At 43.6% G+C, this 144179-nt stretch overlaps 1 protein-coding gene across 5 annotated transcripts; it reads right to left on the bottom strand.

Moving 5' to 3' along the window:
• Positions 1–18433: 18433 nt before the first annotated feature.
• GRAMD2B (GRAM domain containing 2B) lies at positions 18434–80540 on the bottom strand. 5 transcript variants are annotated; one of them, XM_081213718.1, is made up of 15 exons: positions 58044–58606; positions 50473–50529; positions 38007–38129; positions 36383–36470; positions 35555–35621; positions 29997–30100; positions 29360–29455; positions 28269–28340; positions 28100–28180; positions 26512–26623; positions 25138–25260; positions 23909–23999; positions 22869–22973; positions 22352–22445; positions 18434–20403 (listed from the first exon to the last, which is right to left on the bottom strand). In XM_081213718.1, exons 1-15 carry the CDS (start codon positions 58589–58591, stop codon positions 20362–20364), a joined length of 1803 nt encoding a protein of 600 aa, XP_081069844.1. In that variant the 5' UTR covers positions 58592–58606; the 3' UTR covers positions 18434–20361. The 5 variants fall into 5 exon arrangements, with proteins under 5 accessions (XP_081069844.1, XP_081069847.1, XP_081069845.1 ...); XM_081213721.1 differs by lacking the exons at positions 50473–50529; positions 58044–58606 and adding an exon at positions 80341–80540; XM_081213719.1 differs by lacking the exon at positions 50473–50529.
• Between the last annotated feature and the right edge of the window lie 63639 nt (positions 80541–144179).

The following is a 144179-nucleotide window of genomic DNA, read 5'->3' on the forward strand; positions in this document are numbered from 1 at the left end:
TCTTGCTTTTCCTTGTTTAGTTTAGTCGTGTCCGACTCTCTCTGACCCCATGGACCAGAGCACGCCAGGCACTCCTGTCTTCCACTGCCTCCCGCAGTTTGGTCAGACTCATGTTTGTAGCTTCGAGAACACTGTCCCACCATCTCGTCCTCTGTCGTCCCCTTCTCCTTGTGCCCTCCATCTTTCCCAACATCAGGGTCTTTTCCAGGGAGTCTTCTCTTCTCATGAGGTGGCCAAAGTATTGGAGCCTCAGCTTCACGATCTGTCCTTCCAGTGAGCACTCAGGGCTGATTTCCTTCAGAATGGAGAGGTTTGATCTTCTTGCAGTCCATGGGACTCTCAAGAGTCTCCTCCAGCACCATAATTCAAAAGCATCAATTCTTCCGCGATCAGCCTTCTTTATGGTCCAGCTCTCACTTCCATACATCACTACTGGGAAAACCATGGCTTTAACTATGCGGACCTTTGTTGGCAAGATGATGTCTCTGCTGTCTAGGTTTGCCATCGCCTTTCTCCCAAGGAGCAGGCGTCTTTTAATTTCGTGACTGCTGTCACCATCTGCAGTGATCATGGAGCCCAAGAAAGTAAAATCTCTCACTGCCTCCATTTCTTCTCCTTCTATTTGCCAGGAGGTGATGGGACCAGTGGCCATGATGTTCATTTTTTTGATGTTGAGCTTCAGACCATATTTTGCGCTCTCCTCTTTCACCCTCATTAAAAGGTTCTTTAATTCCTCCTCACTTTCTGCCATCAAGGTTGTGTCATCTGCATATTTGAGGTTGTTGATGTTTCTTCCGGCGATCTTAATTCCAGCTTGGGAATCATCCAGCCCAGCCTTTCGCATGATGAAAGTAAAATCTCTCACTGCCTCCATTTCTACCCCTTCTATTTGCCAGGAGGTGATGGAACCAGTGGCCATGATCTTAGTTTTTTGCCCCTATTTTCATTGGAGAATGGTTGGAGGGTATGGTAGGGCAGTCCTATTTTCATTGGAGAAATGTTGGAGGTTATGGAGCTATGCAACCCTACAGACTTTTTAAATGCTTAATTGCATTTTTATATATATGTTGGAAGCCGCCCAGAGCGACTGGAGCAACCCAGTCAGATGGACAGGTTATAAATAATAAAACTATGATGATGGTGGTGGTGGAATAGGACGTCCCTATTTTCATCAGAGAAATGTTTGAGGGCATGGTCTTGTTTGCAGAAAGTTTGGTTACCAGGCCTTTGGGAGGGGAGGTTATTTCTGCATGCAGAGGAAGGAGGTTTATTGCATCTAAAAAGCATTGCTGAAGAAATGCTCCAAGCTCAACATGCATCCAAAATTGCAGTTTGCTTGTCTTTGGCCTTCTGGTTCTCACTATTGCAGCTTTATCTAAGCTTGATTGAATGCCTAGCAACTAGGTGAAGCCCCAGGACCTCTTTGTCACCATCAGTTTTTACAGTTCCTGTGGGCAATTCTGAACATCCTACAGTATCTGTAATTCTGATTAGGGATAGCCAATCCTTCTGACGGAAGGATGGTACAGTGGTACCTCGAGTTAAGTACTTAATTCATTTTGGAGGTCTGTTCTTAACCTGAAACTGTTCTTAACCTGAAGCACCACTTTAGCCAATGGGGCCTCCTGCTGCTGCCGCGCCGCCAGAGCACAACTTCTGTTCTCATCCTGAAGCAAAGTTCTTAACCTGAAGCACTATTTCTGGGTTAGCGGAGTCTGTAACCTGAAGCGTATGTAACCTGAGGTATCACTGTATTTTTGCAGCTACATGTAAGCAAATTAGGCAGATGTGTGTGGGGGGGAATGTTTTGATTCTCAAAATTCCTTGGGGTGGCTTTTTAGCACTACAACTCCCATCATCTATTTGACGGTTTGCCATCCTGGCTGGGACCAATGGGAGTCGTCATCCGAAAAATCTGGAGGGCACTAGGATAGGGAAGGCAAATTCTACCTCTTGGCTTTACAGTGTCCTCAGGGAAGAACAGCACTTTGGTTTGCTAGATAGCTTTTGCAGCCATTCCAGTGGGAAGAGCCCTTTCAAATGCGGCCTTCAGCAAATATTCTTGGCGTGGATTCCAACGTTGCAGATAAGCTTTTTTAGAAGAGCAGTATTTATGAGGTGCTAATGAAACAAAGACAAGTTTAGAGATACTGTAAACAAGTTGATGATCCTTAATTTCTGGTTTAATTATCAGAGGCTATTGAGTAGATTATAAACTGCAGTTGCTGCTAGTTGATCATTGTTCCCTGAGGAGCATTGTTTGAGTAGTTGTAAAATATGTCCTAGAGCTGCGACCGTATTAGGCGTTGCAAGGAGCTGCTTGCCACTTCGTGCAGCTGCTGTTTGCGTCTTCTGCTGTTGCTCAATTGCTATTGAGCACATAACAGCAGTGAATCCAGAGTGTTGAATTACACGGACGATCAATAATTCACCGGCCAGCACTGTATTTGCTTTCTGACAGGATGACCTTGAAGGAAATATTCTCTTCCCCTGGCATCATTTAGAGGTTGGTCAACGAAACAGACACTCCATCGTTTGCAACACAGTGCAAGAGGTGGTTTTGCACCCAGGAAAACTCTGGCAAGAGACTGCTTACCAGCTCAGTTACCTGCTAACACAGGCTTCCTCAACCTCGGCCCTCCAGATGTTTTTGGCCTACAACTCCCATGGTCCCTAGCTAGCAGGACCAGTGGTCAGGGATGATGGGAATTGTAGTCTCAAAACATCTGCGTTAACATTTTGTACATGCTAATGCCATGATTTATAGCACTGGGGAACATTTTTTTTTTCATTTTCTGTTGCATGAGATTTTTCAACTGTTCTTATATGTTCTTTCAATGCTGATTTCAAATCTAACATATGCAAATATGACATATTGGCAAAAGTCGGAAATTGAAAGATAACTATAGCATGTACACGAAAATCGATTTCAGATTTGAAATCAGCATTGAAAGTACATATAAGAACAGTTGAAAAATCTCATGCCAAAGAAAATGGAAAAAAAATTGTTCCCCAGTATACTGTGTATCCCAAGGGAATACATTTTTTTGCATACCTCCAACTGTACATGGATATACACGTCGTTTTAAATGCTATACATGTCATGTTCAGTGCTATATGTCACTTACGTTTATACTCATATTGTACTACTTTGGCTATGTGTTTAATAAAATATTGAATTCTTGCATTGTGAAAAACAAAGATTATGGTGAAAAGCGAAAAACATGAATCTATCCAAATAGTGTTCATGCACCATGTCATGTTATCAATGTGGTCTAGGGATGGGACAAATCTGTCTTCTCTCCTAATTTTTCCAACTTTAACATTCAGTTTACCGCATTTTCACATCTGTTTCTGAGTTTTAAAAAAATCCAAACACCACAAAATTTGTCAATAATTTAGTGTGCATTTCTCCTAATATACACATTTTGCAAGCATTTATTCCTAATAATGTTTTCCTCCCCTCTGTTATTTCCATTGAGATACACATTCACACACACACACACACACACACACACACTTTCCCCTAACACAGAAACCTCTTTAGTTCCCATTTTTGGTTGGAGAACTGCTTTGCAAAATTCAGAAAAGTGCACATTTCGGAGGAAAACTCCATTTTGCTTTGCACGTTTCAGAAAGTGTGAATTTAATTCCCATTAAAATGCAAACCACACTGACTCTCTCCCCCATCCCTAGTGTAGTCAGTAGGAGGCTGCTCCTCCAACACTGTTACAGACCAACAAGTCCTGCTTTCTTTCCCCATGAAATTATAATTGTGCTAAGGATAGTTCCTCTCATTTCCCCAGAATATATATATATATATAAAATATTCCAGGTTGGCTGCAAATTATTCCCCCTCCCCCAATATTGCTGCCATATCCTTATTTGTGAACACTGAACAAAGCTATTGTTTTCGTTTCCCTCTGATTCAGGGAGCCCAGGACTAATTATTATTATTCTTTTTTACAATCCTTTCTGCAGGTAGCAGCCATGTGCTTCAATTCTAACCAAATCATTGGGCTGAATACATTTGTGGCTTGGAAGTCAATTTACATTGTCTCGATGCTGCAGCTGGTATGAAATTGCTGATCTAGAATGCACCGGCAAATTTAATTCTATTTAATTTGGGCTTAGTTGGTGCCATGGGTATCTTTCATACCGTGGATGTTAAGTTAGCATTGCTAGGAAGGCAGCATTATAGCCAAGACTGGTTACTGAGGTTATGAAGAGGCCACTTATCTGAGCCTGTATCTTATATTTGTGGGTTTGGCAAGTGTCACTGCTTACATTTCCGGAGTGAGCATGTGCATTTGAAAGAAAGGAAGAATATAACTTGCTAAATAACTGTCTTTACTCCATTAAAATACATGCTGCAACAACATATCCTCCAGCGAAAATAGGGACATCCTATTCCATACCCTGGGACGCAGGTGGCGCTGTGGTCTAAACCACTGAGCCTCTTGGCCTCGCTGATCAGAAGGCTGGGGGTTCAAATCCCCGCAACGGGGTGAGCTCCCATTGCTTGGTCCCAGCTCCTGCCAACCTAGCAGTTCAAAAGCACGTCCAAAAAGTGCAAGTAGAAAAACAGGTACCACTCCGGCGGGAAGGTAAATAGTGTTTCTGTGCGCTGCCGGCTCCCTTGGCCTGTAAAGTGAGATGAGTGCCGCAACCCCAGAGTCGTCCACGACTGGACTTAACTGTCAGGGGTCCTTTACCTTTACGCTTTATTCCATACCCTTCAACATTTTTCCAAAGAAAAGAGAGACGTCCTCTCCGACATTTTTCCGATGAAAATAGGGATGTCCCAAGGAAAAGTGGGACATTCTGGGATCAAATCAGAAACTGCGGTGGTTTTTGTAAAATCAGGACCATCCCTGGAAAATAGGGACACTTGGAGGGTCTGCAATAAATTAGTTACTCCTTAAGGTGCTACGAGAATATTCCTCCTCCTTTTGGGTATAATATACAGCTGAGTGATTGGGTGAAATTATGGAAGGAAGGTTTTAAAGTTACTGCATGCAATGCCCTAAAAGAAAATGTGATGAAAATGATGTATAGATGGTATATTATACCTGTCAAGTTAGCGAAAATGTATAAAGTCAGTAATAAATGTTGGAAATGTAAAGAAAAAGAGGGAACATTTTATCACATGTGGTGGGAATGTAAAAAGGTGAAATGCTTCTGGGAGATGATATATAATGAGTTGAAAAAAATGTTGAAATATACATTTATAAAGAAACCAGAAGCATTTTTATTAGGCATTGCGGGAAGTGATATAAATAGAAAGGAATGTAAGCTCTTTTTATATGCAATAAGAGCAGCAAGAATATTATTGGCCCAAAAATGGAAACAAGAAGAGTTACCAACGATTGAAGAATAGAGGATGAAGTTAATGGACTATGCAGAATTAGATAAACTAACAGGAAGGATTCGAAACCGGCGAGAGCAAAAATTCATGGAAGACTGGAGTAAATTTATGGACTATTTGAAAAGTATTTGTGAAGAACAGACGACGTTTGTAGGGTTGCAAGAAGTTTTGTGAGGAGTATTATTAGAAGCATTGTAAAAATGGACAAGGGGGAGGATGATTTGTTAAGAGATGTAAAGGCAATATAAAGTTAAGAAATGCATAAGACGTGGTTAAAACGGTGGATCATCAGAGGTGCTGATGGAAGTCTAAAAAGATTGTATAAGTGATAAGTTTTGTGGTACATTTTATAATTTATATGTAAATTGTATATTATAAAAAAGAGAATATCCCTCCTTCACCTTCAAAATAGTCTAACACAACTGTCACTCTAGAATAAAACAGGCAGTAGCTGTAACAATATTGTGCTGTTCCCCATTCATTCCTTTGCACAAGGTGTTAGCGGATAACTCCTGGGTCATTCCACTAACGTTTGAATGAGGATAGAATTTTTTTTGGGAGGTTAATATCCATAGATTAGATGAAAAATCAAGTTTAGAGGATGAGGATTCACCAGTCCTGCGATGTGCTAATAGTTTCTTCTGTTATTCTTTTGTAGCCTTTAGGTGTCACTGTTGGTCAGTGGGAAACATATACTTGATCGTAGGAGGAGAAATGTTAGTTTTCTCGGTTTTCTCTTTTTCTTCTCATGAGGTCACAATAGATCAGCCTCTGCATTCATTAAGGCAGATGTGTGAAATGCAAGCCTCTACTTTTATGAGCTCTTGTACGTTCCAGCACAGCTGGGGACATTGGTTTGTGTGTTTTTTTAGTTGATAATTACATCTACTTCAGTCAGCTTAAGTCTCAGTTGATTAATATCATTCTGCACATACCCGCAGCTCCAACAAGTAAGATGAAAATAGCTTTTTTAGGTTTAACTGCAATCTAGCAGCCGTTTTCCGCCATGAACCGTACACCATATTGTTTTGGCAAATATACACAGGTGTGTTTGCTTACTCCCATGTAACAGGCAATCTGCCAGATTGTGCTGGTGCTAATGTTATTGCTGTTTGTTCAGCAAAAGTCACCAAGGCCTGTCTCTGTTCTGTTTCTGAGTTCTTTTAGAACACCAATTAATCCGACACCTTTCTTTTTTCTTCTTTTTAAAAGCCAGACACGTTTGCTTGACTGAGGTTAGAAAAACGAACAAATACATTGAGGTAGGTGAGAATGCAAGCTGTGCCCCAAGGGCTTTGCTTCCTTGCAATCCTTTCCCTAGTTTCCTGCTTAGAAACTAATGACTGGGTTGGTGAACTGGGCAAGCATGTATTGTGCCTGCCTTTGCTATTGAAGAATTGATACGTTTCTGCAACGTGGTGCTTTTCTGTACTGCTGGGACAAATGATCAAACCACTCCAACAGTCTCTGTGGAGCTACTGGCAGCGAGTAGGAATATTGGAGAATTCCGATGGAAAAGGGAGCGGACTTTGTGTACTAAGTCCAGAACGGAAACCAACCCAGTGAATACAATTGGCATTTGTTTTCAGCCTGCAAACAGTGTGTAATTGATGTAATTGATGACTCTCCACTACCCCATTTGCATGGCATGGTTTAAACCACTGAGCCTCTTGGGCTTGCTGATTGGAAGGTCGCCGGTTCGAATCCATGCAATGGGGTGAGCTCCTGTTGCTCTGTCCCAGCTCCTGTCAACCTAGCAGTTCAAAAGCATATCAGCACGAGTTGATAAAATAGGTACCGCTGGGTTGGGAAGGTAAACGGCATTTCCGTGCACTCTGGTTTCCGTCACGGTGTTCCAGAAGCGGTTTAGTTATGCTGGACACATGACCCGGAAAGCTGTCTGTGGACAAACGCTGGCTCCCTCGGCCTGAAAGTGAGAAGAGCGCTGCCACTCCATAGTTGCCTTTGACTGGACTTAACCAGTCCAGGGGTCCTTCACCTTTGCCTACCTTTGCATCAAAATAAATGTAGAATAATGTAACATCTATGTAAAATTCCCCCACCGTGGGCAGCGAGACAAATGGCATAGTTTTTGTTAGAAGCCGAATTGCAGCACAAGAGAGACAGTGCTGCATGCAATGAACATTGGTGAGAATGGAAATTGGTGCCTTCTTACATCCCTGGCCTCCTGCCAACCTAGCAGTTTGAAAGCACGTCAAAGTGCAAGTAGATAAATAGGTACCGCTCCAGCAGGAAGGTAAACGGCATTTCCGTGGGCTGCTCTGGTTCGCCAGAAGCGGCTTAGTAATGCTGGCCACATGACCTGGAAGCTGTACGCTGGCTCCCTTGGCCAATAAAGCGAGATGAGCGCCGCAACCCCAGAGTCGGCCACGACTGGACCTAATGGTCAGGGGTCCCTTTACCTTTTACATCTCTGGCAGGGAACATCTCGTGGTTGGGGAGCAGGGGGAAAGTTCTGTTGTTCAGTGTGTGTCTGCAGGTTAGGTCCAAGTGCGAGGTGGAGCTAGTGGGTTATATAAGGGGTGCAGGGGTCATGTTTTTGTTTGCCCTCTTGCCCTGGGCAAGATAACTCACTCGAATCAGTTCGATCATGTTTCCTTCTCTGCTGAGGTCTGTAATTTAAATGTCACTCTGGTCCACCCATGTATTGTGCTCTGCCTCTTTTTATTACCTGTTCTGGTTGCAGATGAATCTTAAAACATTGCGGCATAAACCAAAGACTGCCACTCCTTATGAATCGGCTCTCCGAGGAAGAGAGGCAAGAGATGTCTCCTTTACCACTGTAACTAGCTCCAAAACCCACGGCATGGTAGAGCTCTGCGATATGGAAAAAGCAGTAAGGACAGACCTCTCCACACCCTAGTTTTCGGCTTGCAGTGTACATTCTGCATTCAAACTTCCTGAAATGGTGGACCAAAAGCAAATTGAAGGATTACTCAAGGATTTACTGACTGTATTTGTACAGGAGTGGCAGCTAGCGAGAATTCTGTATATGAACGAGCCAAATGCCCTCCTTAGCCTTGCTGAGGCAAATCGAAGCTCTTGATTAAAAGCTCGCATCTTTATAGCAAGAAATGGCATCAAATATATATAGAGAGAAAGTATAAGGTATAAATATTAAGTGGTTTATCTGTTGTCAGCACAATCCTATGCCTTTATAGCAAGAGATGGCATCAAATAGAGATAGAGAAAGTATAAGGTACAAATATTAAATGGTTTATCCGTTGTCAGCACAATCCTATGTCTGATAGCAGAAATCCCACAGAATTGCTGCCTGCCCCTTGGCTGCACAGATTCAAAGTCCTAGACTTTAATAAATATAATAACCATGTTTATGGCACTCAGCTGATAAATGTAGGGGAACATAAGTAGCCAGAAAGAGCAAATGTGAAACATTATCGAAGGACTAAGGCATTATCTTAATTTCCCTAAATAATTACTGTCGTACCTTGGTTGACGAACGCCTTGCGACTCGAACGTTTTGGCTCCCAAACGCCGCAAACCTGGAAGTGAGTGTTCCAGTTTGCGAACATTCTTTGTAACCTGAACATCCTACACAGCTTCTGCGGCTTCCGGTTGGCTGCAGGAGCTTCCTGCAGCCAATTGAAAGCCACGCTTTGGTTTCTGAACGTTTTGGAAGTCGAACGGACTTCCGGAATGGAGTCTATTCAGCTTCTGAGGTATGACTGTACTAGGTAAATCCCCTCAAATAGAGCCTTCCCAGGATGATGTTACTTCTGTGTCAAGACATATTTAAATATCTGCTCGTTTTATGACACTTTTGCCTCGGTGATGGCATAATATATTTTTATGACATATTATCTGAAGACAGCAGTGTTTGAAGGCAACGTTCAAAGTTTCCAAGTAGACTGATTTCAGCCGGTCCGAAGCGGTACATCTGTTTTTATGCCTTTCGTAATATGTAGCTAGGTAAGTGCATAAGGACAAGTCCTGCTGAATCAGGCGAATGGCATCCTGACTTCACAGTGGCCAAGCAGATGCCTCTTTTGATAAACCCATAAGCAGGATCTGATGCCCCACACACTTCCTTTTCCCGTGGCTTCCAGAAACTAGCATTCAGAAGCATCAAAGGGACGGACACCAAAAGTGTGTTTGTCTCCCTTTCTTTTTTTGCTGACTTTTGACCATGGAAGGGTCAAGTTGCCAAGGGTTTTATTGTGTTATTATGCATTCTAGTTGTTGTTGTTGTTTAGTCGTTTAATTGTGTCTGACTTTTCGTGACCCCATGGACCAGAGCAGGCTAGGCACTCCTGTCTTCCACTGCCTCCCGCAGTTTGGTCAAACTCATGCTGGTAGCTTCCAGAACACTGTCCAACCATTTCGTCCTCTGTCATCCCCTTCTCCTTGTGCCCTCCATCTTTCCCAACATCAGGGTCTTTTCCAGGGAGTCTTCTCTTCTCATGAGGTTCCCAAAGTATTAGAGCCTCAGCTTCATGATCTGTCCTTCTAGTGAGCACTCAGGGCTGATTTCCTTAAAAATGGATAGGTTGCAGTCCATGGGACTCTCAAGAATCTCCTCCAGCACCATAATTCAAAAGCATCAATTCTTCAGCGATCAGCCTTTTTTTAGTGATGTATGGAAGTGAGAGCTTGACCATGCATTTGAGTACCACCGAGTAACAAACACGAACAATTGACCAGAGTGCAAACTGTTCCCTTCTCTATATTTTCTAAGCAGTTGGTCCTTACCTCCCCCCCCCGACCTGGCCACAGTGATCCATGCGACGGTCACCTCTAGGCTTGATTACTGTAACTCGCTCTACGTGGGGCTGCCCTTGAAACTGTCACAGAAACTCCAGCGGGTGCAGAATGCTGCAGTGAGGCTCCTCAACGGGGTTCTTGCCATGGGAGCATATTCACCCAGTACTCTACCAGCTGCAATGGCACCCAGTGGAGTATAGGGTCAGGTTTAAGGTGCTGGTTTTGACCTTTAAAGCCCTTTGTGGCTTAGGGCCCTTGTATTTACAGGACCGCCTCTCCTGGTATGCCCTGCAGAGGACCTTAAGGTCCATGAAAAATAATAGTTTAGAGGTCCTGGGCCCTAAGGAAGTCAGATTATCCTCCACCAGGGCCAGGGCCTTCTCAGTGCTGGCTCCGACCTGGTGGAATGCTCTGTCCTATGAGACCAGGGCCCTGCAGGATTTAACTTCCTTCCGCAAGGCCTGTAAGACAGAGCTATTCCGCCTGGCTTTCAATTTGAACTTAGCCTGATCTTTTATTCCCCTTCCTTCCCTCCCTCTCCCCTTTTTATGAAGATTACCCGCTCTGGGATCCCACAGCTAATTCTCCCCTGGTCTCCTTGCTGGTCCAAATAGGACTAACTTAGCCAGCTAGCCCTGCTGATCATCTAATGTTTATTGGATGGATTTTCTCCCTAAATTGATTTTTGAATTCTGAATTTACTGTTATTCACGTCTTATACTGTATTTTATGCTGTTTCTTGTTGCATTAATTAAGTGTTTAAATTTGTTGTTAGCCGCCCTGAGCCTGGTTTTCTGAACCGGGAAGGGCAGGGTATAAATAAAATATTTATTATTATTATTATTATTATTATTATTATTATTATTATTATTATCCATTGTGCCACATTGGTATTCAGTTTGACACACAGATGAATCTTGGAAAAATTAAGTTGTGAAATAATTCACCTCCCTGATAAAATACCAATCTGTTTTTCGTACTATTATAACATTGTGGCCTCAGGCATTATGCTGGCGAGGCAAGGGTTATGCCTAATTCTACACATTTATTTCAGGCTAACGTTCAGCATAGGTTGCAGCCTCCAGTTCTTTCACTTTTATATTGGAAAGACCCATTTTCTACATATCTGTGACTACCACAAAGGAGAGAGTTAATTTTTAATTTTTCACTTGGCAGCACATTCAAATTATTGCCTTCCCATCTCCTGCTAAGCACTGGCAAGATGCCTTCTCAATGGAAAATTACCTCATCAAATCCTATTATTTAAGAGTACAGGAACTGGCAATTGCCTTAACATTCTTGACCTGCATCTGTTCTATCTATCTTGTCAAAGCTCAGCACAGTTGTTTAGGGAGAGTGGATATAGTCCCCTGCTGAAATAAACTTGCTTAAGCGAGGTTGCATTTTGCTCCTTGCTTATCCTACTTTTCTATTAAAAAAACAATCAAGCCTAGTAATATAAATAATAAACCCATGCAACTAGCTTAAGGGGGAAAAAAGCAGTTATAAACAGAACAGCCTAGCTGACAAATGTTTTATAATGATAGCAGTAGTACCCTAAAAACACTGATTGGAAAATAAAAATTGATGTTAACCACGAAAAAGCAAACAGAGAATGGAAGTGTGGGGTGGACCCTTCTGAGGAGAACATCATGCTAATCAGTTAGGGACGAATCCTGTGGTCCCTGGAAGGATGGTTGAAGGACCCAAGGATGCAGCAGTAGAGCTGCTAAATAATAATAATAATAATAATAATAATAATAATAATAATAATAATAATAATAAAATTATTTACAGCCTGCCCATCTGGCTGGGTTTCCTCAGCCACTCTGGGCGGCTTCCAACAATAGATTAAAAATACATTAAAACACCAGTCATTAAAAACTTCCCTAAATGGAAAGAGAGCTGTCCGCTGTCAGGATTGTCCATCTATTTTATTTATTTTTATTTATTGGATTTATATCCAGTTCCTCTCGGAAGTACAGTGGTACCTCTGGGTGTGAACGGGATCCGTTCTGGAGCCCCGTTCGCATCCTGAGTAGAACGCAACCTGCGACTGCGCGTGTCGCGATTCGCTTCTGTGCATGCGCGTGACATCATTTTGAGCGTCTGCGCGAGCGGCGAAACCCGGAAGTAATGCGTTCTGTTACTTCCGGGTCACCACGGAGCGTAACCTGAAAATGCTCAGCCTGAAGCGTACTTAACCCAAAGTATGACTGTAATAAGAAACAGAAGCCCACATGCTCTGGATAAAACATAGTGACCGCCGTCGAAAGCTTTCCCTTGTAATTCTCTTTTCTTTTGGTTTTGAAATTGCTTTTGTGGGTCTTTGGACACCGAAATAAAGAATGCATGTATATACATCAAAAGATCTCAGGCCAGTCCACAAGATAAAAATACAATAAAAAAGCACAAGTAAGGAGTTAAAACAGAAACAACAAAACAATAACCTTCAGGAAAAAACTTTCCGACAGTCAGAGCTGTTCGACAGTGGAACAGTCTCTCTCGGGAGGTTGTGGACTCTCCTCCTTCAGAGGTTTCTAAGCAGAGGTTGGATGACCATCTGCCATGGGTGCTTTAGCTGAGATTCCTACATTGCAGGGGGTTGGACTAGATGACCGTTGGGTCCCTTCCAACTCTATGACTCCCCTCCCACAAACACCTTTTTTAAAGTGAGAAATGGTCCAATTTTATTACAAAGCCTTTTCTTCAAAGAAATGAAAATTAAAAAGTTATTTTTTTAAAAAAAACCCCACAATATTATTATTATTATTATTATTATTATTATTATTATTATTATTATTAATCATTTATTATTTATACCCCAGCCACTCAAGGCGGCTCCCAATAGAATATTAAAAACACGATAAAATATCAAACATTAAAATACTTTTTGTATTTATTATTATTAATAATAATAATAATAATAATAATAATAATAATAATAATAATAATAAAAAGACACAAATACAAGGATCAGATCACATCGAAAATACAGTGGTGCCCTGCAAAACGAATGCCTCGCAAGACGAAAAACTCGCTAGACGAAAGGGTTTTGCATTTTTTGAGTCGTTCCACAAGACGAATTTCCCTATGGGCTTGCTTTGCAAGACGAAATGTCTTGCGAGTTCTTGCGAGTTTGTTTCCTTTTTCTTAAAGCCGCTAAGCCGTTAATAGCCGCTAAGCTCCTAATAGCCGTGCTTCGCAAGACGAAAAAACCGCAAGACAAAGAGACTCGCGGGACGGATTAATTTCGTTTTGCGAGGCACCACTGTATGAGATTACGCTTCTGACCATTTCCCCCTCAGTTGCCTGCCTGTTGTGATGTACCTGAAAGATCATCTCGCACCAATTAATCATTGTGCTCTTCAGGTACCATTTATCAGGTCTACTCTGTACAATATAGGAATCAGGGCAGCCTTTCAGCAGATCTCTTTCCCAGTCTGCATCTCTATTGCAATTGCTTTTAGTTGCTGCACAGCTATCGAAGGTCAGCATCAGAGACATTTCTGAAGCATCTTGTGACCTGTAATATCGCTCCAAGTCGTGGCTGATGCAACTCACTTCCATCTAGACCATGGGTAGGCAAACTAAGGCCCAGGGGCCGGATCCGGCCCAATCGCCTTCAAAATCCGGCCCGTGGATGGTTCGGGAATCAGCGTGTTTTTACATGAGTAGAATGTGTCCTTTTATTTAAAATGCATCTCTGGGTTATTTGTGGGGCATAGGAATTCATTCATTTTATTTTTCAAAATATAGTCCGGCCCCCCACAAGGTCTGAGGAACAGTGGACCGGCCCCCTGCTGAAAAAGTTTGCTGACCCCCGATCTAGGTCCTACCTAATCAGTCCATGTTTACCTTGAGCTGAGCAACTGATGTCAACACCTGTTACCTCCTAGTGCCAGTACGTAAGCAGTAAAAATATGTGATACCAATTAATTATTTCTGTGGGTGCGGCAACAGGGTATAATTTTAAGGCTTGACAGCCAAACCCAATATTGGAATCTGAGTTTCGATATGAGCGTTGTCATATTACAAATGCCAGAAGAGAGACTGGGGTCAAAATACTTGATGGCAACCAAGTTTTGAAACACCTCAGTTTCCAAGTTGTGCTGCCCAGTTTGTGGAACTGAGTGCCATATGGAGATCTGGGGAGCACCAACAATGGGGTACTTTTGCAAATAGCCATAGATATTTCAGTTTACCCCAGCATTTTCAGACTGTTGATACTGATTTTTGTTGTTCTGGCTGCTGCTGCTGTTGGGATGATGTGACTGTTTGGATGTTTTAACTAGTTATTTATTGATTTTCATGGTTTTGTGCATACTGTGAACTGCTTTGAGATTTTTAAGCAAATAATGACAATAAAGAAATAGAGATCTACATAAAAACAACAATAAATGCCAGAAAAGGCAAATCTTACTGGTCGTGAACAGTAAGAAAAAGCAGAGCAGAATGCCATCATAGGTACAGTGGTACCTCACGTTACATATGCTTCAGGTTACATACGCTTCAGGTTACACACTCCACTAACCCAGAAATAGTGTTTCAGGTTAAGAACTTTGCTTCAGGATAAGAACTGAAATCGGGCTCTGGTGGCACGGAAGCAGGAGGCCCCATTAGCTAAAGTGGTGCTTCAGGTTAAGAACAGTTTCCGGTTAAGAACGGACCTCTGGAACGAATTAAGTACAGTTTCAGGTTAAGAACAGACCTCCGGAACAAATTAAGTACTTAACCCGAGGTATCACTGTAGTTGATAGAGAATATGGCGGCGCAAATTAAGCAATGTTTTCATTTTGGAAGGGTTCAAGGAGAGTAGCAAACCCAGCACAACTACCACCAGTCACATGTATTTAGTGCGGCAGCTGCAAGTAATCTACCAGGTGCATCTACTTCCAGCTACAAAGGTGGTCCACAGTAAACCTTATCAATAAAACCTCATTCTTATGAGACTGCCCTCCAAGATATGGGCCAGAAAAATAATGATATCCTGGTTTATGAAATGTATTGTGAGGTGGGCTTCAGAAGGCCTCCTCTGTTTGCAGAAGAGAACATGGGTGGGGTTCTGTTGTCTTCCTTGGTTTCCAACGCAGTGGGTTGCTGCTGCTTACCAAGACAGAGAAGGGCCAGGCATTGGGAGCTCAGTAAAATCCATCATGGCAGGAGCTTCAGGCTGGCATCGCTGCCATACACCACAGATCTTTCCCTGTGCCCTGCTTCTTGGGAAACAGAGGAGTGCCATCTGCACTGCCTCATTGGTCACAACATTTGGTCTAAAGGCCAAACTACCTAGGATCCTATAATTGTAGAGTTGGAAAGGACCCTCAGGGTCATCTCTGTAGTGGCACCCACCCTGTGGAATGCCCTTCTGTCAGATGTCAAGGAGATAAATATATACAACTTTCAGAAGACATCTGAATGCAGCCCTGTATAAGGAAGTTTTTCTTTTTAATGTTTAATGTCATGTTTTTTTAAAATAATCTTTATTAATTTAAATTACACACATGCACAAAGAATTTACAATCTCATACTACAAAAAGAAAATTAAAGAAAAAACAATTAAGAAAAAAGAAAATACAGAAAAAAGCAGATTTACGTGCATAAAAAAACTTAATCATCCTAATTAATACTTAAATAAACACTTAAATAAGACTTATGACAAAGTGAGTCTTCCAGTCATTCTCATTGTACTGTTTATACTGTCGTTGCTTTTTTCGCAGTTTTATATTCTTTAATATTGTTCCCGTCTACTCCACAAACGGTATTTGTTGTGTTTACAAGTATCACTCAAGTTCTGCTAATATGGTGTGGTTGGTACAATATGATCCTATATAATCCTTAATTATTCTCCATTGTCCAAATATTTTCTGGTTCAATACTCCTCTAACTCTTCCCATCAGTTTTGCTAGTTGTAAATATTCTAACATAATGTCTTACGTTTTTATAGATGATAGAAGCCACCCACAGTCGCTGGGGCAACCCTGTCAGATGGGCAGGGTACAGATAAAAAAACTATCATTATTTAGTCCAACCCCCTGCAATGCAGGAATCTCCGCTAAAGCATCCATGACAGATGACCATCCAACCTCTGCTTAAAAACCTCTGAGGAAGGTGAGTCCATCACCTCCCAAGAGAGACCGTTCCACTGTTGAACAGCTCTTTCTGTTGGACTTCCTGATGTTTAGTTAGAATTTCTTTTCTTGTAACTTGAAGCCATTGGTTGGAGTCCTACCCTCCAGAGTAGGAGAAAACAAGCTTGCTCCCTCCATCATGTGACAGCCCTTAAGATATCTGAAGGCTATCCTATCTCCTCTCAGTCTCCTCTTCTCCAGGCTCAACATACCCAGCTCCTTCAACCGTTCCTCATAAGGCTTAGTTTCCAGACCCTTGATCATCTTGGCTGCCCTCCTCTGCACACATTCCAGCTTGTCAACATCCTTCTTAAATTGTGGTGCCCAGAACTGGACACAGTATCCCAGGTGTGGGATTCTCTGAGTGGAATTGTCAATGCACTTTATACAAGGAAATTGAGAGATATAGAGTTGTGTTTAAATAGGGCGGTAGCTTTTTTTAAACCAAAGAAGTCTACACGCTATTATCTAGAAGCGTCTTTTGTCTGCTTCTGCTAGGGCTCATGCAGTTTGTTTAAAGTGCAACACACCTGCAAGCTTAAATACATAACGACTGACTTAGTGTCCAGATCTTGACATTGCACAATATCCTTACCTAACATGTTTGCTCCCATTTGGACTTACCTTTGCTGGAATGTTGCCATGTAGGACAAAGGCCACTTTCTACACCCAGTCTTGGTTTGCTCAAGAGCAGCAAAATGACATCTTGGAAATCCACAATGTGACTTGCATGTGACTTGCATCAGTATGGTAAAACCCAGTCAGGTGCAAGGGATCTTGGGTTTCAATGATGGGAAGGCAATAGCATGAAAAGAAACATGGCTCCCAGGCGAACTCTGTTCCACCTGCAGCCTTTGTGTGACTCAACCTATTTTTAAAAAATTAACTTAAAAATTATGTGCCAAGAAGAGCCAAATTCTACAGCTCTGCATAGCTGCCCCCCCCATTAAGCTGATTTACATATCTTTTGCATTACTCATTCTGTCTTTGATGGCCATGGAAGGGGAAACTAGCGAGACTATCGAGTCAGCAGGCATCGGAAATCCTGTTTAAACGTTGTAGTCCAAAACTCTTGTTATTTTACCAGGTGATACCAGCACACTCTCAAGCCTGTCCTGGGATCTTTAGAAATCTGAATTTTTCTCCCAACGCCACATTTCACACCTTTGCTGCAATTACACAGAATCCCAGTGTGCTCACAGCTGCTTGTGAGCAGAAATCCTAGAATTGGAAGGAACCACGAGTCATTTAGTCCAACCCTCTGCAATGCAGTAATCTTTTGCCCAAAGTGGGGTTCAAACCCACAATCCTGAGATTAAAAGTCTCATGCTCTACTGACTGAGCTATCCCAGTAGTCCAGTAACAGTATTTGCAGTATTTGTCTTCGGAAACAATTTCTCTAAAACTCTGGTTACATAAAATTGCCTGGCATATACAGATGACTTTATTTGCATGTAGAATATTACCCAAGGCCTCTATTGCACTTCATATCTCCGTATGACCCAATGCTACAAAATCAAAGAATGGGGTGGGGTGGGGTTGTCCAACTCCCTGCTCCATACAGGAAATCCAGAGCTCAAGCATAGTCAGAGGATGTTTCTTCATCCTCTACTCAACACTTTGCAGTGAGGGAGATCTCATCACCTCCCTAGGAAACTGGACCCATTGATGAACTGCTCTTATCGTGAAAAAGTTTCTCCTAAGCTTCAGCAGAAATCCATCCTCCTGTAACTTAAGCCTCTTAGATCTAGTCCTGTCCTTGGGGGCAGCAGACAGCAAGTCTTTGCCCTCTTCTATATGACAGTCCTTTAGGTATTTGGAGAGTGCTGCTAACATATTCCCACTCTCCTCTTCAAGCTAAGCCTTCTCTGTGCCTCCAATGTTTTCCATAGCGCTGACCACCCTCGGAGCCCGCCTCTGAACCCCTATTTGTCAATATCCTTCTTAAAGTACAGTAGCCTGAACTGGACACAGTACTTCAAATGGCATGAGCAGAATTAAGTAGAACTGTTACACCCCTTCCCTGGAAACTATGGTTCTCTTAAAGCAGGTTTTGATCTCATTGGCCTTTTTTTTTTTTTTTGGGCAGCCATTATCACCCTTCTGTCTCATGTTCAGATTGTGATCAGCTAACCACATGCAGAATTAGCTTCCAGGTTAGACACACTTCAATACATACTCGCACACACACTGCAGTTTTAGAAAGTTTATTTTAAAAATGAATAAGTTACATTTCACAGAAATGATAAGGTAGTCTCTCCACTATGTGAAGAAAACACTGTATTTTATAGATCCGAGTTATTTTAAATAATATTAATATGAACCAACTCATCTGGCTAAAACTAATGAATTACCAGGTTTTTCACTGGTAAGGCACTGTGAAGACAGTAGTATGTGGCAGAATATGGACTATGGATATTCTAGTGGCAAAAAGTGTTGCTATTTGTCCTTCAGTTTCTCAAAAATTTGTTTCCTATGTAAAAGAAGCTTCCATTTTTCTGTCCTATTCTTAGGGTACTTGAAAATTTCTGTAGAATTTCAGTCAATACAGGGTTTTGAGCTAATTTTAAGGATGGTGCATGTGGAATTTTTTTTCATTCCCAGGGAACATTCTTCAGCACTCTGCAGCCTCCCTGGCTGCCTGCACTTATTGATGAAAAAGTCCCATGTGAGGACTTACCTCATGTCTTACCCTGGGCTTTAATTGAAGTGCAGGCACCCAGGAAGGCTGCAGAAGTGCAAACTAGTGTTGAGATGGTTTGCGGACTGAAAGACACTTGCAAACACCTCAAAAGTAAGGTAAGCACATCCGAAGCCTGTACCCTTCTCCCAAAAGTATTTCATCAAAATTTCTTTCATCCATTTGGAAATGTCCTAATGCAATTCCTTTTCGTATTGATGGGAAATGGTTGGAATAAATGCAGGAGAAATTGCCAACACAGCACTAAAAATAATGGTTCCATCGTAGATCAAAATACCATGGAGTTACCATTAATAATAATAATAATAATAATAGAATTTATACACCATCACATAATCTTTGAGAATTTGTAATCACTAGCTAGCCATTCTTCCAACAGAGTGAATGAAAGCAACACAATTGAATGACAGATTGCAATCCTCAAACCTAGTAACACATGTACCTAGAGTCAATATGATTTAATTTTTTTTTTAAAAAAACCCTTCCTTTGGAGTACTTCAAGTGCATTTTCAAAAATAAATACGGTAATTAGGTGTCAGATATCCTGATACAGAAATTAAGTACATGAAAGCAATTATTAATTTAGGTATCTGCAGACCAGTTAAATGGGCTAAACTCTGCTGGTATGTTTCTGCTCCAGTAAAATTTATGGGTTAGGCCCAGACCAAGTTTAATGCACCCATCCATCATCTGGACCAACCCTATGCAACTAGGGTTGTCAGCTTTTCAATTAGCCTTGCTAATGAGCCTTCAAGAACATTCTGACTTGTGGGGTGGCCCATTAGCAATGGATGCTCTTTCAGAAAAACTTTACTCATTGCTACATTTCCTTGACAGCAGAATGGCATGCAGAATAGGGCCATTTGGCAAGTCTGCACGGAATGTGTCACCTCCTACTAGTGAAGAACATGAGCAAAGTGGGAACGGTGTTTTGCTCAGCACCTCGCAGAATGAAGCCCATTGGGTCCTGCTGCTTAACACGTCGGTCACGTGCCCAATTTCTGTTTCGGCAAAAAAAGAAAAGTGAAACAAGCTGGGCAATACATGCATGTGAAAGACATAACTTTCCAGACATGATTGTACAGCAAATGTTACATCCGCACCAAGCATTACTCTTAGTCACACAATATTAAGTCTGAAAGTCACACAAAGAAAGTAGAATTCCTGTGGATTTAAGTAATATAACAAAGCACCAAGATCAGTCTTCCCAGTTATTCACAACGTTATAGGTAATAGAAAGGCATCATCCTCTGACTAGAGACACTTTATTGCGCAGATTCAAACTTCCACGGTCAAGTGGAGAGTGAAGTTTTTGGAGTCAGTTGAAGGACATAACACCCTGGCCAGCAGAGTCTGATGTCACATTTAGAGTTGCTTATCAGGAAGGAAACGAAGTACGAATGAAGGTAGCTGGCAATTCATTCGCCATCTTCAAGTAGCTTTTGTAAATTGCTTTGGATCTTTAATAAGGAAAGAAAAATACAAGAGAAAGGATTTGAATAAAACTTGCAGCCACTTGTACAACAGATGAACAGCCCAGTGTCATACGCATTGCTTAACTGGAGTATGTTCTCTGAAGTCAAGGCACTCAATCCAGTCAAATCCAAGCAGCCCGTAAATTAAATTCTATAAACTCTGTAGCAATGGTTTGCACAAACAGTTCTTATCCATCCTCAGGGATGCTTTTAAATGGAGAATCACTGGGGAAAGTATCCTGAGGTCAACTAGCATGCTTCGAGTGCCTCTTCCCCAAGGTCTATGAAGATGCTGTTCGTCTTTGTGTGATGAGTATTTGTTGATGGGCAACAGAAATACCTTAGCAGGTTTCTGTTGTCTGTTTCAGGAGTGAGGAACCTGTGGCCTTTTGAGATGCTGCAACTCACCACTAGTCCTGCTGGCTTGGGCTGATGGAAGCGGAGTCAGCAACATCTCAAGGGCCACAGCCTCCCCATCTCTGGTCTATTGCCTATATACTAGTGAACATATTGCAGAAAAGCAGCAGCAAATAGACGTGTTCTGTGGTTTCTGAACCACGTCATCACGTAACTTTTTGAATTTTGGATGTGGAACTATTCTTGGGGAAGTACAACACCGAACAGAAAAGTACTCAGGGGAAAACCTCTTGGTCTGAATTAACTTGACTGTAACTGAGATTTGTACACTGCAGTGTGAAGAGGCCTCCACACCTAGTTTTAGGCTCCGTTCAATCTCCCTGGTAGAGGTTAGCAAGTTCATTTGTTTCGACTGTTAGCAAATGAACCTAAATGGGTACCATCTGCAGGGAGCAGGAAACTAGACAAGCAAATCTCCTAATAACAAATGGCAGAAATCAAGCCCCTGTCCATTGGAAGTACAACATTGTTTGGGAAACAGAGTGACTGATTAAGGCTTTTCTTTTAAATAGAAAGGCAGGCTTTGCAGTTTGCCATATAAATATGAAGGGCTCGTTTGCACATTGCAAAAGGGCTTAACGTGTTCTGTTCCAGCTGTCCACAAGGGCAAATTTTCTGTCCTCCATAGAAGCCTCAGTGCCATGGTAACGATTAGAAGCTCTGTGGAAGTCTTATGCTGCGTTTTGCTAATGCAAAATCATTCCCACAAAGAGCCCTTTTATAGTGAGCCGTAAGAAATTATGAAAATTATTTGTAAATAAAACTCACAAGAGCTTTGGGAGCTAGGGAAGGTGTGTGACAGGTAAGGATGCAGCTGCAAAGGAAGAATCTAGCCATCTTAAAGTGCACCTGAGATTGTTCCTCGTCAAGCAGGGCTTGTATCTGCCGCCATTTAAGTTGGCACCAAATGCAAGCCCCCTGGGATTAGTGCCACTCGGAGCTGCTATGTGGAGCCAATTCTGGGAAAAAGTGAGACTTGTAAGCCTGATTCCTTTGCACAAATCAGTTTCAAATTCCCTTTGACCACCATGGTTTGAAATCAAGACATATAAGCAAAGGAAAACGCGTTGCCTGTCATGGTGAGATCAGGCGACTGACAGGTAGGCAGCCCTACCACCTGTCAAAGTAGCCTGTGGATCCAGTTCCCCTAACCTTCAGGTAGGAATTTCCCCCACTACTTTGCCAAATGGGCTGGCACAAAAGCAGTGCTAAGGGTTTGGGAATGGTTGTTAAGCACCATGCCACCCTTATAAACATTAATTTCACTTTTCATGCTCATATAGACCAGCAGCTGTTTCTTAGGACAGGAATGGGGAACCTTTTGCCCACCAGATGTTGTTGGACAACAACTCCCATCATCCCTGATTGTTAGCCATGCTGGCTGGGGCTGATGGAAGTTGGAGTCCAACATCACAGGTTCCCCATTCCTCTTCTAGGACTTGGAAGGTCTGGCTACCTTGGGAAACTTTTTTTAAAAACGCATCAATTCTTAGTTACACAGTTCTCTATTAGTCACCTTTTCCAGTTTGATAAGATTAGCTGTTAGCTCCTCAGAGAGACCAACAATGTTAAGAGGCAGTTGAGATCCTAGACCTTCTTTTATTGGATATCTGAAATGGAGAGTAAATGTGGGGAAAGGGAAGCAGAAGACAATTTAAAAATGCACAAAGGAGATGTCTGGAGTTTTGTGAGATAGTGAGGTAAGCAACTAGAATGAGAATGTACAGAAATATAGTACTGGATTAAATTTTACAGTTTTACCTCATGTCAGTTAAAGATCAAACGCCAAAAATAATGTGCACTATGCACATGCAATCGTATACATGTCTATTCAGAAAAAGTCCTATTAAATGCAATGGGAATTACTCTTATTGTAAATGCAGATTTAAAATGACTGCTTGAAGAAGAGAATGAAAGCCTAACTCCAGGGGAGAAACTATGGGATAGATGATGATGAAGCTAGGTCTAGCAGGATGACTATAGTATTAAAAATGGAAAGATAAGGAAGATTCCAACAACAAAATCATTCTTACGCATGGGGATGTGAATCCACATAGGAAGCCATGCTGCCAAGCTGCTCTTCCAGAATGTAGATTTTATATCTCATGTAGAAAGTCGAGAAAATGAGTACACAAACACTGTAGGAGAGGTGGATTGAGGACAAAAAAACACACACTTGATCACCACACACCAAATTGCTGTTACATTCATTTAGCCATGTAACATTATTAGGAATTTAACAGTTAAATTTCCACCCCATTAAGCTGATGTGCCTCAATTTCAGACAGCAAAGCTCAATAGTGCAAAAAGACTTTCAGAGTGACATTGCAGGTATTTTTTCTCAAGTGTTTTCCTTTTGGTAATATAAACTCATCCAGATCTTCACCCTTTACAACAGAGGTGGCTAATGTGGGGTCTTTCAGAATACAGTGTTGGACTAGAACTCCCATCAGCTCTAGCGAGCACAGCCAATGGTCAAGAATGATGGGAGTTGTAGTCCAATGACATCAGGAGGGCAGCAAGGTGGCTATACCTTATTTAAAAGATGCAATGGTGCTTAACCCTCCACTGCTTGCTGCAGCCAGGGAACCAGCTGCTATCACCCCAGAAGACAGCAGAATATATACAGTGAAGCTCTACTACTGTCTACTCCACCAACCTACATATCTGCAACATGGTTTGCAATGTTGTTGGCTGTTTCAATTCACCCATGGTCTTTTAAAATATCTCTCAATCTCCTTTCAGTTAGCTTCCAGGAGTCTGGCAAAATGCTTTTAGAAAATCGCATAAGCCTATTATCCATATAACACAACTCTGAGCAATTTATAAAGGTCACACATTTTTTGCTTCCATTTTCTGCAATGGAAACTTGTACTGTGGAACATATTCAGATTCTTTACTGGTGTGCAGCAAATGTGTGTGTGTGTGTGGGGGGGGGAGAGAATGTGCAAGCCATTTATTTAGCCACAGGAATCCCAGCATTCTGAAAGCATCCCAGATTTAAGCCAGCAAAGTTTCCCAGAGTCTTGCTTTTGCAACCTTGCAGTTTGGGGAATGGGTTATATATACTTACAGAATTGCATAGAGAATAAGTATGTGGTTCACAGTCAAAAACTTCTGGTAATTCACTCTGTAAAGGACTCCAAGGATTCTAGGAGGAGGCGCTATGAGAAGAATAAAATATTTATTGAAGAATCTGAAAATGATACGACCAGACACGCTCCATAAGACAACAACTGCCAAATGACTATAGGGTGCAAGTTGACTGTTGTTGTTGTTTCTTCCTCACTAATTAAAAATATTACAATATGTTAATTCAGGTTATGCTCTGAGGCCACTTAATGAAGGGTAACTGGCTTGGTCTATTATGCAATATGATTATGCTCTAAATCAACTGAGCACATTGTTTAGAGTTAAGCCATCAGCACTGGACACCTTTATACCCAAGGAAGCCTTGATTAAAACCTACAGATTAAATATGTGGTTAATAGACTGATGAGCTAATGTTCTCAGCCATATGTAAGATAGCATTCCAAATTGCAAGTTGATCTGAATGGGATATTATTTAGAACAGTGGGGCAAAGAAAGGAATTCTATAAATATGCAAGGCTATGATTGTACTACATGGAGCGGAACCTGCACAGAGCAAGATCTGGTGTCATAAGTAGACTCCAGCTGTAAACCAAAGGAACACATAGCTGGGAGAAGTTTCCAATTATGGGTGCAGTCTTTGCCCATTCCTTCCTCACTTCCTACCTACAACAGGCATTCTCCCTACCGAAATGCTGATTTTCACCTTTCTGATTTGTATGTCACATTCTATCAGGAGGTTTGCATATGTGATCATCTCCTGCATCTTTCCAGAATTTTGCCTCAAAAATTAAGATCAAATAAAACTGAAAGTCTGTATACATTTTTTTTTGCCACTGTGAGCTGGATCCACAAAAATGTGAGCAGAAGAGAAGCAGCTGCTAGCTTTGTTTGACAAATACTTTAATGTGAGTTAGTGCTATCAGAGGTAGATTCTGTAGCAGTTCTCTGGCTTCTGCTTGGGCAAGAGGTTGCATAAGTTCTTGCACAAGTAGAAGAACACCTGCAGAAGTAATTTCACTCTTCACTCCCAGTGTTCTGCACAATGTGCAATATAGGGAGCCTCTCTGTGAGCAGGAGATACTTTCCACATATAGAAGGCCATTTCTGGATTCTACCTATGGTCATTTTTAATTGCTGAAATCCAACCCTGCCTGGATCTATCAGCCTAGCCCACAACACCAGCTTCAAATGGGGATTTGCTCTATTTACCATTTCTTGGAAGATTCCTGATTTTATCATCACACAAATATTTAGCCTTAACATCTGTATGGACAGCCTTTGACTCCACCCTGGAGGTTTTCAGATGAGTCTGGGTCTCAACAACATGGTAATCTGTTGAAGAACAAGCATTTCAAACTAAAAACAAATGCATGCAGTATTGGGATAACCAATGCGGTGTACTCCAGATGTTATCAGATGACAGTTCCCATCATTCCCGGCCAGCATGGCCAATTATCAGGCATAATGGGAGTTGTGAACAACTCAAGGCATTGTATAACACCACAAAGTGCATTGCAGGTGCATAAACATTACTGTGAAGTTAGCCTCATTTCAGTAGGACGTGTCTTACATCCATAATTTTTGTGGTTGTCAGAACCATGGATCAGATGCTTAACAACCAGATTGATTAAGATTTTAGTGTAGTGTGCCTAATACTTCAGCACAGGATTCCAAGAGGCAAAAATGGTTTGCCTGGATTCTGCACATTTGTGGGGGGTGGGAAGAGAGGAGATGTCCGATGGTGGTGGCTTCAAAAAGTATGAAGGTGTTTGATCAAAACACTGACAAGAAGTGGCCTGTAGCTCAGTGTAGTGTACATGTTTTGTATGGTCCCAGGTTCAATCCCTGGGGTCTCCAAGCAGCCTTGGGAAAGGACCTGGCAGAAATCTGGAGATCTACTGCTAGTCATTATGTAGACAACTCTGAGCCAGAAGGACCAATGGTTTGACATGGTATAAAGAAACTTCCAGCATTCCTGATCAGCATGAATATGCTGAGAAGACATTGATTTGGCCTAAGTGCTCGAAAAATGAATTTGCAACCTCAAGATGAGGCTTCACACAATTATGTTCCCTTGGTGCTACTGAATAACTAATACTTCAATCCACAGTGTGATTTTACACAGAGCATGTTGGGACTAACCTATTAATTCTCTTGGACAAGTGCCAATATGTGTCAAACTGTGCCTGACCCCTCCCCTCCATACAATAAAAACCAGGCCTTATATGGTCTTACCTATGTGTTGAAACCACTACAAAGAATTTAAAGCTTTTTGCACATTAAAAAGTACTACATTAACAACAACCACATTCCCCACTCTTTGGCTGAATGCACACCATACTTTTAAAGCATATTTAAAGCACATGGCATCTCCCAAAGGAAGCTGGGAAATGCAGTTTACCCCTCACAGAGCTATAATTTCAAGCACTCTGAACAAAGCACAGTTCCCAGGACTCTTTGGAGGAAGTAATGAGCTTTAAATGTACAGAGTGTATGTAGCCTCTGGGAAAATGCTCTAAATTCCTAGATAAAAGGCTGCAGTTTCTGCTTCTGGATAGTAAAGAAATGGTTTATTATTCAAACCTTGGAAGGCTTCCAGTTCTGGAGTTTGAGAACCAGTGCTGCTGGATTCTTCCATCTCTTGTCTGCGCTGTTGGATGATGCCATCCAATTCAGAAAAATCTTCATTGAAATCCTGAAGAAAAGATGCACCAGAAATGTTAGTTAAGAATTAACGATCTGCTCAATATTCTGCAGCCGCCACCCCCCAAATGTCACTTTCAGCAATATGGATCAATAACATCACAATAGTAACAAATATTAAGCATATCTAAAGCAATGTGGCGCAGTAGAAAATAGAAAACTTAGGTTGCAGTTCCATAAAGATTTTGATCCGTCAAGTCAAGCTCTCTCAATCTAATCTAGTTTTCAAATAACTTAATTCACCTGAAACTCTTGAAATACAGTTGGAAAGGATTCCAGAGCGTCACCAGATGTTATTTAACCTCTTAGTACAAATGTTCCAGAAGTTACAATTCTCTTACAATTGGCTTAGCTTGTTGCCCAAACTAGGGCTCTTGGTTAAGTTCTCTTTTCACCAACCACAAGCCTGGGTTCAGATGACCCATTAAGCCACACCTGGGCTTATTTCAGGGCATCAAAGAAGTAAAACAAGGACTGGGGAGGGGGAAAGTGGCTGCAAGCTTTTCTCCAGGAACCCACATTTTTGTGTGGTCCTGGAAGCCTATGTCTTGAGAACCAGGCCACAGTGAGAGATCTATGATAGATTTCTGCTCAATTTACATGGAGACTGAAAATTCTGAATAATTATTGCTTTTATATCTGAAGATATTCATGTAAACCTCAAGCTTAAAATCTGGTTTGCCTGGGAAAAGGGCAGAACTAGATCTAAAAAAGTGTGATCCACCTTACTCAAATATATAAAACACTGATTAGCTCATTTAAGGGGAAAATGCATCTACATTTGATACGCCACATTGAATTCATGAAAAAGGATGTATCTTTGATGTTCACATGCTCACAATGACATCTGAAAGGGGAAGTCTCTGTGTGAGCATCTACTTGTCCATGCAATCAAGACTGTGGACTGGTATCAATCATGTGGAAGCCTATGCATGAACAGCTGTTCATGTGGAAGCTTCTCTTTTCAAATCTCTGTACAAGTTACTCATGATGAATGTTGGAACAGAGCTCTAGTGACTTGCCAGAGGTTGACCAGGGAGCTTTACAAGTAAGCAATTAGTGAAGCATTTGATTGCAGTGAGCTTTCAGCAATCATGACATCAAGTCTTCAACAATCTTAATAACATCAAGTTCAGCGTGTACATGTAGGTGTGCATCATGCATGAAATGGTCCATTAATGCCTTTGTCAGCTCACTGTCCTCCAGATGTTTCTGACTACAATTCCCATCAGTCCTAGCCAGCATATTCTGCTTGGGATTGATGAGCGTTGTAGTCAGAAATGTCTGAGCAGCAGCAGGTTGGCAAAGGCTGGTCCATGCCAGAATTGGAGCAAGGAATTTCTTACAAAGCCTCCAATACTATCTCAAAACAAAAATCTTATTACTGAAAATTATATTGGCTCATAGCCATTCTATATTGTTCCTCATCAGTTCTTTGCTTTTAATTTTATTAAAAAGCAAAACTTACCAGTGGTAAAGTTGTCGGGCGATTTGCCCGGAAGCTATTTTCTGGAGAAGGGAGACTGGGACTGTTGCCAACACTAACATCCTGAAAACACATTTTAAAATGACACCATTTGATCAACTACTAATACTGAGAACACACACCGACACACCTGAAAAAGGTTTTCTCTCACCTCTAGATGTTGACAAACTGATTTTAATAGTTTGTAAGCAGTGTCTCTGGACAGAAAGGACACGAACATGTACTGAAAAGAAAACCACCAAAATTATTATTCAGCATTTGGGGAGACTGCCATAGCTTGCTTTAGCTAAGAACAAAGGCACATAAAAGTCATTGTGTGTCATCCAACATGGCAGGCTACTTTTTATCATGTGCCTGGATCATTTGTATCCAAGATAGCTGCTGTCAGTAGTTCCCCCTACAAGCTGACCACTACTAGGACATCTCAATCCTATGGCCACACTCAGATAAGCCTGCCCAACAGCTAGTTTTCCTAGACATACTTGGAGGGGCAAAATAGGCCTGTATCTCTATTACCACTGATTCAGGTGAAATGCTTGCATTCCTGAGAGCCCCAGCCACCACACCACACCACATAGCCCAAAAACTATGTATCTTGGTTAGACAACTGCAGAGAATGGCACCAGTTGTAAATCTCTGCATTACAGGAGGAGTATTACTCTTCCCACAACATTGGTTCAGGGTCTTTTTAATTTTATTATTTATTAAATTTGTACACTGTCCTAAACCCATAGATCTCAAGGCTGTTCACAACATAGTCACAATATAAAAAACAGAAAATACGTAATAAAAGCAACCCAATACCCCCCCCCCCGCTTCCACAACACACTTTAAAAGGGTAACAGATGTCAATCAGCTGAAGGCCTAATTAAAGAGGAACATTTTTGCTTGGTGAAAACACTTCTTTTGTATTAAGAGTTCCAGATATTTTCTTGGCAACTGCTCCCTGATGTTTCCAGTAACTGGGGCTAAGGATGGGTAAAAACATGAGGGGATGAAAAGCAAGCCGTGTGTTTATTTTATTTTGTTTTAGTCCAAGTTTTATCTTGCTTTTCTTTTCTGTATAAATGCAAAGTGATAATAAATAAAAAAATAAGTAAAAATCTAACCTTCAATAAAAACCAGGACAGCCAATTAACAAGACCAACAGCTAATGGAGAAGGACAGGGAAAGGGGAGGAAAAACAAAACAAAATGGGGAATTAAAAGGTGCTAAGAAGCTTCTCCCAAAATGTGCACTTACCCTATCAGAGACTGTTGTTATAACCAGGGCATTTGGCACTAGAAGGGCTGTCTTAGTTTTCTTTATCAGTGTCACTGACAACACGGGTATACTAATCTGAAATGAGATTGTATCAGTTATTAAAGATGGTAACTTGGCTCCAGTAGTTTTCATGGTTACTGAGAAATAAACCATTGTGAGAAAGCTGGTTCTTGCATAGACCTGTCACAAAGCAGCTGACATCTGCTTCCTAAGATCCTAAGTTGTATAACATGCAAGTCACACCCTGCTCCATCTCCAATTAAACCCTTGCTTAGAAGGGAAGCAGTATGCTGCTTCCTTAACTCGGCTTCTCCAGAGATACACATATTGAACTGAGAAGACTAGTCAAATTACGTTACCACCACCAGCTGATTTGAGGTTCTTTTTGTAGACCTAATGCTGTATTAACAATTGGTATAGTCACTTCTATTAATAAATTCAACATTATTTCACCCAGGGTTGTGGGACTGAAACCACCGGATCCTTTTTAATTTTCTAATTCTACAAATGTTCCATTATTTCCATTAACATTTATATCATCACCCCAACCATATTAAAAAAAGAATTAGGCAAGAATAATCAAGCCCAATGCATCATAACACTTGACTTCATTTACCTTAGTGTCTTTGCCAAAGACCTTAGAATGGAAGCAAATCCAGTTCTCCGATATGAATAGCTTCCCTTGGTACAAGATTTCTTTTTGTAACGCACAGGTAAAATCTGAAAGGGTCACAAGTACAATATTATCTAACAGCTGCACTTGTGCAATGCTGTAAGCAATGTATTAAATACTGTCTATGAAATGTAAATGCTGTTATTCATGGAGGGGGAATTACTCTGAAAAAGTCAAATACAGTGGTACCTCGCAAGACGAATGCCTCGCAAGACAAAAAACTCGCTAGACGAAAGGTTTTTTCGTCCGCGATTTGCCTCGCAAGACGAATTTCCCTATGGGCTTGCTTCGCAAGACGAAAATGTCTTGCGACTTTGTTAATAATAATAATAATAATAATAATAAATTTTATTTATATCCCGCCCTCCCCAGCCACAGCCGGGCTCAGGGCGGCTAACAACAATCAAATAATCAGTCAAATAATCACACAATCTAAAAATATTTCATTATAAAAATTAATTAAATCAAATTGATGGCAACCAATTAAGCAGAATTATGTGCAGGTTGCCAGAGGAGGGAGTCAGGCTGCGCCCTGACCAAAGGCCTGGCGGAACAACTCTGTCTTGCAGGCCCTGCGGAAAGATGTCAGGTCCCGCAGGGCCCTAGTCTCTTTTGACAGAGCATTCCACCAGTTTGGAGCTGCAGCCGAGAAGGCCCTGGCTCTAGTTGAGGCCAGCCTAACCTCTCTGAGGCCTGGGACCTTGAGGATGTTATTATTTGCAGACCGTAGGTTTCTCTGTGGGGCATACCAGGAGAGGCGGTCCCGTAGGTACGAGGGTCCTAGGCCGTATAGGGCTTTAAAGGTTAAAACCAGCACCTTAAACCTGATCCTGTACTCCACCGGGAGCCAGTGCAGCTGGTATAATACCGGATGAATGTGGTCTCGCAGCGAAGACCCCATAAGGAGTCTCGCCGCGGCATTCTGCACCCGCTGGAGTTTCTGGGTCAGTCTCAAGGGCAGCCCCACGTAGAGCGAGTTACAATAATCCAGTCTGGAGGTGACCGTCGCATGGATCACAGTGGCTAGGTCAGGACGAGAGAGATAAGGGGCCAACTGCTTAGCTTGGCGGAGATGAAAAAATGCCGCCTTTGTTATAGCTGTAATCTGCGACTCCATAGAAAGGGAGGTATCGAAGATTACACCCAAACTCTTAACGGCCGGTGCTGGCACTAATTGCACCCCCGCAAGAGATGGGAGTTGCCCCCTCGATCCCATATCGTCCCGCCCCAGCCAGAGGACCTCTGTCTTCGAAGGATTTAACTTCAACCGGCTCCCACGTAACCATCCAGCCACAGCTTCCAGACATCTGGTCAGTGTGTCTGGGGCCGAGTCAGGATGGCCATCCATCAACAGATAGAGTTGGGTGTCATCAGCATACTGATGGCAACCCAGCCCAAAACTCCGGACAAGCTGGGCGAGGGGGCGCATAAAGATGTTAAAAAGCATCGGGGAGAGAATTGCACCCTGAGGCACTCCACACACCAAGGAGTGGCGTGATGACAATTCCCCCCCAAGCGCCACCCTCTGTCCCCGACCAGAGAGAAACGAGCGCAGCCATTGAAGGACTGTGCCCTGGATCCCCACGTCGGCAAGGCGGTGGTCCAGGAGTTCGTGATCGACCATGTCAAAGGCTGCTGACAGATCTAGAAGAATCAGCAGCCCTGACCCGCCTCGATCCAGCTGCCTGTGGAGATCATCTGTTAGGGCGACCAGAGCCGTCTCGGTCCCATGACCAGCGCGGAAGCCGGACTGGAATGGGTCCGGAGCAGATGTTTCATCCAGAAACCTACCAAGCTGTTCAGCAACCGCTCTCTCAATCACCTTACCCAGGAATGGAAGATTCGAGACCGGGCGGTAATTGGATAGATCTGAGGGATCTAATGATGTTTTCTTTAAGAGCGGACGCACCACCGCCTCCTTCAGTTCCCCTGGGAATATCCCGGTGCCAAGGGACAAATTGATGATATCCCCCAGGGGGCCCCGCACCTCGTCTGGACACGCTCTAATCAGCCATGACGGGCACGGGTCAAGAGGACAGGTGGTGGGCTTTCCAGCTTGGAGGAATCTGTCCACATCGGCTGGAGATATCCGGTCAAAGTGGTCCAATACTGGACCCGAGGACAGTCGAGGGGCCTCCAGTTCCTTTATTGTATCCAAATTGGCAGGGAGGTCATGGCGGAGCAACAGGACCTTCTCCGCAAAAAAGCTCGCAAATGCCTCACAGCTGTGTGTCAGATTGTTATTTAAATTTGGCTGTCCTTCAAGGGACGTTAAAGACCGAATTATACTAAATAATTGCGCCGGGCGAGAGCTAGCGGATGCAATGGAGGCCGAGAAGTAAGACTTCTTAGCAGCCTTCACTGCCATCTCATAGGTTTTCATAAAAACCCTATAAGATGTTCTTGAGGCTCCGTCACGGGCACCCCGCCATACTCGCTCTAGCCGTCTGAGGTTCCGCTTCATTTTCCGAAGCTCCTCGGTAAACCAGGGAGCCCGGTTTCTGCGGGGTCGCAGAGGGCGCTTAGGTGCGATCTCATCGATGGCTGCCAGGAGCTGGGTATTCCAGCCCTCAACAAGCTCAGTCAATGAGTCGCCAGGGGGAGCAAGGTCCCGCAAGGCTTGACGGAATCTATCCGGGTCCATCAGCCTCCGCGGGCGAGCCCAAATCGGCTCGCCACCTAAGCAGGGTGGGGGTGGAAAGTCAATCCTGGCTTTCAGAGCGTAGTGATCAGACCATGGCACCTTCATCGAAGGAGACATGATCACATCTATACCGGCGCCAAAGATCAAATCCAGCGTGTGGCCTGCTTGATGTGTGGGGCCCGAAACAAACTGGGAGAGCCCTAGTGTCGCCATGGAAGACACCAGGTCCAGAGCCTGTGAGGAGGGAGTGGCATCAGCGTGGAAGTTGAAGTCTCCCAATACCAATAGGTTAGGGAACTCCAAGGCCCAGCCGGCCACCGCCTCCAGCAGGCCTGACAGGGTGGCTGCTGGTGCGCTAGGTGGCCGGTACACCAGCCAGACAGCCAAGCTCTCCTCGGAGCCCCACACTAGGCCAACACATTCAATGCCGGGGATCGATGGCGATGGTAGAGCCCTGAAAGAACAATTTTCCCGGATTAATACTGCCACCCCTCCCCCCCGGCCCACAGTCCGTGACTGGTGGAGGACGGAGAAACCCGGGGGCGCCATCTCTCGTAAGGTAACAGTTACCCCTTCGCGCACCCAGGTCTCCGTCACACAAGCCAGGTCAACTCCCTGCGAGATAAAGAAATCTCGCAGGGTAGCGGTTTTGTTGCCTATAGACCTGGCATTGCACAACACCAGTGAAGGAGGTGAGTAATCCTTGCTCACCCTACCCTCGTCTCTCGGGATGGGGCGCAGATTGGAAGGGGTACGAGCGTATCCATATCTCGATCCCCTTCGCCTATAACATCTGCCCCCACCGCCATACCTCCCTCGCCCCTCCACGGTCGCAATCCCAAGCCTCATACTAACCTCCATTTACAAATAGAAAACAAAACAACCAAAACAATTATGCCCAAACAAAACCAATCCCCGCCCCACTCAGTGTCCAACCCCAAAAACAAAGCAAAATGGAACAAACAAAAATACATAAATAAAAACCACCATTCACGGTGGTACAACAAGTAAACAATAAAAGCACCTTTAAAACACCTTAAAATATATAAAAACATCTTTAACATTTGCAGCAGATAATGAAATAATATAATATTATAAAAAACAACAACCCCCATTTAAGGTGCTGCAAATTAAAAGCAATTAAAACATTTAAAACTATTTTGTCCATTGCTGCCGGTAGCTGCTCTGTCCTCTAAACTGTGATGGTAGTGCAGGCCCCGCCCCCCTAGGCCGGATGGAGTTGGCAGGAGAGGGAGCGGTCTTCCCAACACTCACGCAAGCAGCAGCAGCACCAGTCGTGTCCCGGAGGCCTCTCCCTGGCCTCTTATGCTGTGGCGATGGATGCAGGCCCCGCCCCCTAGGCCAGATGGAGTTGGCAGAAAGGGAGCGGTCCTCCCAACACTCACGCAAGCAGCAGCACCAGCAGTCGTGTCCCGGAGGCCTCTCCCAGACCTCTTATGCTGTGGCGATGAATGCAGGCCCCGCCCCCTAGGCCAGATGGAGTTGGCAGAAAGGGAGCGGTCCTCCCAACACTCACGCAAGCAGCAGCACCAGCAGTCGTGTCCCGGAGGCCTCTCCCTGGCCTCTTATGCTGTGGCGATGAATGCAGGCCCCGCCCCCTAGGCCAGATGGAGTTGGCAGAAAGGGAGCGGTCCTCCCAACACTCACGCAAGCAGCAGCACCAGCAGTCGTGTCCCGGAGGCCTCTCCCAGACCTCTTATGCTGTGGCGATGAATGCAGGCCCCGCCCCCTAGGCCAGATGGAGTTGGCAGAAAGGGAGCGGTCCTCCCAACACTCACGCAAGCAGCAGCACCAGCAGTCGTGTCCCGGAGGCCTCTCCCTGGCCTCTTATGCTGTGGCGATGAATGCAGGCCCCGCCCCCTAGGCCAGATGGAGTTGGCAGAAAGGGAGCGGTCCTCCCAACACTCACGCAAGCAGCAGCACCAGCAGTCGTGTCCCGGAGGCCTCTCCCTGGCCTCTTATGCTGTGGCGATGAATGCAGGCCCCGCCCCCTAGGCCAGATGGAGTTGGCAGAAAGGGAGCGGTCCTCCCAACACTCACGCAAGCAGCAGCACCAGCAGTCGTGTCCCGGAGGCCTCTCCCAGACCTCTTATGCTGTGGCGATGAATGCAGGCCCCGCCCCCTAGGCCAGATGGAGTTGGCAGAAAGGGAGCGGTCCTCCCAACACTCACGCAAGCAGCAGCACCAGCAGTCGTGTCCCGGAGGCCTCTCCCTGGCCTCTTATGCTGTGGCGATGAATGCAGGCCCCGCCCCCTAGGCCAGATGGAGTTGGCAGAAAGGGAGCGGTCCTCCCAACACTCACGCAAGCAGCAGCACCAGCAGTCGTGTCCCGGAGGCCTCTCCCAGACCTCTTATGCTGTGGCGATGAATGCAGGCCCCGCCCCCTAGGCCAGATGGAGTTGGCAGAAAGGGAGCGGTCCTCCCAACACTCACGCAAGCAGCAGCACCAGCAGTCGTTTAAACCGTGCTTCGCAAGACGGAAAATTCGCTAGACGGCAAAAATTGCGGAACGAATTAATTTCGTCTTGCGGGGCACCACTGTAGCTTTAGATCATATCCTAAGTCTCTTGCAGCTGATCTCTGATCTATTAGGAGAAAGCTACTCAATACAAGATAGTCATTGAATTATATTTGGGAAAGCAAACATCTTGGCTATGAACTAGAAGAGACTATCAAAAACTAAACATCCAAATTCACGTGTCAATGGCCAGAAATCTCTCACTAATATTTTAGCTAGTAATAGAATTCCTTGCAAAAACTTTGAGGCAAGCCAAAGGGTTAGTGTGACAGAAAATTCAATGTAACGAAACAGGAAAAAATATAGCATTCAACTTACTTTTTCTCAAGGGTTCATCAATTGGGACATCCAGAAACAGCTTGTGAAAGTGAGCATTTGCCTTAAACTAAAGTTGAGGAAACAAATGGATACATTTTGGTTATTGCTGCATTAACATTATTATATACACCAGCTGATGTCTATCTTTGCATTAAGCAACTAACTGTAAGTCCCTTTTCTGCAGTAGATGTAGGAACTGGGGTTATATTATGCTATTCAGGAACAGAGGTACAGTTTGAGGGCCTAATATTATTGGAAGGGAATGAAGTCCCAGGCAATGGATAACAGTGGCAGTGGAAACTGATTGGGTCAGAGGCCCAAAATGCCACGGTTATGTCTGAGGGAGAATTATTTTGATACTTTGTGCAAGGTCCAAAAATTCTCGAGGTCATCGTTGTAGTTTGGCACAATAATACAGCAATTCACTTTGCCTAAAGTGGGTATTTATTAAAAATAAAAATAAAAATTAATACTGCTCTTCATCAGAAGATCACAGGGCAGTTCACAACATAAAAATATAAAATGAGAATACAAAATATATTGTAAAACAAAAACAAACCAAGCCCCCAAACACATTTAAAAGCCCATACAAGAATGTTTAATCAGCCAAAGGTCTGGTTATAGGGAAACACTTTCGCCTGGGAATTAAAGATATGTAATGATGGTGCCAGGTGAGTCTCCTTGAGGAGAGCATTCCACAAATGGAGTCACCACAGAAAGGCCCACTCGTGTTGCCACCCTCCGGACCTCTTGTGGAGGCACATGAAGAAGGGCCTCAGATGATGACTGCAGGGTCTGGATCCCAAACAAGTAGATTCTCTCCAGTACCTGATTTGAGGCACTCTTCTTTCTTTCGGGCTTTGAGATGTTCTTGCCATCTGTTGCCAAGAAGGTATTATCCACTATTGTCTTTGACCTAGAGCAAGGCAACATCCCATGAATATAACACTGTTTTCAAAATGAGTTACAGATAGGTAGCTGTGTTGGTCTGCCATAGTCAAAATAAAAAAATTCCTTCCAGTAGCACCTTTAAGGTGCTACTGGAAGGAATTTTTTTATTTTTTCAAAATGAGGTTTTTCTTTTTTAAAAAGCTCCCAGGCAGCATTTCTGCTGCAGGGATGGGGAGCCTGTGGCCCTCTAGATGTTGTTGGACAACAGTTATCATTTTTGACCAATGGCCATGCTGGCTGGAGCTGATAAGAACTGGAGTCCAACAACACCTTACCCTTAAAGGTCTCAGGGGGGAGTTCTTTTACATAATCAGCTCACTTTTGATACCCGTGTTCACCACACTTTAAAAATAAATAAATCCAGAGAAATAGTAGGTAGCCAATATGCTTATTTTGAAGTTTTCAAATGACTACTACTGGAAGCTTTGTAAACACCCGCTCAGTCACAAGAACCATGCATGTAAATTATACATTTTAAGGAAACCATCACTGAAGTACAATGTGGCCTATGGTGTGCTGGGGAGAGTGGACACCAGGTCATGCCAAGCCTATGACTGAAGACTCCTCCTTTACACAGGCAACATTCATCATATGAGCTCAAATGAATTCAAACCCAGTGCCCTAATTAACTGATAATGGTCCCTTACTGCCATTAATGATGCATAGGAATAGGTTTAGTTCTGCCCTGGTATTTATCTAATCTGGGGGAGAAGAAAGCTAGTTGCTCCACCCATAATGGAGGTTCTTCTATCAGGGAGCAGATTGAGGATGAGTGTAGCTGCATGTAGAGAAGAAGGAAGGAAATACAAATTGGGCAGGGAGGAATGCATTTACAAAAACTATGCTGATGACAATACTGTGAAATGTATATGCAAAATGGATGTACAGAAAGATGAGTATGGTAATGGCACACATATATTATTACATAGTTGCAGTATAGAATTTTGGGCCAGCTTATGATAGGACAAACTGAAGAGCTGTCAGCCAGTAAGATCTTCTGTTAAAAACCCAGAACATGAATATCTATCTAACGAACTGGCAAAACACCAAATCCTATTTCCAGATTTGTATGGCATTACTACCCTTGTTTCTAATTACTAAGCTACGACTTTGCAGAATTAAGTGAGAAGCTGAAGATTATTTATAGATTGAGACTCACTGTTTACTCATATGATATCAATTTCAGGTTTGTTTATGTGTTCAAGAGAATTAAAACCAGATGTTTAATAACTGAGAGGAAGGGGATGTGTCTGTGGTTAATTAGGGACCCTCCACTCATCTCTATTTACTACAGTTTGTAGCAGGGACAGGTAACCAGTGGCCAGAGTCTGGATCTGGTGGCCATCTGGACCAGCCTTTCAAACTCTCCTGAGCCCCACACCACATTGGCAGTGGTCCAAATGGGACTGCAAAAGCAACATCCTCTGGAACTGTGTGTCTAACAGCTTTCTTTGGAAGAGTTACACTATTGAAAAGTTTGTTTATTTGGATTCTTTATTACCGTGAAGTTATAACCTTCTTCTGATCTTCAAAACATTCAAGATCACTTGGTGATGTCTGTGACAGCCCAGGATATGGTTTCCCGCTCTTCTTTTTTTCTTCTGTCCCATTTTCACTTTCTGAACTGCAGGAAAAATGACATTTATCATCAGTGCCACTGCATAATTCCTTAAATTCCAAGCCTTCTACATTTTAAAAGCAAACTTTAATAAACAAAGCAAATCCCAACCCATCACCCTAAAATCTAATACTTAAATTGTGCACCTGCCTGCCTGTTTATCTAGTTAAACAGGGGGTTGGACTCGATGGCCCTTGTGGTCTCTTCCAACTCTATGATTCTATGATTCTAGTTAGGATTTAGCACCATGCTTTCATAACAAATGTAACATTTTTATACCAACTGCAATATGTACACACCAGCTAGTTCAGTTCTCTTGTTGCTAGCTGGAACTTTGCACTGCTGCTTATCACTGTGGAGATTTGCTCCTGCCACCTTTGATCTATTCTGGTTCTATGATCCGAAGCACTTTTAAATATTTATATAATCTAAAATATCAATGTTATCTAATACTGCAGACCTAATCATATTTTAATTGGGCATAATCCAGTTGAAATCAATGGGATGTTCAAAAAGAAACGTGGAATGGGGCCATCATTGTGAAATATAAATATGCTTATTCTTGGGAAACATGCAGTAGGAAGATTTTTTGTCTGCTGCTGCACTGAAGACAACAGTTGTTCTTGGATGTAAGACAAAAAAAGCAGGAATAAACAAGGCCAGCCCAAGACATTTTGCTGCCTGAAGCAAAAACTAAATAGTGCCACCTCCTGCTGCAGAACTCAGACACCAATTCCTGCTTTCATCTATCACCCCCCCCCCCGCCACATGGTGCCACCTTGGCAGGGCAAGTGCTAAAACAATAGCATTAGAAGTCACAGTGTGCTATCATAGCAGAAATACCACTGTCTGTATATCTGTAAAGTAAACATTCTGGAGTTTGTTGTGTGTGAATATTGCCAGTACAAGCAGGAAAGAAGGTAAAATGACTTGTAGAAAGACAAATAAAGCAAGGTACTGGGTGTGTTGAAATAAGATGGCTTTGTTTTGCTAGTGTAGTGAACAAATAATGTACCTGTCCCAAGCAACATGAGCTGCCGGTTGCAATTCCCAGCAAAGATCAGAGAAGAGATAGCCGCCTCACTAAGTCTGCAGCCTATAAAGGTTGTCTGCAGCATATAATCACTTTACTAATTTGAAGGAGGGAAGGAGCAGATCCAGACTGAAGTGCAGTTAAGGCAGCAAAAAGCTTGGGATATGCACTATGCTCAGTGCTAATGCATTTATTTACACGGAAGCCTCACTGCTTTCAGTGGAACCTACTTCCAAAAAGCATTCTCAGGAATGCTTCCTTAAGTACAGCCTTCTTCAACTTTGGGTCCTCAAATGTTGTTAGAACTATAACTTCCATCATCTCTGATCACTGGCTAAACTGGCAGGGGATGATGGAGACTGTAGTTCAACAATATCTGGGGACCAAGCTTGAATAATTCTGCTTTAGTGACAGGTAAAGAGACATGGTAAAATGGAGCATGTTAAATTTTTCTGTTATGATTAAATGAACTTTGGCAGGTTCTGCTTACTTACGGCTTTCAAATGGTCACTCTTTTCACAGTCAGGGTGGTCATTTCAACCAACAGGGACAAAAAAACAAACCAACCCATTCGTCTTTTCCTCCCTAACATTTTCATTCAGGTACACTGAGTCAAGTTCCCTTCAACAAAAGAGCTGAAGCTCAAGAATTCATCATACCTGCACTCAATGACAATGAAAAATGATAGAGTGCTGTCCTCTGGAACTTGACAGCTCGCATCTTTTTTTACCAATAGAAATTGATTCAGTGTTTCTCATTCTCTAGGAACAAAACAACCAGCAGTTCAGAATGAGAACTGTCACTGAAAAGCAGCTTCTTTACATTTTCTCTTTCCCCTTTCAGATCTCTTGAGATAGAAAAGCTTTAACAGTTCCACTGGCAGACGGTCTTTCAGCTGTGGGATTCGTAACCCAAGTTGCAAATGGCACAACGTCAAAACTGAATATTTTCATTCTCACTAGACAATATGATTGTCATTGCTTCAGAGAGTATGTTTTCTAAGGTGAATAAAATTAGTCTTCTTACTCATTCAAAAGAAGGCCCCATATTGAATTTAATGGGATTACTTTGTAACTGCACAAAGGATTGCACTGAGAGTCAATCATATCCGTGGCATGTTTGTTGTATTGTTAGGCTTGGGTGTTCGTTTGTTTGGTTTTTTTGAAATCTTGAGATTTAAATTTTTATTGCAAGCTGCCATCAATTTGATTTTATAACTGGAAAACAGGATAAAAATATCTTTAAAAAATAAATACAGCAATGGAGGACAGGATACAACAGTAATCCTGATGGGAGATATCTAGGAATGCCATGTATGTGGCCCCAAAGATGGGACATAAATGTACAAAATGAAATATTTAAAAACATGATGGCCCCAATCACATCCAATTTATTTGTGCTTTTTAGAGACCTTCCGAATGGGTTGGAGCTACTTAGTTATACTGCAGTCATAAAATAGTAAGTTTATTTTATTTTGAAGGGCTGCAGAGTAGCTTCTTCTTCAGGGACTTCAACTGAACTTTGTGACAATAATTTTCATAAGCATTATGAGAAAGCAGAACTGAGATTTTGATTTTTGCTTGATGCTTGTAATGCAACAGAAGGGAACGAGAAAAATCACAGGAAACGTATTGTAATTTTAAGATATGCACTGTGAAAAAGAATGCCTCAACTTTAAGAGAATGCTTCAGCTTCAATGACGACAGTTTTTTAAACAAAATATTTTATGTATTTAGAAGTTTTTGATTGTTTCCAATATGATAGAAGTTCATATTTAGGAATTATTTTTGAAGCTTCAGGATGATTAGGTGATATAAGGATGTAAATGTACCACTTGTTGGAATTAGTACAGTGGTACCTCAGGTTACATACTATTCAGGTTACAGACTCCACTAACCCAGAAATAGTACCTCAGGTTAAGAACTTTCAGGATGAGAACAGGATGAGAATATAAATTGTGCTCCGGAAGCGTGGCAGCAGCAGGAGGCCCCATTAGCTAAAGTGGTGCTTCAGGTTAAGAACAGTTTCAGGTTAAGTACGGACCTCGGGAACGAAATAAGTACCTGAGGTACCACTGTAACTAAAAAGTCTGCAGACAAGTAGTTACCAAGGCTAGGGTGTTGGCTCCTATATATAAAGAATCTGCTTGATCCACTTCACGTTTGGAAGAGATGACATGATAGATGGGACAAAGGAAGTTATGGCTTCTGGTAAAACAACCAGAATTACATTGAAAATGCTTTGCCTTCCACACCTATCTTTGAACTGGCTTGAGAGTGCTGCAGGCTATCACCCACCTTTGACCTATCTCTTACTTTTTCTGCTGATGCATAGTGATGCAGAAGCAATGAAGTCACTGAATAGAATCTACTGGATGTCATGGCGTAAAGCCTAGGATGTTGCTGCTTAAGGGCTTGTGTACACTTGCTGGAATCCACATTTTCTCCCTTTGAATTTGACCTTATTAGTCAAATTGAAGTTGAAGATCAAACCTGCTTGATCCTGTCCAGACCAGCAGCTATTCCCTTTTGTCTTTGTCTGCACCTTACAATCTGTTCGTTTGAATGTGTTAATTTTGCACAACCAGGGCATGAACATAAGAATCAGCTGAAAAATTGTGTCTGCGCAGGAATGGCACACATCCAGGAATTTTTTTGGGGGGGGGGGGATCAAGGCAAGGCATCCACTCTCGGTAAAGCAGTTTGGATATATTTTTCAAAATGTACCGCTGGAATGGGGAAATCTGAATTTACAGCGGAAAACCAAAGGGACAGGGGCTGTTTGAGGGTGATGTCATGTGGATGATGCTACTTAAATGGGAATGCAAGCAGCTTAAAGTGCATATTAAAAGGAGCTCTATTCCCTTCTGAGAGCCACATACACATGGTGAGTGGTGCAAGAAATAAAAGTGGGTGGAGCAATGGATTTAAATTTCACCCCTGTGCAGTGAACTAGTTTCTACACACACCTCTCTATCCTCTGTCCAGGGAAGCAAGAGTCATTATCAGAGTTCAGTGATGCATTCCAGCCCAGGAGGGTGTGAAGCAAGACCAGTGAGGCCTGTGGCTTGGGTTGAGAGGTTCTCCATCCCTGTTCCTTTGTAGCAGCCTAAAGTTGCTTAGGGGAAGGGATGGAGTAAAGAGCAAGCAATGAAGGAAAAGGGATGAGCAAGGTTAAGGACAGAATCTTGAAGGCCCTTCCTCCCACCCATGGATTCTCTCCATGAAATTTCCTTGGCCTTCTGCTAGCAGCTAGCTAACAGCTAATCGGTCGATATCAGGATTAAGAAAAATTTTAAAGAACATATTTGTAGAGTCTAGTCAACAATACTGGAAGTAGCCAGGGCTTTTTTCAGTAGGAACTCACTGGAACTTAGTTCCGACACCTCTCAGGTGGGCATCATTGCCATTATAAGAGAACAAGGGAGGCATTCATGGTGCTTCTGGCACCTCTTTCTCTAAAACTTGTGCTGGAAGCAGCATATCATAACTTACAGATGGGGACAGGCAGGTGTACCACTGTGCAAGAATTAAGATCCAATGGAAAAGATACAGACATGTAACCCTTAATTTGTTATTCAAACCTGTGGTGCAAATCCCAGCAATTCTCAATGAAAAGAGACAAGAAAATTTGCATTTGCATCCTGTCCTTGATTCCATTAAGTCAAAACAGCTTGATTTAGACCTGGTTGACCTTCTCCACAAAGAGGCATGCTGTTTTTCACAGTGGAACCTAGCCGATAATGTGTAGATTGTAAAACATGCTGGATTAATCATGCAGAAAATCATGCAGAAGAGGAAGAGGACACCCCCCCCCCCCGGTTTATGCACATGTACGCTGAAGGCTCTTTAGCTCTTTGGAATCTCTTTTCTGCCTTTTGTACTATAAACTATAAACATGGCATTTAAATTGGTAAATAAAATAGGGGGTGTCCTTAAAAATACAAAAATAAGTTGGAAATCCATTCCTGAAACCCTGATAGCTCAAAGAATGACCCTGCTTCATGAAATGTAATCTTCATCCAGCATTGGGGGTAAACAAAACACTCTAATGTTTTGTTTTTAAATATAACCCCTGTATAAATTAATCTTATTGCTCTGCATATGAGGTAACTTGCTCTTAACCTTTATTAAATACCTTGTAGGATAGGCACCTATTTGTCCAGCAGCTGTATGTGTGAAGCTGCACATATTAACTCACAGATAACTATCATAATTTAAAATGATGACTGAATAATTAGCTCATCCAAGAATGGGAAGACATTTCTTCACTTATAGAGTAACATTAATGCCAGGATTACAAAAGCTTTTGAAACAGCAATCTATGTGAGCAATTAAAAAAAACAACAACCCACAAAATTATCTAAACAGGAAGTGAAATTTATAACTCATACAAAATAGTGAAGTATTTTGTAAAAAGAGGAAATTGATTCATCATGGGTAAATCTTGCTCCGGGATATAACTGTCAACTATTTCCAAAGACTTACATGCCACTGTTGACAGCCAATCTATAATGAAACACTAGCCTTTCACATCCTAATACAATATGTACGTTGCAGATATACTAGTTGGTGGAAACATGCCTACAATGAAGATGCGTTCACTAAAAGTTACCAGTTTTTTTAACCAAGGATATGAAATTAAGAACTCACTAACTCTTTAATTTTAGAACAGCATCAGGAACTATAAAATCTCTTATATATTAAGACACCTCAAAAGCATACTAATAATCTGATGTGTGAATAGAAGGAGGACTATTCAAAAAAGGACATCCATATACATTTACAGGAGGCAACAAACTACAAAGCTTTCTTCAAAGTTAAGATTTCAGTGAAATTTGCCCACAACCCAAAATTTATGGATTTTTAAAAATAGTTATCCAAACTATAATGAAGTAGCCTCATGGTTCAGGTAGCAAATGAGAAGACTGGCAGGCTGCATTCCCGTCCAACACAGATGGGGTTGCCTGTCACTGCCACCGTCACCATAGCTGGCTGCCTCCCCACTGGCTACTATAGCCACTGTCACCCACAAGGAAGTGCCATCACCAGCACTCTAACAGGGCTCTCCTGAACCACCACTCCTCACTCTGAGGAAAGCTTCCTTTCTCAGAGCAAAGCATTGTGGGGATAGTGGCTGTAAAGATTCCTGGATCCACTTCTACATTGTGAGGGTGGCAAATCTTGGTTCAAATTTGAATTTCAAGATGCATTTGACACTGTCATGGGAAACTAGTGGCAGATACCAATAATGCCTCACTCTGAGGAAGGACCCCATCCTCGGAGTGAGGCGTCCATTCATTTATTGAGGCCCTCCTCAAACCTGTTGCTTTCCCTCCTTTTTCTTAGGGACAATCTAATGTAAAATCCATGACACTGTCAGTGTATCATTTTGGGTTCCTAGTACAGACTTACAACACAAGCACCATGATTCAATCCAGTGTTAGAAACTCAGATATATAAGCTAAACACTAAATGGCACCTTAAACCTAGGTTACGGTCACCACAATGGAATGTCTATGCGCCTGTTCACGCCCACCTGATGGAAATTATTGGTTGTCGTCGTTATCATTTGTATGACTTTATATTTAAAGAACGAATCTCAAAGCCGTTTACAACACATTAAAACATCAAACAAAACAATTCAGAATAAAACAAATTCAAGCCTCAAGGAAAATATTTCAGATCCTTCTCTAAGTGATGTTTTGCTTTCCCCAGTCTCCAACCTGGCACTCAGAAATCTCTACACGGTTGCAACTGGACCTGTGCCAGTCACAAAATGAGCCTGGAACCTGGCTAATTTCTAATACTGATCCAATCCCATTCAATATTACAAATCTTGAAAGAAACGTTTCTCTTGTGATTCTTAAATTAGATTTTCCACAGTTCTGGTATTATACCATGGCTCACAACAGGTCTGACTATATCCCTTTTCAGGCATTCAGACTGAAAAGTGCAAAGGGGCCAGTAGGAATTTTATGCGTGGAGTCCCACCCCTTTGATGTTGCTGTATCAGCTGGGCTCATTCCCCAACCAATACGTGATCAGTGTTAGTCTTCAGGGAGCTGTCTTACTTGCATATAGGGCTTTCAAAATGGGAATGGGAACCCCAACTGTCAGTGATATTTTTGTTTATGCTGCTGGACTGTTACATTGGTCTCTGTAGTATACATGTTCAAATTTCTACTGAAATTTATTTTTGTTTCTCCTCTGTAACTCATCTGGTACTGTAGATGAACAAGAATTTGTTTGTTTGCAAGATGGAATACAGGAAGTGACCCTTTTATTTGTGTGACAATGTCAGAGCCAAATTCAGTATCCATTATACAAGCCGATCCTTTGAAACATGCACAACAATTTAGCATGCCCTCTCTCTGTAGGAAAGGAGAAGATGAAACAACCTGAAGGAAACACATAACAATTTGAGATTGGTTTTGTGGAGGTGGTTTTAGGAATTAAGTGGGCAGCTGCTCATTAGATGCACAGCGCATTAACTACATTATAGACACATAGCAATTAAGCAGCAGGAGTACCTCTTAATTCTTGACCTGGGAAGGCACTATTCATGCATTTACTCATGTGTACTCCTGGCCCCACTTGCAACCTTTGCATGTTGAGCATGGAGATCTGAAAACCTTTGCACAAGCATCTGCTTGTGAATAGGGACTCCAGCTGAGTGACATACCCAGCTGCTTCCATGGATGCCCTCTAGACAAACAGTTGCTTTCATGAAAGATTCCGTTCAGACCTTTGCACTCGGCATGCAAAAGTGGGGAGAAGCAACAGTGTTACAATGCATGTGCAAGGCTATAATCACAACTCCACACCACCTGCTGCACACAAAAGTCCTACATGTAAGTAAATGCATGACTAGGGCTATACGTGCATCCAAATGCAGATATAAATAAGCAACTCATTTAAAAGAACACAAATCAAACTAACAGTGCAATCCTGTGTGTGTTTATTCAGAAGTAAGCTCCATTATGTTTAGGATTGCAGTGTAATAGTTCATGTTTGTTGGGATTCTCCAGACTGAATGGATCAAGGCAGTAGGCAATCTGCTTGAGTGATATATGCAAATACAAACAAAAACAACACCTCAACAAATTTTTTGAAACCAGAGACTCACCAAAAAATGTCAGAGCCAGTGTGGCATAGCAGTTATAGAGTCTGTCTAGGACCTTGGAGATCAGGGTTCAAATCCTCACTTGGATGTGAGGCTCACTTGGGTGACCTTTGGCTAGTCACTAGCCAAAGGTCAGCGTAACCTACCTCACAGGGTTGCTGTGGGAATTAAATAAGGAGGGGTGAACTCTGTATGCCACCTTGACCTCCTTGGAGAAAAATGTGGGATATAACTGCAACAAACAAGATACAGTGGCACCTTGGTTTAAGAACAGTCCTGTTTACGAATGATTTGGTTTATGAACTCCGCAAAACTGGAAGTATTGTCCTGGTTTGCGAACCTTACCTCGGTCTAAGAACGGAATCCGAACAGTAGAAGGGCACCAGTGGCGGGAGGCCTCGACTTCCGGGTTGGCGCGATCTGGAAATGGCGGATTCCCTCCGAGCTGCGGAGGGAATCGGCTCAACTGAGGACGGGTCTTGCCGCGCCGGCGACGCGGGGACCCTCAAAAACCGCAGGCGCTGAAGCCTGCGGACTGAAGACTCGGTGGGCACCTTAAGCGCCCCCCCGATCCACGAAGAGCCTTTTTAAAGGCTGCGGAGAGGATACGGAGGGTAGCGTGGTGCTGAGAGTCGATCGCTACCTCGGTTGAGCGAAGCCGCGAGCCATGACTGGAGAGCGCTGATTCCCTTTCTTGAAATTCGGACTGAAAAGAATAACCCGTGAGTAAAACGGAATTGGACTTTATGAATATTATCCCGTGAATTTGAGACGACCGGGGGGTGTGCTAAAAGGAAGTCCGCACCCCCCCTTCTTGCAGACGATCTAAAGCAACGATATAAGAACTAAGCTGGAGTGCCTACCCTTTGTGGGGTGAGTAAAAGACATTAACTTCCAAGATTTGGCAAAAAGAAATTTTGAGCTGGAGAGTGGAGTGTCGGAAGTTTTCTTTTAGTTGTAAACAACCCCCCCCTCCCGGGCCCGGGAGCGTCCTGCTTTTGAGCTTGTGGAAGAGGTGCGGAGTTTGACAGCTGTCAAAGCTGTCAAACGGATAGTTTAAGTGGAAAAATTGCTACTTAAGTTCCCTCTGGATTAAAATGAGTTGCAATTCAGTTAAAATTGTTGGAAACAAAGTAACAACAATAAGTTGGAGGATTGTTGGAGAAAGATTACCAAGTAACCAGATTCCCTCTAGGGGGAATTCTGTGAAATTACAATGGCTGTGGATGGAAAGTTACTAGTGGAAATCGAAAGAATGTTTCATCTGGTGGGAGTCTTACAAGAGCAGAGTCTGGCTATGAATAAACAACTTATGACCTTGACTTCTGGAACAAGCAGCTCTGCTGAATGTATTGAGGACCAGGATGAGAAAGATTCCACAGCTGAATTGGAAATGATATCTAAAGAAGTGGAAGAGACTAAACAAGAAAAAGAGAAAGTAAAGTTGGAAAGCACCAACCAGGAGCTGACATCTGTGGAATATAAACAAGGAGACATTTGGATTACATCTAACACAAATCTGCGAAAGATGCAAAAGATGAAGGAGGAGGCCCCGGGAGTTTATGCAACACAGGAATTTAAAATAAAGAAATATGATGGGGGCCTCCACTTTGACTTTGATTCTGAAGATGCAGACTTTGTGGAAATTTTCCAGCAGCTGTTTCCAAATGTTCTTGTGGGAAGAGAATATGGTTGGATGGTGACAGAACTTTTTCGAGATTCGACGACCGACATAAAGGATTACCAACAAGACCGGCGGAGAGGGACTGAAAGAGACTTGAAAGCCTCGGACGTGAGGAACCCAGGCTAAGAACTGATATTTTGGATATGTATTGGGAAGGGACGAAAACCGGGGATGGGAGGGAGGGAAGAATAGAATTGTAAAAACACTCAAGACTTTTGGGTTTAGTTAATATGACTTTTATTTAAGACAAATTGGGAAATCAATGGAAGAGAACTTGAGTCCAACTTAGAAAAAATTTACTTTTCTTTATAAAAGAGGTAATTTTAAGATGATTAAAAAGAGAAATACCAATTTGCTGACACAATTTTGGGAATGGGGATGCACGAAGGGGGGTGGGGGGAAGTCAGGGAACAAGGTTAGGAAAGTAAGATTTTCTGAAATTATACATGTTTTTGTCTTTTTTTGTGTGTATTTGTCTCTATAAAAGGTGAAAAACCAATAAAAAATTCTATAAAAAAAAAACCAGTGGCGGGAGGCCTCTTTAGGGAAAGCGCGCCTCGGTTTAAGAACACTTTCAGTTTAAGAACGGACTTCCGGAATGGATTAAGTTCGTAAACTGAGGTACCACTGTACTGGTTTCTGTGTAAAACCACACCAGACAGACACTAAAACAACTTTTCTGTCTCGAAACAATGAAGTGAGCCTCTTAACATATAATTAGCAAAAGCTGAGAAGTGTGCCTGTGAGTAATGGGTCAATGGAATCCCATCTGCTCAGCTGACTAATGTGTTCCCATGATCTGCAGAAAATGCAGCAGAATAAAGCTCTGATATTCACTGCAGTGCTCTCACACCAGCTCCTGTGACCTGAATGCTAAGCTGTCCTACTCCAGGGATGTGTAATCTGTGGCCCTCCAGATGTTCTCACAATTCCTTGTCATTGTCCATGCTGACTAGGGCTGATGGAAGTCGGAGTCCAGAACCACTGGGAAGACCCCAGGTTCCCCGTACCTGCTGACTGTTCTAGCAAGAACGGCAGACCAAAATGAGCACAGGCATCAGATCCAATCATGCAGGCAGATGTTGGAGCTCCAAATAAAATACAATGCTCATATGACCTGATTATTTTAAACATAGCAATTATTTAATATAGTCAATGTATCACTATAGATGGATAGAATATAGAATATTATGGAATATTTACAGTAAACATTGATATAGCAGTGCAGTCAAGTGATTTAACAGAATTAGAGTGAATGGTTTAAAGAAATTCTAACAAGGACCCTTATGTGTGGAACCCCATGAGCTGAGTTTCCACTTGCTGTTGTTTGACTTTATAAATGGAATTTCTGTGTGTATCTGTGGTGGGGTTATTTTTTCACAGTTGTTTACTTTTGCTCATATGACAAGAACAGAGCCTGATTCAAAACACTGTTAGTAGGGTAGCAGACTGCATAAACAGCAGAATTTTCCTGCTCCAAATGTTGCTGGACACACGGGACGGAGGGAAGAGGTTGGCAAGCACTCTTAAGATCATTTGTGCATAAACCAATCTACACGCTACTAGGTTTGTGGAAATATTTGAGATGCAAATATGTATCCTAGCTACTCTCATGTCTTCCTCTCCCTGTTGTTGTTTCCCTTCCCCAACTTCTGTCTTTTTCACTATCAACTTTTAAAGTCCTTGACCCAGTGACTTCATATGTTACTTGTTAAATTTCCATGTATATTAATAGCACCTGATACATAATAACATGAACAAGGGGAGTTTTGTTTGATTTATATGCCAAATTAATTGTGATGTTTCTGTCCTGGTCTTTTTGGGTGGTAGTGGTTTAGTTTCTATATTGGAAAGAGGACTAGCTCAAATACCAAATATATTATTAACTTATTTCAGTAAGAGTGTCTTCTATAGTGACAAATATTCAGCAAAGGACTGTCTGTGGCCTTTTCATGTGCCCTGTAAGTGGTGCCCCTAAATTTAGATCAATATTCAAAACTCCTATTGTTCTAGGCGCATTTTGCAACAGGGAATTTCACTAGTGCGAGCAGTTTTTGAGCTTTGGGTGAAGTACTGCGCCTAAGATTTCAGATTAAAACTGCAGAGTGGAAGGAAAAGAGGACCCTTTTCTGCTTCCCCACCTCCAGCTACTTTCCAAAGACTGGAGAAGAGACCCTCTTAAGAATATTAGGGAGGTGGGCAGGGGAAGGACCAGACCATGTGAAAAATGAACATAACATTTTAGCTGTAGTTCATTCATTTTGAGCTTTGTACTGCTGTTATTAGAAAAGCGCACCCAAACATTCTGTTGTTCTGCCCATAACCTCGTGATCCTTAAAATATTGCAGGACCACAGTTTGCATCAATCACAGACAGCATGCTTAATGGCCAGGGATGATGGGAGTTGTGATTCAACTATGTCTGGTGTGCCACAGGTTCCCTAACTCTTATCTAGATTAGCCTAGAAATTTGCACAATAAAAATAAGTAAACAGCCTGAACACAAACCTCTGATTATGGGGATGCATCCAGTTACTTTCACATCTAGGGCACAATGATTCTTGACTGCGAGTATGACAAGTTAAAAGGTGTTAAGAGACAATGTAGACTACTTACACTGGATATTTCACATTAGATATAATTTGCCTGCTAATTTTGCCCTCTGTTCAGTTTGGAAAATTTACTTTCAATTTTTATCAAGTATTTTTCAGTTCCTTAGAGCAGGTGTAGTCAATGTGGTGCCCTCCATTTGCTGCTGGATTGCCACCCCTGATCATTCACCATGTTTTCTGGGGCTGATGAGAGCTGGAGTCCAATAATTTTGGAACAAGAGGGAGACAAATTGAAATTGCAGAGTTTTGAAAAGCTAAAAAATAAAGTGCGAGATTGGCTTCATTATTATCAGATAATGGAGGCATATAATTTGGACAAGAAAATTGGCTTCCAGGTGGAAAAATCAAAATTGGAAACAGAACTGTTAGATCCCAAAACTAAGATTTTGTCAAAGATGTATAACTTGCTGTTGAAATGGAATACTCAGGATGAAACGGTGAAATCTGCTATGATTAAATGGGCACAAGATGTAGGACATAAAATAATGATGGCTGACTGGGAACAGTTATGGACCACAGGTATGAAGTTCATGGCATGTAATGCCTTAAGAGAGAATATTATGAAAATGATATACAGGTGGTACATGACACCAGTCAAGCTTGCAAAAATCTATCATTTGCCCGATAATAAATGTTGGAAATGTAAAGAAACTGAAGGTACATTCTTTCACCTTTGGTGGACGTGCCCAAGGATTAAGGCTTTCTGGGAGATGATTTATAATGAAATGAAAAAGGTATTTAAATATACCTTTCTGAAGAAACCAGAGGCCTTTCTCCTGGGCATGGTTGGCCAACTGGTGTCAAAGAAGGATAGAACTTTCTTTATGTATGCTACAACAGCAGCAAGAATATTTACTGCAAAGTATTGGAAGACACAAGATTTACCCACTCTGGAAGAATGGCAGATGAAGGTGATGGACTATATGGAATTGGCGGAAATGACCGGCAGAAACCGAGACCAGGGAGAAGAGTCGGTGGAAGAAGATTGGAAGAAATTTAAAGACTATCTACAGAAATACTGTAAAATTAATGAGTGTTAGAATGATGTTGGATTGAAGTTAAGTGGTTTTTAGCAGCAATGTTATAAAGGAATATGTAAAAATGGATGGTTAACAGGTGATAATCTAAAGTTATAATATATTAAAAGATTAAGATAAAATCAAAGAGGGAAAGGATTTGCTGAATTAACTAATTGAAATGGAATACAAAAAAGGGAGGTGTGAGGAGGTCAGGGAAACAAGCAAATGAAAGATAAGATATGGAAAGACTGATCTGTTTTTAATAGTTTTTATTTTGTATGTCCTTTTTTCCTTTCTCTTTTCTCTTATTTTTGTAATATGTTGAAACTTTAATAAATATCTTTTTTTTAAAAAAAGAGAGAGCTGGAGTCCAATAGCACGTGGGTGGCATCAAGTTGGCTACTCATGTACATGTTGTCTAACAGTGCAATCCTGTGTACACCTACTTAGAAGTTAAGCCTCACTGAATTCAGTAGGATTTCCTCAAAGTTAGGGATCAGGGAGAAATTCAAATCAGTTACGTTTAAAGCTGAATTTATCAAATTCCCACTTTCCAAAGCAATACAAGAACTAAAACATTGCCATCTTTCAAAATTTGGACTTACCGTATTTTTCGCCCTATAAGACGCACTTTTTCCCCTCCAAAAATGAAGGGGAAATGTGGGTGCGTCTTATGGGGCGAATGCAGGCTTTCGCTGAAGCCTGGAGAGCGAGAGCGGTAGGTGCGCACCGACCCCTCTCGCTCTCCAGGCTTTGCGGACCTCTCCTCAAGCAGCGGGAACGTTCCCGCCGCTTGGGGAGAGTTGCCGGCATCCCGAAGCCTGCGCGCGCTGATCTCAGCGCGTCCAGGCTTTGCGGACCTCTCCTCAAGCAGCGGGAACGTTCCCGCTGCTTGGGGAGAGTTGCCGGCATCCCGAAGCCTGCGCGCGCTGATCTCAGCGCGTCCAGGCTTTGCGGATCTCTCCCCAAGCAGCGGGAACGTTCCCGCTGCTTGGGGAGAGTTGCCGGCATCCCAAAGCCTGCGCGCGCTGATCTCAGCGCGTCCAGGCTTTGCGGATCTCTCCCCAAGCAGCGGGAACGTTCCCGCTGCTTGGGGAGAGTTGCCGGCATCCCGAAGCCTGCGCGCGCTGATCTCAGCGCGTCCAGGCTTTGCGGATCTCTCCCCAAGCAGCGGGAACGTTCCCGCTGCTTGGGGAGAGTTGCCGGCATCCCGAAGCCTGCGCGCGCTGATCTCAGCGCGTCCAGGCTTCGCGGATCTCTCCCCAAGCAGCGGGAGCCACCGCTGGGCTCCCACAGCTTGCAGAGAGCTGCCTGTTTGGGGGCTGGGGTCGGGGGAAGCTCGGGCTGCCCCAGCCCCGCGCCTGGGGGGGAAATAATTTTTTCCCCTTTATTCCCCCCCCCAAAAAAAAACTAGGTGCGTCTTATGGGACGGTGCGTCCTATAGGGCGAAAAATACGGTATCTAAATTTTGCAATCCAGTTCTCCATTCCCCCCATGCAATATTAGGAGAAATTGTGCACAGAAATGAATATATTAGTTAAAATAACATATATTTGGAGAAATTGGTGGCAAAAATGTGTACATTAGTCAAAACTGCATACAATAAAAGTGTTTATTTAGGATAAATTCAAACCTGAAGAATTTGCATGAGGAGTTTAAAAAAGAAAGTTCGCAAATTGCTGCAGAAATGTACAGAACTGAATTTAAGGTTCAAAAAACGATAAACTGAAATTGACAGATCCTTCCATTGCTACTCTCAGCTAACTGTGCCTAGGATTGCAGCCTAAGTAGGCCATCACTACAGAATGTGCCAAGCGCTGATCAAACTACAAATTGACAGCAGCATGTTTAATATTATTATTATTATTATTTGCTCCAAGGCAACATAAAAGCTTAGTTGTGTATGTAGTTCTCCGCACAACCTGCCAGGAAAAATATAGGAGGAACACAGCCTGCAAGTAAACACCTGCCACTTTAGATGACACCTGGAATTAAACTGGTGATCTCTAGTGTGAGGCATGATTTGCTGTATTTAGAGTTTAAACGCCTACCTCTCTCCACCTGAGGCTGTAACCTCATCTGGACTGGACACAGAGGTGGAAGCCTAACATGATTGACCATACGTTACAACAACAACAGCAGCAGCAGGGCAAGCCACTAAATTTACAAGAAGCTTTGAAGTTCTTCACATTCGCAGAGAGAAACTGACCTTCAAGTGACAGGTTTTTTTACATGGTTAAGTTTCCTGAGACAAATATGTTAGGCATTCATACTCTTTAAGAGCTTTTTTCAGACAAGTGGAAGTCTTCTACATGACAGGTTTTATCCGGATAGAGGAGGAAATGACAAGAGCTAGATAAAAGGCAGAGCAGTAAGCTATGAACCTTCTGGCTCTTTCACCATCACCACTAATCTAGTGCATGCTTGAATGACAGAGTAAACAGGGGACAGAAATTGACAGATGTGATCCTCTACCAAACTCCATTTTGAAGTTATCTTCTTAGAAAACCTGGAAGTGCTGATGCCCCACCTGATGTCTAGAAAGGTATAGGGATGCACCATTTGGCCCCATCTACATCCAAGGACCCTATATCTCCCCGCCCTGCAAGGATCTTTCTACCACGTCTCCCTTTGTAAGAAGGGCAATCTGGTCTCCAGATCTACACTGCTTCACTTATTCTGGCTGCCTATCAAGATCCACTAATGTTCAGGGCTTGGATTACAGGGGAGCTAGAGATGGATGGGCCCTCTTATATTTTGTGGTTGCTCCTTTATAGGCTGCTTATAGCCTGTGTTCGCATAGGGCATTCATGCATATGTGAGCAACTGTTTCCATCTGCACATGCATTTGTGCACCTTCTTCTACACACAAGCTCTTTAAATTTCGTGTCTCCGAAATCTCTCAGTGGCTCCCATCTAGTGCTTGATGAGATATATTTGTGCTGTGAGTATTAGAATCTTAATACACTGGCACTACTAAGCCCATCAACTGACCCCGGTGCAAATAACAACAACAACAACAACAATAATAATAATGGAATACCCCACCCATCTGGCTTTGTTTCCCCGGCCACTCTGGGCAGCTTCTAGCAAACTATAACAACATAATAAAACATTAAACATTACAGGTCTGCCTTCAGATGTCTTCTAAAGGTTGTGTAGTTCTTTATCTCTTTGACATCTGATGGGAGGGCATTACACAAGGTGGGTGCCACTGCTGAGAAGGCCCTCTGCCTGGTTCCCTATAACTTCACTTCTTGCGGTGAGGGAACTGCCAGAAGACCTTTGGAGGTGGACCTCAGTGTTCTGGCTGAATGATGGGGGTGGGGACCCCCCCAAATAATCAATTATATTGATTATTTCACCATTTCAATTTGTGTGTGTGTGTGTACAGGATACAAAAACTGACCTATTAATTTGAACTACCTCCATTAAAAGAAATAACACATGGTAGTTCTTCGGAAAACACAATCCAAGATCCTGCTGCAAACATCACTGGATGCAGTGGGGGTATTTTGCCCCATTGTCCCTGCATCAGTAGCTAGTCTCTCCCCCTGAATTACTCTTCAGCACTCTTGCAGGATGCCCACTACAACATTACAAGCAATACTCAAAAGCTCTCTCAAGGCAGGTTTCTACCAGTCCCTCAAATCCTATCCTGAAGGTTGCCAGACAAGCATTTGACCTAAGCCTTGCAGACTAAGGTGTCAACCATGAGTTGTACCAAAGAGACTTTTCCTTGGATTGCCTGGCAAATGGAATGGAAGTGTGCAAGTCTATTTTGTTTGCCTCTTCTAGATACAAGCCTCTGCTGCCAGACAATGTGTTTGGGGCTATCTAAAACAAGAGCACACATACAGTATATAAACTGTGTGTCTCTTTTTAAACAAAATTAAATGTAGAAACTGTTAAGCTGTTTTTAATGGCAGAACTTAGCCAGGAAACGGTGAATTTATCAAATGCCTCTACTGAACATGCCAAGTAGAGGAGTAGCAACCAAGGCAGAAGGCAGATTCCAGACAATCCTGAATCCCAGCCAGTGCCATATCTCAAATTAAGCTCTGTCGATGATTTAGAAAATTACATCTTACAACTGGGTAGAAATCCTACAGAGAATGCAAGATTTAATTCATAACTTAATTATAGCTGAATTAGCCATTGACATGAACGTCAACTATCTAGGACATGTCTACACACGTATTTCCTTTGCTGTCACAGTTTTAAATCAGTGTCCAAATAAACGAGGCATCCTGTTGCATCAATTCAATCTGCCATACTACCTACCTACCCAGAGCTTTGTATAGTTTAGCTTTCTTATGCTGTGTTCACCTATATGTCCGAATATAAAACAAATCCCTACGATGCCACCCAATCCAATCCAAGCCTCAGTTCTCTATGTAAGAAACAGACCAAGGAACAGCACGTTTGTGTCTATTTATTACTAAGTGTTAAGTGGCGACTGGCAAACGTGTGAGATGGATCATAAATCAAGCCACAGTCTGAATGCTTATCACCTGGTAAATATGTACAGTGCTTATGATGGAGCCAATTTGCAATGCAGAACTATCCAGTGAAAAGTTACTGATTTATGTACATAACATGTGGCAACAGACTGAACCAAACTTAGCATAATGGACTTTTACACGCCATCCCACTACAAGCTTGGAGAACCACTGTTACAGTCATCAAACCACCTAAACCATCTTGTTGCAGCCTCTTTGGGGGAGAGCACCACATCCCATTTCATTGCTGTGACAAATCAAAACCACTCTGTACTAACCAATTTGGGCAACCTTTTGAACTACACAAATAGCCAGACAGGGCTGTGGCCCCCAAACGAGTTAAATATAAACATGAACAAAAATTGCCACGACAACCAATTCCCACAAACACTGGCAAAACCAGCATGAGAGCGCTGTGGCTTAGTTCTGAGAAGTTACTTCTGTACAAAGAACACAAACGTCAAGTCAGACAAGTGGCAGAGTAGTCAGCAGAAAACTTGTCTGAGGATTGGAATGCTTTTGCAGAACATCTGAAGAGCCATTAGAATTGCACAAAAATGTGAGCAGCATTTGAAATATCAGCAACAGTAGAGAGGCATTAAGGCCAATAACCCAGGATATATATGTGTTTGTGTGTGTGTTTATGTATATGTGTGTGTGTACACACACATAGAAGTGTGTGCACACACCTATACACACACACACACACACACACACACATATCCATAGAAGTGTGTGCACACACCTATATATACACACACACACACATATATATACATACATATACATATATATATATATGCAGGTTTTGGTGTCTTCGGGTATCTTCCCGTGTAAGAGTTGGGGTGTCTAGGCGACGTTTCGACGAGGTCTCACTCATCATCTTCAGGCATCTTCAGTGAGACCTCGTCGAAACGTCGCCTAGACACCCCAACTCTTACACGGGAAGATACCCGAAGACACCAAAACCTGCATTCCTGTACCCGTGAAAATCTACGAAAGCAAATATATATATATATATACACTCACACATATATGGAGTGTTAAAATACACAGCATCAAAGGATAAACATAGAGAAGTTGACCATATTTCAAACAGTGAAAATCCGGATAGAAAAGTTGGCAAATTGTTGAGCTTTCGGGGGGGGGGGCTTTTCTTAGTTTTGCCCAGAGTCATTGACCTGTTTCCTTTTTTGGGGGGTGGGGGGCAGAGTTGCTGAGCTCTTTTTAGTTAAGTTTTGCGCAAAGGTGTTGCAAAATCGCAAAAAAAGAGAGAGCTACCACCATGCAGGGGCTGTGTGTGTGTTTAATGGTGGACCATGATTCATCCAAGCTATTGCTAATGGCAAAGTATTTGCATATGGTTTTTTTAAAAAAATAACTTTTTCATAAAGTACCCCCCCCAAGGTTTATCTCTCTCCCACCCCCACAAAAAGAAAGCGCACATCCCCTTGTGACAGGGTGGCCACGTGTCCTCCCCCCCCGCCCCATGTCCCCCCTTTTCCCCCCAGGGGTCCAACTTGGAGAGACTTATTTTGATCGGCCGTCCGAAGCGTCCTCTGGAAAAAGATGGCCAGCCTGGCGAGGGGAACAGGTGGCTGCAGCTACATGGTGGTGAGGAAAAGCTACTTACTGGGTCAAGGCAGCTTTTTCCTTTTTAGCGGCGGCCGCCCCGTCGTGCTGGAGGTCAGTCATGAGGAGCAGCACCATTCGGAAAGGGGAAGCCGAACACCCGTTTCCCCTTTTTCCCCTCACGGCCAACCCACTCCTGGCGGGGGCTAGAAACTTTCGCCCCCTTCCCCTCCTCCCTGCTTCCTGTCACCTCGCGACGCTCCGCATCCTCCGAGGAAGAAAAGAAAGAAGGAGAGAAAGAGAGAGAGAGGAGGAGGAGAAGTTTCGCAGCCCCGCCCCCCCCACCGCCCCGCGCGCGCCTCAGCCTCGCTAACCTGAGCGAGTTTCGACCGGTCTCCGTTCGCGACCGAGGAGGAGAAAGGGAGGGAAAGCCCCGCCGAAGGCCCGTCCCATTCTCAACCCGCAGAGCGAGTCCCGGCGAGGCTGGAGGGAAAGAGGAGGAGGAGGAGGAGGAGGAAGAGGAAAGGAAACCGGCCCGACGAGCTCCTCTGAGAGGGAGCCGGTGGCCCAAAACGTGCCCGGGAAGAGCGCGGTAGCGCGGGGCATGTCGGGTATTCACCGCACGAGAACATTCCAGAAGGCGGCGGTTGTTTTTTTTGGGGGGGGGGGCGAGCTGTCCCCGTTGGTTGGGCAAAGGCCTCGTGAGGGGAAGGGCCTTCGTTCGGATTTTCCCGCCTTTTTTTTTTTTGAGGAGGGGGATGGCGCTTTTGAGGGGAAAAGAAAAATGCTCAACAAGTTCTTGGGGGGTGGGTCTAAAAATAAATAAATAAACCTCGAAAGCTTTCGGGGTTTCCCAGAAAGAAACTAAAACACAACCATTTTGGGGGTTTTCAGAAAAAAGCACACACCACAACTCAACCATGTTGGGGGGCTTCTCAAAAAGAAAAAAAACCCTCAACAACTTTTGGGGTGTCCTGGTTTTATCTTTTTGAAATACAGCAACCCTAGCTGCTTATTTCGTTCGGTTTACGGTTGCCGTATTTCCAAAAGTAAAGTTCCAGACACCTGCAAAGTTTCCTTTTTGAAGGGTGCCAACAAAGTTGATGAGCTGCTTTTGTTTTTTTTTTAAGGAAAGCACCACCAAAATTGGGTACAAATCCAAACCTCCCGCCAAAATGGTGATTTTCAACTTCTGGGTTTCCCCCCCTGACACCATGTTTTCACATGAAAACTAGGAATTGCCTGACATGTGGGAAGCCTAGTTCCATTTCTGGATTGCTTCCGGTGAAACACCTCAAAGCACTTCCACAATATAAGCTCCCAACATAATTAATAATACAATAAAACATTTAAAGCAACCTCCCCATAAAGGGCTGCCTTCAGATGGCATGGAGGTGGGATAACTCCAAATTCTCCAACATTTCTCGGAAGAAAATAGAGATTTTTGGAATTTTAATTTGGACAAAGTTGGGAAGTATTACTAAAGAAACTTGCTTGTTGTCCAAAATTAATGTTACTGAATATTTCGGATGATGCCAATGCAGATACATTGTCAAAAGAATATATATGATGTTGGCAGCACAAATAGTAATTGTGACTCAGTGGAAAACAGCCCAAAATCTTGCACTGGACTGGATGCTTGATAACACTCAATTTGGAATATAGCCATAACAGAGAAAATCACACATTATTTGAGATTTCAATAAAACACTTTTTATACAATTGGGCATTCTTTTGTGACATATAACCCTCATGGCAAATCTGAAGCTATACTTGATGATCTTGATAGCACCAATAGTCTTCACTTGGAGTTTGTTATTTTAACTCACATGCAACTCATGCCTATTTTACAGTTTTTCATCTTTGGATATTCATTTGTTGTTAACTGTTGATTTAAAAAACCTTTATCAAAAAACAAAACAAAAAACCCTTTACCAAAACCCACAAACAGGCATTTAAAGACATGGTATGTCATGGGAAGATGTTCCAAAATGTAAGCTCAGTTTCTCCATTCTACAGAGTGGACCTTTTCATAAGATGCTATCTTCAGGAGACCGTCTCCTGCGGAGTAGAGTAACCCCTTGGATATATAAGGCGTAAGATGATCTTCTCGATATCCTTGTCCAAAGCTGTATAGGGCTTTGTATACCACCAGCACCTTGAACTTAGCTAAACTGGTAGACAGTGCTCACATCCAACTTGGCTTGAATGACACAATGTCAACAGAAGCATGTGTATTGATGTTGCTCTCAGGTTAAGTGTCATTAGCCTGGTTTCATTATAGGTCCATTTCTCCCCTGCATTTTGCCTCTCTAACAACTGCTGCAGAACCAAACGCTTTTTAAACAGGTGAATTTCTCCTTTTAAAAAATCATCTCTATGCCAGAAAAAGCTTGACTCACTAACTGCTTGTGCACCAGGAAGCTTTTAAGAGCCCTATCAGAAATCAAAATACGGGCCCTTGTGTCTTTTCTTAAGGAATCCACAAGGTTGCATTTTCTGGTCCCCAGCCCCACTCCACTCCTTGATGAATGTCATATCTGATCATGCTACTGTTTCCTGGATTATATTACCTTCAGTTGCTTCAATAACACCAGGTTGCATAGCTTCCACAACACCAGTTTGAGGATGCTTGAGGAATTCATATATTGCAAATTGAACTGACCCAGTCCCCAACCTCCTCAGCTAATGTATGAACTGAAAAATAGTTATCCATCAGACTTTTCATGAATACAGGTGACTCTCGACTTATGCTGGGGTTATGTTCCGGGGATAGTGCATAAAGCCAAAACCAGGTATTGTCAAAACACATTGATCTCAATGGTGGGTGGGATTGCTAAAGTCTTTTTTCCTTTTTGATTTTCTTCCCTTTTTTTGCCAAGACTGTAAAGCTGAATGTGCACAAGTTAAATGCGCTTAAGTTGCGGGTTACTTCTACTGCAATAGTTCTTCGCCCAAAACATTATGAAAACAACTTTTAAAATGTCTGTTTTGGGATAAAATATATTCTGAAATATGTAAAAATTTGTTTGGAAAGTCATATTTGATACATATGTAAATACAAATTATTGTTAATATTTTATTTATTAAAATATTTATAGACCACTATTTCATAAAAAGTGTCTTACGACAAGAATACTTAAAACCACATTGTAAAACCATATTAAAAAGTTAAAAACAGACATTGATTAACCATTGTGGAGAGATTTATTCTTTATTGCCTGGATAAGCTTGGCGGAATATAAAATTTTTCAGCAGATGTTTAAAAGCTAAAGCAATTTAAAAATTTGCAGACAAATGTGGGCATAGAATGGAATGGACTTATGGCTGAACACATGTGAAAGTGTGAGTAACGATGACAAAATTATGCTCCGCGACATGTCCATTGAATGAGACGTGCTCCCAGGAAGGTGACTATAGGACTGCGGCCTTAGACACTGTGATTGTATTAATCTTTGGTAAAACCTGGCAAATCATTTTAATCTTGAGATTGTGCCAGCAGCGACAAACAGGAAGCAGAATCCCCAGTACTCTATTTGCATTACAGTGGTACCTTGGGTTACAGATGCTTCAGGTTACAGACGCTTCAGGTTACAGACTCCGCTAACCCAGAAATAGTACTTCGGGTTAAGAACTTTGCTTCAGGATGAGAACATAAATTGCACAGTGGCTGCGCGGTGGCAGTGGGAGGCCCCATTAGCTAAAGTGGTACCTCAGGTTAAGAACAGTTTCAGGTTAAGAACGGACCTCCAGAACAAATTAAGTTCTTATCCCAAGGTAGAACTGTATTGTATCATCAAGTTAACTGACTTTGTTCACTGAATTAATGAAGCACTGACATATGCTGAAAAGAATTTTTCAGCAATTTCTCCTCATCCCATACACACAGGGGAAAAAGAACCATAAATAAATCAGAAATTAAATTGTTATGACAAAAGGGGAAAAAATTCTATGTAAAGTTGCAAAGAAACATTCTTTGCTCTCCGATGCCATCTGGTTTTGTATGTTTATAACACATTCAAAGTGCTGGTTTTTGTTGTTGTTTTTTTACTGATGTAGCTGAGCCCCTAGTCTGTTTTATTAAAGATTAAACAATTTGGGAACGCTCCCACATCCAAAAATAAGGGTTAAGAGGATTGCCAACTTTTCAACAATATTTCATTTATTTATTTCTAAAGCTGGCATCTTACTGACTGACTCAAGAGGTTCCCATGATGTACCGGTATTAACATACAGTATTAAAATGGTATTGAATTAATGTAAAAATAAAAATAAATTTAAAGGAACCAGCACCCAAATCCAGCTGGCAGGTGAATATACTGTTGCTTGTGAATGACTCATTAAACACTTGAAGTTCCTTAAAACACTTATGTAACTTCACTGAATCCATTGCAGAGTCACGCATATCCTAATGTGCAATTTCCTGTGGCTCGTTTTTCTTGTTCTCCTTGTATGTGGCTTATAATGTGTCAGAACATACTCTTACATATTCCTGTTACATTTATTTATTTATTTATTTATTTATTTATTTATTTATTTATTTATTTATTTATTTATTGTCCCTGTCTTGCAATAAAATTTATTTCACCTACATACATTGAGCAACTACAGTATAATAACGGTCTTTCACTTAGCATGCATGAGTCTCCAAAATACTTTTTTTGTGCTATGGTTGCAATGGACAGGGGAAATGTTCATTCTTCTCCACCATCCGGCCTTTCGGATTGTGATGTCACATTGTTATTCTCCTCCTTCACAAATTGTTCTTTGATGACAGTAAAACGAGAGCCATCCCTGGAGGGGACAGGGTCTCCTTGTTCTGTGATAATACATTCCTCAAGTTCTGCTGCTCTCAGCTGGGTTTACGTTGAAGGACTTAAAACAACTTCGCTTCATTCTGATTTGCTTTATTCTGCTTCGCTGTATAGTTGCAGTTCTATACACTTGGGGTGTTATTCTCATTTTGATTATGTATTTTGTGGTTTTATATTTTAATTTTGTTCTGTGAACTGTCCTGAGACCTCTGGGTATAGGGCGGTTTACAAATTCTAATTCTAATACTAATAATACACTTAGCTCTTAAGCACTCTTTGTGCATTCAGCTGAATATGTGAAATGGCAAGTGGGAACCATCAGCCCTTCACCCTCAGTGATGCACTTGAATGCCCTTCCCAGCTGATGCTAATTGGCACATGGAGTTTCCAACATGGGAATGGGAACCTTCAACAGTGAGGAAACCCTGTGTGCAGTAGCGCTGGTTTTTAACACTGTGGCATAACACCTACCCACCCTAATTTGCAATATAGGCCAGGTAAAAAAGTATGAAATATGGACTTCGAACCAGTTTGGGATGATATATCGCCCAGCCCTAACACACATCATGATTTGCAATATATTGCCAGGTCAGAAATTATGAAAACGATATCATGATACGGACTTTGAACCTGTTTGGGATGATATATCAATATATTGCCCAGCCCTAATGTGCAGGTGAAGCAGCTCCCTTCATTCTAAAGTTGATTATGCATTGGTCAGGGGTGTACCTGGTGCATAGCATCATTGAGGGGAAGAGTTTACCCTGTGCCTTTCCCCTTTGCACATTCAGACTGAGTGCCTATAGAGAGTTTCGCTTGGAAACCCCTCTGAGCTTCATAGGAGAGCTGGGAAACTGGGCCATTCCGTATCTACGAAACAAACCCAACTGAGCTCTTCCTATCCCATGGCGTCAACTGACTGGACATTAAGGAAGGCAGCTACTGAAACCTAGATGGCCTCTTGAAGCCAACATTCAGCCTGCAAAGCTTGCAGTCAGAAGACAGTGCTGATGACACAGAAGACAACGTTTTGGTGTCTGACTGTTACAAGCCCTGGTCAAGATGCCCTTACCCCTAGCACATTGCATTAGCAAAATTATCCTATTTGTTACAGGAAACAACTTTTACTTTGCACGCGGGCTCAGACCTGGTGCCTTATGATTCCAAGTCAATAAACCAGAGCACAGATGCATAAAAGAGTCTTTGCCCTGGGCCTATCAGAATAGTTTAATTCTTAGTGTATTTGCTTTGTCCACTATGGTCCTGCAAAGAACTTTGAAACTTAATAGTCTGCACAATTGTACTATTGGTCCAATAAAACAGATTAGCTAACCCTGCTTTATCTCTATTGTGTATGTATATGGATTCATTGAACTCACATGAAGTCCATCCAAATACCTCTCTTCCCTTAGGAAGCTAAGCATTGCAAGTAATATATTAACAGTCCTTGCAGTGCTCTCTGACAAACAGAGGCTGCAGGCAGCTATTGTGTAGTGTAGTATACAGCACGGGTAGTCGGCGTGACATACTCCAACATTTCTCTGATGAAAATAGGGACACCCTATCCCAGAATAATAATGACAATCATTTTATTATTTCTACCCCACCCATCTGACTGGGTTGCCCCAGTCACTCTGGGTGGCTTCCAACTTATATAAAAACATTAAACATTAAAAAAATTCTGAATACCAGGGCTGCTTTCAGATGTCCTCTAAAGGTTGTGTAGTTACTTATCTCCTCAGATCAGGGGTTGCATAATTCCATACCCTCCAACATTGCTCCAATGAAAACAGGGACACCCTACCATACCCTCCAACATTTCTCTGATGAAAATAGGAAAGTCATGAGGAAAAGCAGAACATTCCAGAATCAAATCAGAAACTGGGACGGCTTCTGTAAATCTGGGACTTTCCTTGGAAAACATGGACACTTAGAGGGTCTGGCATGGTGCTATGCAAATGTTGTTGGATTCCAAGTCCCATTAGGCTCAGTCGGTCTGGCCAAGAGTCTGGAACGATGGCTGCATCTGGAGTACACTATGTTTGCTACCCTTCTATACAAATAACCAAAGCTGGTGAAAATACACAATCTGTGAAAATGCATAATTAATTTGTTCTTTGCTTGTTGGGAATATGCAAAGACTAAATCCCTATGAACGACAAAAGCAGAAAGATCATGCAGATTGCAAAAGCGGCTATCGGTCCTTAGAGAGCTCCTTCTCAAATGCTCTTTGGGTATCCATACTCTGTGTAGCATGGAAGATTCTTGGCTCATTTGGATATTACTGCAGGCCCAATCAATTTTGGACTGTTTCTCATTCATTAACCAGAGGCCGTTGCTCAGGAATGGGCTATGGAATGGGCATGCTTGCTGGTGCTGATGTGGTTTGTATCCCACAATGTCTGGAAGGCATCAGGACATGTGCTTATTCCTGCACAAAGTATGAGCTTCCACTACAGACGACAAAAGGTGTGAAGGGAGAGTCTAAGCCCATTCATCTGACATGCTGAGACTCTTCCTCTTTGTGTCTTGCTCATTGGCGACATAAGCCTGATGCCCCCCTTTTTTGGACAGGAGGAGAATGGGCATAGCCAGGATTTTGTTGGGGGGGGGCACAAAGCCTCAGTTAGTCTATGTATTTTTTATTGATTTAGGGAGGGCCTGTACCCCCTTGGCTATTTTCCTGTGCTCGCTCTATGGTTTGAGTTCTCATACATTTGCATTGTCATGAATTGGGGGGGGGGTAGACTCTCCATATACAGTGGTACCTCAGGTTAAGTACTTAATTCGTTCCGGAGGTCCGTTCTTAACCTGAAACTGTTCTTAACCTGAAGCACCACTTTAGCTAATGGGGCCTCCTGCTGCTGCCGCACTGCCAAAGCATGATTTCTGTTCTCATCCTGAAGCAAAGTTCTTAACCTGAAGCACTATTTCCGGGTTAGCGGAGTCTGTAACCTGAAGCATATGTAACCTGAAGTGTATGTAACCCGAGATACCACTGTATCTAAGTTTAATAAAGGGTCATAGAACCATAGAATTGTCAAGTTGGAAGGGACCGCAGGAATATTTTGCCCAACATGGGGGTCAAAACCCAGAGATTTAAGAGTCTGGTCCTCTACCAACTGAGTTAATCCAGCTAGGATAGCATTTAGCTGCTTTTTGGAATATGAAGGGAAGATGCCAGGCCAGTGAAAAATACAGGCTGAACCAGTTCTCCTGTTCAGGAGATTGCTGATAGCGATGCCCTTATGAAAAACACAAGAAAAACGTAAGTACCGGGCCATTAAGAATGATTGATCATGCAGGCGCCGTTCTTCCCGCAGCTGAGAACTGGACAGAAACAGAAGAATTGAGAGGGACAGGTTGTCAGGGTCAGAAGGGGCATGATACCACCCCAGGAAAAGAAGGTGTCCTTTTACAACAGAGGTTTGGGGAGCAGGGATTTTCTGGGAAGAAGGAGCAGGAAGAACTCCATGCAGAGACTGAAGGGTGGCAGAAATGCTGGCTGGTTGGAGCAGGCTGTTCCAGAGCGATATGGCGATGGCGCTTAGGATGCCTTTCGATCCAGTGTTGCCCTGCCGGAAAGGACAAGCCCCTCTGGAGATGTAAATGTTGTGAAGTGTGTGTCAAGATTCAGGTTCTAAATAGTGTAAAATAAACTACATTTCACAAAGACTCGAGTCTCCACTGTGCCTCATTTTCCGCAAGAAACACAAACCCTGGTTAAGTGCCAAGACCCCTGGAATCCTGCTACTGCCCAGCAGCAATTGGGTGGCCAGTAACACTATGAATGCTGGATAGGGCATTGATGTCCCTGTTGGTGTTAATAATGGATTAGGGCTAATCAGGTCTCTAAATTAACTGAAAAGACTTCAAAGGAGAGTGGGAAACAAGCGTGCAATCCCACAGCCTGTTCTCAGTTTCATATCCAGAGTTATGGATGCGAAGCATTTCCATTTGCACTGGTCCTCTGCAGGTACTGCAAAACAGGCACAGGACATGCAGAATTGAAGTGGAAACTGCAAGGCCCAGATCCTGAGGGTGATTCTTTAAGAGATGTACAGAAGAGACAATTCAGCCAGGTGCAGATTTCCTTGCTCCTGTGGCAACAAAGAGAGAAGCTATACTTGGTGACATTCTCCCTTCCCTCTGTGCAACTCGTAAAGACAACAGAAGTCCTCTTAGAGTAAGGTTACTAGATTTTTTCCAATGAATCTGGCAACACTTTAAATAACAAACAAACAAACAAATAAATACTACATGTTCGGACGTTGATGCTGCAGCAATGGCGGTGGCAGAGGGGCGGCTGCCGCCTTGACCTCAACTGCCACATTTCCCCTTTGAGGCTTCTATCTCCTTTCTCCATGAGCCTGGGCAGCCCATGAGTTGTTGGTTCTTTGGTGGTGGTGGTGGTGGGGAAGCGGTGCGCGGTGGGTCAGGCATGGAAGGTGGAGAAGGTGGAGAAGGAGGGCCAAGAGCGGTGGCAGGGGCGAGGCTTGGGCAGCACGATGCCTCCCTTCCCATCAGAGCAGCCCCAATCCCATTCCTACTTGAGTGAAAGCAGGAGGGGGCGGGGATCCCTCAGCTAGGAAGGGAGGCTTCCCGTTGGCTAACTGAGAGATCCCTGCCCCCTCCTGCTTGCACGCAAGCTCTGATAGGCAGCGTGAAGCCTCCCTTCTCAGAAGTTGGGAGGCTGCTCCGATAGGTTGCATTTCCCGGGGACATTAGATGAAATCCGGGGACATTCCGGGGATGGAATTTGTCTGGGGACTTATTCGTAAATCCGGGGACTGTCCCTGGGAAACGGGGACGTCTTGTAACCCTATCTTAAAGGCTGAACCTGGCAGCTTTATATGCAATGCCACCACTTGGAGAATCCATGGATTGGAACCTGTGCAAATTTGGACAAGATGGATTCTTACACGGGGCTCCAGATTTTTGAGGAGTGAAGTCAACAAACTACTCCCCATTCAACGGCCATTAAAAAATTAATGTTTTAAAGGGGCCTTAAGTTTCAAACCCGCAGAGTCTTACAAAAGATAAATAGGAAACTGAGCAGTTGCCAATGCAGATGGAAAATCTTCTCAAACTGTGAGCTTTTATTCTGCGGCAAGATCTTGTTACGCAACTACGCAGCTCAATCGTAGCTGTATTATTATGTAGTCTTAATAGCCTATGTATTATGGATGCAGGGAAAACATCTCTGTGAAAAGCCAATGCAGCACAATTGGAAGCCCCTATTCAGTCGAGCAATCCACACCCTAAACGGCCCATCTAGATGATTAACAAAATTGCATCTCGCCCACTTAGCATGACATTGTAGCCATGATTTAGAATAGAATATAGCAATGCTACATACAGGGCTGAACAGTACCCGCTTGAACAAATCTACCATTGTTACATTTTAAATTTTTTTTACTTGTTGTACTGAGATCCGTTCTTCATATTTTTCATGGCCGTTCTGAAATCCTGCATAATTTCGGATCTTGAGGCCTTAACCCATCTGCTCTGAACTTTGGAGAATGTTAGATTGGCACAAAGTCCTGCTTCTCCCCGAAGCCTTCCAACATATGCAGAGAGTTAGCAACAGGAATTTCTATCATTCACACAGCACTTTGGAGAATGTTAAGCAGCAGAGGCTCCCACTCTTTCTTATCTTTGTGAGACTGCCGTCAAATCTGCTTCTTCCCTAAGTGCTTTGTGCATACCAGAGGGAGGGAGCTGGTGGTGAGGCCACACAGCGGAAAGCCAATATTTATAGGGTGTTATGTACACGGATAAATTGGCATTTTATATTCAAATCAGACAGGGCAGAATTATCAAGTCAGTCTTTGATAGATGGTTTGTGCCTTAAGGAATAGCAAGGACTTCTGCAAGGATGTTTTGGGGAGGGGGAGATTAAAAACAAAACAAAAGGGGGAGCAGGCTAATTTCTTTTTCTTTTCTTTTTTGAATATTTTATTAGTTGAATATAAGAACAACATATAATCAAATACAAGCAATCAAATACAGTTTTCCCCTAACCCCTAAAAAACCCCCAGCCCCAACTACGTCCAGGTAATTACATTAGTAATATAATCAAATAAAAAATTATTTCTACAGTTGCTGGTTTAAAAAATATCATTCCACATGCTCCCATGTGTCTTAGGTGGTTTAAAGGCATGTTCTGTCTTTGATGCATATGTAATAAAGGAGGACCACGTTATGTGAAAGTTACGTAGTTTCTCACATTGTTTTCTTTCATGTACCGTTTCTGTTAACTTTTCCATCAAAAATAAATGCTAGAAATCTATTGTATTTCAAATGTGAAATCTAGAGGTTATGGTTCATCAAGGGAGGGACCAGCTCCACTGTAGACATCTACAGTATGAGGAATAATTTAAGGCAAGTTACAGGGCTATAAAATGCCAGGTATCATTTCTGTAAATTTGTACCTAATTTTGTAGTGCGTTTCTTCTTCCTCCTGCTGTGGATATGTTCTAACAAACTTTCTGAAGTCAGAACCGCAGCATACAGTGCTGGAGAAATGTGATTTTGCTGCACTGCAAGTGTTGCCTTCAGGAATGGCGTTTATCCCATGCTGCATTTGAAAAAACCACTGCACAATGAATGAACAAAAAAGGGCATCATCTTGAAAGGTCTTGATCAGTTTAATTGGGGTCCTGTTTCTTTGCCAGGATCCGAAAGAGCTGCTTTAGGCACATCAAGGACTCGGGACACATCTGGTGAGATTCTCCATCCTTTTTTTCATTGAACAGCAGATTTCTGTGCTGCATCACACAGACAACCTTTGAAAGTTGCAGCTGCGAAAGTGATTTTCTGTGCCACATGGGGTACAGACTGTTCCAGAAACACAAGCCGAGCCACCACCACCACCTCTGGCAGGCTGAACACTGGTTCTCGGGCATGGTTTTCAAATGGATCTTAAAGAAATTTTTTGCCATGCATTTCTAACTTCAAGTGCACATGTTTTCAAATAGATACACACAAACAGGATATTGCAATGTTTGGTCACAGAACTAGGTTTGTCTCCTATTCTGAAGATCGCCTTTCTGTTCTGTTTATATTCCTGGAGCCCGAGGGAGATATAACACAGCTGCTGGTGACAAATTCTGACTTTAACATTTCACAGTTGTTATTAGTTTATTACAAACTGTTTCTAAGAAGCAAACCATAATAGCCAACCGCAACCCAAAAGGCTGTTTAGGGGGATGCCAACTGGTTCCATAAGAAGACCTCTCCACATATGTTTTCCCCATATATGACAATGCCAGTCATGGTTCTCCTTCACCTAGCAATTCTTCTACCTTCTATGCACCACATTTTTCACTCCACAAGACGCACCCGACCATAAAACGCACCTAGTATTTAGAGGGGGTATGCAAGAAAAAAAAATTCTTTAAAGGGAGCGCTGAGCAGAGCCTGTATGCATCCCAGGCTCTGCTCAGCGCTCCCTTTCATGAGCTGTGTGGAACGTGTGTGCGGCGCTTGCAGGCATTTCCCTGAGGAGGGAGAAGGGCAGCCCATCACTGACTTGGGGAAAAGCCCCCAAGAGCCACACACACGCTCCGTGCGGCTCTTGGGGGCTTTTCCAGGAGGTGGAGGAAGGGACTGAGGGGCTAAACCAGAAGCTAGAACAGCAAGATCCTTCATCCAGGCAAATAAAAGCCATTATCAGAACTCAAGGACACATTCCAACCAGGCAAAAGGAGGGCACAAAACCAGTGAGGGGAATAGCCTGGGTAGAGATGATGTAACTTGGGAAGAGGTATGGCGTTGGAGGTTCCTGAGGGCCAGATACAGAAGCGTGGAAGATCGCATTTGGCCCCCAGGCCTGAGGTTACCCATCCCTGATCTAGTCCTAGTGGAATCTTCTGATGGACAGCCTTCATACCAGGAAGCCTTCAGCAGGAAAATCCTATGTTTTGTGATGGAGCCCATTCTCATTTGTTTGCCAGGTCCCATCACATTGACTGAATTCTGTCCTAGACTATCATACCCCTCAAGAGCCAGATACCCCTTAAATCAGGCCATCCAATTTTGGGGTTTTGTGCTCATGTGTGACAGCACTGCGCCCCCCCAATTTTTGGGGCTCCATACTCTCATGGGGATCACATGACTTGAGCAGGGGTGCAACCCAGAAGATGCGAGTCCTAGTTTTTGGCTTGGATATGTTGGAGGGAATGTTCACATTGTACACACTGGAAGTCTTTGTATTCTTCTCTCCTGCCCTCTTTAGTAGTGTTGGGTTTTTGGGGGGGTTTTGCATTCTGGCCTCCTTGGGAAAGACACAGTGTGTTTGTGCACCCATTTGTTAAATGCTTCTTTAAAGGCCCTGGCAACCTGAGGTCCCCTGTAATAGGCTCGGGTCTGCTTTGGAGTTAGTCCTTAGTTCTTATCCAATTGATATGGAAACACTTTGAACCTCTGTCTACCTGCAACCTTTGTCTCCTTTCTTTCAAGTTAGTGTTGCCCATACCTAACACCTTTCCCAGGAGGGCATGTGACCTATGCTTCAGACTCTCTTACTCACCATAGCGCTGCATCTACCAGGGAAAAGCGTTTTGACATCTAGTTCACTGTTTCTAAAATCATCTCTATTTTTCATTTAGTCTTCTCCTTCCAATTCTCCTGCCTGGCTCTAATAATCAACATGCTCTCCAGACCCTAGGCTCCGGGCCTTATGACAGGATGGAACCGTTCCAATGACAGGGGAAAACCCTATTGATTTGTTATGGTGAGCCATAAAAGGTTCATCACACTTCTCCTGAATGACTTCTCCTCAGTGACTTCCCTCCCACTGGATTGTTTCCACTATCACATGCTGTGAGTTGGCAGAACAACCTCTCCTTGCCTCGTTGGAGGACATTCCATTAACAACCATGAAACATTTACTTTACCTTCTCCAGAACAGTCCTAGTCATGGAGCTCTGGAGGAAGGCTGCTTGATCAAATCTATCTAAATCTGTGAAACACTGTGCATTGGACTGAAACGCATAGACAAATGCTCTTCTTGATAGGGCTGTCATCCATAAACTGCTCTGCTCCTTAGGCATTCCAGATCACCCAGTTTTGCCTGCCCAGAAAAATGAACACCCAGAGGGGGGAAGGACAGTTTGCTTACCTGCAATTTATGTTCTTTATACTGTCATCTGTGAAGTCCCCGCACCCTCCTTTCCTATCTCCTTTCCTTATGTGGGATAGCTAAAGGGACCCCTGACCATTAGGTCCAGTCATGGCTGACTCTGGGGTTGCAGCGCTCATCTCGCTTTATTGGCCGAGGGAGCCGGCGTACAGCTTCCGGGTCATGTGGACAGCGTGACTAAGCCACTTCTGGTGAACCAGAGCAGTGCAAGGAAACGCCATTTACCTTCCCGCTGGAACGGTACCTATTTATCTACTTGCACTTTGACATCTTTCGAACTGCTAGGTTGGCAGGAGCAGGGACCGAGCAACGGGAGCTCACCCCGTCGCGGGGATTTGAACCACCGGCCTTCTGATCGGCAAGTCCTAGGCTCTGTAACCCACAGCGCCACCCGCTATGTGGGATACTCCCATGGTAATGATAATGGAACTGGGCAGAAGAATGCGCACCCTCTTCTTTCAAGCAGACTTTCTCTACCTGGCGCCCTCCAGATGTTATTGGACTACAATGCCCATCACCCTAACTATTGGCCATGCTGGCAGAGGTTGATGGGAGTTGTAGTCCAAAATATCATGAATGCACCAGGTTGGGGGAAAAAAAGCTACTTAAAGGCATGCGCAAAGGGAGAGCAATGTTCCCTTTGGAAGTAGGAGCAAGGCTTGACATGTCAGCATCTAGGCTTTTGGCCTAGAAAATGCACAGGCATTACTCATGGATTCTAGAGAAGAGGAACTGATACGTATGACTGAGGAGACATTAGTTAGATATATGCGGTATTTGAATACCAAGAATACTACAGGAGGAGAGCTGGAGGAGTCTTAACCTTATTCACCATCACCACTCATATCTCTTCAGCAGCACTAATCAAATATATATGAGAAATGAATACCTTTCTCTTCCCTCATTGGCTCCCGATTGTCAGTTTTCAGCTGTTTATCTAATTACTGCCTCGGATCATTTGCCTGTCGCATAGCTGACAATGGTATGGATTTTGGCCAGCCTGAAATCCTCTCATTAAATTACTTAAAAGATCAAAGATTTGCGAATACAGTTGTGAGGAGTAACCACTTGCATAGCAAGAAGGATATAATATTATTTTTTTAGCGGTGCTTCTGAGTAACTGAGAAAACCAAACTCTTAATCAGCTACGCTTCAAAGAATGGATGTGACTGCCCACAGGTAATACAGTATAAAAATAAGAGGAAAGGGCATCACACCTAAAACTAAAACTAAAAAAAGCCTGTAGCTTCAGCAGAATGCATTGAACATTTAGGGTGTGCCTGTTCATGCACTTAATACCATAGATAGATATGGGCATTGTTTTCTCTGTACTGTAAGATCCTGAGAAAATCCATGACTGGCTCTGGTTTCCTGCAGCATGAGTAATTGGCATATGTGTAGCAAGATGAATTTATGAAACAGCATCACATACTATATATTGGCAGATCACGTTATTCATTCACTTACTCCATTTACAGCCCACCTTTCCTCGAAGGAGTTCAACGCAGCACCATCCCATTTTATGGTCACAATAAGTCCCGTGATGTAGGAGTGGCTGAGAGAGAATGACTGACCCAAGGTCACCCCGTGATTTTCGTCACTGAATGGGGGTTGGAACCTAGGTCTGAGAATCATGTTGTAAGGATGCCCAAGGGGGTCGTGGGGTCACATTGCAAAGCCCTGCTTGCTACAGCCAATCCATGCACTGAATAAATTCCAGCAACTAAAGCTTATCCTACCGTAGAGACAAACCAACCGTTTCAGGAAGCACATATAAATCTACAAAAATCATCCTTTGCAGTATTCTAAAATAGGATAGGGACGCGGGTCTCTACCACAGAGCCTAGGGCTTGCCGATCAGAAGGTCAATGGTTCGAATCCCTGCAACGGGGTGAGCTCCCGTTGTTCGGTCCTGGCTCCTGCCAACCTAGCAGTTCGAAAGCACGTCAAAGTGCAAGTAGATAAATAGGTACCGCTCTGGCGGGAAGGTAAATGGCGTTTCCATGTGCTGCTCTGGTTCGCCAGAAGCGGCTTAGTCATGCTGGCCACATGACCCGGAAGCTGTCTGTGGAAAAACGCCAGCTCCCTCGGCCTATAGAGTGAGATGAGCGCCGCAACCCCAGAGTCGTCCGTGACTGGACCTAATGGTCAGGGGTACCTTTACCTTTACCTTTAAAATAGGATTATAAACTGGACGGGGATGTCTCCAACTTTTCAAAAGTATTTTTAGAAATTTTTTTTTTTTTAAAAAAGGAATCTTTCTATGTTAAAATACAAATAAAACCAAACGGGAGAACATACTTGATACAGAGCGATGAGGACACTACTTCAGATGCCTCTTCCAGCAGGAGAATCTTAAGAGGTTTTCAAAATATGCCGCAGGTTGGTTTTTTTTTAACTTTTTGAGGAATTTTATTGTTTTGTATTGTTGTTTTTTCGATTCATTGATGTTTGTGTGCATGTACATGTATAATATATATATGTATATACAGAGGAAGAGAAAGAATTCATTATTTTTGTAAACTGCTTAGAGGCTGTTTCAGTACTGAGCAGTATATAAATAAACATATGAAGCAAATAGATCAGAATGGTTGGCTGTTTGCTGCAACGCTAGCCAACACGATTAGCCCCCTTGAAATGAGATCAGAGTGCAGCAGAATCGATTTTCGCACAGTAAGTCTCATTATTTGGGACACAGGTCAGCTGGGCACGATCCAGACAAATATTGCTTGCTGCACCACAGTCATTTTAGATTGATTCCGTCTCCATCCCCGAGTCACAGATACTTCATCATCGTGGAGACATGTCAAGATGTGCACTTGTATAAATGATAGCACCCTTGCTAGAAACATCTTTTGGGTAAGGCCAAAATAGCAACGTAAACTCTGCTAGATGTTGAAGGTAAAAATACAATCCAGGAAAGAAACCTGATGGCCTCTTTTTCTTTCTATCTTTCTCAGGTCACAATCATGATGATTCCCAAGGGTATCTGTCTGGTGGTACCATGTGGATAGTTTTCAAATATTATCTGTATAGTTAAACGATCTAGACATCACCTTGCCGACAAAGGTCCGCATAGTTAAAGCTATGGTTTTCCCAGTAGTGATGTATGGAAGTGAGAGCTGGACCATAAAGAAGGCTGATCGCCGAAGAATTGATGCTTTTGAATTATGGTGCTGGAGGAGACTCTTGAGAGTCCCATGGACTGCAAGAAGATCAAACCTATCCATTCTGAAGGAAATCAGCCCTGAGTGCTCACTGGAAGGACAGATCCTGAAGCTGAGGCTCCAATACTTTGGCCACCTCATGAGAAGAGAAGACTCCCTGGAAAAGACGCTGATGTTGGGAAAGATGGAGGGCACAAGGAGAAGGGGACGACAGAGGACGAGATGGTTGGACAGTGTTCTCGAAGCTACCAGCATGAGTTTGACCAAACTGCGGGAGGCAGTGGAAGACAGAAGTGCCTGGCATGCTCTGGTCCATGGGGTCACGAAGAGTCGGACACGACTAAATGACTCAACAACAACATTTAAATGATTTCTAGAGTTATATTTGTCTATCCCAGGGGTCGGCAAAGTTTTTGTGGCTTGGGCTGGTTCACGGTCCCGCAGATGCCACGATGGGCCAGAGAGCGCACATGCATGCGCAAATGCTATTTATGGCGCTCCTTCTGGCGCAGAGGAGGTGTGCGCAGCTTCCCATTGGCTGCCGGACCTTCCTGCAGCCAATGGGAAGCCTGCCAGCACTGAGGAAGGTGGTCCCTGCTCTGCTCTGGTTTAGCACGACGCACGGGAGCTGACCGAGCAGGTGGTGGGGGTCCCTGAGCGGGCGGCGGGGGTCCATGGGCCAGTTAAACAACCCCCATGGGCCGCTTGTGGCCCATGGGCTTGAGGTTGCCGACCCCTGCTCTATCTGTTACAGGAGGGTTTTTTCCCAGCCAAAACTTGTCGAAACTCAATTCCGGCACCTCTCAAGTAGGTGCCATTCCAAGAGAACGAGGGAGGTGTTCATGGTGAGTTCCAACACCTCTTTTTCTAGAAAAAGAGCACTGGTTATAGGATCCAGAGCAGGTCAGGCATTTGCTATAACAAAACAGGATTGTTGGGCTATAGCAAATATCAACAAATTAGTGTGAGTCTGTGTGTGTGTATGTGTATGCCTGCATTCAGAGAAATCCAAGTCTTTTGATGAAAAGGTATAGGATAAAAATGCTATATATTGATTAGCAGGGGAAAAGGGGAGCCAAACACACTGTTTTGATTGGCTATTACGCAACTCTAATAGGATTGGTTTTCCATCCCAAGGTGGGATTGCAAACGACGTTCTGAGAGTACTTTGAGCAGCTGGAAGTTGGGGAAGGAGAAGGAAGAGAAAGAGTGACCGTATGGAAGCGTTCACCCTTAACTAATATGTAAGCTCTGTGTCGTGTAGTTTAGGGTGGAAAGCAACATAACAAAGATATCTACCAGGAATCAGAGGACAGGGTTTTTCTATTTTATTTTGATTACCTGCTCAGCTTGGCTGTCTGTGTGCAGAATTAAAATTGTTACTGCTAGAGAATGAAATACATGGCTGAACGTGCTTTTCTAGTGCGGTTTGGACAAATTCAATTCCCCTTTTCAAGGTTAACAGCTTTCACGGCAACAGCCAGGTTACCGTTTTATACTTGAGGGTACAGGGTAACAGAAGGAAATTCATTAAGTGGTGGAGGTAGACTGGTATATATCTCATTCCCTTCAGGATGAGATGTGATAGTCCCAAGACTGGCAGAAGGCCCAAACAACACTGCGTTGCAAACTTTACACAATCCACTTTCATAAGTACTTCGAGAACGCTGGCTGTCCATAGGTACAGAGAATACGCCATACAATACAGTCATACCTCGGGTTACAGACACTTTGGGTTGTGCAATTCCGGGTTGCACACCGCGCCGAACCCGGAAGTACCGGAATGGGTTACTTCCAGGTTTCGGTGCTTGCGCATGCACAGAAGCACCGAATTGCAACCTGTGCATGTGCAGATGTAGCGCTGATGGGTTGCAAATGTGCTTCCCGCACTGATCACGTTCGCAACCCGAGTGTCCACTGTACAGTCATACCTCGGGTTAAATACGCTTCGAGTTGAGCGTGTTCGAGTTGCGCTCCACGGCAACCCGGAAGTAATGGAGCGCGTTACCTCCGGGTTTCGCCACTTGCGCATGCGCAGACGCTCAAAATGATGTCACGTGCATGCACAGAAGTGGTGAAAAGCAACGCGTGCGTGTGCAGATGTGCCGTCGCTAGATACGTTTACCTCTAGATGCGAACGGGGCTCCGGAACAGATCCCGTTCGTATCTAGAGGTACCACTGTACTTTAAATAAACCACAAGCAGATCAGAGTCTAAGGCTGTGTACGCACTAACCCATCTGTAGCATAAAAATGTGTTTTTTTTAATCAATCTAGCATTATTCATGCTCATCCTCAATATATGCCCGAGGTGATGCCAAGCGAAATGAGACAGGAATGGCAGCATCTGCCCAAGGGCGAGGAGGATTCTTAGGTGAGGGTGGAGATAGCTCAAGTGGTGACTGGGAAAAGCATTTTAAAACAAGTGGGAGGGCTGTGTCCAGTGCTTTTTTTTAAAAAAAAGTTTAGGGGTACTCTCATTTTGACTCAAGAAAACCACCATTTTATAGTTCAAATCGGGAAAAATGAATACAGTAAATGGACAAAAGTACAAAGATTCACAAAATGTTTAGGGCTATGCGTACCCCTGCGTACCCCCAGAAAAAAGCACTGGGTGTGCCATACATTGGGGTTCTTTTGCTCAAGCTTAAGCTTAGCTACCTATCCTAGCCTCTGCCAAGGTATCTTTTGAGCCTTCAACTTGTAACCTGAGCTGATGCAAAGGTCATGTGCTAACTTCCTTGATACAACTATCAGGATTTCCTGAGCAGTGAGTCCAAGTCTTTTGTTTGAGGGTGGGAATCAGGACGTTCTAGATCCTGCTGTCCACAAGGTGTGGTTACTTGATATGGATTTGGAAACCCTTCCCATGATTAGGTCATCCATGCCTTTTCCTCCTTACACATGCCCCAAGTGGAGAAAGGAAGCGGTGATTGTGATCTTGGTATATTCCCACCTATAGCATCAATGGGCAGGTGTGCCCATTTCAACGGGGCACACCATGGGATAAAGCAATGAGCTTTTATTTTCACAGCGAAACTAGTTTTTTACGAAACACTTTTCAAGAGCAAAAATATGCAATAGAACTAGGTTTTGTGTGGACTATGATATAAGAAAGCAAGCACTCAGTTTCTATTGATTCTAGAATAAAATGTTGTGTGGCTGCAGCCCCTATCAAGATAGCTGGTGCCCATTTTATTTAGCTCGACTTAATTGCCTGCTGCTGATTCAACACAAAGCACACAGAAATGATTGCATTTCTCAGCGTTATTGGCAGTTGTTGATATTCAATAGCTGATTTGAACGAGACATCTAATTTGGGAGGGGAGAGGGAATATTTGCTTCTGTACAATTTCTCACATTTGCGACGTCAGCAATATCAAAGTGTCTCATCAACAGTTTGATAGCATTATGTAAGGATGCCAAAGTTCTTGCTTGTGGAAGCTTCACGGTGCAACCGTGAAACTGATTCCTGCTACCTGTGCAGTAGGCTTAGATCTCATCCCAAGGTTGATTTAAAGTGCACTAGAAAGTGCCAGCTCCAGCATTTTTAGGGTGTGAGGAGATGGGCTTGGGCAAGGTACCCCCAATGTGTCTGGTAACCTGGGATATCCAAATCAAAAATTCTTTCGGTCCACATCTCACCTTTTGTGTGCTATGGCAGTACTGTGGGTTGGGGAGCTAGACCACATTAGCTCTAGAGATGGGATAATTTGCCTATTTCCAATCCACTACAGTGGTACCTCGGGTTACATACGCTTCAGGCTACATATGCTTCAGGTTACATAGTCCACTAACCCAGAAATAATACCTCGGGGTAAGAACTTTGCTTCAGGATGAGAACAGAAATCGTGCTCCGGTGGCGTGGCGGCAGCGGGAGGCCCCATTAGCTAAAGTGGTGCTTCAGGTTAAGAACAGTTTCAGGTTAAGAACGGACCTCCGGAACGAATTAAGTACTTAACCCGAGGTACCACTGTACTGTCATTTTAATGTATTTTACTCAGTTCTGTTCCATGGTTGCATTACTTAGGGTTGCCAAACGTCTCGGACATAGCTAGTATTCAGCCTTCGCAAACAGTGTCTGGGAGAAAAATGGTTAAATGTCCAGGAAAATCCAGACATATGGCTACCCACGTTGGGAATGTCGATTTGGGTGAATTTAATAATAAAAAAGCTTAACAACTCAAAAAGATCAACAACCTTTGTGTCCGGATTTTCACTTTTTGAAATTTGGCAACGCAAATGTACATTATACAATTTTTTTTTAAAAAGAAACCAGAATGCACATATAAATGCATACTATTTATATAGTTAAAGCCCCAAGAACTGTTAGAACAGCCAGAAAATGACAAAATCTAGTTGAAAGCATGCTTCTCATCTGCACATTAGTCTGAGAGATGTGGATTGGTTCATTTCATGTAGGAATGAATAAAGATCAAATTCTCCATGCACCCCTATTTCCGTCATATCTACTATGGGAGTGAAAATGAAGCTTGTGTGGGAAATGTAAAGAAAAAGAAGGTACTTTCTATCATATGTGGTGGACCTGCCCCAAGGTGAAAGACTTCTGGGAGAAGATTTATAATGAATTCAAAAAAAATGTTGAAATATACATTTATTAAGAAACCAGAGGCCTTTCTTCTTGGAATAACAGGTCTGGAATTGCCCAAGAAAGATGTTAAATTATTTTTGTATGCCACAACTGCTGCTCAAATTTTATTAGCTAAGAATTGGAAAACACAAGAAGTACTAATGGTGGAAGATTGGCAGATGAAGATGATGGACTTTTCGGAGCTAGCTGACCTGACTGGAAGAGTCCGTGACCAGAAGGAGGAGGAGTACCAGGAAAAATGGATGAAATTTAAATACTATTTAGTTAAATATGTTAAGTTAAACTAATTGGACAAACTTGTAAATACCAGATAGGCTTAGGATTTAAATATGGAATGGGATGAATCAATATGTTTAATGCTGAATTGGAAAAAAAGAAAGATGTTAAGCGATTAAGTTTATTTTTGAAGAATATTGGATTTGGAAAACCGTTAAAATGGTATACATTGAAATTCAACCAGGGGGACACGAGGAAGTCACTTAACAATGTAACTGAGTTTGATTTAATTCGGTGGAGAATTATGTTTGTTTGTTTATATGTCTGTTCATTTAATTTTTTTGGGGGAAAATTAATAAAAAATGAAGCTTGTGTGAATCCACTTTGCGTCTCATAACTGAGACTGAACTCTCTAAAACTGCTGGATTAGATTAAATGGGGTCTGCCAGAAATGCTTGCCTCTATTCGGTTATCCCAAAAGTGACCCTAAACATTTTAATTATGGGGTCTGCCTTTACAGAATCCGAGCTTGGCCGGACCTGATCCTCGATGCAAAACAGAAACTTCATTAACGTCCCAGGAGAAATGTATCAGCTACACTGAGTGACCCACTTAGAAGCAGTAGATAATAATCCATTGTGTCATCGGTAAGGTCATAATTATAAGCCATTAGGTCAAAATACTCATGGAACGATCGGAAAGAATCTTTTAAACATACCTGATGAACACCGAACCAGTACTCTCGGTAGCGCTGAGGGGAGGAGGGTCGTCGCTTGACTTGCGGGAGCGAGACCGTCGCTTCAAATGAAAATCCAAGTCTTGTAGATCGTGCATCTTCTTAACCATTTTAACAAAATTAAATGGCCGTTGGAAAAAGAATAAATGCTTCTCATCTGTTCCTGAACATATCCTTCCGCAGCACAGGTGTTTGCTGATATTTGACGTCGATTTTTATGCTGAACCTAGCTCAGGAAGGAGCTTTCTTTATGAGTTAATAAGTTACTTATTTGAGCAATGTCACATGCCTCTTGTGTGTACCTGTCTGAAGGCAGCCTTATTTACTTAGTACTAAAACCTGGGTATTAGTAATACTAATATACCACTAAGGGGGCTAAGAAATTGAGCTATTTAAACATATATTCCTTTGGTAAATGAAGCAGTATTTGAAAGCCGTACTCTCGCAACATGGCTCATTAACCCGCTTTTATACTGAGCGGCATTGCTAAACACAGTTTGCCAAATCGGTGCAGTAAACTGAGTCTGGGTATTGGAAATGGGTTAAGTTTCTAAGCACTGGTAAATCCTGCCTCCCATTGAACCCTGCTAAATCCGCTGATTTCGGTGAGATCAAGGCTAAGTAGCAAAGTACATGTTGTATCAAAGGTTGGCACAGGGCTGGGGAAAACCCCTACCAAAGAATTGGGGAGCTTTCAGAACTCAATAAGACACAGGAGATGCACAACTGGATTCCTCATTGCTTTCTATTTTTTCTTAAGAGCAGTTGGAGTTGGAGCTCTTCCTTGCTTGCCATTCCCCAATTTCCAACCTTTCCCAACCTTGGGTCCCTAGATGTTGTTGGACTACAACTCCCATCAATCCTCGCCAGCGTGGCCAGTGGTCAGCGGTGATGGGAAATGAATAATACCTGGGACCCATGTTTAAGAAAGTCAGTCAGTCACAGCGGCGGAGCAAGCCGATTGGGTGGCTGGGGCGGCGCGTGTTCCCTGTGCCCAGGGGCAGGGCGCTCCGTGGGGCCTCCGAGGAGTCTGCCTTCCTCCTCCCACTCAGCTGCCCTACAGCTGAGGGGGAGGCAGCGGGTGGACCGTTTGGGGCAGCACAAAGCCTGCGGACCTCCAAGCCACAGAAGAAACGCGAGGCTCGGGCACGCTGCAGGCCCCGCAGTGAGTGCTGCCCGACATTTTGTCACCCCCTTCAGTGGTGACACCTGGGGCAACCCGCCCCCACCGCACCCCTTACTCCGCCCCTGGTCAGTCAGTCTGTCTGTCTGTCTGTCTGTCTTTATTTAGTTTGTTTACCACCTAATAATAATAATAATAATAATATCTTTATTGTCATAACCATAGATCTCAGGGCAGTTCACAAGATATTAAAAACAAACAACCAGAAAATACATAATAAAAACAAAACCAACCCAATAATTTCCCCTTCCACAACGCATTTTAAAAGGGCATTGTGATGGCCTGGGATTCGGACTCGGAGGCTGAACCTGAGGAATCCCAGCCTGCACAGAAGTCCCCGCCTCCAGGACCAGCTGAGCCGGGGGTGGGGCTTGAGCCTGAAGGGTCCTCACCTGTGCCGGATCCTCAGGAGGAGACACCAGCTGAGTCTGCTCTGGCTCCTGAGGTGATGGAGGACCCATTGCCTGCAGGTGCTCCACTCTCAGCCACATCAGGGGAAGAGGAGGTTGCCTCTGGGTCCGGGAACCCTCCATCCTCTCCTGAGCTGCAGAGGCTCAGGGCAGAGAGGCGGAGGGAACTAAGTTCCCGCAGGAGGAGTGCTCGCCTCCAGGCCAGGAGAGGTGAGTCACCTGAGGATCGGGGCCGCCCTGTGCCTCGGGGCAGATAAAAGCTGGCCAGCCCCAGTCCCAAGTTGCGGGAGCAACATTGTTGGTTGACAGTTCCTGCCTGTACCCTGTCCTGCTTTCCTGCCGGAGCTCCTGACCTCATCCGACTCCCTGCCCTGCACCCAGTTTCAACTTCTACGGACTGCCTCCCTATTGCACCTTCGACCTCGGACTGGACTTGGACCTCGCCTCTTGGTTAGCCCACGGGGCCAGCACAGGCATTGACTGTCAATCAGCCAAGGTCTGGTTAAAGAGGAATGTTTTCGCCTGGTGCCTAAAGACACCAGCCAAACCTCATTGGGGAGAGTATTTCACAAACGTGGAGCCACTGCAGAGAAGGCCCTGCTCTCATGTTGCCAATCTCTGGATCTCTCATGGAGGAGGCACACGAAGAAGGTGTCCAGAAGATGAGCAGGGGCTTTCTTAGACCTACCCATCAATGCCTCAAGACTAGATGTGGCGGACAGGAGCCCACCTTGAGGACTGGCTTCCGTATGTGGAATGGGGAGGGAATGCCATCTTGTCCTTTACCTCTGGCAGAAAACTGTTTTGGGGCCTAGCCTTGGAGTCAGAACGCACGGCAACTATGCTTCAAGTCGTTGCCTTTTGCCAAATTGCACAAAGCTTTATGTGACGCGGAGATGAGTTTTGACTTGGCTGGTATATCTCACGACAAAGCTTGCATGAAGGTATCTTCAAGTAAAGCAGGCATGGGGAACCTGTTGTGCCCCCCCCCCCCGCCAATGGTCTGGGAGGAGAGGAGTGTTGTAAACAAAAATTGCCCTTCTCCCTTATGGGGTATCCAAAAGCCCATATAGAGTCCTTACATAGGTTCCCTATTGGTAGGAGAAGATAACAGAGGCCAACCAGAGAATATTGAGAAGCAAAGCAGCTAGTAAGCTTGAACTTTATTGAACTGTTGCAACAGGGTGCTCCTCTCACACGCAGGAGAGAGGAGGAACCCAGAAAAATGGCGCGCAAGGCCTTATAAAGACTTTTGAAATTGCCACCCTGTAGATCAAGACCACCCCCAGAAACATACATACATCACAGAAGGGGTGTTACCTAAGACCACCCCTCAGATACATCACACCTACATCACAGAAAAGGTGGTCTAAAAACAGAAATTTGAATATTATTTCTCTCCTGTTGTTGTTTATCTCCTGTCCGGCAGGTTACTTGATTGGATTGCCTGGGGAGCCCAGCCATTCTTTTGTAGTGATAAATACTTAGTTCCTGGGCCAGGTCACAGGCTCACACCCTATTCATATCTTAAATATGCCCTTATGACAGGATTTGTGAGGAAAGAGACAATGGGGAGGTTTCCCACTTTGACCTTGCAGAGAAGACATTTGCTCAGTTTAGGAATCAAAATGGTTCCAGGTTGGTCTTCCTGTGCTCATCTATGTATGTGCTTGTTTGGTACATGTCAGGGAACTGCCATCAGTGCCGGAGGGAGAGAGAGAGCTCCAGAGGGATCCCAGAGAGCGTCCCGGGATTGGGAGAGGCAGCCCATCTTCTGGGGAAGGGGAATCAGCTCAGCTCCAGTGGAGAAGGGGGGCAGATGGGGGACTCTGAGAGGGAGTCACATGACTTCTTGCCGGGGACCAGCGGGGAGAGTAGGGGTCCTCCGCTGCCTACGCCTTCCTTGCGCAGAAGGCTTCCGCGCAGGGAAAGTAGGAGGAGACTGGGCGTGAAAGAACTTCTTTGCTGGAAGAAGTTTAAGAAACGCCCACTGACGGATTCTGCCAGCGATTGAGACAGCCACGGGTGAGTGGCTGTCCGGACAGAAAAGGTTCACTTAGGTAACCCAACCAGGTGTTCAAGGAGCAACCCCTTGAACCATTACAGTACACTTATGAACATTACCATATATCTAAGACCATAAAATTCCTGTCACAGGAGCCATCGCCTAGCATCATCTAGAAGACCACAGGTTCCTCACACCTGAAGTAAGAGACATGATTTTTAGTCCTGACTTCACGCCCGTCGAGATAGAGAGAACTTCCATTAAGGAAGGTATAGAGTATAGAGAAACGTTTTTTTCTGGGGCCAATATACAAGCACAAGACAGCAGCAATAAAACAATGTCTGTCCAATAAGATGAATCATGTGTGCAGCTGTGTCTGTGTTCTTGGTTGTTCTCTCTTTTTCCCTCCCTCTCACACACACGCCTTGAGGAATTGGAAAGCTGCATCACCTTCAGCGATCAATATCAACACAGTTTGAAAGAGCCAGAGGTTCAATTGCATTTATTCCGTGAGGCTGGTAGCATTTCTGAGCATTTAAGCTGGCTAGGAAGTTTCCACAATGTGGAATGCTTTCCCACACAAAACATCCCTTGCTATTTGCTTGTTTCATTCCAATACTTTAAAGCCCTTCATCAGTTTTGTCTCAAACATGATTCAAATGAAGATTAAATGAAACAAAACACCATGCACACAGAGTATCATAAACCAAACGGCATTAAAAAAATGCTTATTAGTATTCGCAATGTTTTGACAGAATAAGTCCAGCTAGTTGGATTGTACAGTGGTACCTCTGGTTAAGAACTTAATTTGTTCCGGAGGTCCGTTCTTAACCTGAAATCATTCTTAACCTGAGGTGCCACTTTAGCTAATGGGGCCTCTTGCTGCTACCACCGCAGGATTTCTGTTCTCATCCTGAGGTAAAGTTCTTAACTCGAGGTACTACTTCCGGGTTAGCGGGGTCTGTAACCTGAAGCGTTTGTAACCCGAGGTACCACTGTAGTTTACAAGCATGAGACCTGCTCTCTTTTAACACTATAAGAACTCTGGGCTGGATCTACATTGATCTCCTAAAGGTTATTAAATATAATGTTCTATAACGTTTAATCACAAGTGGTTCCCAGGATGTCTCTAGTCCAGACACTGATGAGACCCAGACCTGCTTAGCTTTAGCAAAGTGGTGGCTTCATAGAATCATAGAATTGTAGAGTTGGAAGGGACCCCAAGGGCCATCTAGTTCGAAGTGCAACTCCCTGCAATGCAGAAATCTCAGCCAAAGCTTCCATGACAGATGGCTATCCAACCTCTGCTTAAAAACCTCCAACGAAGGAGAGTCCACAACCTCACGAGGGAGACTGTTCCACTGCTGAACAGCTCTTCCTGTCAGAAAGTTTTCCCTAATATTTAGTTGGAATCTCCTTTCTGTCAGGAGGTCCTACACACGGGTAGGAGTAGGAGTCCAGCAGACACACATGCCCGACTGGCATGTCTCTCCCAGTGTGGTGTAGTGGTTAAGAGTGGTAGATTCGTAATCTGGGGAACCGGGATATCAAATCCAAACTCTTCTTCTTCTTCTTCCCTCCTGGTTGTTTGTTTGGAAGATTTAAAATCTTTCTCCAGCCCAAACATCACAGCAACTGATACCTCAGAGGCATCAGCACATTTTAGGATCAGCAGAGTAATAATAATAATAATAAATTTTATTTATATCCCGCCCTCCCCGGCCGAATCCGGGCTCAGGGCGGCTAACAACAATAAAACAGTACAAAAGTACAACATAAACAACATTCTAAAATCATTCATTATAAAAATTAATTAATTCAAGCCACTGGCAACCATTGGGCCAGAGCTCTGCGAAGATTGCCGAGGGAGGGAGTCAGGCTGTGCCCTAGCCAAAGGCCTGGTGGAACAGCTCTGTCTTGCAGGCCCTGCGGAAAGATGTCAAGTCCCGCAAGGCCCTGGTCTCTTGTGACAGAGCGTTCCACCAGATCGGAGCCACAGCCGAAAAAGCCCTGGCTCTAGTTGAGGCCAGCCTAACCTCTCTGAGGCCTGGGACCTTCAAGATGTTTTTATTTGAAGACTGTAGGTTTCTCTGTGGGGCATACCAGGAGAGGCGGTCCCGTAGGTACGAGGGTCCTAGGCCATATAGGGCTTTAAAGGTTAAAACCAGCACCTTAAACCTGATCCTGTACTCCACCGGGAGCCAGTGCAGCTGGTATAGCACCGGGTGAATGTGATCTCGCAGCGAAGACCTCGTAAGGAGTCTCGCTGCAGCATTCTGCACCCGCTGGAGTTTCTGGGTCAGTCTCAAGGGCAGCCCCACGTAGAGCGAGTTACAATAATCCAGTCTGGAGGTGACCGTCGCGTGGATCACAGTGGCTAGGTCAGGGCGAGAGAGGTAAGGAGCCAACTGCTTAGCTTGGCGGAGATGGAAAAATGCCGCCTTTGTTATAGCTGCAATCTGCGCCTCCATGGAAAGGGAGGTGTCGAAGATTACACCCAAACTCTTAACGGACGGTGCTGGCACTAATTGCACCCCCGCAAGAGATGGGAGTTGCCCCCCCAATCCCATATCGCCCCGTCCCAGCCACAGGACCTCTGTCTTCGAAGGATTTAGCTTCAACCGGCTCCCACGTAACCATCCAGCCACAGCTTCCAAACATCTGGTCAGTGTGTCTGGGGCCGAGTCAGGATGGCCATCCATCAACAGATAGAGTTGGGTGTCATCGGCATACTGATGACAACCCAGCCCAAAACTCCGAACAAGCTGGGCGAGGGGGCGCATAAAGATGTTGAAAAGCATCGGGGAGAGTATCGCACCCTGAGGTACTCCACACACCAAGGAGTGGCGCGATGACAATTCCCCCCCAAGCGCCACCCTCTGTCCCCGACCAGAGAGAAACGAGCGCAGCCATTGAAGGACTGTGCCCTGGATCCCCACGTTGGCAAGGCGGTGGTCCAGAAGTTCGTGATCGACCATGTCGAAAGCTGCTGATAGATCTAGAAGAATCAGCAGCCCCGACCCGCCTCGATCCAGCTGTCTACGAAGGTCATCTGTTAGGGCGACCAGAGCCGTCTCGGTCCCATGACCAGCGCGGAAGCCGGACTGGAATGGATCCAGAGCCGATGTTTCATCCAGAAACCCACCAAGCTGTTCAGCAACCGCTCTCTCAATCACCTTACCCAGGAACGGAAGATTCGAAACCGGGCGGTAATTGGATAGATCTAAAGGATCTAATGATGTTTTCTTTAAGAGCGGGCGCACCACTGCCTCCTTCAGTTCCCCTGGGAATGTCCCCGTGCCAAGGGACAAATTGATGATATCCCCCAGGAGGGCCCGCACCTCGTCTGGACACGCTCTAATCAGCCAAGACGGGCACGGGTCGAGAGGACAGGTGGTGGGCTTTCCAGCTCGGAGGAGTCTGTCCACATCGGCTGGGGATATCTGGTCGAAGTGGTCCAATACTGGACCCGAGGACAGTCGAGGGGCCTCCAGTTCCTTTATTGTATCCAAATTGGCAGGGAGGTCATGGCGGAGCGACAAGACCTTCTCCGCAAAAAAGCTCACAAATGCCTCACAGCCGTGTGTCAATTTGTTATTTAAATTTGGCTGTCCCTCAAGGGACGTTAAAGACCTGATTATACTAAATAATTGCGCTGGGCGAGAGCTAGCAGATGCAATGGAGGCCGAGAAGTATGACTTCTTAGCAGCCTTCACCGCCATCTCGTAGGTTTTCATAAAAGCCCTATAAGATGTTCTTGAGGCTCCGTCACGGGCACCCCGCCATACTCGCTCTAGCCGTCTGAGGTCCCGCTTCATTTTCCGGAGCTCCTCGGTAAACCAGGGAGCCCGGTTTCTGCGGGGTCGCAGAGGGCGCTTAGGTGCGATCTCATCGATGGCTGCCAGGAGCTGGGCATTCCAGCCCTCAACAAGCTCAGTCAATGAGTCGCCAGGGGGAGCAAGGTCCCGCAAGGCTTGGCGGAATCTCTCAGGGTCCATCAGCCTCTGCGGGCGAGCCCAAATTGGCTCGCCACCTAAGCAGGGTGGGGGTGGAAAGTCAATCCTGGCTTTCAGAGCGTAGTGATCAGACCATGGCACCTTAATCGAAGGAGACATGATCACATCTATACCGACGCCAAAGATCAAATCCAGCGTGTGGCCTGCTTGATGTGTGGGGCCCGAAACAAACTGGGAGAGCCCTAGTGTCGCCATGGAAGACACCAGGTCCAGAGCCTGTGAGGAGGGAGTGGCATCAGCATGGATGTTGAAGTCCCCCAATACCAATAGGTTAGGGAACTCCAAGGCCCAGCCGGCCACCGCCTCCAATAGGCCTGACAGGGTGGCTGCTGGTGCGCTAGGTGGCCGGTACACCAGCCAGACAGCCAAGCTCTCCTCGGAGCCCCACACTAGGCCAACACATTCGATGCCGGGGATCGATGGCGATGGTAGAGCCCTGAAAGGACAATCTTCCCGGATTAATAATGCCACCCCTCCCCCCCGGCCCACAGTCCGCGACTGGTGGAGGACAGAGAAACCCGGGGGCGCCATCTCTCGTAAGGTATAGAGTATAGGCAGTTAGCGTTCAGACTCAGTAGCGCAGCATTTTGGCTAAACTATGTTTATTTACATATATAGTGGTACCTCTGGTTGCGTACTTAATTCATTCCGGAGGTCCATTCTTAACCGGAAACTGTTCTTAACCTGAAGCACCACTTTAGCTAATGGGGCCTCCCGCTGCTGCCGCACCGCTGCCACGCAATTTCTGTTCTCATCCTGAAGCAAAATTCTTAATCTGAGGTACTATTTTTGGGTTAGCGGAGTCTGTAACCTGAAGCGTCTGTAACCTGAAGCCTATGTAACCCGAGGTACCACTGTACACACTTGGAGCATCGTAACTCAGCTCCTTCCTCTTCAGCATCAGACAGCAAAGATAGAGAGAACAAAGGACAAAAGTCCTACATCACGGAAACGCAGTAATCCAAACATCCTGTCTCCGTCACTTCCAACAATGTGCTTTAACTCCCAGATAGGTAAACAGGTTACCCTCTGGCAGCAAAACAACAAAGGCTGTGTTATTTGCACAACAAAGGTGGCACAAATATTTTACATGTATTGCTGTTGTCCATTAATTCATTGATTGATTGTTTTCATCGTTCTGTTGCTGTTGGTTGCCTTGATTTTTAATATATAGAAAGGTGGAATACAGATATTTTCAATACACAAGCCTAGCTTGACAATCTATGTTGCACAGAGACAAAGACTTATGTTTACTTTGGAGGGCAAATTGCAAGTTCTACCAAATGGTAGAATCCATGTCTCTGCTGGAACTGAGATACTTAAAGAGAAAACGTACCAAACAGTTGCAGGATCAAAGAAACACCCAACAAGAGGCCAAGGTCTTGCGTCAAAACTGTGAAGGAGTGATTTGAAAAGCCTGCCGGTATCAATCTATCTAGACAAACTGCACACTGTTGAAAAGAAGCTGACATATAGCAGAGTATTTATCCATCAAATCTGATGGTTATGACATCCTGCGGTTTATCAAGCACTGTTTGGAGATGGATATGTCCTAGGGAAAATAATAAAGGGGATTTTCAAAGGATTGGACAAAAATAATACCCAATGACTTACACAAAACTTTATCTTCTATTTATCTGGAACAGTGGTGGGAAGATTTCTTTTTATAATAATAATAATAATAATAATAATAATAATAATAATAATAATAATAATAATCCCGTTTCTTCTGTAGGAAAGGTGAGTTCTAGTTGTCAGCTGAGTTATACGCCTTCTGAAACAAATCTTTCATGTTTTGAGGGGGTTGTTTGTGTGCTCACTACCTCTGTAAGCAGTGACTCATACAAAAGCCTCAAAGCATTGCATAGTATGACTGATTCATCAACACATCTGATGATCGTGAATGGAGTTATTCATAATGAATTGTGATAACAATCTCTAAGCCTTAGCTGATGGAAAGCTTATGCTCGATCACAGTTTCCCATTGGTGATAATGTACTAATGATGGATTTGCTTCTAGTTAGGAAGGAATCCAATTCATTATGAATTGTGCACAATATAATGCAATTATCTAACACACTTGATTTGTCCACAATATGCATTTTCAAAAATAATTCTAATTTTGTAAAGAGATGCAAGCCTAGCCCACCAAGAAACAAGAAGAGGAGAAACAAATAGGTGCGTTTAACATGTTTTATGCACTTGAGAAATTGGCTGAAGAGGCAAGCCAGGTTTTAAAGTGGCTTGTCTCTTCTGCTGAGTAGCTAGCTGCAGTAGAAACTTCTCAAAGCCGTTTGGCTCTTCGTGTTAATCTCCTTTCCATATGAATTGTCAGTCTTGCATTATGCCACAGGGAGCACAGTTACACCTGGAGCTCCAGAGTTTCCACTGATGCTGGCACAGGATGAACTATTGAAATTTGGGGTAATTAAATGAGCAATAATGCCAAGAAAGCAATACATACTCATGTACAAAGAATGCTTAAATAACTGGAATCCACATTAACATGTATTAATATAAGCTTTAAATTAAGGATAGAAGGATGTGCTGTCAATATAATGATGATATAATGGATGGCGTTTATAAGTGGTCCATGTTTCACAAGCATATAGTAAGGTTGTCAACTGTATCTCCGAAAAATTTCACACATCACTTGGGAAGACAGGCGAACTAATATCAGTGTACTGGAAGAAGCAAAGATCACCAGTGTTGAAGCAATGATTCCTCAACATTAACTTCATTGGAGTGGTCATGTTGTGCGGATGCCTGATGATCGTCTTCCAAAGCAACTACTCTATTCCGAACTTAAAAATGGAAAGCGTAATGCTGGTGCTCAACAAAAGAGGTTTAAAGACTGTCTCAGGGCAAATCTAAAAAATGTAGTATAAACACTAACAACTGGGAAACACTGGCCTGTGATGCTCCAATTGGAGAACAGCCTTTAACAAAGGTATCATGGGCTTTGAAGACACTCGAACTTAGGACGCAAGGGAAAAACGTGCTAGGAGGAAGGCACACTTGGCAAATCCACACCGTGATCAACTCCCACCTGGAACCCTACGTCCCCACTGTGGAAGGATGTGTGGATCCAGAATTGGCCTCCACAGTCACTTACAGACTCATTGTTAAAACCGTGTTTATGGAAGACAATCTTACTTGGCTATGAGTGATCACAGAAGAAGAAGAAGAAGAAGAAGAAGAAGAAGAAGAAGAAGAAGAAGAAGAAGAAGAAGATATAATGGATTCATTATAACTCAGCACTCAAATGCTAACATTTTGTTTCAACTTTCAAAAATGAATTGCATTAAATATATGGACAGTTTTGTTTATGTAAAACCCTGAGATTTTTCTTTCTTTCTTTTTTTTAAAAAAAGGAAAATAGTTTCGTGCTCTATATTGTGTACATAAGGTGCTGTTGGGAGTAGGATACAGTGCTTATGAAAAGAACAATAGCCGTTTAAAACAATGCCAGTCTTTAGGCAATTTATCAGTAATAAACCTTTAGGCATTTAAATGGCCATTAATCCAAATATGTAGTACATATTTTTTAGGGATAGCATCAGGTTCGAGTAGGCCTTTGACCTACTACCATCATCAATCTTGTCCCCCCCCCCCAGTACTGTTGTCCTGGACGCGCTGAAAAACCCTACCCTGTTGGTAGCAGTACTTATACAGTTGCTGCCAACATTGTCTTCTTCCTTCTCCTTGGCTATTCACCCAAGTATTTCTGACTCTCCAAGTATCCCTATTTTCCAGGGACAGTCCCGGATTTACAGAAGCTGTCCCAGTTTCCAATTTGCTCCCACAATGTCCTGCCTTTCCTTGTTGTTGTTTATTCGTTTAGTTGTGTCCGACTCTTTGTGACCCCATGGACCAGAGCACGCCAGGCACTCCTGTCTTCCACTGCCTCCCACAGTTTGGTCAAACTCATGCTGGTAGCTTCGCGAACACGGTCCAACCATCTCATCCTCGGTCGTCCCCTTCTCCTTGTGCCCTCCATCTTTCCCAACATCAGGGTCTTTTCCAGGGAGTCTTCTCTTCTCATGAGGTGGCCAAAGTATTGGAGCCTCAGCTTCAGGATCTGTCCTTCCAGTGAGCACTCAGGGCTGATTTCCTTCAGAATGGATAGATTTGATCTTCTTGCAGTCCATGGGACTCTCAAGAGTCTCCTCCAGAACCATAATTCAAAAGCATCGATTCTTCGGTGATCAGCCTTCTTTATGGTCCAGCTTTCACTTCCATACACCACTACTGGGAAATCCATAGCTTTAACTATACGGACCTTTGTTGGCAAGCTTTTCCTTAGGATCTCCCTATTTTCATGGGAGAAATGTTGGAGGGTATGGAGTTATGTGACCCCCGAGCCAAGGAGATAAGTAACTATACACCATTTAGAAGACATCTGTATAGGAAGTTCTTAATGTTTTATTGCATTTTCATATACATTGGAAGCCGCCCCGCGTGGCTATGGAAACCCAGTTAGATGGGTGGGGCATTATTTTTATTGTTATCATTATTATTATTATTATTGAATGGGATGTCCCAATTTTCATTGGGACATGGGTGGCGCTGTGGTCTAAACCACAGAGCCTAGGGCTTGCCGATTTAAAGGTCGGTGGTTCGAATCCCCGCAGCGGGGTGAGCTCCTGTTGCTCGGTCCCCCCTCCTGCCAACCTAGCAGTTCGAAAGCACGTCAGAGTGCAAGTAGATAAATAGGTACCGTTCCGGCGGGAAGGTAAACGGCATTTCTGTGTACTGCTCTGGTGTCGGTGTTCCATTGCGCCATAGCGACTTAGTCTTGCTGGCCACATGACCCAGAAAAACTGTCTGTGGAGCGGACAAACGCTGGCTCCCTCAGCCTGTAAAGCGAGACGAGCGTCGCAACCCCAGAGTCGTTTGTGACTGGACTTAACTGTCAGGGGTCCCTTTACCTTTACCTTTATTTTCACTGGAGAAATGTTGGAGGGTATGGTATTTGATTTGGTAGTTTCTATGCCTGGTTTTGGGAGGTGGGTGGCGCTGTGGGTTAAACCACAGAGCCTAGGACTTGCCGATCAGAAGGTTGGCGGTTCGAATCCCCACGATGGAGTGAGCTCCCATTGCTCGGCCCCTTTTCCTGCCAACCTAGCAGTTCAAAAGCACAAAGTGCAAGTAGATAAATAGGTACCGCTCCGGCGGGAAGGTAAACGGCGTTTCCGTGCACTGCTCTAGTTTGCCAGAAGCGGCTTAGTCATGCTGGCCACATGACCCAGAAGCTGTACACCAGCTCCCTCGGCCAATAAAGTGAGATGTGCGCCGCAACCCCAGAGTCGTCCTTGACTGGACCTAATGGTCAGGGGTCCCTTTACCTTTTATGCCTGGTTTTATTCTCAGAGACTTGCCCAGGTTTAAATTCCTATTGATTTCAATGAGAGAGTTAAGTCCATGCTCAGTTCTCTCCTATGAGATTCAACCAGACTTGAAAGTGGTTAGTAGTGACGGGATTATTATTCTTCCTATTGAGAACAAGAAGCAGTGCCAAAGCTTCTCTCAACATCACAGTGTAGTTATGCCATCTACTGTTCTCTTCAAGTATCACATTTAATTTGCCTTGGCAAAATTGTGTGGTGAGCCCGTTTATTTGAATTGTGACGAATTTGGATTTGAGAGGCAAATTTCATATCCCGAACCAAAGATGCAAAAAGAAGCTTAGGTGGGGCAACGGCACAGTAATACCAAAGAAGTCCAACGTGGCAAAATAAAAACAGTTCTGGCTGATGTGTTGAAAATTAGCATAAATCCGTATCAAAACGCGCCAATTGTTTGTAACAAAAGGCCAATTTGTAACTGAAGTGTCAACGCATCAATCGTTAGAGTCAAATTGATAACGAGCCAAAGTCTAGTACATGGCAAACTAAGGCCCGGGGCCGAATCCGGCCCAATTGCCTTCTAAATTTGGCCCACAGACAGTCCAGGAATCAGTGTGTTTTTACGTGAGTAGAATGTGTGCTTTTATTTAAAATGCATCTCTGGGTTATTTGTGGGGCATAGGAATTCATTCATTCCCCCCCTCCAAAATATAGTCTGCCCCCCCACAAGGTCTGAGGGACCGTGGACAGGCCCCCTGCTGAAAAAGTTTGCTGACCCCTCGTCTAGTAGACTGCTTCAGTCTGTATATTATTGCAGTGAAAGAATCTGTACTTGCAACCAATTACCGTATTTTTTGCTCTATAAGACTCACTTTTTCTCTCCTAAAAAGTAATGGGAAATGTGTATGCGTCTTATGGAGCGAAAGCAGGCTGTGCAGCTATCCCAGAAGCCAGAACAGCAAGAGGGATTGCTGCTTTCACTGCGTAGCGATCCCTCTTGCTGTTCTGGCTTCTGAGACTCAGAATATTTTTTTTCTTGTTTTCCTCCTCCAAAAACTAGGTGCGTCTTGTGGTCTGGTGCGTCTTATAGAGCAAAAAATAAAGTAATCTCATATTTTGCTAGTAAAGCAGTGGTCTACTGTATGTGCTACTATTGTAAGGCATGTTGGAGTGCTGATCATCCAGTGGCCAGCTCTCTCTTGCTGTTGGAGTGCTGATCATCCAGTGGCCAGCTCTCTCAGGCACGCCAATTCTAGGGGGCAGAGGTGTCACCAGCCCCCTCAATATTCCTTATCAGGGGAATGATGTTGGATAGAAATTAAGGGGTTTTCAGCTGTAATACTATAAAGGAATATGAAAAATGGATTATTAATAGGTAAAAACTTAATATTACAATAGCTTAAGATTAAAGACTAGGATAAACAAAGAAGGTAAGGATTTGCTGAACCAACAAACTGAACTGGAATACAAAAAAGGGAGGCGTGAGGAGGTCTGGGAAATAAGCTAATGAAAAATAAGTAATGGAAAGAATGAGTTGTTTTTAACTATTTTTATTTTGTATTTTCTTACTTTTTTATTTTTATTTTGTAATACTTTGAAAATTTTAATAAATATCTTATTAAAAAAAATATTCCTTATCAGGGGGCTCAGCGGGATTGGCACAGTCTGCAGCAGTCTGAGTGACATCTCCCGACACTGCAGGGGCTGGGCAGCTGTCCACTAGGAGGCACAAGTCTGGCCAGTGCAGCGTTGGAAGACACCAATTTTGGGGGCCAACCAGTGCCTGTGCTCTCAGTGATGCTCAGTCTACCTCCTTGTCTCAACAAAGTTACCTCCAACTCCTCAAAAGGTTCCCTCAGTGGAGTCTCCAAAATTCTACACATCACTTGGGAAGACAGGCGAACTAATGCCAGTGTATTGGAAGAAGCAAAGATCACCAGTGTCAAAGCAATGATTCTTCACCATCCACTTTGTTGGACTGGTCATGTTGTGTGGATGCCTGATGATCATCTTCCAAAGCAACTACTCTATTCCGAACTTAAAAATGGAAAGCGGAATGCTGGTGGTCAACAAAAGAGGTTTAAAGACTGTCTCAAGGCAAATCTAAAAAAATGTAGTATAAACACTGACAACTGGGAAACACTGGCCATGTTGTGCGGATGCCTGATGATCGTCTTCCAAAGCATCTACTCTATTCCAAACTTAAAAATGGAAAGCGTTTAAAGAGGTTTAAAGACTGTCTCAAGGCAAATCTAAAAAAATGTAGTATAAACACCAATACCTGGGAAACACTGGCTTGTGAGCGCTACTATTGGAGAACAGCCTTTACCAAAGGTGTCATGGGCTTTGAGGATGCTCGAACTCAAGATGAAAGGGAGAAATCTGCCAAGAGGAAGGCACGCTTGGCAAACCCTCACTGTGACCAACCCCCTCCCAGAAACTCATGTCCCTACTGTGGAAGGACATGTGGATCCAGAATTGGCCTCCATTGTCATTAATGGACGCACTGTTAAAACTGTGTTTACGGAAGACAATCTTACTCAGTCTCCTTGTCTCAACAAAGTTATAGTCCCCCTCTCCTTTTCTAACATTCACTGCACAATTTAAAAAACCCAGTATATTAAAAAGATTCCGATTGTGTACCTGCAACAGACAATGCATTATTTTTAAGTACAAGGTAAAAGGTAAAGGTAAAGGTACCTCTGCCTGTACGGGCCAGTCGTGTCCAACTCTAGGGTTGTGCGCCCATCTCACTTAAGAAGCCGGGGGCCAGCACTGTCCGGAGACACTTCCGGGTCACGTGGGCAGCGTGACGAAGCTGCTCTGGCGAGCCTGCACCAGCGCCGCACACGGAAACGCCGTTTACCTTTCCGCTATAAAGCGGTACCTATTTATCTACTTGCACTTAGGGGTGCTTTCGAACTGCTAGGTGGGCAGGAGCTGGGACCGAAAGACAGGAGCTCACCCCGCCGCGGGGATTCGAACCCCCAACCATGCGATCGGCAAGCCCTAGGCACTGAGGTTTTACCCACAGTGCCACCCGCGTCCAAGTACAAGGAGGATGGTGTAAATCTATGTGGTTTATTCTAATCATACACTATAGGGCTCTCAGTGATAAAAACCAGCTTTGCAAAGCACAGTTAGAGATCTTTCCATTGTATTTTGGAGGAGTTATAATAAGTGTTGGCAGGATAGCATGCAATTCTCACCGCTTACGTTTCGCTTTGGTTATAGCTTCAAATGTCCTCATACCTCACACGACAGGAAACGAATGCAGAAAACAGAAAGCAGTGACAACTGCCGATAGCTTTTATGAACTGGATGGCACCTCCATGCGACTGTAAAATGATAGGCTGCAATAAAGACTTCCAGTGAATAGGGCATAACTATGTAATAGCAACAGAAAAGAGGCAAATTGTTGAGCATGTAAAGGTGTTTTTCAGGTTGATTTACTTTTCTCGCTCTCTTTAGCTCTGCACTGCCTTTTCTTGCCTACTGAAATTCAGAGGTTTTATTGTATTTCCATTGACTGCCAGACAACCTGCTAATGAGGGCAGAAGCGAAACGAAGCGGACTCGACTCAACCGAACATATCCAATAAGCTCTTAGTGGCTTCAGCAGATGATGCGTTTGCATTTAGACAAATGGAACACAATGGGTTTTTTCCTATTAAGAGCTACAGCCAGCTTGAAAAAGATGCGGGGGAAGCTTCTGAGCATCAGGCGCACAAAATTCATGAGCTACAGGAGAGGATTATTATTATTATTTTAATCCAAATGAGATCTAACAGCATTCATTGCTGAACAAAATGATTTCCACCATCGTTTTTATCAAGGGACACTCCGATCTGGGCAAGACTTGCTCCCAATATGTTAGGAGTCAAAACAATGACTTCATGAATCAGCAGCCTTGTGTATTGAAAGACACGGACAGGATTGGGTTGGGGTTCAGATGTGTTGATGTAGCAACGATGGCCCATTAGTGGCCATATACCACCCGAGGGAATGGGGGAAGCTATAGAAAGTGACCTTTAGTGTGTATGGCCTGTCCCTTAAAAAAAAAAAATGTCTGGCTTATGATAGCAACTCATACCCTCCAACATTTCTCCAATGAAAATGTCTTCCTCTTCTTCGTCTTCTTCTTCTTTTTATACCCTTCCCATCTTACTGGGCTGCCCCAGCTACTCTGGGCAGCTTCCAACAAATATAAAAACATAATAAAATATTAAACATTAAAAATCTTCCATACACAGGGCTGCCTTTAGATGGCTCATGGGTTGGATAACTCCATACCCTCCAACATTTCTCCGATGAAAATTGATACATCCTAAGGAAAAGCACGCCGTTCCATGATCAAATCAGAAACCTGGGTGGCTTTTGTGAATCTGAGACTGTCCCTGGAAAATAGGGACACTTGGAGGGTCTGGGAAAACTCCATGTCTCGTTGGGTACGATTCCCTCTGTAGTTGAGTGGAAATGAGATGGACACTTAGCCTTGCCTGTCTAGATGCTTTGCTGAGCCACTGATTTATTTTTTAAGATACATACAATCACTGAAGTTGACCTGACTCCTGCTTCTTCTTGATTATTAGGAGTGCACAGCGTTGTAATATTTCCTCACTCAGGGAATACCCTTCCCAAACCTGCAGGATGCTACCCAACCACCCAACCACCATATTTCTCCACCCCATGTTTCTTTCTTTTTTTAACTGAAAGACCAGCTCAAAGATTTGGCAATGGGAGGGAATTGTTTCCAGGCAGCTGAACACAATTAGAAACTAGCTCTGTTAATGTTCACTTTGAGCAAATCGAATGCTGCTGGACAAATCCAACGAATAAGGCAACATCCTTCCCCTCTGCTCTGGGCTGCTCTTATTTATGGTGCCCTTAATTGGTTCTGTGATGCTGAGAGAGTGCTTTGGCAGCCAACAGGACGATTCCAAGCAGATTGAATTGTAAATAACCAGATGTTAGTGGGATTTCAGACAGAGGTCACTGTAGGAAAACACAAAAGCTGCTGCCTTTTAACTCCACTGTAACACACTCGGCTGTGTGATGTCGATGCCTTGTCTAATTGATGTGCAAAGACCAAGATGCTAATTTGCTGTTGTCTTGCAATCAAGCAACGGAAGGAGGGGGGCTTTGCGGATTTCTGCGAGACAAATGGATTCCCTCTCTGTGGGCACTTTTACTTTTTTATCTGAATCACAGAGGCAGGCTATCCACGATTTACAAGGAAATGTAGCGCTAGACGGCGTGATTTAGAGCTCAAATGAAATTTGATCTGGACATTGTCAAAAGCCAACAGACACCGAAAAGCGAAAGCAGCCGCAACGTTAAAACTTCAAAATGTGATGAAATCCGAATGCTTTTGGACTGCGGAGGCCATTTCCTTGGCTGAATCGTTGTCACCTGGCTTCAAGAGATCCCTTTTTATTGTTTCAGATTGGGTTCCTGACCTCATTTTTCCATTCCTCCATTGCCCGTCCAACAAAGACAGTGGCCCCCCTGAGCAAAATATAGCTCGTCTACTATTGTGCATGCAGTGCCTAGAAGACTGTTGGCAAACAATGAATATAATTCAACAAGTGGATGTTACTGTCCATACAAAATAATTCCTCCGTGATTTCCAGGCATGGTCTACACTTTCAAGCACTTTTTTTTGCCTTGTCACTTTCCCAGTGGTGTAGCATACAGGGGGTACTCAGGGCCGTCTTGTCCATAGAGGCAAGTGGTGAGGGGCGCCAGGGCGCCAAGTTCTGGAGGGCACCAGGGAAGAGGCAGAGGCTGGGCATGGCACCTGCCAGCATCAGCTCACCGCCCATGCCCGCCTAACTGAAGCAGCGCCGCGCCCGGAGCCTCCGCCTTTTCCCTGCCGGAGGAGCTGCCCTCCAGCCGCTGCCCCCCTCCTCCAGCCCTGCAAGGCTGCCGGCAGTGCTGTAAAAAGGTCAGCAACTCTGGGAAACCGGCACTGGATATACTTAAGACGGCCCCGACGGTACTTGCCCCAGATGCAAAAATTTTAAGGGCGCAAGTTGGACGAGGGATGCCTCCCCACCTCCAAGCCTCGGTTACTGCTGGAGCTGCTTTCAGTTCAATGGACTGAGCTTTCAAGCTGAAATTTGGAAGGTTGTGTGTTGAGAAGCATCCCTACACATTCTGGCTGTAGAAGGTAGCCGAAGAGGGTTCCTACTTTCGGCCGCACGGTCTGCTGGGAAATGTGCCTTCTCCTGAGCTGCATGTTATGGGTTGTGGTTTTGGTGCCTCACTTCCCCACTGAAGAGGTGGGCAAGCTGCAAGGGCTCTTTTGCAAAACCTGCTGGCTGTTACAAAATAATGCGAAACGACTTTCTAAAATGTATAAATGATTGTTGGAATGGTTTACCAAAGATGAAGAAGTTAAATGATTCAATGGGCAAGAGATTTTGGGTACAATATACAGTTTGCAGCATGGGAAAAACTGTGGAGAGAGGATTTGAAATTTACAGTGTGTCACACATTGAAATAAAATTATATGAGAATGATGTATCACTTGTATTTAACCCCTAGTAAATTAGCGAAAATGTATAGGACTAGTTCAAATGTCTGTTGGAAATGTAAGGAAAAGGAGGGCAACCTTTTACCATATGTGGTGGAATTGTAAAGGGATAAAGGAATTCTGGGAAATGATATATAATGAATTGAAAAAAAAATGTTTAAAATAACCTGAAACTGATACTTGTACTTCCAGTTTACTTGGTAACCCCCCTCCCCGGGAAAAGTTAATGTTTGAATAGCAGCTGGTTAAGGAACAACATTGGGCAGATGCCATGATTTGATCTTATCTGGACTGTGTGTCCATATGGCAGCTACCTGCAGTGGAAGGCTCCTGGACTGATTCGGCAGAAACACCAGTTTGTGAAGAGAGGATGTGAATTTACAGAGGGGAATCTTGGACTACAGATTTGGACTATAAAGAAGAATAGACAAAATCCACACAGAAACATTTTATTTGGACTTAAACTCACTTGTAGAATGAATGCAGAGGCTGTTGAAAAAAATGAAGGATTAACATCAGAATGTATTAAGGGAATTATTGTAATATTTTGAAATGCAGTAGAAATATGAGATGATTAGGATTCCCTCTGATCTCAAAGCATGGGAAGTCAGCTAAAAAATAATAATAATTTATAATTAGGCATAACATTGGGATTTGTTTGATTATTGGATAATTTGTATAATTTTGAATATATAATTTGGTTTGATTGGAAAATTTTAATAAATATTATTTTTAAATAATAATAAAAAACAGAAGTCTTTTTGTTAGGAATTGTAGGCTCAGAGAAACTGAAGGATCTGAAAAGACTGTTTATGTACGTTACAACAGCTGCAAGGATGCTGCTAGCCTAGAGCTGGAAGGATGACAAGAGACCTACGAGGGCAGACCGGCAGATGAAATTTTTGGATTATGCAGAGATGGTGCAAGAATATTATTGGTGTGAATGAATTTATAAAATAAAAATAAAATAAAATAAAATAAAATAAAAAAATAAATAAAAAAAAATAAAAAATAAAAAATAAAATAAAATAAATAATGCCTCACTGAGTTCAGTGAGGCGTATTCCTGAATAAGGGTGTATAGGATCTCAGCCAAGCGGCATTTTGTTTCCAGGATTATTTGACCGTTCAGGCTGGTTCACAATTTAATGTACATGAAATTTGTGTTTACAAAGTAGGCACAGTCCTGGCATCCAGTTTGGATGGAGGGTTGGGAGTAAGGGTGGAATGCCCTTCTCTCTCTCACTTTGCCTGTAATGTTGGATGTAAAAAAGAACGGGTGGGTTGGAATATGGTACGGAGCAGAAAAAAACACCTCTTTCTTGCTGTTTCATGGTCAAGGTTGTGGGTCACTGATGTGATGCCTGCAGGTGTACACAGGTCCTTCGATGATGCCCGCCAAATCTTTTCCGCCACCCATTACTCTGCTGAAATTAGACTTGGGGGAAGTATTCTCTTGTAGCCAATTTATTTATTTGATTTATTTAAATATGTATACTTCGCAGTTTGGTAAATTAGGTCATGGCGGCTTACAATATTCAACATTTAATAAAAAGGTAAAGGGACCCCTGACCATTAGCTCCAGTCGTGGCCGACTCTGGGGTTGCTGTGCCCATCTCGCTTTATTGGCCGAGGGAGCCGGCGTACAGCTTCCGGGTCATGTGGCCAGCATGACTAAGCCGCTTCTGGCAAACCAGAGCAGCACACAGAAATGCCACTTACCTCCCCGCCGGAGCAGTACCTATTTATCTACTTGCACTTTGATGTGCTTTCGAACTGCTAGGTGGGCCGAGCAACGGGGATTCGAACCGCCGACCTTCTGATCGGCAAGTCCTAGGCTCTGTGGTTTAACCCACAGTGCCACCTGCATCCCTATAACATTTAATAAGATCAGTCCCTAAATATCCACAAAACATAATTAAAAAAAACATCAACTGTAAACATCTGTGGTGTTCATTGGTTTAAATGTTGCTAGGATGCAGTGCTTGGCTTAGCTGCTGCGTGTTAATCTGTGTGGTGCACACCATCATTTCTCCACTTTGCAAATGCGCTCATGGGCCCATTTGCAAGGGTGTCGTTGGCAGTCCTCAGACCAGGCTCTTGAAACTGCGTGGACAAGCTTTTTTTCATATGTCACATTCCTGGTACTAATGGAAATGCTAGGAACATCTGTGTGAGCAAAAAGTGGTGCTGTGTGACATCGGAAGTAGACTTCAGAGCAGAGCTTTGCTTCACTGGAAGAGATCTGGCCGTAATACGGCACCAGTTCAATATTAAAATGAAAAAATGAAAAAATAATAATGGCTTGACTAGCTGGTATACGTACTTATCAGGTAGCTAAAGTGGAAGAACCGCTTATGTACTCGAAGCAGAAGGTGAAATTCAGGGGGCAGAACAGTGCGTCTGTTTTCTAACAGCTCTTACCAGCTTCTGACCTGTATTCCCCAACCCGATATGCAAAGCTGTATTCCTAGATGTTAACTCCTGCCTTTGCAAATCGCAGGAGGATCTGCATGGATATTAGGAATAAAAAGCTCGAGTATGTAAACCTGGTGTTATTTTATTCTAAACTTATTTGATCACCGCAGATTATTACCAGTCAATTTGTACTCCGTCTAAAACTGCCTGATGACCTGTAATGACTAGGATTTGAGTCCTGTAATCTGAATTTACTTAACAAGATAATTAAATATTTAAAGTCAGTTCATTTACAGGCTGGAAGGGATTACCCCTCAGCATACGTAGATTTCTGTCCTTCCATTAGTATGCACGGCTGCACTCCCCCAATTTTTGTTACAGCTTGTCTTTCACATCTCATATCTCTGTCTTTGGCATAGCAATTAGGGCCTTTAAAAGCTTTCCGTTGTCCTAGGAACGAAAGCAGGAAAGGAGGAAATGCTGAATAAGGCAAAAATGGATCCAGCCTGCAACACGGTGGAGAAAAGCACTCAGAAAAGTTAATTAAGCCCGGGAAACAGGCAGCAAGATAATTAAAACGAGGCTTAATTTTATACGGTATGCATTCTGGGCTGGTTCCCCTCTCTCCCCCTCAAAGACTGAAAGGATGTCACAGAGAGTGGAAAACTCCACGCCTTTGATCAAATTCTCAGGCAATCGTTATGCCTGATGTTAAGCAGTTGGACGTATGAATGTGGCAAGATAAGTGCTCCTTTACATTTCTTAACAATGTTGCCATAGCTGTCAACAAACAGGAGCATGTAATTTGCTGCTGCTGCGGGCGAAGAAATGTTTAAGTTGACTCTTTGCTAAAATAAATGTTTTTAAGAGGTGTCGTGGTTAAAACCTGACATGTCAGACACGAGTCTGTGCTACAGGCTGCAGAGTTCTAGGAAGGGATTTGAGTGAAATGGAATTGGAGAGAATTAGATGGGACCAGAGCAGTGGCAGATCCTGGGGTCTTAAATGTCAGGGGCACCCTGTGCGAAACAACCCCCCCCACCCAAGGAAATCAACAAAGGAAAGTTTGAAAGAATATTGGAAGTTAGAAATTCAGGAACAGATTTTAGATGAAGAATCAGAAAGAATCTTTCGGCAACCACTCTTTGTTGCGGCCTCTAGGATAATCTAGGAACAGGGCTTGAAGTTGGTACAAAAATGGTATTATATACCTGTAAGGTTATTATCATATTACAAAATCTGGAAGTAAGAATTGTTGGAGGCAATATGGAGTGATGGGAATGTACAGCCATATGTGGTGGGATTGTCCGTTAGTTAATGAATTTTGGAAACAGATTGGTATAGAAATATCGGGAATTGTGGGTAGGAAGGTGGGAATATCTAAATTAATGGTTCTTATTAGTCTGAGTAAGGTAAAGGTAAAGGGACCCCTGACCATTAGGTCCAGTCATGACCGACTCTGGGGTTGCAGCGCTCATCTCGCTTTATTGGCCGAGGGAGCCGGCGTACAGCTTCCGGGTCATGTGGCCAGCATGACTAAGCCGCTTCTGGTGAACCAGAGCAGCACACAGAAACGCCGTTTACCTTCCCGCCGGAGCGGTACCTATTTATCTACTTGCACTTTTGGGTGTGCTTTCAAACTGCTAGGTTGGCAGGAGCAGGGACCGAGCAACGGGAGCTCACCTCGTCGCGTGGATTCGAACCGCCGATGTTCTGATCAGCAAGTCCTATTAGTCCGCGTCCCTATTAATCTGAGTAGCACTGAGTTAAAAACAAAAGAGGAATGTAAATGGGTAAAATTGACGGTAACTGCAGCCAGACAGGTTATAGCGAGTAATTGGAAATATGCAGAAGACTAGGGGTGAACCAATGGAGGAAAAAACTGAATAATATTATAATTTTAGAATATCTAACTGTGAAGATACACAGAATGAACGGGTTTAAGGTCAGTGAGAAAAAGAAAGATTGGTTTGAGAAGATATTGAATTATTTGGGTAGGTTTGAACATTTTGGGGCATTTAAAATTTTAAAAGTTAAATGAACCTTGTGGATGAAGGAGTGTTAATGTATATAAAATTGCACATATGGTTGATTTGAATATATTATTATTGATTATGTACACCCAATGTATCAGCTGCCTGGGAGGTGTCACTGTTTGTGTTTTGGTTGTTGGTAAAAAATAAAAAAAATAAACATAAAACAAAAAACAACAACCCCAACTTCAGCGCCCCCTGTCACTTTCCCTGCATTCTGCATCGTACTGTAGTTGTGGAGTCCCCAGTGGTACCCGAGGGTGAGTAAGCCTCCCTTAGAATAATGTTGCTCTGATGCAGGAACTGGGAACCGCTGTCCCAGGACCTTTTCATGCATTTCTGTCTGGCCCTTGGGACTCTTTTCTGGCCACCCTTTTCCTTAATTTCCTGCACTCTTTGCAGGCAACACCAGCCCTACTTCCTAAATTTCTGGAGTATTTTTGCCTGGGTGGAATGCGTCCTCATATGTTTATTACATTTATATCGTACCCTTTTCATTTTCATTTTCAAATAAAATTTCCAAAATACAAACAGAAAAAAGAAAAAAAGACAAGAAAAAAAGAAAGAATAGTTGACGTCCGTTTCATCCATCCATGGTTTCCTTAAATTAGAATAATAGAATCATAGAATCATAGAGTTGGAAGAGACCACAAGGGCCATCGAGTCCAACCCCCTGCCAAGCAGGAAACACCATCAGAGCACTCCTGACATATGGTTGTCAAGCCTCTGCTTAAAGACCTCCAAAGAAGGAGACTCCACCACACTCCTTGGCAGCAAATTCCACTGTCGAACAGCTCTTACTGTCAGGAAGTTCTTCCTAATGTTTAGGTGGAATCTTCTTTCTTGTAGTTTGGATCCATTGCTCCGTGTCCGCTTCTCTGGAGCAGCAGAAAACAACCTTTCTCCCTCCTCTATGTGACATCCTTTTATATATTTGAACATGGCTATCATATCGCCCCTTAACCTCCTCTTCTCCAGGCTAAACATGCCCAGCTCCCTTAGCCGTTCCTCTTAAGGCATCGTTTCCAGGCCTTTGACCATTTTGGTTGCCCTCCTCTGGACACGTTCCAGTTTGTCAGTGTCCTTCTTGAATTGTGGTGCCCAGAACTGGACACAGTACTCCAGGTGAGGTCTGACCAGAGCAGAATACAGTGGCACTATTACTTCCCTTGATCTAGATGCTATACTCCTATTGATGCAGCCCAGAATTGCATTGGCTTTTTTAGCTGCTGCGTCACACTGTTGGCTCATGTCAAGTTTGTGGTCAACCAAGACTCCTAGATCCTTTTCACATGTACTGCTCTCAAGCCAGGTGTCCCCCATCTTGTATTTGTGCCTCTCATTTTTTGTGTGCAATACTTTACATTTCTCCCTGTTAAAATTCATCTTGTTTGTTTTTGCCCAGTTCTCTAATCTGTCAAGGTCGTTTTGAAGTGTGATCCTGTCCTCTGGGGTGTTAGCCACCCCTCCCAGTTTGGTGTCATCTGCAAATTTGATCAGGATGCCCTTGAGTCCATCATCCAAGTCGTTGATAAAGATGTTGAATAAGACCGGGCCCAAGACAGAACCCTGTGGCACCCCACTAGTCACTCTTCTCCAGGATGAAGAGGAACCATTGATGAGCACTCTTTGGGTTCGGTCAGTCAGCCAGTTACAAATCCACTGAGTGGTAGCATAGTCAAGACCGCATTTTACCAGCTTCTTTACAAGAATATCATGGGGCACCTTGTCAAATGCCTTGCTGAAATCAAGGTAGGCTACATCCACTGCATTCCCTTCATCTACCAGGCTTGTAATTCTGTCAAAAAACGAGATCAGGTTAGTCTGACATGACTTATTTTTCAGAAATCCATGCTGACTATTGGTGATCACAGCATTCCTTTCTAGGTGCGCACAGACTGTTTGCTTAATGATCTGTTCCAGAATCTTCCCTGGTATTGATGTCAGACTGACTGGGCGGTAATTATTTGGGTCCTCTCTTTTCCCCCTTTTGAAAATAGGGACAACATTTGCCCTCCTCCAGTCTGCCGGGACTTCGCCTGTTCTCCAGGAATTCTCAAAGATGACTGCCAGTGGTTCTGAGATCACATCTGCCAGTTCTTTTAATACTCTTGGATGCAGTTCATCTGGCCCTGGAGACTTGAATACATCTAAACTGGCCAAGTATTCTTGTACTATCTCCTTAGTTATTCTGGGCTGTGTTTCCTTTGCTGAATCATTTGCTCCAAATTCTTCAGGTCGGGCATTGTTTTCCTTATCGGAGAAGACTGAGGCAAAGAAGGCATTGAGGAGTTCAGCCCTTTCTGTGTCCCCTGTTTGCATTTCACCATCTTCTCCTCTGAGTGACCCCACTGTTTCTTTGCTCTTCCTTTTGCTACGAACATACCCATAGAAGCCTTTTTTGTTGCTTTTAACCTCTCTAGCAAGCCTGAGTTCATTCTGTGCTTTAGCTTTTCTGACTTTGTGTCTACACGTGCTGGCTATTTGTTTGAATTCCTCTTTGGTGGTTTCCCCCCTTTTCCATTTTTTGTACACATCCTTTTTTAATCTTAACTCAGTTAAAAGTTCTTTAGATAGCCACCCTGGCTTCTTTAGGCACCTTCCATGTTTCCCTCTCATTGGTATTGCCTGACGTTGTGCTTTTAGTATCTCCCTCTTAACAAACTCCCAGCCATCATGAACTCCCTTTCCTTTTAGTATTACTGTCCATGGGATCTCACCCAGCACTTCCCTAAGTTTTATGAAGTCGGCTTTCTTAAAGTCAAGAAATTGAGTCCTAGTATGCTTGGCTGCTCCTTTCCGCTGTATAGTAAACTTCAGAAGAGCATGATCACTCGCGCCTAATGATCCTTCCACTTCTACCCCACTAACCAGATCATCAACATTGGTTAGGACCAGATCTAAAATGGCTGTTCCTCTTGTTGCTTCTCCCACTTTCTGGACAATGAAGTTGTCTGCAAGGCCAGTGAGGAATCTGTTTGACCTTATGCTCTTGGCTGAGTTTGACATCCAACAAATATCCGGGTAATTGAAGTCCCCCATTACTACTATCTCTCTTCCTTTTGCATGCTTGGCCATCTGTTCCAGGAAGGCATCATCTATGTCCTCCGTTTGGCTTGGGGATCTATAGTAAACTCCCACAATGAGGTCCCTGTTATTCTTCTCTCCCTTAATTTTGACCCAAATGCTCTCACTTTGGCTTTGATGTTCTAAATCTTGGATCTCTTCACAGGTATACACATCCCTGACATATAACGCCACTCCTCCTCCTTTCTTGTCTGGTCTGTTTCTCTGAAATAGATTGTATCCCCCCATTATTACATTCCAATCGTGGGACTTATCCCACCAGGTTTCAGTGATGCCTATTATGTCATATTTAGTTTGCTGTACCAAGAGCTCAAGCTCATCTCTCTATTAACAGTTGCTGCTCTGCATTTTTCCCTAATCAATCTTACATCTATATTTTCCTCCATACAATGATTAACTGCGGAGCTTACTCCAAACTGACTCATTTTAAAAAAAATAAATTACAATGATTTTTCATATAATCTACGTAATAATACTTTCCAATCCTCTTTAAACACTGTCTTTTCTTGGTATCTAATTTTACTTGCTAGGTTTGCTCATTCTATACCCTTCATCCAGGGATCACAGGGTGGTTTACCAACATAAAAATGCAAAATGCATAAAATAATAATAATCAGTAAACCCACCCCTTCCCTTTGAACTATAATATGACGATACCTCCTACTTGCTTGGATGCAGTATAGAGAGGTACTAGAGTACTGCAACAAAGGTAAGTTTACATTTGCTGCTTCGCCTGCTTTATTATTATTTTTTAAAAGATATTTATTAAAGTTTTTTTAAAATATAACAATGAAAAATAAATAAATAAAAAGAAACAAAATACAAAATACAACATAAAAACAGTTAAAAAACAAATAATTTTCCATAACATATCTTCCTTACGCTTATTTCCCCAGACCTCCTCATACCTCCCTTCTTTGTATTCCACTTCAATTTGTTAGTTCAGCAAATCCTTACCATTAAGCTTTTACCCATTTATAAACCTTTTTTTTTGTATCTCCTAAAGCATTACAGCTGGAAACCCCTTAGTTTCTATCCAACATCCTTCTAACATTCATTAATTTTACAATATTTCTGTAAATAGTCTTTAAATTTCTTCCAGTCTTCTTTCACCAACTCTTCTCCCTGGTCTCGAATTCTGCCAGTCATTTCTGCCAATTCCAAGGCTTCTTTAGCCTCCAGCCTTGCCCACCACTACTATGTGGCCCTCAGAAGCTTTCTCAGATGGGAATGTGGCCCTTGGTCTCATAAAGTTCCCCCACCGCTACTCTAGCTTGTAGCTGCAATGCATGACAATGCTCTTGGTTCATTAAACCTACATGTTTCCATTATAGTTTTTCTCCTGGATGCCGTTTGGGGAAAGGCCACAGATTAATGGCAAGCGAAGAGCATGTTATGAGAGGAGTCTTGCCAATGACATTACATTGGGTTCGCTGTGTTGTTGCTGGTAAAAAGATCTTCTCGTCTTCTTCTCAGGTGCACTCGCTGCACCTTGGTTGCAAAATAAAAAGAGCAACTCCTGCCTTCGATTTTGCTATTGCTCTTCTAGCTGATTACATCTTTTGAGAACAATGTAGCCGGTCCAGCCTTATTTCCTGTGAAGAAATAGCAGACATACAAATTAAATCAGAAATTCAGTTGTTGTGGGGTGGGGGAAGATGATGAATACCTACCGTTCGCAGTCCATTGCGACAAGTTATTAATTTGTAAGATGAAATATAAGGTTGCACAAGAAACCATCTCTGTTAGATGATTATGCTAGGGTCAAGAAGTTCATATGCTTGCCTGTGAGAGGAAGGATGCTCACGGCCAAGTCCTTGGTCTGCCAAGTTTCATATTGTACAATGACTGGTGGTGGCTCTCACACTAAACAGCCTCGGCCCAGTAGACCTGAAGGAGCATCTCCACCCCCATCGTTCATCCTGGACACTGAGGTCCAGCTCCAAGGGCCTTCTGGCGGTTCCCTGACTGCAAGAAGTGAGGTTGCAGGGAACTAGGCAGAGGACCTTCTCGGTAGTGGCGTCTGCCCTGTGGAACGCCCTCCCATCAGATGCCAAGGAAATAAACAACTATCTGACTTGTAGAAGACATCTGAAAGCAGCACTGTTTAGGTAGGAAAGTTTTTAATGTTTTATCATGTTTTTAATATTCTGTTGGGTGACGCCAGAGTGGCTGGGTAGGCCTGGCCTGATGGACGGAGGATAAATAATAATTTATTAGTTTATTATTAATAAATTATTATTATTATTATTATTATTATTATTATTATTATTATTATTATTATTATTATTACAGTGGTGCCTCAGGTTAAGTACTTAATTTGTTCCGGAGGTCCGTTCTTAACCTGAAACTGTTCTTAACCTGAAGCACCACTTTAGCTAATGGGGCCTCCCGCTGCCGCCGCGCCGCCGGAGCACGATTTCTGTTCTCATCCTGAAGGAAAGTTCTTAACCCGAGGTACTATACCTGGGTTAGCAGAGTCTGTAACCTGAAGCGTATGTAACCTGAGGTACCACTGTATTATCATTATAACTTCAGGAATCTTTCCTAGGCCTGCCCTAGAGATGCCAGGGATAGAAGGGACTTTCTGTGTACAAAACAAAGGCTCTACCATTTAGCTATGGGCCAGTGGATAAGTTTTCCCAGCAGTAATATCCATACTTTTTATTTGGGGTGGTGATGGGGATAATTAGTGCTGTCAAAACAGATTTTTTTTTCCTATGGAAAGTTTTGTGGACCTCATGACCTCTGGATCAGGGGTAACATACAACACTGAACTTACCAGATGTCAGATGGCTGGATGAGGAGGAATGGTGGAAACGACCTGACCCAGAGCCTCCAGGGATAGCACAGAGGGAGAAGATCTGGACCCAGGCTCCTGGTGGTGGGAAACCAGCCACACCCCAGAGGAGGGGATGCGCTGGGAGGTACTGGAGTCTGGGAGCATGAAGGATGATGAAGAGGAGGAAACGGACAGTGGCCCCAGCACAGGGCAGAGACAGGAATCAGGTTTGGCAACTCCACCACAGAACCACGCTTGACAGCTTTTCTGCTTAGAGCAGTGATAGCCAAACTTGGCCCTCCAGCTGTTTTGGGACTACAACTCCCAGCATCCCTGACCACTGGTCCTCTCGGCTAGGGATGATGGGAGTTGTAGTCCCAAAACAGCTGGAGGGCCAAGTTTGGCCATCACTGGCTTAGAGCCTGCAAGCCCCCCACACTCCCAGAACAAACTATTGCATGTCACCGAGCAGAGAGCCAGGCAGAAACAGAGAGGATCCTTTGCGGCTGGCTGTAGACCAGGCTTCCTCAAACTTGGCCCTCCAGATGTTCTGAGACTACAATTCCCACCATCCCTGACCACTGGTCCTGCTAGCTAGGGATCATGGGAGTTGTAGGCCGAAAACATCTGGAGTGCCAAGTTTGAGAAAGCCTGCTGTAGACAGAGGGAGGGGCCTGTCACAGAGGGATAGAGAGTGAGGTGGGAGAGTGAGCCAGTGCAAGCAACTCAGATGTCTATGTATGTTCTGCTTCCTTAATAAAGAAACCAACTGCAAGTTAGCTGGTGATTCCCTGTCTTTCTCTGATCTGTGAACAACCTGTTCTCCTTGTCAGCTCCCTGACACCAACCACGGATAAAGTAAATGTCTATTCTGCCCCCTCCCCGAGATTCAACAGGAAAACCATCCCAACACATGTTTAAAAAACGATAGCTCCGTTTATTTCAGGGTCCCCTTTTTTACTCTCCGTTATCTGAGCCTTTGAACGGAGCGATGTTTTTCATTTCTAGTTTTTGGCTGTAATCATCAAGGCTAGAAATTAATAATAATAATAATAAAGCAATTCCTGCTGTTTTAACCTGGGGCTTTGCACATGCAGCTCTGCTCTTTCAAAAAATAATAATAAAGAAAGGAAAGGCAGGATTTCAGTGCTCTAACGGGAGGAACAAGAAAGGTAATCTTTATGCGCTGATGAAGTGACATTGATTTAGCAGCGATACATGAGCAGATACTAAATTTAATCAGGTTTTATGTAAATCAAACCCCTGGTGTATCATTTTAATGATAACTGAAAATAACTCACTCTCCTCAAGCAACACTCATTTCCATGTGCAACACTCCCTCGTCAAGAGAGCCTCGGTTTTGCACCAGACAAAAGGGAAACTGTCAGGGAGATCACTGAATCGTGCTGCCTACTAAGACATCACTTCTTTCTCCCACTACATTCAGTTAAGCGGCAGGCACTGTGATTTTCCATTTTAATGAATACAGTATTTTCTGCCGAAAGGAAAGCTGTTGGAGTGGGGTGGGCAAACCCACAAGCATTAAGAACAACTGCAGGGCAGGATGGCAAAAACCCCCCAAACAAACTACATCTTTTAAGTCATTGGTGTAAGCCATGGGTGGGCAAACTAAGGCCTAGGGGCCGGATCCGACCCAATTGCCTTCTCAATCCGGCCCGCGGACAGTCCGGGAATCAGCATGTTTTTACTTGAGTTGAATGTGTCCTTTTATTTAAAATGCATCTCTGGGTTATTTGTGGGGCCTGCCTGGTGTTTTCACATGAGTTGAATGTGTCCTTTTATTTAAAATGCATCTCTGGGTTATTTGTAGGGCATAGGAATTCGTTCATTATTATTTCCCCCCAAAAAATATAGTCCGTCCCCCCACAAGGTCTGAGGGGCAGTGGACCGACCCCCTGCTGAAAAAGTTTGCTGACCCCTGGTGTAAGCAATGAAAAACTAATGCATTTGTTATGGTTCTGTTTCCTTGGAATGAAGGTCAATGGGGACTGTGGTGTCGTCAGGATTTTTGGTTTTATTTACACACATATCCAACCTGAGCATAGGATTTGGGGGTGGGTGTCACAGCATTAACACTCCAGCAGATTCCACCCCCAATTAAGTTCCCAGGGAGACCCCCAAGCCACAGCTTTGGGGTCCTGCACAGAGCAAGAGAAGGCCTTGTGCCTCCATTTTTTGGCATCAGCCAAAACTTGCACCCTCTCATCCCCCGCTTGGTCTATTCTTTCCCACCCTAGGATGTTGTGGCCTCCAACCTGGTGAGGAGAATGGAGGAAATGCCTACAATGTTTCTAGAACACCATCACTTAGCTGTTGCTATGGCAACTAGCGGAGTTTTTGAGATGCTGATGGGAGCACTTAGCTGGCCAGCTAAGGCCATTACCTGACAAAGGGACTAGTCTGAGTCGTTCAGCAGGTTTCATTTCATAGATTCTAATGTCACACAGATCTTCATCTAGACTGCTCCCGCACCCCCCCCGCTATAACAGTATTAAGGCTGTCAAATATCAAACTGCATAAATTTTCACAGCCACATTCCCAGCTTCTCCAGAGGTCCAAATTTTGCCACGGCAAATACAGCAACACCCATACTTAGAGGGGTATAAATAACCCCACATTCCACAAATATTAAGATAATGTTCTTTAAATAGTGTAACTAGGTGAAACCATGGCCGCTTCACCATTTCATAACACGGCAAATCTTGCAGCGTGTTGAGAAGGTTTCTTTTAAGGAGCCCAAAGTGGCGTACAAAGTTTTCTTCTTCCCCCTATTATCTTCATAAGAACCCTGTGAGGTTATATAAAGCTTTTTGCGGTCATGCTTAATGGTCAAAAAACATTTGCATGACACCCTGTAAGATAACCATTAAAAGGCAGCAGAAGACAACTTCGAACATGACAACAAAAGCGTGTGATACCTAATGAAAGCTCCGGCTCTCACAGGATAAATCAAGAGCAATTCCCATGAATTCACCCTTTGCCACTTTGCAAATCTACAAAAGAAAGGAATTCAGTCTGCATTTAGGAGAAGATGTGAGAAGCGTTAGCCAATATATTCTGCTATGACATTTATGGCCCCAGTGAACCATCTCAGTGCACTGCAGTAATTAAAAACTCATTTCATAGGAGCGTATTATTCCTTGATTCACAATTACTGTGTCTTTCCAGAGCCTCCAGGACCCAGGCGTTATGAAAACATGACGCTTCCTTTACTCGCGTGATTCCTAACAAATCTTCAAAGGAGCTGTAAAACCTTTCTGAAGCATGCTGATAAGAATCATGAATTTTAAAAAAAGAGGATGATACGAGCATTTTAAGTGAAAATAATTAGGCCACAGTGGATGCTTTCAAAGATGGAAGAGTATGAAAGAAACTACCCCCCTCCTCACCACCACCACCATGAACTAATGTGCCAAGGAGCCATGGAAGTCGGGCAGAAACATTGCATTTATTCCGGCACCAAAATATTAGATCTGCAAAGATTGCATCGGGCCCTCTCCCCCATATATGATCCATTTTTGAAACACGAACAGGCAAGTGGACCTGGTGATTCTGGAGCAATCTGTCTGCAGTACGATGTCTCTAGTGTGCAATGTTACATTGTTTGAATGATTCTGTTCCTTTGCCGTTTTTTATTCAAATAAATCCCAAGTTAAACAACCCAATTGCGAGCGGTTTGCATGGCAAACATTTAATAGGTTTGGGGAGGTGGGGAATGACACAGGCCTCCATCACGCAAACAGCGCCGCAAGCCCATAGTCACCTTTGACTGGACTTAACCGTCCAGGGGGCCTTCACCTTTTACCTTACATGTGGAGAAGCTTCTCTCCCACTGAGCTACAGCCCCTTCTTGGACCATCTCTGGAACCCCTGGAACGAAAAGATGATGACATCATGAGTCCCCCTCCCTGATAAACACATCCCATTTAGGGGAACCCCAAAATGTTGGCCAGAAACCAGAAAAGAACCCCTATTATAAGAAGGCTTTGAAATGGATGTTTTCAGAAATTACTCAGCCTTAATATACAGTAGATGTCCTTCAAGCCGTTTGAGTTCACTTCAGCTTCATTAAAGGTGTGCATGAAATAAACTACCACTAACTACACTGTTTAAATATTGATTTAGCCATTTGAATTAATGTAATTTTCAGTTTTCCCTCCTTACTTAATGCACTGCAGGACTTTGGTGACCCAGTCAATAAGATCAATAGTCCTGAAATGAAACAGCAGTTGCTTACCTTTGCCCTTCTGTCTGCTTATTTCAGAAGGGGGCCAAAGATAGCTCTAAAATAACCTGAGCCGCCTATGAAAGGTTTGGAGATAGCCCAACGCTTGAATGGATGTTTTCAAATTGGTACTGAAATGTTTTCCCCCCCTCCCCAACCAGGAATATACAGGACTCTACTCGCCAGTACTTAGCATGAATATATTGTTACAAAAGTTGGGTGCCACCCCGACTCTCTGCAAGATTCCAGGCGCTCGCCCAGCGTCTGTGTTCCTTTGGGGAACTGAAACACAGCGGAGACAGTTGTAGCTTTAAGAAATATGCTTTATTAACCTCTTTACACTCTTTACACTTTCAGTCTGCATGGAGGGAGTCTAGCTCTTACAGCATGGTCATTTCAAAAGGGGCTTGTCCACCACAGCAGTGCAGTCACGGAGTCCGAGACATCTCTCCCAGCCAGCCTTCAGCCAACCTGCCCAAGATGGATCCCAGTCTTTTTTCTCTGCCCTCCGCCTTCCCAGCGCGACTTGCTAAAAATTCTCTTTTCCTGTCGCCTCACACCCAGTTATCCTGGCAACCTTCCAAACCCCAATCTCTGTTTAAATAAATTCATAGATGACAATGCTACCAATGACGACTAGGCAGGTATCGGGAGCTGGACTGAGGAATGGTGGGAGCTGCCCCCTCTTCTCCTGAACCTTCCCAAGGGCAAGAGTGATTTAGAACAGTGGTTTGTAGAGGGGCATAGTCCAGAATGGAAAAGCTGGGAAATACTGAGTGAGGAACAGCTAGAAGAGGGAACACCAGGAGAGAGACAGCTGGCAGATTCAGTGTCCTTGGACAGCATTCCTGACCCCCCCCCCACCTTCACCCAAGAATAGACAAGCATGGAAAGTGATAGAACAAGAAAGCGCAGAGGCAACAAGCTCAGATTACCCAACATAGGAGTGACGTAGATTAATGGGGATGGAGGGGGTAAACCTTTCCTGGGAGCAACACCATTTTTAGAGAGATATGCATTCCTTTGTCTCTTGCTGTGATTATTAAAGAAACTGTCTGGTAAAAATGCTCCTTTCATTGACCTGCTTAATTACTGCCACCGGGGAAGGGATCCGATCCCCCAAAGCCTAATGGCTTTGTTCCTTCTCCACTGCTGGAGGGGGCCTGACCTGCGGTGTGTGTGTGTGAAGCCATGCACAATTTTGTGTCGCCTGGAGAAGCCGGCCATTGAAGCTGTGACATGTGACACACATGATGTCACATGTGCACAATGCATGCTGGTCCCCTTCAGCAAATATCGACGGGACCAAAGACCCCTCGGCCCCCTAGAGTTGGCATACCTGCTCTGAATGCAAGTTGCTGGGAATTACAAGTGGGGAGTTGTGCTGTTGCACTCAGGTCTTCCTTGAGGTAAGCTTCCCCTAGGCATCTGGTTAGCCAAAGTGAGAACAGGACGTCAGATTAGATGGGGCGTTAGTCAGATCCAGCAAGACTCTTACTACGTTCTCAGATCTTTGGCGTTCTTTTTGTGTGTGTGTGTATTGCTTGGAACCCTTGTACAGTGCCCGCATTTCCAGTGTCATCCTCATCTGGAGAAGATTAGGTGGGCATTTGGCCATTGAGGTGGGTTTCTCCTCTTGGACCTAAATTAGCCAACAGTTGCACAGACATTTAAGATGACCCCAAAGGGAAAACAATAACATGTGCTGAATATTTGAAGTATACTGCTTTTCTTATAGGTCTGCACAGGGCAGAGATACACACCCAGACCTCCTAAGCAGGGTTGCTTTCTTGCATATTATGGGAACACTGTAGCATACACCACTTGGTCTTGAATTAGAAATCTCTCGTGCTTGGCTCATGCAGTGATTACAGAAAGCGGCAGGGACAACCCAGGAGTCACCTTTCCATGTTTGATGTATGCAGTCCAATCGTAGAAGGGGAGCCACTTATACAAACTCGCAACATACTGTATGAACAACTTGCACATTTTCTTCTTTGGCAATCACTCATAGCCGAATAAGATTATCTTCCATGAACACGGTCTTAACGGTGAATCCGTAAGTGACTATGGAGGCCAGTTCTGGATCCACACATCCTTTCCACAGTGGGGACATAGGTTTCTGGGTGGGAGCTGATTATGGGGAGGGCTTGCCAAATGTGCCTTCCTCCTAGCATGTTTCTCCCTTTCGTCCTGAGTTCGAGCGTCTTCAAAGCCCACAACACCTTTGGTAAAGGCTGTTCTCCAATTGGAGCACTCGCAGGCCAGTGTTTCCCAGTTGTCGGTGTTTATACTGCATTTTTAAAGATTTGCCTTGAGAGAGTCTTTAAACCTCTTTTATAAACACAGACTTGCCATGGACAAATTCAATGATATTTGGAATCCATTCTCACAAATACTGTGATAGGTTAAGATCTGGTGAAGTACAATAACAATTTTGTAATGTATACAGTTTTGGGTTCCCTTCTACATGGGTGCCGTTTCTCTTTTTCTTTTTTATTTGCGTCTCATCATGTTTAGTGCACATATAATTATGTACTTTTAAACTTTCAAAAAAGATGTGGGTGGGGGATGTTTGATGTAAGCAGTCCACCCTCCCCACCCCCGCTCTCTGTACCGCATAGTGGCCGTGATTAGAAAACAATGGCTTAAACTGGGTAAGAAGAATTAAATTAACCGGAACAAAACAGCAAAGTGGAAGCAGGCCTCCTGTCCTAGATCCAGATTACACAATGGAGCACGGCGATCAATAATGCAAGCCTCATGCTTTTCCCGCTGTGCCTTCCCACCTCTGAGAATGAATTCAGATAACAACTCCTTGGTTATTTTATTCACTTCATGAAAGCCTCTTTGGAGCTTATATCACATCTCGGGTAGGTAACACGAAATCGCATTGCCACCAAGCGATGCAAAGGAGACCGGCGAGCATCATCATTAAACAGTTCGGCTGTATGTAAGGCGTGTGTGTGTGTGTGTGTGTGTGTGCAGAAAATCATAACATTAACATCTCATTTATCATCCGGACCACTTACCGACAGGTTACAAAGGCTGCCAGAGTATCTTGATCGCCGATTGGTTATAGAGCTGTGGAGGGCGAGGGAAGGGGCGATAATGCAATTCCAGTTTGCAAATGCATTCTTATGTAAAGCTAATCTAAATTTGCTTTTGTGCTTAAATAAACAGCCTACTCTCCAGATAGGGATAGACGGGCTTCCTTTGTCTTCCCTGGTTATATTTTCATTCACTTTGTAACCTTCTCTATTGTATGGGAGTGTAACAGATTAAAAACAGCTCCAGGGAAGCTTCTTTCCAAACTGCCGATTTCCTTGTTTGTTTTGAAAAGGCCTTCTCATCAATGAGGGAAGGAAGCACGTTGGTCTCATGAATATTCCCCCTTTCCACATCCTCTGTGTCCTGCTCTTCCTCCTCCCCCCAGCACTTGGCTCCTCTCTCTCTCCCCTTCCATTGTTTCGCAGGCGCACACTGGAAAGATAAAGTGACGATTAAAAATGCTCATCATGACCATCTGCGTGTGTGCCCTGTACATTGTCAGTCCGCTGTTGGGTATCAAAGCTGTATCATCAATGTTCTTTGAAGACTAAGCAGGTTGGACATGCAATTTAGATGAAAAACAATTACGCCGTGTTAGCTTGCTTTTGGCAAGAGGAGTGGGGCTCATCTCAGAGACAGGAAACAAAAGCAGCACTTCATCTTCATGAATTTCAGATGAGGGGGGAAGAGAGAAAGCGGGACAGAGAGCGTTGTCTGCCAGGAGTCATTCTGTATAACCTTCGCCTAACTAGCTCCTTTCTCAGAAGAATATGCATTGCTTCTGCCACCGACTTCAGGGAAAGGGAGCATTTATTTCATCTCCCCAGCCCCAGCCCCGCTTCCTGAAGACAGATAATGCTAATCATTCCACTGCGAGGATATCTTTGTAGTCACCTTTTGTCTGAGTATTTACATTTTAAAAGGCAACCACAACTGGGACTAAATTCATCACTGGAAAGCAAAAGGAACCATTCAACTTTAGACAGCATGAATGTTATTATAAAGACACAGAGGCTGGTTTTGGGTGACCTCACTGGGGGGAAAAGGAAACACATGTGAAGAAAACTTTGCTGAGGACACAAGTGGTTGTTGTTTCTTCCTTTAAATCAGCCCCTTCACCTTTGAGAATCAGCTGAATAGCTAGTCAGCAGTGGCTGGCAGGCATATCCAGTCTCTAAATAGTATTTTCAAACACCTGTCTGTAGCTGGGGGGCTGCGACCAGGGCTGTCTTTACCTGGGGGTGCAAGGGGCACCTGGGCGCCAAATTCGGGGGGGGGGGGCCACCAGGCGCCAACCGCTGAAGTTGCCTATGCTCTTAATTATCTACCTGTTATGAAATAATAAATAATTCTGATCAAGCTAAAAAAACAAAATACATATATACCTATGTATTACCGAAATGTATACCTACTGTTTCACTAAAGGACTTTTGACTTTGTGTGCTCATTTACCAAAGATGCGCCTCACCAGCGGCGGCGCTTGTCATTCACGGCGGCGCTTGTCAGACTCAACGATGGCGCGTGTCATTCACAACGGTGCCATGAATGCAAAATTAACTCTTACTTCAAAATACAGTATTATGTTACGTATTTAAAGCCCTAAACGGCCTTGGTCCAGTATATCTGAAGGAGCGTCTCCACCCCCATCGTTCTTCCACTGAGGTCCAGCACCGAGGGCCTTCTAGCGGTTCCCTCACTGCAAGAAGCCAAGTTACAGGGAACCAGGCAGAGGGCCTTCTCGGTAGTGGCACCTGCCCTGTGGAACGCCCTCCCACCAGATGTCAAAGAGAACAACAACTACCAGACTTTTAGAAGACATCTGAAGGCAGCCCTGTTTAGAGAAGCTTTTAATGTTTGATGTATTATGGTATTTTAATATTTTTTGGGAAGCCGCCCAGAGTGGCTGGTGAAGCCCAGCCAGATGGACGGTGTGTAAATAAATTATTATTATTATTATTATTATTATTATTATTATTATTATTATTATTATTATTAAGCTCCTATATGGCAGCGGGGTCAGCGGCACCTTTGACATGACTGATGTTTCTCCTAAGTAGGTGCCTAAACAATACTTACACAGTGGTACCTCAGGTTACATACACTTCAGGTTACAGACTCCACTAACCCAGAAATAATGCTTCAGGTTAAGAACTTTGCTTCAGGACGAGAACAGAAATTGTGCTCCGGCGGCGCGGCGGCTGCAGGAGGCCCCATTAGCTAAAGTGTTGCTCCAGGTTAAGAACAGGTTCAGGTTAAGAACGGACCTCCGGAATGAATTAAGTACTTAACCCGAGGTACCACTGTAAGTTTAAGTGTGGTGTCACTGTATACTTAAATATAAGTGTATTGTAAATAAATGTACAAATAAAAAAGTTTGTTTCTTTTTCCTCCCTTCTTTTGTAAACAAGAGATAAGGCATAAGCATGGTGTCTGACATAAGCATAATAAAAGTTAATTTGGGGGCTAAATAAATTTGGGGGTGCTGGGTGGATCTTTGCACCCCGGCAGCGCATATGCTAAAGACAGCACTGGCTGAGACCATTAGTGGATCACAGCCTGATCCAAAGGTTGCAATGGGATCATGAACACCATGCAAATATAGGGTAAACAATTAAGAAATGGGTCCCTGAATGAATATTAGGGTTTAAAGTGGGTCCTGGGTCTAAAAAGCTTGAAGGTACTTGTTTAAATGTATTTCCTAATGTGAAACCATTTTACATATAAGCACTTGCAACATTTGTACCCTGAATGGCATTGAAAGCTCAACATAAGACCGTGCCAGGTTTAGGGTGGTGAAGGCTGCACAGGGCGCTGGGTCAAGGGGGCCCAAAATCAGGAAGACCCATTTTGGGGCACCAGATTTTGGCCTCGCACAGGGTGCAATATTACCAAAGATTTCCCAAGTCCGCCCCTGAATAAGGAATCCCTCTTGGTCCTTAAGGTATGAAGTCAGGGCCTCATCAGGATATAGATGGACATTTCATTCTCCTTTTTAGTTGGACTTCCTTGATGCTTTTAGAAACCCAGATTTCAAACTGTTCAACTTCTTAATTTCAAAAACTGGGACTCGCATCTTTCAGGACACACCCCTGGGCAAGTCATGTGACTCGTGCCATGATCTTGCTGTGAAAAAGCATTTTTTGGGGAGAGAGCACGGCATGCAAAAGTGCAGCATAGGTGACAGCAGCACCCAAAATGGCCACTGTGTTCTTGCATGCAAAAAATGGGATGTCCCATATTTTCCAGGACACTTGGCGGATATGAGATTTCAGTTATGCATTCTGTTGATTTCAACAATTCCGCCCCCCCTTTTCTTCTTTTAAAACCCCTTTTAATTTTTGCACAGATAAATATATTTGTATTTGACAGGCATCCAGAAAGTGTTTTTTTCCTGTTTATTGCTGAAGACAACCACAGTGCTTCCTGTACTGAAACTTAAATGCGTACATTTTTATTCCACAGCTGTGGTTTTATAAATACTTCCAGTAATAGCCAGATACTGTTTTATGTTTGACAGCTTGTAACTGTGTTTTTTTCCCTGGCTCTTAATAATTTCTGTAAATTTACTTTTGACTGTTTCCCATGGGAGTGCAATGCCATAAAAATTCCAAATAGTATTAAATACTCTTCTTTTTAAGAGCACTGTAAAAACTGGTTGGCAAGTATGGACTAGACTAATGGAGTGGGGGTGGAATTTAAATGTTCAAATATTTACTAATTCCTTCCTCCACCCTCGCCTTTTAAGACTCTTTCCCTAGGAATAAAGGAGCAAAACAGTTCATCTCAATATGTAAACGTTTTCATATAAATGAATCAAACTCCAAGAGAAATGATGTCCTATCATTTCTTCTATTTATGAATTTCAGGAGTGACTTCTGATCCTTCTGTAAGCCAAAAAGATATCATATAAGGGCAAGAGGGAACTACTAGCAGACCAGGGGAAAAGCCTAGGTCCCCCACAAAAAAGAACAACTATTGGGGGGGGGGAGAATCAAGAGGCCAATTCTTCAAAAACAGCCCATTGAGGAATCATCACAGGAGAGAGAAGGCAAGGGGATAAGTTCTATCTCTGTATCTTTTCTGCCATCATCCCGTGTTCCATTTCTCCTTTTCTTTGTCCTCTAAAGGAAATGAGGAGAAGAGAATGGAAGAAGAGATATGCGCATAGAAAAAGTATAGAGGGAACTATCTCCTTGTACGGCTAACTCATTCACACAGTGAATATATTTTTTTAAGTGAGAAAGAAAGGTGTTCCTAGAAACCAACAGATAATCCAGGATGTTTATGCAGCTGGGACTGAGCCATAGCTGTCAACCGTCCCTTATTTGGCGGGAAAGTCCCTTATCCCAGCGCTGTGTCCCGCTGCTGTCCCTTACTGATGATGTCCCTTAAATTTCCCGGGTTTCAAAGGAAGCAGCTCCTCTCCCTCCCTCCCTGCCGGCCAGGGAGGAGGGAGGCTCCAACTGTGTTGCTTGGCTGCGTTGCTCACCCAATAAGGAGTCTAAGAACGACTGGGGGGTGGAGCTTGCATGCTTTGTGCCGATCAAATTGGACACATTGCCTAGGGACTCATCTTTGCTCAGCGCTTCCCAGCAGAGAGGTGACGGTGGTTTCCCTTGCTGCATCCCCTTTGCTGGGTTGCTGCGCTGTGGGAACCACCGCTTGAGGCTTCGTTCGGCTGCTGGCTGGGCTTTCTGACTTTGGCTTGGAGGGGCTCAGAAGTTGAACATACCTGTGCCCGGAAAATCCCTTATTTTGGCTGCTGATCCCTTATTTTCGAGGCTGCTGGTCCCTTATTTTCAAATCTGTAAGTTGACAGCTATGGACTCTTTCCCAACCACTTAATGACTCAACAATGCTTGTTGTATCACTTCCTTCAGCTCATCTCAGTACATGGATATCTCTTAGAGATGGACAAGAGATGGAATATTACTGTTGCACCTGACCCCAATCTCCACAAGATGCCAGGGGTTCCAGGCACTTACCCAGGATTGTTTTCCCATTGGGAAGATTGAGACATAGCAGAGGCTGGTGTCTTTGGGAAATATGGTTTATTAACACACATTTACACCTGGAAGTCTGCAGTGGAGGGGGTGCAAAACATTATACCTCAAGAGTGTCTCTCGTTGACCCTCTCAGAGCTTCTGCAAGCTTGGCTCCAAGACAGCAGTTAATCGTGGTTCCCGGTCTCTTAGTGCAGCCTTTACTAGGAAGCATAAAGATGATTCTGATTTCCAGCCTCCTTACCTGCTCCTTCAGGTATACAGGGCTCAGGTATACAGGGCTCCTTCAGGTATACAGAAATTTATGTGGGAATGTTCAGGGAGGCAGGAGAGGATATATTGTTTATTAATATCCTTCCTAACTTGCGCTAGCAAGTTCTTTTACTTAGAAGAGTTTTACATTCCCCTTTTAAATGCACAGTGGATAGCTGGTTGCAGGCTTGTTTAAGCCTCTCACTATTAGGTTCTTGGTAAGTTCCCTTATATCCCTCTTAAAAGAATAAACCCGCCACAATCTTGTTTAAAGTATACAAAAGAAGTTTACTCACATCAGTTCACAGTGGGATCCCTAAAGGCGGACTTAGTTACAGATATATGCATGTGGATCTATCCCATATAGGGACAATCCCAATGTCCTCTGTTGGCTGAAAGCAACTGTTGGCTGAATGCGTACCAAATCTCTGCTGGAAGAATATTCCTACCTCAAGGGATCTGTGACACAAAGTGCCCAATTTCTGGTTGAGGCCAGCTACCTCAACTACCACCATCCCTCTGTTGGCTGAAAGCCAACAGAGCATTTCTAGCTAAAAAGCTGGTCCAATGATGGAGGAAGTGAAAAAGAGAGAGAATGTGCTGCGTCTCTTGTCCTTTTGTTACCTGGACAGGTAAGGTCACGCCCACATTCAGTCACATGCAAAGGAAGAATGTTCCAGCTAGGAGGAAACAGGAAGTTTTCGACTGGATGGACCAAACATTTCCCTGCATGTCCACTCTAGGAAAACAAGGAATGTTGTACTTGACTGCTACATATGTATCACATCCCACAATTTAGGGCTTTAAAAGTCAGCACTAACACACCTAGAATTGTGCTTGGAAATGTACCGGGAGCCAATGTAGATCTTTTAGGACTGGTGTTATATGGTCCTGGCGGCCGCTCCCAGTCAGCAGTCTGGCAGCCGCATTCTGGATGACTTGTAGTTTCCTTCAAAGGTAGCTCCACGTAGAGTGCATTGCAGTAATCCAAGCGGGAGACAACCAGAACATGTACCACTCTGGCAAAACAGTGCGCTGGCAGGTAGGCCAGTATACCACATGGAGCTTATGGACAGCTGCCCTGGAAGTAGAACTCACCTGTGCTTCCAGGGACAGCTGTGAGTCCAAAATGACACCCAAGCAGTGCACCTGGTCCTTTGGGGGCACAGTTACCCCATTCAGGACCAGAGAATCCTGGTTCTGCCTGCAACTCCTGTCCCCCAGAAACGGTACTTCTGTCTTGACGGGATTCAACCTCAACTCAATTTCAATCTTCACTGCAGCTCATATAGGCATAAACTTAAATACGGACTTATGAATAAGCAAAACCTGCCACTCATTCTGCCTCTTATTTCTGGCTTTTCCCTTCTTTCGTGCTAAGATCAGGCTTTGCCAACTTGCTGCCCTCGAGATGTTTTGGGGTGCAGCTCCCATCAACTCGACATCTTGAGGGCACCAGTCGTAGATCAGGGGTCAGCAAACTTTTTCAGCGGGGGGGGGGGGCGGTCCACTGTCCCTCAGACCTTGTGGGGGGCCGCGCTATATTTTGAAAATAAAAATGAACAAATTCATATGCCACACAAATAACCCAGAGATGCATTTTAAATAAAAGGACACATTCTACTCATGTAAAAACACACTGATTCCTGGACCGTCTGCAGGCCAGATTTAGAAGACAATTGGGCTGGATCCGGCCCCCGGGCCTTAGTTTGCCTACCCATGTCATAGATCAATCTTAAGCCAGTGGATACATAGTACTAAGGTACTATACTGAGGGTACAAAAATCATTTGAAGCAGCTGGGACCATTATTTTTTTGCTCTCCCTCTTGCCACTTCAAGTGAAAGGTCCTTTCAGTTGGTTAGGACGCTAACCCTAGCATTTGCTTCAGTCTTTGTTAACTGGAACTTCTTTCAAAATCCTTTGATAGAAACGACCTTTCCCCTGACCTTTATCTAGAATTGTTTACTTGAGTCTCATTGGAGAGAAACATTCGACTTACAAAAAACCCCACAATAGATGCATTACAGCTTAAATTATCTCAAGATTTTCTGTTAGGCTATCCAATTTAGCATGTGCATTGTGTGTGCATGTGCATATATTATCTTAGAACTCGAAAACTGCCAAATTAATTTCCTTTTTTTAAAAAATTTGTTTTACTTCACCCATTCGATCTTCTATCACTACATTGTGTCTGTTCACAAGTTGTGCGTTAACCTAGCCAGAGACTATAAGATGGTTAAACTCAAACTAAGGAATATCAAAAATTTGTTGAGTAATAAAGTAAAAAACAACAACACCTAGGCTATAGGCTACCTTGCTCACTTTGCTTTGAGGTGGAAAACCAAGACTAACACCCTCCCCCAAATAAAACTGTTGACATTTTAGGAACATCAGTATACAAAATAGGGAACAGCTTCTAAATACAAATCAAAGTCTGACCAAATGTTTCATTTAGGATAATGCCAGAACATGGCATATATAATAGTAACCTTTCTTTTTTTTTGCAATCCATAGTGGAAATTAATTTTGAGGATACTGCCACTGCCGCTTCCAAATCTCCCTTTTCCTCTCTGACCATAGTGGCATTTTCCTTGTATGGCAAGCTTTCAGAGAAATGATTCCCTTTTAGCAGGCGTGCTGTCTGCAGATTTTTATCAACATCCAAGTCTCCAAATTGCTTTGGTGGCCCCTGCTTTGGTTTGACTCAGACAAGGATTTGTCCAAAGCATTCTGTTTTAATTCAGAATTCGTCAAAATCCTATACACTAATTTCCAAATCAGTTAAAAAAAATATCTTTGTGACAACTCCTATTTATTTGTGTGCATTGCTCCTAATATATACATTTCCCCATGTGATTTCCTCTAATGCATGCTGGAATATTATTTTCACAAAGGTGTGAATTTGGTGCACACCTTCCCCTGATGTATGCCTATCTTGCTTGGGGAACGGCACTGCAAAATTCGTAGGAGGGTAAGTTTTGAAAGAAAGCTGCCTTTCATTTGGTATGGGAAATGTGAAATCTGTAGTTTTGCATGAAAATGCAAACTGAATCCTTTTCTCTCCCTTCCTGAAGCTCATGGGGGGCTGTGGGGTAAGGAGAGGAAACAGAAATATAGTTGTCTACTGAGCATGAAGCATCATACACGGTCTGACCCCAACCCATATTTAGAATTTGTCTTGGGTTTGTTTGTCACCTGTTAAGTTGTGGGTGAACATATCAGACGACACAGCGATTCTTCAAACAGCTCTTGTTTATTCACAGGCCAGAACAGAACTGAACTGAAGGGTTCAGTCAGCCTGCTTATATAGAGCTCCAGTACAATGTAACTGTAACAACTTTCTGTAACTATCCAATCATTGAATGTCACTTTTGATCCCTTATTTGCATATGTGGACCTGAACTATCTACAGTATCCCCCTGCTGGCCCAGGGTGAGAACTTCAGTACATAACATCACCGACTGCCTTGTAGGTTACATTGTTATCTGTCCTGTGCTAGATTGATTTCTCTGTGAGACCAAGCACTAGTCAATTTTCTTAATTAGGATTGCTTATCAATACAAGATCAGACTCCTTGCAGGAAAAGTGATTCTGGCTATGGCACCTGTCAAGGTAGCACTGCCACTGGTTAAAGTCTGCCATTTTATTCCTTATTTATGTCATTCTTTCTCGGCAGCCCTTTTACTCTTTGCAAGAAGAGCTTGGATAAACGAAGCAGCAACAGTTTGTAAACTCACGAGCAAAATGATAACGCAGAGATCTTGCTGTAGATTCCACCCCCGCTCAACAAATGCATCTTTCAATGCCATTTAAAAAGGCTGTTTGGTAACAGTCCCCGTCCCCCCCACAAGATCATGTGTGAAGTAGAAATGTTGGAGTTTGCAATTTAAAATGAAATGCCATTCTTAATATAATGAGCACACTGTTTCTCTGTTGCTCTTTACTTCCCACGGATCTTTAGCGTTAGCAAGTACATAAATCTCCTTTCGTGACTCCCAAAAATGAATTGGGAGAATTATAAGTCTCATAGCCGATGTGGAGGCAAGGTGGGGTTTTTTTTAAAAAAAATGTTTTTTTTTAAAGGCTAGGCCTGCCTTCTGCTGTTCAGCATGAACAACCACACGGTCGCCCCAAATTTATTTTCAGAGTATTTTAGTGACCTTGAGCACAAAATGGAATCACAATACCGTTTCTCTGAGGAGATGCGCTTACGATGCGCTGGTTCTTGAAAGCTCTATCCTTGGAATTCCTTCAGGGGCTCACCTTCATCATTTTTTCAAATATAAAATAAAAGCTTTGTATTTGCAGAAAACACCGTCTCACAGGCTTTCCCTCTCGTGCTCTCTCCTCCATTTCTAGCTTTGAAGTCCCACAGCCCAAACGAGGGATGTAAGATAAGGGATAGTGACTTTTCACTGCTCTGGGAGCAAGTTTCATCTCCTCCATGTATTTTAGGTGAGCATGGACCTGTGGCTTTTAAACAGGACTCTGTGCATTTTTTACTCTCTTGATGCAAACCCAGCATCCTACAATGTTTATTTAGTCATTTGTCAAATTTATATTCTGCCTTTCCACTCAAGGATGATGATGATGATTGAAAAAGGCAAACCCCGTGCAAGGGATCATTAGGAATCAAAAATCAAACTGCCTGCAATTTCCTGTGGGAGATCTCACCAAAATCTCGTGAGAATGCTCACAGAGCACGAGAGCTCTCATGAGATTTTGGTGAGGTCTCTTGAGGGAGATGGCACCGCCTGTCTACCAGTGGCTGACGCAGTGAGGTGGTCATGAAGGTGGTGAGAAGGGTGGGGCAGCAGAGCAGGGTGCCATTGTCCATTTTACCTCAGGCAGTGAAATAGGACATACTATTCCTGTGATGAAAACAGGTCAGAATGGAAGTTGCTGGCTTCTTACATTCCTAACCACCACTATGAATCGTGGCTCAAAGTAAACAGGCACCCATTGTTCTTTACAAATGGGTGTGGTGCCCAAAGACAGTGGACCCAGACCCAGGGGGCAGATCTACTGTGAAACTAATGAAGCTTAAGCTTCGGGGCCCCTAATCCTGGAGGGGCCCCAGAAGCAATTTTAGTCTAGGTAAGGGTAAAGGGACCCCTGACCATTAGGCCCAGTCGTGACCGACTCTGGGGTTGCAGTGTTCATCTTGCTTTATTGGCCGAGGGAGCCGTCGTACAGCTTCCGGGTCATGTGGCCAGCATGACTAAGCCGCTTCTGGTGAACCAGAGCAGCGCACGGAAACGCCGTTTACCTTCCCACCGGAGTGGTACCTATTTATCTACTTGCACTTTGACATGCTTTCGAACTCCTAGGTTGGCAGGAGCAGGGACCGAGCAACGGGAGCTCACCCCGTTGCGGGGATTCGAACATTGCTTTTAAAAAATGGGTCTAGTAAAGGTAAAAGGTAAAGGACCCCTGGATGGTTAAGTACAGTCAAAGGCAACTATGGGGTGCGGCGCTCATCTCACTTTCAGGCTGTGGGATCCAGCGCTTGTCCACAGACAGCTTTCTGGGTCATGTGGCCAGCATGACTAAACCACTTCTGGCACAACGGGACACTGTGATGGAAACCAGAGCGCACAGAAATGCCGTTTACCTTGCCACCACAGCGGTACCTATTTATCTACTTGCGCTGGTGTGCTTTTGAACTGCTAGGCTGGCGGGAACTGGGACAGAGCAACAGGAGCTCACCCCATCACATGGATTCGAACTGCCAACCTTCCAATAGGCAAGCCCGAGGCTCAGTGGTTTAGACCACAGCACCATGCCCCATTTGAGTCGCCCGACTCAAATTGACTGATATTTCATTGTATATATTTCAACAATTCCAAAGTTTGAGAGTCAGTAGCACAGATGTTGTAAAGGTGTGATGATCCATTGTGGAACAATCCCATTGAAGAAGATAACAGTGGTTACCCAAACCTCATTGCTGGTTGTGAAGGGGGCCTCGTAACAGTTCACGCTACAGTGCCCCCAAAATGTAGGTCCACTAATGCCCAGACCATTCAGATGTTTATTGGTAATGTAATGGGAACCTGCTGTCAATACCCCAAGCCAGATAACAATTGGCCAGCTGTGCTCTGAAACAACGTCAAATGAGTGCAGGATGACTTCTCTGACAGGGGGAAAGGTGTCTTGTCAAATGCAAGGTGGTTCTTTTAAATGAGATTCAGAAGTAGTACAAAACGCAAGTGAGTGAGAAGATTAAAGATTTTATTCTTTTTTATTATTATTATTTTATTTTTTACCAACAACCAAAACACAAACAGTGACACCCCCCAGGCATGCAGATACATTGGGTATACTTAATCAATAATAACATATTCAATTCAATCACATGTACAATTCTATATACATTAATACTCCTCCCTCCACAAAGCTTATTTAACTTTTAACATTTTAATTGCCCTAAAATTGTTCAAACCTACCCCAATAATTCAATATCTTCTCAAACCAATCCTCCTCTTTCCCACTGACCTTAAACCCTTTCATTCTGTGTATCTTCACAGTTAGATATTCTAAAATTATAATATTATTCAGTTTTTTCCTCCATTGGTTCACCCCAGCTCTTCAGCATTTTCGCAGTTACTTGCTATAACCTGTCTGGCTGCAATTATCACCAATTTTACCCATTTCCATTCCTCTTTTGTTTTTAACTCGGTGCTACTCAGGCTAATAATAACCATTAATTTAGATATTCCCACCTTCCTACCCACAATTCCGGATATTTCTATACCAATCTTTCCCCAAAATTCATTAAAGATTTTATTCTAAACAGCAAGCAATATATACATACATACCAAGCAAGCACCTTAATCTGCCACTTGGAAGCCCTCAAGAAGTGGCAAAGTGACTTCTCCAGGTAGCCTCAGTCTGCACGGCCACGTGGCCATCAGTCCACGCATGAGCTTCTCAGACTCTGCCCAACACCATCTGATTTATAGATAGCTAGCCTGTTAGCCTGCGTGACTTGCTCAACTGGCTATGTGCAGATGATTCACTAGCTACCTCTCCCAATGCCTCACATTCTCCAAACAATGTCTGACCTCAAAGAAGGTGAAGGTACCCAGCGCTATCACTTCCTTCCACAGATTAGGGCATTAAAGGCTGTTCTCAGCCATCAAAGAGCTGAAGAAGAGATAGAGAGGGGGAAGCAAACAGAGGTAGGAAGGGAAACCAGGTGAGATCACAAACTCCTCAAAATACAAATATCTTCCAGATAGATTGCCCATACAAAAGGTCGGGAATTGGATTGCTAAGGTAGCGAGTTCTCAGGTTAAATAATGGTTTCATTGAAAACATGGGCAATAATTGTAAATGGTGAGCACAATCCAGCTGGCATAAAGGAACCTTAACTTCCATGGCTTTCAACTGGAGAATAACACATGCGCTTAATGGTCCCCCCTTTGAACTCAATGGGACCTTAAAGTGTTTCACTTTGATTGGGTCATCATGCCCATGAGAAGTAATGAATCTGTTTGTTCACTAGGTGACAGTGTGGCATATCAATAACTTCGGTTCCTTTCCCGTCGGAAAGAAGAAGCCAGGATGCCAAAGAATTTCTTTAAGAAGTTGCAATGTAGGTCATAGCGAAGAACTTTCTCATTTGCAAGAGTACAAAAGAGGACTGGAAAAGAGTCCATCTGAAATCCACTGCCAAAGTAAAGATTAAAGATACCTTTCTTAAAGGAATATGGCCACAGATCTTTTCCTTTTCCTTTATTTAAAAAAAACTTCTGTAACATAATTAACTCCCCCATACATTTCCAAGGTTACCTTAACTGTGCGCAAGAATCCTCTGTATTGCAGTTCCCAGAAAAGAAACTGTGGGAGAACACTTTCTATTTGGACGATTAGCGGGGTTTCAAATTACAAGAAAGGACATTTTTAATTTCAAGGTGTCATATGATTATGACACCCCTTGTGAAAGCTGTTCTCCAAGTGAAAAACTTTTGAATGTTGATGGGAGGGTGTTTTCTGAGTCTTCTTTAAAGTACAGTGGTACCTTGGTTCTCGAACTTAATCCATTCCGGGAGTCTGTTTGACTCCTGAAACCGTTCGAAAACCAAAGCACGGCTTCCGGTTGGCTGCAGGAGCTTCCTGCACTCAAGCGGAAGCCGCGTCGGACGTTCGGCTTCCGAAAAATGTTCGCAAATCGTAACATTTACTTCCTGGTTTGCGGTGTTTGGGAGCAGATTTGTTTAACAACTAAGCAGTCTGAGAACCAGGGTACCACTGTACAGAAATGGTTGCAAGACTTCTCACAGTTGCAATGCCTGATTTTGGTAGAGGGCCTGGTTTGCACGTCATATTAACCATGGTTACTGTCAGGTTTAGTGCTTCTCCCACACAAGCTGCAGTTTAAGTAGCTGAGGTTTATTTCTCAATAACAGGCTTAGAGCAGTCCAAGCTTCCACAACTCATCCTTCGCTGTCGGAGTCAGTTGACTCGACTGGCTTCTACAATTAATCCAGAACGCGGCAGCTAGACTGGTGACTGGGAGCAGCCGCCGAGACCACATAGCACCGGTCTTAAAAGACCTACATTCGCTCCCAGTAAGTTTCCGAGCACAATTCAAAGTGTTGGTGCTGACCTTTAAAGCCCTAAACGGCCTCAGCCCAGTATACCTGAAGGAACATCTCTACCCTCATTGTTCTGCCCGGACACTGAGATCCAGCGCCGAGGGCCTTCTGGTGGTTCCCTCATTGTGAGAAGCCAAGTTACAGGGAACCAGGCAGAGGGCCTTCTCGGTAGTGGCACCCGCCCTGTGGAACGCCCTCCCACCAGATGTCAAAGAGAACAACAACTAGCCGACTTTTAGAAGACATCTGAAGGCAGCCCTGTTTAGGGAAGCTTTTAATGTTTGATGTATTACAGTATTTTAATATATTTTTTTGGAAGCCGCCCAGAGTGGCTGGGGAAGCCCAGCCAGATGGGCGGGGTATAAATAATAAATTATTATTATTATTCGGACCCCTCCCAAGGCCATATATAAGCCACATCCTTTCCCGACTCCTGCTGGCCTGCCTCTGCTCTAATGGCTTGCTCCACCTCCTACTTCTTGGCGACTCAGGTGCAGCCAATTTCTCCTTCTCTGGAGATTCCTCTCTGCTTGGCGAGTCCCTGACAATTACATTCAAACTTGTTGGTGGATCTCAACCAAAACTCTCTGCTACCGGCTGCTTAGTCCGTGTAGTCCAGTGTGACGACTCAGGAACATAACTTGCTGAGCAGTAACTTGATTTGTATTTGCTTTTATTATGTACAGAGTATAGCACAGCTTTGTACAAGTTACTATATACACAGACTCAATTCAAACTATACACACCAACCTCTCAACTCCAACACCAAACTACTGTGTCATGCTGCTTATAAGGTGTGATGGCCTGGGATTTGGACTCGGACACTGAACCTGAGGGATCCCAGCCTGCACAGGAGTCCCCACCTCCAGAACCAGCTGAGCCGGGGCTGGGGGATGAGCCCGAAGGGTCCTCACCTGTGCTGGATCCTCAGGTGCAGGCACCAGCTGAGTCTGCTCTGGCTCCTGAGGTGATGGAGGACCCATCGCCTGCAGGTGCTCCACTCTCAGCCCCATTAGAGGAAGCTGAGGTTGCCTCTAGGTCCAGTAACCCTCCATCCTCTCCTGAGCTGCAGAGGCTCAGGGCAGAGAGGCGGAGGGAACTAAGTTCCCGCAGGAGGAGTGCTTGCCTCCAGGCCAGGAGAGATGAGTCACCAGAGGATTGCGGCCGCCCTGTGCCTCGGGGCAGATAAAAGCCTAGTCCCACGTTGCGGGAGCAACATTGTTGGTTGCTAGTTCCTGCCTGAACCCTGTCCTGGCTCCCTGCTTGCATGCCTGCTCCTGACTTCACCCGGCTCCCTGCCCTGCACCCAGCTTCAGCTACTATGGCCTGCCTCCACGTTGCACCTTGGACCACGGACTGGACTTGGACCTTGCCTCTTGGGTAACCCACGGGACCAGCACATAAGGAAAAACTTTTAGCCAATCACCACCTGTTGCTAGGTTTCCCTATCTCTAAGCAGACTTTCTCACATACTCTTGCTTTACTTGGCTTCTTGCCAACTCACTAATTGTCCACTTCAAAGCTGCAGTTTCTCACAAACCTCAACGAAACTATGGTTTAACATGAACACGCAGCATGTTGGAGCACAGTGCTGAAAGGTTGTCACTCCATTCCTACCCTGCTCCTCCTATACTGCCAGGAAATAAACCAGGGTGTGGTCTGTCATGATGTCTGAGCCCAATCTCAGTTTGTTTCTCTCCAGACAAATCACACCTAGCCCTGACTTGGTGCGAGGCCTAAAACCCCTTGAGGATGAATCAGAGAGGCTGAGAACCTTGAGGAGCTGTCAACAATATTTTTGTGCGTGTGGTACTGGGAAGACAAATCGACACATGCAGATAAATTGACACCAGTAGCACAACTTCTTTTGAATGCAATGGCAATGGGTTCCATTCAAAGACCCAAACAAAACTTTGAGACAACTCAGACAAACACAATTTAGATCAGAACAATTTGGCGCAGAGTGTTTCACGTGTAGGGGAAGTACATGTTCATTGACGGTATGAGTTGCTTTTATTTGAAAGGGAAAGAAAAATACCAATCAGGATATTATTTTATTCCTGTTCCTAACTTACTGGGAGATAGTAGCACAATGAAAGAAGGGAAACTGTGGGGGAAAACATTAAGAATGGCTTTACCGACCTTTGAAAACAAAGGCTCTCTTTTGTATTGAACCTTCCAGGCTTGCTGAGAAACATCTGAGAAAGACTTGAGTACCAGTCTTTCCCCCTTGGCTTATTGGAGAACCATTCCATATTCTCTTTGAGAATAAAGCAGGGTGAGAGATTCTTTCTAGGGTACTAAGGCGATTCCGTCTTTAAAATTTGGATGAGGGTGGGGGTGGGGAAAAAAAGACTTTTTCTTTCAAGTTTGGAGGTGTCCACTGATAGACGCGGACCACAAGTATTTTACATTCGCTTACTGCAAGGCCATTCTCTATTCTCTTTCAAAACCGAGCCGGCTACTCATTGCATTTCTTACAAGCTGGTGCAATATTTTTAGAAACGGGAAGAGAAGCCATGTTTGAAGACATCTCTTGCCATCAATGGGGGTTGCTTCACGCAAATGATTCAAGAAAACAAAATAAAGGAAATCAGCTTGTGAATGACTAAGGGCAGCAGACATAAGTGATTGGCAATTGGCTGAGCAGGCTGGACCTTTGAAGTAACTTTAAAGAAAGCAAATAAAGTTGCCGAATGTTATCAAAATCATCTGGGTGTGAGAATTTGACCTGGAATCACAAGTCCAGAAATACCCAGAAAGCTCAAAGCGCTCAACTCAAGTAACATACTCGAGTAAGTCCCACTGAATTTAATGAGGCCTACTCATGGGTAACTGTGGTAAGGATTGTAGCCTCAACCTGCTTCTTACTGGGAATTTTAAAAACCAATGGAATGCAACCTTCCTTGTTGTGATTTTCATATGGAAAGAAATGATCACTTTTGTTACCTGTACAGTACATACTTTATCTAGAATCCTCATTTAAAGCCTGAGACTCTTTGCGAAAGGGTTGTTGAGACAAAGCTATGCAATGTGAATTTATTTTTACCAGCTCATGTTGTATATTTGTATGATGCATACTGTCTCGATGGCTTTGAATTGTGTTGCTGTTGTTATTATTAAGGTGTGGTTTCTAAACATTTAAATAAAGTGGGGGCAAACCATCTGGAACTGGAATTTTTGATGATCCATTCATGCCCTAAATATTTGTTTTTGTTTTGTTTTTTTGTTTTACGAGTGCTCTTGCCCCACTCAGCGCTCACAGCCAAATCCCAGCTGAATTTTAAAACCGACGGAATACAACATTCATTATTGCTCTTTTTCACATGGTATGAATACTTTGGCACACAAAACTATTTCAAAATGTCAAACGCAAAATTATGTTTACCACAAACAATTAAAACATAAATTAGCTTGAGCATCGTGTTTCAGCAGACACGCACACACAACCATTTTCTGTATAAAATATTCATTTTATGAAATAAAAGGTTGCAAGAAAAAATGACATAGGTGATTAATTGAAGAAGAGGGGCTTCAAACCTAACTCTGGTTCTAAGCCCTATTGCATTTGATGGGACTGACTTCTGAGTAGACACTGTCAGAATTGCAGCCATAGATGGCTTTGTGATAGGCCACTACATTAACTTTTTCTTTAAGATGCCACAATATTTTTTCTTATTTTTGCTCCACAGCACTAACAGGGCTACCCATCTGGAAGTAAAATAAACTACCAGATGAAATTGCAAATGAGTATTTGACTGGATCAAGGTACCGTATTTTTCGTCCCATAGGACGCACCGGCCCATAGGACGCACCTAGTTTTTTTTTTTTGGGGGGGGGAGGAAATAAAGGAAAATTTTCCCTCTTTATTTCCCCCCTAAAACCAGGTCGGGGAATCCAAACCAGGTTGGGGAACAGCGGGATGGCAGCGCAGGTCTCCCTAGGCTGCGGATGTTTTCCCGAAGCGCTGGGCGCTCTGCTTCCAGCGCGCCCCGCGCTCCGGGAAGCAGGCTGCTATCCGCAGTCTAGGGAGCCCTGCGGGAACTCCCGTGGGCTCCCCAGGCTTGCTGATAGCTTCCTGAAGCCTGGAGAGTGAGAGGGGTCGGTGAGCACTGACCCCTCTCGCTCTCCAAGCTTCAGCGAAAGCCTGCATTCGCCCCATAGGACGCACACAGATTTCCCCTTCATTTTTGGAGGGGGAAAAGTGCGTCCTATAGGGCGAAAAATACGGTATATTTGTACGTCACTAACAGGATGAGGCTCCTGATCTTCCTGGTAGCTGTTGAATCGGGAGACCCACTTTAGTCTCTGATTCAACACTTGATCATATGAACATATAAGAGACTGAGGTTCAAGACAGCATAGGGGTGTATCCAACGTTGTGTGAGAAGAAGGCAAATAGGCACAATATGCATAACTCCATGCCCTCCAACATTTCTCCGATGACAATAGGGGCATCCTAAGGAAAAGTGGGACATTCCAGGATCAAATCATAAACCAAGATAGCTTCTGTAAATCTGGGACTGTCCTTGGAAAATAGAGACAAAGGGTCTGAGCTGCATTGTCAGGGGCTACAGTGGGAAGAGGGAATTGTCTGCAACTGGGCAAAAGTATATTTTCTCCACCAGTTCATGCAATGTTGGCTACCACCCATATTATGTAACTAAGCCCCAAATCTGGAAATCTTACATATCAGACTCTGACAATATTTACATCTGTAGAGTAGCTCAGAATGAGAAAGATGGATGACAGCTTCACAGCCCACAGACTTCCAGACTCCTTCCTTTCTTGTCTTCCTATTAGACTCAGGGAATTATCCCTTCATTTGGCAGTGCTTTCCAGAAGACTTTAGGCTTCTTTTTTAAAACTGTAATATTCAATATCCATAAATTGCGGTTCCCAACTGGTGTTTTAAATCCGTTCTATGCTGCTACCCTGACATGAACTGGTCAAATGACTAGTGAAAACGACATAATTGCAGCCCTAGCAAATGCCAAGCTTTTGAAAAGCTTTTTTCCTAGAGTTGTAATGACTTAACCTTTTACTTAGTCAAAGAATCTGAGAAGAGAAGAGGAAATGATCTTAACGGGGAACTCTATCCATAATACAACATATGATAAGGCACATGCTTGCAGCAAACGAGAGCTGTGCTAAAATTTTTATGGCTCAACGCTTTCATTGTGAAAAGGGGGGCTTCCAGTGTCCTTGAAATATGCTCACATAGTCCGCGAAAAATGTATTTTTGCTCCAGTGTGCTTCAAAGTGTGCTCTAGTGTTGATTTTAGCAGCCACTTCTGAATCAACCCCACTCTCAGCAGGGTTCTTCTTGCTAACCACATGATTTGGGAATTATTTAATAATGGCTGAAATGTGCAGGGGGGAGTTGATTCCCCCCCCCCTTTTGGGTAAAACACATCTGTATTTTTGGCTCAGCTCTGCTACAAACAACCCCATGTCCTGGATAAACAAACTCCAGCAACAAATAAAATCTGCATATCTTGACAGCCATAATTTATATTTTATAAAATAAAGACACAATCTGGCTAAAATAAAGCATGGCGAATCGCAATGATTTCACCTAGGAAATCTAAGCATGCACTCAACGCTCTGATTGAAATCAATGGGACTTTAAAGTTCTGAATGTCTCATGTTCTGGAGAGATCTCTACCAATGAGGTTACTGTAGGACCAGGTTTATACAGTGCTTTTTCCCTAAAAAAAATGTTTAGGGGTACTCTCATTTTGACTCAAGAAAATCACCATTTTGTAGTTCAAATTGGCAAAAATAAATACAGCAAATGGAGATAAGTACAAAGATTCACAAAATGTTTAGGGGTATGCGTCTCCCTGCGTACCCCCAGAAAAAAGCACTGGGTTGATACAGTCTGATGTTATTTAATGTTCTGTTACTGAGGACAAGCAGGCACCTTTGCAAGGCAAATACATCCTAGCTTTTTACACCCTGCTTTTTTTTGGAAGGGTGTTGCTTATAGCTTCATTGTAATATGCACTGCCTTCCTTGTGAGAGATTGCCTCAGTGCCCTTAAATCAGATAATTATTTGAGGGCAGCTATCACCCAAGACAGGGACGTGGGTGGCGCTGTGGTCTAAGCCACAGAGCCTCTCGGACTTGCTGACCGGAAGGTTGGCGGTTCGAATCTCCGCAACAGGGTATGCTCCCGTTGCTCGGTCTCAGCTCCTGCCAACCTAGCAGTTCAAAAGCATGTCAAAGTGCAAGTAGATAAATAGGTGGGAAGGTAAACGGCGTTTCTGTGCGCTGCTCTGGTTTCGCCAGAAGCAGCTTAGTCATGTTGGCCACATGACCTGGAAAAACTGTCTGTGGACTAATGCCGGCTTCCTTGGCCAGTAAAGCGAGGTGAGTCCCACAACCCCAGAGTCATTCGTGACTGGACTTAACTGTCAGGGGTCCTTTACCTTTCGTTTTTATGACCCAAGACATTACAGTGGTACCTTGAGTTACAAACGCCTCAGGTTACAAATGCTTCAGGTTACAAACTCTGCTAACCTGGAAGAGTTACCTCGAGTTGAGAACTTTGCCCCAGGATGAGAACGGAAATCGTGTACCAGCAGCACAGTGGCAGCAAGTGAAAGCACGCTTCTAATTAAGAACAATTGCAGGTTAAGAACGGACCTCTGGAACGAATTAAGTTCGTAACTAGGGGTACCACTGCATTATCGTTGATCTGATCCAGAGAATATTCCACCATTAAAAAAACCCTGCCTTTTGTGTATCTCACATAAATCCCAGTTCATGCGCATGCCTAAAGGCTCTTCTCTTGGGTACCAGTCAATCTCTAGCTTTGTGTTCACAGGAATGGTATGTTTTCTCTGCTCAGAATGGGGTGTGATTATTTTGTTCTCTTAAAACATCCAATTCCTCAGAATTGGCGGAGTTTAGTATTGATGAAATAACCACATTCTAATGAACGTGGCTCAGAATTAGATGTGATTTAACTCACCACGACTTCTTGCGTCTTTAGACACCCAGTTGGCACTCCACTGTTAATATTAACTGAAGCACATAATTTGTTCATTGCTCATTCATGGATCCTTTTCAACAGAAATTCAATATCCACAGCTGTTCTAGCAATGGAAGTTACTATGGGGATCTGAGATGTGGATCTCAGAGTCCGAGGCTGTGTACACATTGACAGCTTAAGACACAGCTAAGCTGTTCTTTTTCTCAGTTTGGATTGAAGCTGATTTGGGGAGCAGCACATTAATGCACAGTATTTTGCAAGAAATGACCGAATACAGTACAGGTATGGATTGTGGCTAGCTTTGTGCATATGATGCTCCCCAAACCAGTGGTGGAAGCACACTAGATACAAAGCAAGAAGGAGTGTGAACACAGCCAAAGTCTGATGCCACGGCCAAAATGGGGCAAGCAAGGTTTCAAGGCTGGCTCTTGATTCCATTTGTGAGCCTGCCCATTTGGACATTCTCAGTAAACTCTGATTTGGCTTACAGTGTTGTGCGAACCACATCAGCGTCTGGAACGAGGAGTTGGCCAGATAACTGGTTATGAGGAAGAACTAAGTGTAGTCTGAAATATTGCTTCTTTCTTCTTTGGCAATCACTCGTAGCCAAGTAAGATTGTCCATAAACACGGTCTTAACAGTGAGTCCTTAAGTGAGGCCAATTCGGGATCCACACATCCTTCCACAGTGGGGACATAGGTTTCTGGGTGGGAGTTGATTACCGTGAGGGTTTGCCAAGTGTGCCTTCCTCTTAGTTCGCTTCCCCCTTTCGTCCTGAGTTTGAGCGTCTTCAAAGTCCATGACACCTTTGGTAAAGGCTGTTTTCCAATTAGAGCACTTGCAGGCCAGTGTTTTCCAGTTGTCGGTGTTTATACTACATTTTTAAAGATTTGCCTTGAGCCTTTAAACCTCGTTTGTTGACCACCAGCATTACACTTTCCATTTTAAAGTTCGGAATAGAGTAGTTGCTTTGGACAACATGACCGGTCCAACGAAATTGATGTTGAAGAATCATCGCTTTGACACTGGTGATCTTTGCTTCTTCTAGTATACTGGCATTAGTTTGCCTGACTTCCTAAGTGATGAGTAAATTTTTCAGAAATATTAAGATGGGGTATGGCAACCCCATTCCTCCCCTAAAGAAGTATTCCTGCTTACTCATAATTTAGAAACTTTTTCACTGACCTCAGCAAGTGTCTTTTTCAACCTCGCTGCCATCTAACCTCAGACTGTGGATAAAATCAGTAGCGAGTTGCCTACATTATTTATTACACGAATTTTAATTATGGTTCTTTTTGTTTAGCCACACTTTAAAAATTAAAATATTTGCTACCGAGTAAATGTGTAGCTAATGGCATCTACTGCCTGAATATCTAGAAAAGAAAGAAAGAAAGAAAAAACCCAGGGAACATTTTGTAAAAGTTAATGCTGTTCTAAACATCTTGCGATTAAGTATCAGATTATTATGTAAAAATGGTTCAGATTGTAAATGCTTTTGTTGGTTTATGTATAGGTCAGATTCTAATTTATGTTTAAGTACCGAAATGACCAAGGATTAAATACACAAACAGCCTTGGCTCATACCTCCTTGTTCTGCTTCAGATGTTTGCTTTTCTTACTGCATCTTGGCATCTTTACATACTGTCAAATTGTTGAAGCTTTGCCTCCCTTGTATGGGAATGCGTGAATAGTCAAGAGAAAATAGCCGCTTGCTGAATTGCACTTACTGACAGAACGCACTGGCAAAATGGAGGGGGGAGGACTGCACAACTGACAAAGACGTGTTATTGGTTGTAGGATTTGTGGCACAGCATCTTGTCATTTGTACACCCTCAGTTCTCTTTTTCAGCTGACACTAGAGCGTTTAGAGATCTGAATATGCACATGAACTTGTTTTTATTAGAGCAATGTATGCGTTTTTCTATTATTGAAAGCCCTAATTACAGCTGCCCATTGCAATCGCCAGCTGATCGCCACCTTCCTCATATATTTAAAGAAACAGATAAGGAGATATAGCGTCTTAGAAGTGCTGTGTATTATGGGCTGTACCTTTGCCTCTCCAAGTAAGTTCTAGTGAGCATGCTGTGAGGTCACAGTATAGGAAACATTTTTTATTCTAGTCGTTACGCTTACGCACACAGTAACTAATGCACCAATTGTACGCACACTTATTTCAGAGACCACTGAACTCAGTGGGATTTATTGTCAAGTAAACAGGCCGGGAAACACGCAGGGCCAAGCTAACAATGAATAAACATGTCATCTGTCTAATATTATTAGGGAATGAAATCTTGGCAGCGTCCCTGAGATCCTTTAGCAGGAAATCACTCTAAGAGATGCAATCACACCGTAACACAATATTATTATATATTACTTTTGAGGAACTAGCTGGTAATGCATTAACAGGCAAAGATGTGGAATAATAATGTTTGCTGCACATAGAATAAATCCATAAATTTACTGTCTAACTAGGGGTGAATGCTGGCTACAGCCTTCTAATGGAAAACCAACAACATCAGTTGACTGAAATAATGGACATTTTTTGAGTCACACTTTTCACTGGGAGATATGGGGGTAGAAGCTTAGTCTATGTTCTCTTCTATGACCTTGGAATAAGAGAGCATTGTCTAAACTGTTTGGCACTGACTCCTCAAGCAGCAAGTTTCCCCAGTCTCACCTGAAGATGTGGGGACTGAATCAGGGACCCTCTGTGGCCAAGGCATGTTCTCTGCCATGTGGTGTGTAAGCACAAAGAAATTCTTCATCCTGTGTGTGTACAGCCTAACAGATGACCACCACGACCAGCTTCTGTGAGTGCTGGTTGCCCTTACAGGTAGGCTCAGGGGGAAAAAAGAGCCCAGCTCTTCCACTTCCCAGACACTCAACAGCACGGTGTAATAGTTGGATCTGGCACTATTACAGGCGTCACATCATACTCATTCTGTTCTTGTAAGAAAGACTCTCCTCCTGTAAGAGAGGGGAGTGTTTGCGGTCGGGAGCCGGACTCCGCCTCAAGCAGGGGGCGTTAGCCCCCTGCCTCCCACTCACCTGGCTGGCCTACGCCCACGGGCAGGCACCCAACCAGGTGCCTGCGAGGGGGCGTGTTTAGCAGCCCAAATTGCTGCGGCACCAGCCTTCCGGCCTCACTTTTCGTCGTCCCGTCGTGAGTCACCCACCCTCCACTCCCTTAGAGCTCAGGGTCTCAGTTTTCTTTGGGCCTTGCTATGGACCTTAGGTTGGTCGCCCTGGTTGTCCGGGGGGCCTGGTAGGAATTTTTCCATTTGGCATTAGGCTTTTTGGTTTTTTCGCCTACCTCGTAGCAATCGTCACAACTTTCGTGGTATTGGTGGGTAGGTTAGGCATTGGAATAATGTGTTGTGGTGTGTCGAAGGGCTAGGTGTGGCCATCACCTATGCCTTCAATTTTTGGGTATTCCGTTAAAGGAATCTGGCGGTCGTGTATTCTGTCCGATGCCTGCTTGGCGGGAGGCCATGGCACGACCCTCGGTGACATCAGGGGAGAGCCTATAGTTGGATTAGCATCAACAGGCTCCTCCTACTGGCGAATAAACCCCCCTTGTTTTAGACTCACCCCTCTCTGAGGGGGTGGAGTCAGCTGACGTAATCCAATGCCTAAGCCAATACCTTTTCACTTGCTGTAATCAATAAAGTTGTGGCCTTTTCTTGCCCATTAACCTTATATCACGTGTCCTCGTGTTTTCATTCCACTACGCCGGGATTGGGTCCTCGAACCACAACCTATCCATTCTGAAGGAAATCAGCCCTGAGTGCTCACTGGAAGGACAGATCATGAAGCTGAGGCTCCAATACTTTGGCCACCTCATGAGAAGAGAAGACTCCCTGGAAAAGACCTTGATGTTGGGAAAGATGGAGGGCACAAGGAGAAGGGGACGACAGAGGACGAGATGGTTGGATAGTGTTCGCGAAGCTACCAGCATGAGTTTGACCAAACTGCGGGAGGCAGTGGAAGACAGAAGTGCCTGGAGTGCTCTGGTCCATGGGGTCACGAAGAGTCGGACACGACTAAATGACTAAACAACAACAACAACTTGTAAGAAATCAGCTTTTAAGTGTAGCATCACCTCAACTCTGGAACTCCCCACCTATTTGTTAAGTATAGTAATTTAATTCACTGAAATGGTAAAGGCTTGCATGCAATACGATGTGTTTAGATCTGGCTGTTTGGTAACTGAATTCTAGAGAGTATTCTAGTAGTTCTTATGTGATTGGCTAACATCGGACACATGGAAGGTAACCAGTGATTTTATGTGATGCAAGGTGACTGTGTTTTAGAATCCACTGTGGACACTGCTAAGTTGAGTAGAGTGTCGCAGTGCTTCTTCTCTGCTTGAAAGAGAGAGAGAGCAAAACCGCAGGAGAAGGAAAGAGTGGAAATCTCTCATAGCAGTTGCCAGGTATGGCCTAATTGAGATACAGAAGGCTGAAAGTGCTGATCTTTGGGAAGAGAGGAAAATATACCGGTATTTGTTTGGAAGTTAGAAGAAGAGACTCTTAGCCAGCCTTTCTCAACCTGTGGGTCCCCAGATGTTGTTGAACTACAACTCCCATCACCCCTAGCTAGCAAGGCCAGAGCTCAGGGATGATGGGAGTTGTAGTCCAACAACATCTGGGGACCTACAGGTTGAGAACCGCTGCCTAAGCCCATGCTTGGATGAGCATGTGACTGTAAATATGTTTTAATTCATCTCTAAATATACGTTTCTGCACGTAAAGTTTTTGAATGATAAAGTCTGGACACTGGTTTAATTTCCAAAGAAGGGGGTCAGTCATATATATATGATTTGAGCTTCTCAGCTGCAATTTCACTACCCTTACTTCAACACTATTGACACTGGGCTGTATTCTTTTTGGCACCTGCTTAAAACATTTTTGCTTAGGCAAGCTTATCTACACATGTAGCATGCTGGCATGTATGTTAATCTCTGTTGATTTTAATTATCATTTGAATGTTTCCTAATAATAATAGTAGTACCCTGCCCACCTGAATGGGTTGCCCTAGCCACTCTGGGCAGCTTCCAACAAAATATAAAAACACAGTAAGACATACACCAAACATGAAAAAATTGCCTTCAGATTTCTTCTAAAAGTCATGTAGTTGTCTATCTCCTCAACATCTGTTCTCACAATGAGGGAACCGCCAGAAGGTCCTTGAAGCTGGACCTCAGTGTCTGTGCTGTAAGATGGTGGAGATGCTCCTTTAGTTAAATAAGTATTTGACTATCTTTTATTGATAATTTTAACACACTTGCTCCCACCTTCAGGGTTCTGGCCAATTCTTGCAATGGTGGTGGGGTAACTGTCAAGCATTAGATGTGTATTTTTAAGTTTTACCATATTTTATTTACATTTATTTATATTAGGTAGATATATCTACATTGTGGCTTATTCTACCACCATTGTTTTTGCTTGTGTGCCTGCTGTTAACTCCGATAACTTCTAAAGTTGTGAGGGAAACGAAAGGACTCAGATGTTAGGCAGAGGATCCATGGATTAAGCCAGAGAGTTCAGATGTTCCTTCCAATAGTCCTAAACCACACATGGATTCCTAGGGGTGAGGAATCCAGTGGGATAGACACAGCCAGTATTTGACCACAAATAAATCTGAAAACAAGCAGAAGTTCAGCATAATTTCCTTCATACCTTTCTACCTTTATAAGTGAGAGAATGAAAGTTACATTTGCCAGTCTGCAATTGGATGTTTCAGTTTGCAATTGTTGGATTCTCAACAGGAGGCTCAAAACCGCACAGCTACCTTTTGATCCGTCCTTCCAAAAATCTATCCTTCCCAAACGTACAAAAGAATAAAAA

Source organism: Podarcis bocagei (assembly GCF_964188305.1).
Source record: "Podarcis bocagei genome assembly, chromosome: 11".
NCBI classification, from domain to species: Eukaryota; Metazoa; Chordata; class Lepidosauria; order Squamata; family Lacertidae; genus Podarcis; species Podarcis bocagei.

Coding starts and splice junctions, on each gene's coding strand:
- GRAMD2B (XM_081213718.1), bottom strand. CDS start 58,591: ATGGTTGAGTTGTGGTGTGTGCTTTTTTCTGAAAACCCCCAAAATGGT. Junction 28,341..29,359: donor TAACAACAGTCTCTGATAGG/GTAAGTGCACAT, acceptor TTTTCTTTTCAG/TACATGTTCGTGTCCTTTCT. Junction 28,181..28,268: donor CAGTTTGTCAACATCTAGAG/GTGAGAGAAAAC, acceptor ATGTGTTTTCAG/GATGTTAGTGTTGGCAACAG.